This window comes from Hibiscus syriacus, unplaced genomic scaffold (assembly GCF_006381635.1).
Source record: "Hibiscus syriacus cultivar Baekdansim isolate YM2019G1 unplaced genomic scaffold, ASM638163v2 tig00011718_pilon, whole genome shotgun sequence".
In the NCBI taxonomy this organism is placed as follows: Eukaryota; Viridiplantae; Streptophyta; class Magnoliopsida; order Malvales; family Malvaceae; genus Hibiscus; species Hibiscus syriacus.
This window is the reverse complement of record NW_024062254.1, coordinates 861,906-971,032: the sequence shown is the minus strand read 5'-3', so window position 1 is coordinate 971,032 and position 109,127 is coordinate 861,906. Positions and strand designations below refer to the sequence as shown.

The 109,127-nt window shown below is 35.3% G+C and overlaps 10 protein-coding genes and 5 pseudogenes across 14 annotated transcripts in view; 7 read left to right on the top strand and 8 right to left on the bottom strand.

The window, feature by feature from the left end:
- Positions 1–1,770: 1,770 nt before the first annotated feature.
- On the top strand, positions 1,771–10,045 carry LOC120204887 (annotated as a pseudogene).
- Positions 10,046–12,193: 2,148 nt separating this feature from the next.
- LOC120204884 (UDP-glycosyltransferase 92A1-like) lies at positions 12,194–14,013 on the top strand. The gene is made up of 2 exons (XM_039204898.1): positions 12,194–13,811; positions 13,926–14,013. The coding sequence occupies exons 1-2, from the start codon at positions 12,315–12,317 to the stop codon at positions 13,935–13,937; spliced, it is 1,509 nt and encodes a 502-aa protein (XP_039060829.1). The 5' UTR covers positions 12,194–12,314; the 3' UTR covers positions 13,938–14,013.
- Positions 14,014–17,505: 3,492 nt separating this feature from the next.
- LOC120204885 lies at positions 17,506–20,096 on the bottom strand (annotated as a pseudogene).
- Positions 20,097–22,149: 2,053 nt separating this feature from the next.
- LOC120204883 (protein FAR1-RELATED SEQUENCE 5-like) lies at positions 22,150–24,870 on the bottom strand. The gene is made up of 3 exons (XM_039204897.1): positions 24,771–24,870; positions 23,522–24,069; positions 22,150–22,638 (listed from the first exon to the last, which is right to left on the bottom strand). Coding segments are annotated over exons 1-3 (744 nt in total). The 5' UTR covers positions 24,772–24,870; the 3' UTR covers positions 22,150–22,443.
- Positions 24,871–26,110: 1,240 nt separating this feature from the next.
- On the bottom strand, positions 26,111–28,262 carry LOC120204790 (annotated as a pseudogene).
- A 1,700-nt stretch (positions 28,263–29,962) lies between these two features.
- LOC120204789 lies at positions 29,963–34,973 on the bottom strand (annotated as a pseudogene).
- Positions 34,974–42,929: 7,956 nt separating this feature from the next.
- LOC120204882 (nuclear transcription factor Y subunit C-3-like) lies at positions 42,930–44,730 on the top strand. Its single transcript, XM_039204896.1, has 2 exons — positions 42,930–43,043; positions 43,897–44,730. Exon 2 carries the CDS (start codon positions 43,910–43,912, stop codon positions 44,672–44,674), a length of 765 nt encoding a protein of 254 aa, XP_039060827.1. The 5' UTR covers positions 42,930–43,043; positions 43,897–43,909; the 3' UTR covers positions 44,675–44,730.
- Positions 44,731–45,019: 289 nt separating this feature from the next.
- LOC120204788 (ATP-dependent (S)-NAD(P)H-hydrate dehydratase-like) lies at positions 45,020–47,804 on the bottom strand. Its single transcript, XM_039204807.1, has 8 exons — positions 47,697–47,804; positions 46,876–46,938; positions 46,564–46,727; positions 45,950–46,011; positions 45,756–45,822; positions 45,491–45,556; positions 45,276–45,404; positions 45,020–45,202 (listed from the first exon to the last, which is right to left on the bottom strand). The coding sequence occupies exons 1-8, from the start codon at positions 47,802–47,804 to the stop codon at positions 45,175–45,177; spliced, it is 687 nt and encodes a 228-aa protein (XP_039060738.1). The 3' UTR covers positions 45,020–45,174.
- Positions 47,805–49,671: 1,867 nt separating this feature from the next.
- LOC120204881 lies at positions 49,672–51,841 on the bottom strand (annotated as a pseudogene).
- Positions 51,842–58,016: 6,175 nt separating this feature from the next.
- On the bottom strand, positions 58,017–60,545 carry LOC120204880 (peroxisomal adenine nucleotide carrier 1-like). 2 transcript variants are annotated; one of them, XM_039204895.1, is made up of 6 exons: positions 60,470–60,545; positions 59,770–59,949; positions 59,283–59,514; positions 58,807–58,953; positions 58,473–58,633; positions 58,017–58,349 (listed from the first exon to the last, which is right to left on the bottom strand). In XM_039204895.1, the coding sequence occupies exons 2-6, from the start codon at positions 59,910–59,912 to the stop codon at positions 58,067–58,069; spliced, it is 966 nt and encodes a 321-aa protein (XP_039060826.1). In that variant the 5' UTR covers positions 59,913–59,949; positions 60,470–60,545; the 3' UTR covers positions 58,017–58,066. The 2 variants fall into 2 exon arrangements, with proteins under 2 accessions (XP_039060826.1, XP_039060825.1); XM_039204894.1 differs by lacking the exon at positions 60,470–60,545 and having other exon boundaries at positions 59,770–60,039.
- A 4,500-nt stretch (positions 60,546–65,045) lies between these two features.
- On the top strand, positions 65,046–65,660 carry LOC120204787 (probable leucine-rich repeat receptor-like protein kinase At1g35710). The gene has a single exon (XM_039204806.1). It carries the CDS (start codon positions 65,046–65,048, stop codon positions 65,658–65,660), a length of 615 nt encoding a protein of 204 aa, XP_039060737.1.
- Positions 65,661–67,818: 2,158 nt separating this feature from the next.
- On the top strand, positions 67,819–72,673 carry LOC120204876 (vacuole membrane protein KMS1-like). The gene is made up of 8 exons (XM_039204889.1): positions 67,819–68,204; positions 68,723–68,934; positions 69,592–69,670; positions 70,233–70,532; positions 70,989–71,134; positions 71,603–71,719; positions 71,969–72,148; positions 72,260–72,673. The coding sequence occupies exons 1-8, from the start codon at positions 68,147–68,149 to the stop codon at positions 72,416–72,418; spliced, it is 1,251 nt and encodes a 416-aa protein (XP_039060820.1). The 5' UTR covers positions 67,819–68,146; the 3' UTR covers positions 72,419–72,673.
- On the bottom strand, positions 68,606–88,884 carry LOC120204878 (PTI1-like tyrosine-protein kinase 3). 3 transcript variants are annotated; one of them, XR_005523985.1, is made up of 10 exons: positions 88,691–88,882; positions 87,931–88,099; positions 87,308–87,561; positions 87,082–87,208; positions 86,718–86,991; positions 86,461–86,593; positions 86,289–86,375; positions 85,935–86,189; positions 73,687–73,689; positions 68,606–68,619 (listed from the first exon to the last, which is right to left on the bottom strand). XR_005523985.1 is itself a non-coding variant. In XM_039204891.1 (8 exons), the coding sequence occupies exons 2-8, from the start codon at positions 88,022–88,024 to the stop codon at positions 86,061–86,063; spliced, it is 1,098 nt and encodes a 365-aa protein (XP_039060822.1). In that variant the 5' UTR covers positions 88,025–88,031; positions 88,691–88,884; the 3' UTR covers positions 85,880–86,060. The 3 variants fall into 3 exon arrangements, 2 of the variants coding, with proteins under 2 accessions (XP_039060822.1, XP_039060821.1); XM_039204891.1 differs by lacking the exons at positions 68,606–68,619; positions 73,687–73,689 and having other exon boundaries at positions 85,880–86,189; positions 87,931–88,031; positions 88,691–88,884; XM_039204890.1 differs by lacking the exons at positions 68,606–68,619; positions 73,687–73,689 and having other exon boundaries at positions 85,880–86,189.
- On the top strand, positions 77,173–77,939 carry LOC120204879 (photosystem I reaction center subunit II, chloroplastic-like). Its single transcript, XM_039204892.1, has one exon. The coding sequence runs from the start codon at positions 77,242–77,244 to the stop codon at positions 77,869–77,871; it is 630 nt and encodes a 209-aa protein (XP_039060823.1). The 5' UTR covers positions 77,173–77,241; the 3' UTR covers positions 77,872–77,939.
- A 17,556-nt stretch (positions 88,885–106,440) lies between the features above and the next one.
- The window catches only part of LOC120204874 (endo-1,3;1,4-beta-D-glucanase-like), a 2,757-nt gene continuing 70 nt past the window's right edge, over positions 106,441–109,127 (top strand). Inside the window, exons 1-7 of one of the 2 annotated variants that reach the window (XM_039204888.1) lie at positions 106,441–106,637; positions 106,804–106,825; positions 108,226–108,352; positions 108,507–108,597; positions 108,694–108,783; positions 108,858–108,958; positions 109,049–109,127. The exon at positions 109,049–109,127 is cut by the window's right edge and continues 70 nt beyond it. In XM_039204888.1, coding sequence (XP_039060819.1) covers positions 106,484–106,637; positions 106,804–106,825; positions 108,226–108,352; positions 108,507–108,597; positions 108,694–108,783; positions 108,858–108,958; positions 109,049–109,127 — 664 coding nt within the window. In that variant the 5' untranslated portion in view covers positions 106,441–106,483. Of the gene's footprint in view, positions 106,638–106,803; positions 106,826–108,225; positions 108,353–108,506; positions 108,598–108,693; positions 108,784–108,857; positions 108,962–109,048 lie in introns of both variants that reach the window. The other variant, XM_039204887.1, reaches the window with a different exon arrangement.

The following is a 109,127-nucleotide window of genomic DNA, read 5'->3' as shown; positions in this document are numbered from 1 at the left end:
ATATAATTGCTTGGGTGTACGTGTTTTATGATAGTATATATATTTATATATAGTGTACATGACATGATATGTATATGTGAAATTGGTTATGGTATATGTTATATGATATGGACATAAGAGATCATAGGAACATGAGATAAGAGATATGAATGATAATGACATATATGTATGCATATATTTGTTACATGTAAAAGTATGAGTGGTATGAAATGATAGTAGTAATTGTTTAGGTATGATTATTAGTTACCATTTACCTTATATGTTTATATGCCTCACTAAGTCTTTGACTTAGCGTGTAAGTGATTTACACGTAGGTTTCGAGAATAGTAAAGAGCAATGTGGAGCAAGACATGTCAGTTCTTCTTACTAAAGGTCAGATCAGAAAAGATGTGAATAATATGTATTTTAGTATATAAAGTTCTAGTTGGCATGTTTTCAAAAGAATCTATTGTTTAAGCTATGAACCGTTTTATAAATGTTTCGAATAGTTATATGTAAATAATAAGTGAAAGATACATGCTCTGATTGGTTTTGTAATAATGAAAATGTCTTTTATGTAAATTAGTCATTTATATGTTATAAAAGTTTTAAATTACTCACTATTTTATACAAGTACATGCTTTTAAAGGTCAATGTGACACCTCGGATTCGTATCCGGGTTGGATACGGGTTAGGGTGTTTCAATAATCATCGCACAAGGAATTTCAATCACAATCTACCACACCAGAATTAACATTCCCATCTACCGGAAGTCCCAAATGCATAGAAACATCATTCAGCGTAATAATACACTCCCCACACGGAAGATGAAATGTGTGTGTCTCTAATCTCTACTGCTCAATCAAAACAAAAATAAGGTTGGTTTCAATGTTACAATGCCCTTCATTTTTCGTTATGTAACCGAATAAAACCTCAGTTAAATACGACCAGACACGACTCAATATATCTAACTTAGCATTACGAATAAATGTATCTAATATACGATAATTCCCCTAATTAAATAAATAATATACAAATTAAAATATAAACTAATACTAAAAAATAACTAAATAAAACATTCACAATAATTAAAATAACACAATTTAAAATTGTTACTATATCGGCAAAATGAGTCGAGATATGATTCCCATCTAAACACATCAACCCTCCTTTCATTTTATAACTGCAAAAAGTAATAAAAATTAGTATAGTAAAATATAATAAAATAATAAACTATTAAATGATTATAATATAATAAAAAATAGCTTCTAAAAATGATAACAAAACCTACTTAAAGCTTGATAGAAGGATCATAAAAGGAAGAATGTGGTTATTTTTAGTATGGTTTGAGTGTTGTACGAGGGAAATTTATAGGGAGGGAGATAGTTGATTGGACAATATTAAATAGGGGTAGGTGGAATTTAATAGAAGACGCACCTCATAATCCGTGCATACCTCCCTGTGTCAGAATTCTCTACGAAAGAACGCCTCCTGATTTGCACTTTTTAACTGTGGCACCAGCTCGAACAGAATCCCACAAAAGAACAATTCCTAATCCGCACATTCCGTTCACGTCTACAAGGCGCGTTACCTGAAACACGCTTTATTATTACTCTATTAGAAATGATACTAAATCGATAATATTTGAAGAAAATATGTATGTCCGGTAATATTTTATTGTATGATGTTTTTTTTAGGTAAAAATGCAAAAAAAAACCCTATTGTTTAAATAGCCTTTTCCATCCTAACTTTGTATTCTCTGCAAACATCTCTTCTTCTTTCTCTCTTTTAATTTTCTCTCATTCTTTAAAGTTTTTAAACCCTAGAATCTTATCATTGAGTCTAGGGTTTAGATATTTTTGTTTAAATAAGTTTAAAAAATATTTCATCAAAAATGGATGTTCCAAGTCTGGTTGTTGTTCTACAGGCTGCTCTCAGTCCCAATCCTGCTGAACGCAAAGCTGCTGAAGAAAGTCTCAATAAGGTTTGTTGTATTCATTGAATTTTTATTTTTTATTAATTGTCTCTGAATATTAGATCAGAAGATTGATTTTTTATTTTATTTCAGTATCAGTATACGCCTCAGCATCTAGTGAGACTGTTGCAGATCGTCATTGATAATAATTGTTCTATAGCGGTTCGTCAAGTTGCTTCTATTCAGTTCAAGAATTTTATTGCTAAGAATTGGGCTCCTCTTGATCCGAGTATAAATTCTCAATCAATCAATTGTATCTTTTATTCAAAAAATAAACATTTGGGTTTATATTTATGAATATGAATATACTTCCTTTTGTTTTTTATTGAATATAGACGAGCCACAGAAAATTCTACAAAGTGACAAAGATGTTGTTCGTGATCATATTCTTGTATTTGTAGCTCAAGTTCCTCCTTTGTTGAGGTATACCTGTTTGTTGTGCCTATTGGTTGTTTGTTTAGAATTGTTACCAAATGTTATTCGGAAGCAATCGATTAAGTTGCTTTGTGCTGTGTGCATCACGTTGGTTTGTTTGCAGGGTGCAATTGGGTGAGTGTCTCAAGACAATTATTCATGCCGATTATCCGGAGCAGTGGCCACGGCTTCTGGACTGGGTGAAGCATAACCTGCAGGATCAGCAGGTTTATGGGGCTTTGTTCGTGTTGCAGATACTTGCTAGAAAATATGAGTAAGTGTATATCCCATTTTCTATTTTTGGTTGCAAAATTTCTCATTCAGTTGGCAGTTTTGATATTCTTTATAATGTAAATTTCTCACCGAAGGCTATGCTTTTTAATGTTTTTATTCAATAACAGTATTCAATGGCCTTAATGCTCGACTAGAATATGTGCTAGGAGGAAGCTTTTTCCATTCGAAGCCGTTATGATGATTTATGTTGTTTTTCTTTGATTTTCCAATACTAATGTCATTATTTTCTTTATCATTCTAGGTTCAAGTCAGAGGAGGAGAAAACTCCAGTTCACCACATTGTTGAGGAGACGTTCCCTCATCTTCTCAATATATTCAACAGACTTGTCCAGATTGAAAAACCAGCAGTGGAAGTGGCATATTTGATAAAGCTTATTTGTAAAATTTTCTGGTCATCTGTCTATGTAAGTTATCAAATTAATTTTATTGTTCTCTTCGTTGCTTGCGGATATCGAAGGACACTTTCTGACATATTTTTCTTTTTGTTTATTCCCTAGTTTTTTCCCTATTCTTAGTTCTCTCTAGCTTTTTTCCAGACTACACTTTTGGCATATTGATCGAAGAAATGTTTATTTAAAGTTGTATGTATTATTGTTGAACAATGTGTTTTTATAGTTTATTTTATATATGTCTATTGCCATGAATTCTGTGTTTCCTTGTCTTGTTTGTTCGTCCACTAAAAGGTTCTCAATCAAGTTACTAGCATGCTAAATAATCCATTTTGTTGCATCTTATTATTATACATATCTTTAGGAGAAATTATGTGCCAAATATTTCAAGCAGAATTGATTGTACTATGGTGTTTTATGTCTTACTGTAATTAGTTTGTGATTTGTTTTAATGATTGACATGACATCTTTGGATTGCTTCTACTTTTCAGTTGGAGATTCCTAAGCAGTTACTTGATCCTAATGCCTTCAACACTTGGATGATGCTTTTCTTAAATGTTTTGGAGAGGCCTGTTCCCGTGGAAGGCCAACCTGTAGATCCCGAGCTCAGGAAATCCTGGGGGTGGTGGAAGGTGAAAAAATGGATTGTTCATATTTTAAATAGGCTATACTAGGTAAGCATGAAAACTGGAACACAGTTTGGAATTTTTGTAGCCCTTAAATTTCCAAGCTAATTTGTGATTTTGGCGGCTATTTTATAGGTTTGGAGATTTAAAGCTTAGGAATCCAGAAACAGGGCTTTTGCCCAAATGTTCCAAAAGAACTATGCGGGGAAAATTTTGGAATGCCACTTAAACTTATTGGGTGTCATCCGTGTTGGTGGCTATCTCCCTGACAGAGTTACCAACCTTATTCTTCATATCTAAGCAACAGGTTTGCAATGTGTTTATGCATGAATCATGTCAAAACTGTTGCTTTCAATTTTCTTTAGTCAGTTTAAGATGTTTAGTGAGAGCTGCAATTACTTTGGGATAACTGGCCCATCCACTTTTTCTAGGCTAAATGTGACCGAAAGATTATGTTTTGAATGTTTTCTTTCCATTGCTGCCTGTTACTTTCTATCTTTTGCTGATTGAGAAATGTGCTTGAGCTTCATGGTGAATTTTTGACTACCGTGATCATGTTAACATAAAAGCCGAACACATGAAAACAATGAATTTTTGCTATTGCAGTTCCAGTTAGAATAATTTCTTTCTGTATAATGTAAACAACCAAGCCTGTCATGCTTATCACTACTTTTCCATATTTTAAGATGGTAGGGTTCCTTGATCACATTTCATAACCGAGAAGAAAGAAAAGTCAAGTCTCACCTTGGGTTTCTTGGGAGCTACACTGAAGGATGTTCATGTCTCGCTATCACAATAATTATAAGCTGAAATTTAATTGCATGGCTATACCCTTTTTTGAAGAGTTCATTATATAGGCCCTTAACAAGCTTTTCTTGACCAGAAACTCAAGAAAATGAAAAAAGAAGAAAACAAACAAACTTGACTTGTAAACAAACTCTAATTGGGTAAGGAAAACATCGCTAAGATTATGAACCCTAATTAATTGTAACAACATACTACATATAGCCCTACACCTATGAAGTATTAAAATTAAGCACCATAAAATTAACAATTGTAACAGAATAAAGTCTCAAGGATCTTATAATGAGCTTCGTAGCATTCCCCATCTCCTATGTTTTCATATTGCAAATTGTATTTAATTTAGAAACTGCTCAAGTAAATTAATACTATAATTAGCTTTTTAGCATTCTGCATTGCCTATGTTTCTGTATTGCAATTTGTTTTTAGTTTAGAAATGTTCCTAATGGATTCTGACAAAATTAACATTTTTTTAAATGCAGCATATCAAAAAATAGCATGTACACTTTATTGCAACCTCAGCTTGATGTTCTTCTTTTTGAGATAGTCTTCCCTCTCATGTGCTTCAATGACAATGATCAGAAGCTTTGGGAGGAAGATCCACATGAGTATGTAAGGAAGGGCTATGGTAAGCTCCTAAGCCTAGTGTGCTTGTTGCAAAACCTTGAATGGGCCACATGGGTCATACATCCTATTTTGCACTTCAGATATTATAGAAGATTTTATAGTCCGAGGACTGCTTCCATGGACTTTGTCAGCGAGTTAGTCAGAAAACGTGGAAAAGAGAATCTTCAAAAGTTTATTCAATTCATTGTGGAAAATTTCAAGAGGTATCATGTTACTCTTGAAGCATATATAGAAGAGATTAATGGTATTATTTGATGTTGACTTTTTTATGTTTTGTTGGTATATTCATGCCTTTCTTTTCTTGTTCCAGATATTATGAAGCACCGCTAGAATATAAGCCCTACCGACAGAAGGATGGTGCTCTACTTGCTGTTGGAGCGCTTTGTGATAAACTCAAACAAACTGAGCCCTATAAATCTGAATTGGAACATATGTTGATTCAACATGTTTTCCCAGAGTTCCGCAGTCATGTTGGTCATCTAAGAGCCAAGGTTTGATTTCAATTTTTTTTATCTTGGGGGTTTTTTAATATTCCCCTTTCAGTGTTTTCAAGATTTCACACACACACATATTTGCATTTGTGAGAATTTTCTTGGTTTTATGCCTTTTTTTATCTTGTTGTTAGGCTGCATGGGTAGCGGGACAATATGCCCATGTAAACTTCTCTGACAAGAATAATTTCCTCCAAGCACTTCATAGTGTTGTTTCTGGGCTGCGTGATCCAGAACTTCCTGTTCGAGTTGATTCTGTTTTTGCATTGAGATCATTTGTTGAAGCTTGCAAAGGTAGGTAGCTGATAATTTTGCTTTGAACTTCATTTTATATTTTATGTGAGTTGATTTTGGATTGAGCAAACTTGGGTTAAGTCTGCATTTGAAGTCAACTGGTTACTGTACACAGATCTGTTTAATTGGAGTGTTGACTGTGTAACTGAAAATAAGTTATTTTATTTGCAGATTTAAATGATATTCGTCCTATTCTTCCTCAGCTACTTGATGGTAAGTGGTATTTAGTACCTGCAACATCTTATTAGCAGCTTTTGATTATCTGATAGTCATATCTTTTCCTTTTTTCCTTAACTTTCGGATTTTGTATATGATTATATTGAGCATTCACACAATACATGATTACTTTCATTATCAACCGAATTGGTGAATAGCTTGCAACATCATTTCTTCCAGAGATTTTTAAACTTATGAATGAGGTTGAGAACGAGGACCTTGTTTTTACCCTGGAGACTATAGTCGACAAGTTTGGGGAGGAGATGGCGCCTTATGCTCTTGGATTATGTCAGAATTTGGTAATGCATGTTTTCTTGATTTCTTTTGAATTATTTATTTATAATTGTCTAGTCCTGAAACTGTAATGGTGTCCTCTGCTTTCAGGCAGCTGCATTTTGGAGGTGTATGAACACTGCAGAAGCTGATGATGAAGCTGATGATGCCGGTGCTCTGGCTGCAGTTGGCTGTTTACGTGCCATAAGCACAATACTTGAATCGGTCAGCAGGCTTCCTCACCTGTTTGTTCAGGTTGAGCCTACTTTGCTTCCAATCATGCAAAGAATGTTGACAACTGATGGACAAGGCAAGTGCAGCGTTTCTCTCATTTCTTCCCCTGTTTCAGTGATTATTTTTAATTTTTTTCTTAGTAGTGTTGCATACTGTTGCAACCAGAAATGAGTATGATGCTGAATGAGACTGGATTGAGAATATAGTTTTAGTTAACTAATTAATCTTAAGTTTGGAAATTATATTTCAAGCTGCTATTGTTTAGATGCTGTTTTTTTCATAGGATTTTTGAGTTATTAGCTTTATGGATTTCGGGTTTGGACAAGTTGAAGAGAAATCAATGTTTTTGTTCTATCGCTATTAGCATGTAATACTTAACTGTTAATAGATATCACCACCACTTTAATTATGTTTAGAACTTTTTAAAATTTTATATCGGATGAAAGAACAATTTGGTGACCCTAGCCAGTGCAACATGGTTTTATAATTGCATCAGAGTATCACTAACCACTACAAATGTAGTTTGATCTTGAATGTATTTGTGTATTATTAGATATGTTCATAAATACATTACCCTTTTGCAAAAATAATAAAAAAATCAACAGTGGAAAGTTTTAACTTTTAACTTTCTGACAGGCATGCTCTAAGTAAATTTAGCTTTGTTGTAAGATACCTTTAAACCTTTATTAGTAATCAGTCTTGTTAAAACTCGTTAAAAAGAACCAAAGACTTATTATGCTGAAGAAATTTAAAAGTGAGTTGATAAAATATATTATCAAATAGTTTATTGGATGGATTGGCTTTTGCATTTCATACATGCCAAAGTTGGCTTCTATGAGATGGTATATGGTCTTATATCATTTTATAGGGTCATTACATTGAACTTCTTTTTATATTCTTTTGCAGAGGTTTTTGAAGAAGTCTTGGAGATTGTTTCATATATGACCTTCTTTTCTCCGACTATATCGTTGAATATGTGGAGCCTTTGGCCGTTGATGATTGAAGCATTAGCTGATTGGGCAATAGACTTCTTTCCAAGTATGATTTGATTCGACTTTCGTTTTGCCATTGTTCCTTCATTATGTTCATATCTTAATGTTTTAGGAAATTTTAACTAGACATTATAGAGTAACACTTCTAACTGTTTTCTTCTTATCTATAGTAGCTAAAATTACTGATCTAAAACTTCTGCTTTATGCATGTTTGCTTAACATCGCATTGTCAAATAAATAATTTCTGTAGATTTGTATTGTTTCTAAGTGTGGCTGTTTTCATGCAGATATTTTGGTTCCTTTGGACAACTATGTATCTAGGGGAACAGCACATTTTCTTTCCTGCAAGGAACTGGACTACCAGCAAAGTCTTTGGAATATGATTTCATCTGTGAGTGCATTTTTAGCTATAAAAAGTTGCCTGTAGATGGAAAACTTTGGAATATGTCGATCTCCTTGGTTATGTAACACCTATATCATTTACTTTTTCTTTTGCAGATTATGGCTGATAAAAATTTAGAGGACAATGATATTGAACCTGCCCCAAAGCTGATTGAAGTAGTGTTTCAAAACTGTAGAGGGCAGGTGGATCACTGGGTTGAGCCATATTTAAGAATCACACTTGACCGATTGCAACGAACGGAGAAATCACGGTTGAAATGTCTTCTTGTACAAGTGGTAAGGTGTTAAATATATAGCTGTATTCTTTCGCAGCAAGTCATATTTCATGTGCTCGTGTCTTGTATATATTACACATTTTGTCTGTTGCTTTTTTTTTCTGTCAGAAATGTTTTGAATTCCTGGAAACGTTTTTGGTCTATGATTCCCTAACAATGCACTGGTCTTCTTTAACCAGATTGCCAATGCAGTCTATTACAATGCAGCTTTAAACTCAGCATATTGAATAAGTTTGCTGTTACAACGGAAGTTCAACCTTTGGTTCCAATTGTTGCAACAAGTCAGAAAGAGTGGTGTACGGGCTAATTTTAAGCGGTAGGTAGTTTTGTATTTGCTTTGATCATTTTCAGTATCAGTCTGTGCTAGCCTTGGGCATTATATCATTTGTTTTACAATGAAGTTTATACTTAGTATTGTCTGGCTATGCTTAACAAGTTATCTGGCTTCTACAGGGAACATGATAAGAAAGTGTGCTGCTTGGGTCTTACGTCACTTCTTGCACTTCCCGGTGAACAGATAGCCGGGGAGGCTCTTGGGCGTGTATTCAGGGCTGCCCTTGATCTCCTGGTAGCGTATAAGGATCAAGTTGCAGGTTTCTATTTGTTGTATTTTTATATTGTTTTGGGGGGAGGTTGTTGCTTCCTTTTTGAGATTTGTATCCTTGTCTTTCTGTGTTTTATTATGCATTATTTGTGCAAGCAGAAGCTGCGAAGGAAGAAGAGGCTGAAGATGATGATGACATGGATGGGTTCCAGACTGATGATGACAACGACGATGGTTCTGACAGGGAAATGGGAGTCGATGCAGAGGATGATGATGAAGCTGATAGCCGCAGGCTTCAAAAGTTAGCTGCCCAGGTATGCCTTGTTTTTATCCTTGAAGCCCTTTATTTCACTCTACCTGACCTTGTTTTCTCTATAGGCTAAAGCTTTCCGTGCTAATGACGACGACGACGACTCTGATGATGACTTTACTGATGATGAAGAGATGCAGTCACCAATCGATGATGTTGACCCTTTTATTTTCTTTGTAGATATTGTCAAGGGTAAATGTTTATAGTCTTGTTTCCATGCATCTTCTGCTTTTGTCGATTTTGCCACGGCGTTGTTTGAAATGAGGACCTTTTTCTTTCCTTCCTTTAGCTCTGCAAGCATCAGATCCTGTGAACTTTCAGAACCTTACGCAGACACTGGATTTCCATTATCAAGCTCTTGCAAATGGCGTTGCTCAACATGCTGAACAGCGGAGAGCTGAGATCGAAAAGGAGAAACTGGAGAAGGCATCTGCTGCTCCATCATGAGTTCGTCTCTGACTTGAATTCCCGGTGTTCGCTAAGAATACATCGATAATCTCTTTGTTTAGAAATGCTTTTATGAGAACCATTATTTGTTTCCAGTTCCAAAGTGATCGAGCCTCGAAAGATTTACGTCTAAATCCATGGAGCTTTGTGTACAAAAACTACTCGTTCATCTGCCGGGCGCAGGGTTACGAAACTACGAGTTTTCCGCTTTTATCAGGTTTGTGTTTTTGCTTCCTTTTTAGTCCTTTACATTCCTCATTTTCTCTGCCATTTTCACATTATTCGTAGAAATTTTGGTTGCCATATTGTATGAATATGACGTCATATTTATTCTTTTTTATATTATGGGATTAATGGAGAAAAACACACCTTGGGATTATTAGTGTAAATAAATCGAGCTTGAACGAATAAGTTTGTATTTGTGCTCTTTTGTTTAATTTTAGGGTGCTAATGTTTGGTTTATGTTCGTTTATTTTTTTAGTATCGTGTTTGTGTCGTTTTTTTTTATTTTTCAAGGTGTTTGTGTTCGTTTTTATTTAACGCTCGTGAACGTGTTTTTGAACATGTTCGTTTAAATGTTCACAAACATGTTTGGTTTTATGTTCGTTTAGCGATTGTGAATATGTTCATTTAGTGTTCGTTTATAGTTCGCGAACATGTTTGTTTAGAGTAAAAGGGAAAAGAGAGTAACGAGAAGTTTTTGTGTGTGTTATATTATAATAGGGAAAACGGTAAAACTACACAATCAGTGCATAAACTTCTTAGGATTTAAGGTTAAAATTCAAATTTTATCACATATTTAATTTAATAAGTATCTTGACTATTTAAAATATAAAAAATAAATGAGTTTATGTACGAGTTTGTTTGTGAATTTAAATGAATCGAACACGTCTGTGTTCGTGTTCATTCAATTATTAAATGAGCATAAAAATTTTGTTTGTATTCTTCTATTTAACTTAATAAACAAATATTATATGAACGGTTTCTAAATAGTTTATTAAACGTTTTGTTCATTTACATCTTTAATTGTTGGATACAATCTTTCTTGCATAGTTTGTGTCTTTCTATATACTTTCGTATGAAATTTTTATGTTGGGTTAGTCGGATATTTTTCATCTTAAATATGTTTTTATTTTGTTTTCTAAATTTTTTAATTTAAACCCGGTTAAAAAAAGCTTAACTAAAATATTCGAATTTGAATTTTATGTTAATTTTCACCTACTATCAGGGGTGGATAGGGGTGGATATATGCGGGCGTAGGGATCAAGTGCATACTTATTATTTTGAGAAAATTATTAAAATTAGTTTAATTTTTTATGCCCTCAAGTTATAAGGTTTTGCGCTGATTAATCTAGATCGATCCAAGTCGAACATTGATTTTGGTGGGTGAGTCTCTCAGCTAGGATTTTCTGTATACACAAGAATTCGAACATGAGATATTGCTTAAGCGATATCAAATTGCTTACTACTTGAACTAACATTGTTAGTAAATTTAGTTTAATTTAAAAATGCGAAAGAATAAAAAAGGAAATTTATGTACTCATTTTTTTTCCTAAAATAAGGTCTGTTTGTTTACTTGTAATTTATTTTTCGAAAAATATTTTCTTCATTTTTTAGTGTTTGGTTTATAGAAAACAGATGGTCAATTCATTTTCCTGATCAACTGAATTTTCTTTACATATTTTCGAAAATGACTTACCATATGATTTTTCGTATGTCATTTTATGAATTTTTCACTTCAAAGCATAAACTCTCAGAACATTATTATTTTATACATTTAATATTAATATATTATTTTAATATCATTTTAATAAAAAATGTAATTATTAAATTATATTTATTGATAATTTAATAATATAATATAATATTTTTATTGTTATAGTTATATTATTATTATAATGTATAATGTTTTACTTTTGTTTAAATAATATATAATAAACAATTAATAAAATTAATATTATTTATTAATTTCATAAAATAATATTATTGAATATTAATATATACTCTTTAAAATACAATATAAAATTCTTATTTAATATTATAATTTTTAATAGTTTAATAATATTATTATTTTAATAAGTAAATAATATAATTAATAATATATTATTTTTATTTTAATAAATAATTAGTATAATTTATAATAATTTTGTTTTAGTAAAATATAATAATCCTAATATTTTTGTTTATAAATTTGTAGATATATAAATTATTCTAATATTCTAAAAATAATATTATTATTTAGTTAGTAAATAATATTATTTATTGTATTTGATGTTTATAATAAAAAACTTTTATAAAATTTATTAATCAGTAAAAAATAAATTACATAACATTATCCAAACACTGTAAAATGATTTTTAAAAAATATAATTCTAGTTTATTTTTTGAAATCTATTTTTTGTAAAATAAATAAAAAATTTAGACCTTATTTTTTAAAAATTTCTAACTGCGTACCATGATTGATTGATAATTAAGATTCCTATAAAAGAAAAATGAAAAAAACCAGCACTTTATCTGTCGGTTAGCTTGATTTGGTATATAGATGTGTAATGACGAGAGCCACGTAAATGCCTTTATGGAATCACATTCCCCAACTACGTTTACGTCTCTGCCAAACATCAAAGGGACCGCCATTATTGCTCTTGATAACCAAATTCAAAGCTTTGGGGTCTGTACCCACAATTTACCAGCAAAAAAGAAAAAAAAAATCTCATCTTGAGCAAGCTCGATCATGGGTTCTGCCGGCGAATTCATACACATTGTAATGCTTCCTTTCATGGGTCACGGCCATCTCATTCCATTCCTAGCTTTAGCGAAGCAGATCCGTCGCCAAACCGGCTTCAACATCGCCATAGCCAATACTCCTCTCAACATCCAGTACCTCCGTTCCACTCTCCGGCAGGACCCCAATCCCGGAATCCGCTTGTTGGAGCTCCCGTTCGCCAGTTCCGATCACGGGTTGCCGCCCGACACGGAGAACACCGAGGACTTGACGTTGGATCTCATCGGTAAGCTCTTTTCTTCTTCCGTTTGTTTGAGGACCCCGTTTCGTGATGCGTTGTCGGATGTGGTTACACGGCAGGGAAGACCACCTGTTTGTGTTATTTCTGATGTGTTCTTCGGTTGGGCTGTCGATGTCGCCAACGGTGTGGGAACGGTAAACGTTACGTTCTCGACGTGCGGTGGTTATGGGACGATGAGTTACGTTTCGTTGTGGTTGAATCTTCCTCATCGGAAAACGGATTCCGATGAGTTTAACGTGCCTGGATTCCCTGAAAGGTGTAAATTTCACGTCTCTCAACTGCATGGGTTTTTGAGGAATGCTGATGGGAATGAACTATGGTCCAGGTTCATGCAGCCACAGATTTCTGGTTCTTTGAAGTCATTTGGGTGGTTGTGCAACACGGTGGAGGAGATTGAGCCATTTGGTTTGGATTTGCTGAGAAAATTCATCAAGTCCCCTGTTTGGCCAATTGGTCCTCTTTTGCCCAACCCATGGTTAGTTAACCCATCGTCTTCGTCGTCCTCGAATCGTGATAGTTTATATAGACAACATGCAGGGAAAGAGCCTGGGATTTCACCTGAAAAGTGTCTTCAATGGCTTGACATGCATGGTTATGACTCAGTTCTTTACGTTTCTTTTGGTTCTCAAAACACCATTAGTCCATCACACATGATGGAACTGGCAATTGGGTTGGAAGCCAGTGGGAAACCATTCATTTGGGTGATTAGGCCTCCACTCGGATTCAACTTAAAGTCCGAGTTTAAATCCGAATGGTTACCGCAAGGGTTCGAAGATCGAATGAGTAAGAGTAACCAAGGGTTGTTGGTGAAAAACTGGGCGCCGCAATTGGAGATCTTGTCGCATAAGTCGACCGGGGCGTTTTTAAGCCATTGCGGGTGGAATTCAACGTTGGAAAGCTTGAGCCAAGGTGTAAAGATCATAGGGTGGCCGATGGCGGCCGAGCAGGCTTATAACTCGAAGATGCTGGTGGAGGAAATGGGAGTCGCGGTGGAGTTGACGACGGGGATTCAGGGTTCTGTTTCGAGTGAACGGGTTAAGAAAGTGACGGAAATGGTGATGGATAAAGAAGGGAAAGGAGGGGATATGAAGAAAAAAGCTGAAGAAATCGCGGAACATATAAGGGCAGCTGTGAAGGATGAAGGAGGTGACAAAGGGTCTTCTATTAAAGCGTTAGATGATTTTGTTTCTGCCATTAAAACAAGGATATGAAAAACAGTCCTATGAAAATGGATATCATTGTTGTTCTTAGAGATATTCATAGATCGAATTGAATTTATAATAGTATAAAGACTTTATTATACTATTATGGAGATGAATAAATCAGATTAAAACTCGAGCTACCCAGCTTCCGCTCGGTTATCGAATCCATACGAGCCGACATGTCGGGTGTCAAATGATTTTCCCAGTCCTCGACACTTCCTTTACGGAAGAACACATTGTTGTTCATTTCCAAGGCCGTATTCTCTCCAAATTTTCCATTTTTATTCACTTCCAGGTTGCTCAGATGATCGAAACTGCACATTCTGACTATCTTTTCAACCACTTCCGTCTCGTTCTTCTTCGTCGGTGAATCCATAGCCGATGAATCCGGCCAGTTTTGTTGCGTAAAAGGCCGTGTCTTCCTTCAATTATTCGTATTTCAAGAACAAGACTTTATCGGGCTGATCCAAGCTTGCTTTCCAGTACCCTAATACATGATCCCAGTAAGGTCCACGAAACGATTCTCCATCGCAGAAGAACTCGAAAGCTTTACCGAGTGGCACCGGTTCTATATTCCTTGATGTCGTCACTTTGGGAAAGAAATGATACATGGAGACGAAGGTGTCTTTGGGGTCCCTGCAAATGTAAACAATCTTGCAACTCGAAGATGGATCCGATACAGATTTCGGCAAACAAGAGAAGGGCATATGAGTGGGGATTAGTGGGTTTTTGGGATCTCGTTCGAAAGGCGTATCGACGTTGGTGATCTCCAAATTGCGAAGCAAATCATGGGGCGACTTGGAGAGTAAAGGGTTGCAGCCATTGCCGGTAGTTGTTCTCAACACGATGGCGAAAGCGAGGGCTTTCAGCCAGGTTGTGCCGGTTTTTTGGAGCAGTACATAGGAAGATATCAGATGATTGGGCCAGGAAGTGTCGTTGAGCCCTTAGTATTCCCTCCACAATAATGGCCGGGAACCAAAAGCCTTGATATTCAACGAGTTCATCGTTGAATAAGTCAGACCGGCTAGTACCGGAAGGTTTGACAGAATGTCTTCTCCATCATCACCATTGGAACTTTGGTTTCTCTTGGAATCTACGGTGGACTCCATGGAAGGAAAGCAAAGTGAGTCTCCAAGTCAAACCATGAATTTAAACCATCATACTCTCTTCCTCTCTTATAACTGAATGTACAAGTTCTACTTTCTTTGTTTGCCGTACATGGAGCCTGTGGAGTCTTCAATGTCCACATTAACCCCTTGGTTGCCGTATAGATACTACACGAAAGGCGTCGAGAGGCATCGGCAGGGGACAGTTGTTCTTCGCTTGTTTTAGAGTTGTCGTCAGTTGTAATTAGGAGTTCTCCGTTATCGTATTCCTCTACTATATCGGTCTCATCAAAATTTTTGGAATTCTGCTCTGTAACTTCTATTTCGATTTTGTTGTGTAACTTGTAATACTTTGATTTAGTGTGACCCTTCTTACACTAATTTTAAGTTTTTCCTCGATTTAAGGATTTTGACATGTCCCTGTTTTTACCTCCGGAATTACGTTTTACTTTTTCTTTCGCGGTTGTTATTAGTCGATCCATGTACTACGAGACCTTTTGTTTGAGACTTCGATATAAATACGAGATGTTTTATTTTATCATACGAGTGCATGTTATCATACACTTCTTCAATAGATGTTCTATTTTGTCATACGAATGCATGTTATCATACACTTCTTCAAGAGTAAGTGCTTCACGACTGTACATTATAATGAATAACATCACAACTGCATTGATTCATTCAATGAGGAGGAAGACAAGAAGACGAATTCCAGAAAGCTTATTTTGTTCTTGTAATATATGGTTTTGATTATAATACATAGAATTTATGATATTTTTATCGAGTTTGAATAGATCAAATTCAAACTCGAACCTCCCAGCTTCTGCTCGGTTATCGAATCCATGCGAGCAGCCATGGCCGGTGTCAAATGATTTTCCCAGTCCTTGACGCTTCCTTTTCGGAAGAACACATTGTTGTTCATTTCCAAGGCCGTATTCTCTCCGAATTTCCCATTTTTATTCACTTCAAGGTTGCTCATATGATCGAAACTGCACATTCTCACAATCTTTTCAACAACTCCGTCTCCTTCTTCCTCATCGGTGAATCCATAGCTGATGAATCCGGCCAGTTTCGCGACGTAAAAGGCCGTGTCTTTCTTCAATTCTTCATATTTCAAGAACAAGACTTTATCGGGCTGATCCAAGCTTGCTTTCCAGTACCCTAAAACGTGATCCCAGTAGGGTCCGAAAGGCGATTCTCCATCGCAGAAATGCTCGAAAGCTTTACCGAGTGGAATCGGTTCTACGTTCCTCGAAGCCTCGAAGCCGCCACTTTGGCGAAGAAATGATACATGGATACGAAGGTGTCTTTGGGGTCCCTGCAGATGTAAACAATCTTACAGCTCGAAGACGGATCCGATACAGATTTAGGCAAAGAAGAGATGGGTATATGAGTGGGGATTAGAGGGTTTTCGGGATCTCGTTCGAAAGGCGTATCGACTTCGGTGATCTCCAAACTGTGAAGCAATTTATGCGGCATCTCAGAGAGTAAACGACCAGCGTTGTCGCCCGTGGTCATTCTCTATACGATGGCAAAAGTGAGGGCTTTCAGCCAGGCCGTGCCGGTTTTCGGAGCGCTGCAAAGGAAGATATCGGACGATCGAGCCTCGAAGTGTCGCTGTGCCCATAGGATTCCCTTCACAAACATGTCCGGGCACCAGAAGCCTTGATACTCGACGAGTTCATCGTTGAATAAATTCAGACCGGATCGTACCACAAGGTTCGACAGAGTGTTTTCTCCATCATCCTCTATTTGTCAAGGAGCATAATCATCCTCTATTTGTTACCTCCTCAAAGGATCATGTAAGTTCCCTTCATTTTGTTCGAAAGAACTAGGCTGATATTTCTCTGTTCTGCTTTCACTACTGAAAAATGATGCTTTATGTTACATGTTATACAATCCGAGATCGCTACTTTTGTTGGAGAGATGGGAGATTGTTATGTTTCTCCGACTTCGTTTTCCATGAAGTACATGTGTCTAGCACGTATGTTTCAATGCTTATCCGAACAGGGTAAGGCGATGATCCTTCGAGGAACTCCAGATAAATGGAACTTGGAAAAAAGCCGAAATTCACGTATCAGATGCGTACCCGAGTTCGACACTCACATCCAAGTTTCAGAGGAATATGTGCAAAAATGTGTTTGTATATCTGTTTCAATGTTATGACAACTACATAAATCAATTCAACCATTCTTTTTTGGATGCAACAGGATGACAAAGATAAGAAAATCCAGGAATTATCATCCGAGTTGAATCAAGCAAATGAAGAATTAGTGCTCTGTAGGGTGGAATTATGTGCATTTATGGCCGTCATCGAGGAACACGCGGACCGGCTGTCAAAAACGGTCGAGGGTGCCATTCGAAACATCAAAGAGGTCGAATCTAGAGATCACCAGTGTCATAATTTGTAGCATTCATGGTGTTCTACCCTTGATAAATCCATGAAAAGGGTTAGCTCGTTCTCACAATTATGTTATTCTTGTAGTAGATTTCCAGAAAAGCTCATGCTTTGTTCCATCATCCTAGATTTTGTAAATTGCTTGTAGGCTTCTAATCTTAATGAACAATATTTTCTCTATGTATTTGGTCTAATATATATATATAGCTTCCAAATAAGCACATTCAGAACATGATTTACAAATTCAGACATTTCATAATACAGAGTAAAGTTTGTTCTTTGATCTTTCCTGGTAAGTCTACTACAAGGTATGTAATTAATACAGAAACCTTTGATGAATCTTCAAGATCCTGATCTGGGACACACAACAACCATTGAAGTCTGGGGGAGAAAAAAAAAACATGCCGCATGTTGTTGTAATGAAAATATATGGAACTTTCTGCAAATTGTTAAAATGATCGAAAACACGATACATACTAGTATCCGACACTCATGCATTTGCGGTAAATTTATTTTCCCTTTTCGGCAAGACTAAGGCGACATACATACCTTAATAGCAGCTGGCATCTAATTTCCTCCGTCTGCAGGACCACTCGAGTCACCGGACTCCTGTTTCTCCCTCCAGATTGCATGCACCTCATCGGTCCGGAACCGCTGAGTGAATGTCGAATCCTCGAGTGGTGTTGTGGACCCATGAGCGTAGGCAAGGAGACCCGTATACGCAATCATTGCTCCATTGTCAATGCAGTACCTGTCATCGGTAGCAAACAGTCTTCCACCTCGTTCGGAACACATTGTCCGCATCATCTCTTGTAACCGCTCGTTGCAGCCCACACCACCAACTATGAGAACATCTTTCGAGTCGCAATGAGCCATCGCCCGTTCCGTTATCTCCACAAGCATTGCAAATAGAGTTTCCTGCAACATTTCACATTATGTGTTGAAAAAAAATACAATAGGATGTTGACATAAAGATCCTTGTCCCCTAAAGCTTTCCGAATATACTTTCGAGTAAGGAACGCAATAGGGTCCTATACGTAATTCACCTGAAGAGAGTAGCATAAATCCGCAGGGGTGCATTCGTTATTTTTAGCTTCTCCTCAGCAGTGGCTTCAATGTAGCTCAGTATTCCACTAAAGGAAACATCCATCCCTTTGACGACGTATGGAAGATCGAAAAACTTTTCGCCTTTCTTTGCTAGCTGGAAATAGAGAAAATCATATCAAGAAGGTCGAATGAAAATGCTTTCGGAGCATGAATTAGAACATGAAACTGGGGAAGAAAGTATGTCCTAGAAAATAATAACAAACTATTCTAGTAACATGGAAACAATGCAAATAGACATATCGAAAAGAACCCGAAAACCACGACTAAGTAACCTATGTAACTTGAAAAGTACAACATAACATTATCAAGGTACCTGCTCGATGTTATATCCAGGACTTGGATCATTTGAGAGGGTCAAAACTCGAGCAAACCGATCCAAGCAATTCCCAACAGCAATATCAATAGTCTCTCCAAAGATTCTGTACCGCCCTTCACTATAGGCGATAACCTGAGTATTCCCACCACTAACATACAACACAACGGGATCATCTGCCCCGGTAACGATCCTTCCCATCTCAATGTGCAACACAGTGGTTAACCGCAACAATCGGCTTCTTCCACAGCAGTGAAAGAACCCTAACAACTATGGCAGACACTTGTAACGGTGCACCCATACCAGGACCCTTGGTGTAACAAAGGCAGTCGATGTCATCAGGCTTTATCTGTGCCTCTTTTAAAGCCGATTTAACCAGTGGGAGCACATGCTGAAGATGGTGCTGAGCAGTTTCCCGAGGAAGGAAACCTTGACCGGGCGGAGTAATGTAGGTGTGACGCGGGTTCGACAAAATGGTGCCGTCTAATGTCACGAGGCCAACACCAATCTTGTTGGCTGATCCTTCGAAACCGAGGGCCATCATCTTCTTCATTTTCAAAGAAATGTAACGGACCAAGTACCAACCTTTAAAATTAAAAAAAATGACCTTTCTTAGCATATATGCACCACAAAAATTATACAAAGTTCACCCATCTAGATATACATGAAGATATCCACAATTCCACATCAAACGGTAAATTATTCAAAAAGAAACCCCCATATATATCTATCAGTATCTAATTCATTATAAGCGACGTTTCGAACTCATTTTTTCTTCTATTCACAACATCAAGATCTAATGTCTCGTCGCACCAGACCGATAGTAAAAAAAAACCTTTAACCTTAAATTTCTATAATTTTGTTACATATTCCACAAAAAATAAGCAAATATGCAGCAAATAAACTATACAAAATTCACTCATCTACATATATTTGAAGACTTCCACTTCCCAAAAAGCAAGCTGCTCCATAAGGTTTTAAGCTAAACTCTAAAAATAACACTTCATTCCTTATTCTATAATTTTACACAAAAAACCTACCTTAAATTTCTCATCTTTTGCTTCAAATTCCATCTCTCTTGCCCAAAAACCCCCCACCGAAAGCAACTTAGATAGGATTATTTAAATTGTTTTGTTTTTTTTTCTTTTCAGAAACTACCACACCCTGTTTAGATTCGATATATAAAGAGAAGCATGAAAGAGAGCATACATAAGATAAGTGAAGATATATGAGAAACTTACCGGCCGTCAAAAATGGCGTTTGAAATGAATAGCTGTGCGGCGGAGCGGGAAGCAACAACGGCTACTGACAGCGGAAACTGAGAAAGAGAGAGAGAAAGAATAACGAGAATAGGGTTTCTGCTTACTGTTATTTCGTTAAAGGTTTGACTTCTTTATAAAATAAAATATTTTTGGAAATTGGTAGTATATTTAGATGGCTTAATACCAAAATAAGTTCTCAAACTATACCAGTTTTCTCAAATAGGTGCCTAAACTAATTTTCGTCTCATCCAAGTGTCTAAAGTTACAAACGTTACCATTTAGGTGCCTAGGCCGGTAACAGTGTTAATTTTCCTGCTAAATGACATGTCACACAACCTGATAATTTTAAAAAATTATTTAAAATTTAAAAAGTAAATTAATATATATTTTAAAAAATAGAAAACGCAAAATTTGAAATAAACCCAAAACTTTGAAAATATTCATTTCAACCCCTAAACCCACGTTGACCGCCACCTTTTGCCGTCGACGAGCCTTCACCAGACCTCCCCTCCCCCGCCGACCAAAAGCCCCATAAATCGTGACTGATCGACGACATATCAAAGTTTTAAACCGCTTGAACCCTAGGATTAAAATCATGATTCCACGCGATTTCGATGGCTAATCGAAGGAAAATACGACGACATATGAGTTGGAGGATGGTAGGGACTATGTTGATGGCGGTGGTCGTGACCGAAAAGGCGTCAACGACGGATTTAAGGTTTGGATTTGAGATTTTGGGGGTTATTTTATAATATAAGGAAAGTTAATGTGTTTTTTTATAAATATCATAATATTTTTAATATTTAAAAAAATAATTTTCAAAATCACCAGATTGTGACACATGTACTTAACGGAAAAATTTATGCCGTTGACGGCCCGGGCATATAAATGGGTAACGTTTGTAACGTTAGGCACCTGAATGAGACAAAAATTAGTTTAGGCACCTATTTGAGAAAAACGATATAATTTGTGCACTTATTTTGGTATTAAACCTATTTAGATAGAATGTGGGTAGTTTGTTAAAAAAAGGTAAATTATGCATTTAATACCTAAACTATCAGTTTTGATCCGTTTTAATATCTAAACTATTAGTTTTTTTCAAAACCATACCTAAAGTTTAATTTTTACTTAGTTTTTGTTTCATTTTAGTATTCTGTTCAAAATTTAACATTAATTTTGAAAAAAAAAACTAAAAGTTTAGGTACTAAAACAGACTAAAACTAATAGTTTAGATATCAAAAATGTTAAGTTTTTAAAGACAACGTACTAAGATGAAATGAAAACAAAATGATTTTAAAAAAGATTAAAAGTTTAAGTACTAAAATGGACCAAAACTAATAGTTTAGATACTAAAAGAGTAATTTACCCTAAAAAATATTTTTTTCTAAAATATTATTTGCCTTTTCTTTTCTCATAAAATTATGGATAATTTTATCTATTTTTATATTACAATTTTATCTGGTCTTATAATGCATTCTTTTTAAAGCTAAATTTAATATAGTCTCTCCTACATTTATTTGATTATATATCTTTATTTTAGGCTTCCAAATTAAATATTAATAGGCGTTTGCAATTGTCAAAGGTAGACCGTAATTAAATTATGTTAATATTAAGGGTAAACTACATCATCACACTTTGGGCATTTTATCGTTTATACTATTAAACTTTTAATTTTATCAATTATAACACTGAATTTTAATTTTTATTTCAACTATACCACTGAACCATTAAATAATTAACAAAACAATGAGGCTAACGATTGCCGATGTGACTAATAGATGTCAACGTAGACACTTCACCAAAATATCATTTTAATCCTACTGTTAACGATTTAACGAGTCAATGATTATTTGAACCGAGAATCAAAGTTCAAATCTATAATTGACAAAATTAAAAGTTCAATGATATAAACGATACATCGCCTAAAACTCGATGGTATATATAGTTTACTCTAATGTTAATTTGTCAAAATCATTATTTGAAAATAAGAACAAAAAAAATTTATAGAGTAACACTAAAGAATGGCATCAGGATGCCATTCTTTCTTTGTTGTTGTGCAGAGGAAGCTTTTGCCTCAGAATACAGGAAAGAGTTTGCAGATGCTGATATTCGAACTGAGATCTACGAGAACCATTAAAAGGCAACTGCATGAACCGGACTAAACCCGGGGTTCGATGCCGAACATCTTTGCCTCGAAAGGCTGTACATCAACTGGTCCTCTAGTCCTACAAATCATGTGGTTCGAATTTGGAAGCAGAATTGTACAAGGCATTCCAATGGATTGGTATGAACCCCATGGGTTGGCATTCAAACGAACACCGAAAACGGTATACGGATGTGATTTTCCTATGCAAATCGAATCATATGAACGGTGTATGCGCCCGACATAGTATTTCTATACCTGGTTTTGGTCCTATATGTTGACAATGAACGAAATGCTACATGCAAACTATACATGGCTCTGCTGCTCGTTGTTTTCAAATTCCCGGACAATGTCAACTACGTGTTGGATTTTCTTTGACAGACTCTCGTTGTACTCTTCGATTTGCTCAAAGATCAATTCTAGATGCCTTTTATATGTTGCAGCTCTTTTTTTCTCAATGGCTAGCTGCTGTGTTAATTCTCGGATTTTGTGATGTTCATTCTGCAAAAGAAAGAATAAGATTATTAGAAAGAGTTTCAGTACAGAGAATGAATTACAATGTTGAAACCGATGACTTTACGGTAAGAGCATTAAATGGCAACTTGTACCGACGATGTTTAATCCAGAATAACAACTGCATAGATGAGCTACAATGGCAGAATTGCTTATGCGAAAGTAAATTCTGCCGTATTTACCAACGTAAAAAATGGCCATTTGGTCGATTAATGTCTACCGAGGAAATCCCGAATATTAGTTATTATAGTAAAGATGAAAATGAGTTTTTAGAGGCTAAAAACCTGATACTGAAAACAGCCGTGACAGGAAGTTCATAGGCAGATAAAATGACATGAAACAGGACACGGTATTCTCGGTAATGTCAAACAACTCCGATAAGACGACAATGTCTAAAACGTTATACTTTTAAATGACTTAAGAGTTAGCACTACAGCTCTAGTTAGGGCAAACTAGCTCCCATCCATCCAAATATATGAACAACAGCACACAAAAACAAAATATCTGTTGTTTGTTTGAAGGCAAGAGAAGGCAGGCAGTCACGTTAATGACTTCATTTGAGTACACTATTTCTTACCTGACAGGCTATAACTTTGAAAGCCTATTCATATTCTTGCTCCGAATCTTCATTTTTTCAAAAGTATCCGTGTTCGACATGGATATGGAGGGGTATGATTCTTAAAATCTACGGAAAATTTATAAAAATTGAAGCCTTAAATTTTCTACTAGCCCTTCTCCTATTTCCCGAAAATCTCCATCCCCAACTAAAGAAGGTTCAATTTCCACTCAACAAGAATGAACTGATATAGACAGTGAAAGAATATCAACAAAGTAAAGCAGAACTGAATTTAGTACAATAGTGAAAACTGACCGGGTGTTGATCGTATATACACTCCCTTCGACCTTTTCCGGGTGTTAGAGGATGTGTGTGATCCTTCACAAATTTTGTGACAACCCATTTACCTGAACTTAGTTTCCTCACCAAAATCATCGCCCTGCATCCAACCCTCGTCTCTGCCCTTTGCCTCGTGATTTTTTCTCGCTTGTCGGGCGTTCTGAAACCCTCTTTGTTACAAACAAGGGCCCTTCCGATGGGAGATCCATCACGCCTTGAACGGGAAAGTTTGCTTACACGAATGATGAATCCTACCCTCGTGGCATATGCATTATAAAACGCATGTGCAGCTGTCTCAGATTCAAACTCTTGACCCTCATAAGGCTCATCAGCCGGAGCAACCTCTGGGAAGTCGCCACATTCCGGAGAAGTTCGATCCAACTTGTCATTCAGACCATGTTGGAGAACTCCTTCAATAGGATTTTCACCTGTTTCATTTTCATTGTCCATGCTACTACTACCCTCCACTTGCACCGAATTCAAGAGGATGCCACCATTAACATCACCATGAACCCCAAACTCCACTGCAACAACAAGCAATTTTTGTAATTATTTCTATCGAGGTCGAAAATGGCTCAATGCATTCAACTTCATAGAACTAAATTCACCGCATAGTGACATTGGCATTACATTGCATCTCATGAACTTAACAACCGATATTTATCGAAAATCGAACACAAATAAATTTCCTGAAAAAAATTGCTTTCAATGCAACCTACATTGAATCTGATTTCCAATAAAGCTAAGTAAAAAATGCAAGGAAAACACATGATATTTCTAAATGTCAATTCTGAATCAGAAACTTCATAAAAATGAAAGGAGAAAACGAACATAAAAGAAACAGTTTAAAAGATAAGAGCCTTAATTTCACGAGTCCAACTTGAATTCAAGCTTTCTCCTTCGGTCCTTTCTCTTACTTTCGTTTTCCTCGTTTTAACTTTCCTTCATTTTACTAGCAACCAAACAGATTCGAAAAACTAAAATTACCAGAACAAGCAAAATGATACAAGACCTAATAAAGATTCAAAGTTCAAAACCTTATCACCTACACGCACATTTTATCGGAAATCAAACAGCGAATAAATTAATAATCCGAACGAAAAACAAAATATCATTAAATCTATCCATTGGCACTTTACAAGGAGCAATTAATCAAAAAAATTAATTCAAATAAGCGTTAAAAACTAAAATTAAATCTAAATAAATGAAAAAAAAAGAACCTTACTCGAAAATTTAACGTTAATGGAGACGAAATTGTGGATGATCGACTAGGTTATCGGCGAAAGACGAAACTTTCTGGGGCAGTGCGAGACCAGTGTTGGGGATTATAGGGACGCAAAAAGAACGAACGAGGCGAGATTTGATTAGGTTGAATATTACAAAAAGTCAAACACTTTGTGTTAGCTAATGGTATTTCGACACGTGTTCGAACAAGTGGACTGGACCTCGCTTGATCATCGCTTCGCGCTTGGTCGGGCAAAATGGCGGAAGACTCGGGTTTCCTTCCGAAATTCAAAACCCGGCCCTTTTTTTTAAATTTATATAAAAAATTAACTAACCCTTATTCTCATATGTAATGAGATAGGATAGTAGGTTGATTCCAACGTTATATTGAGAGCAGTTTCCGTTGGAGACCTCTAAATTATGAAATACTCTCCATGAGACTCGATCCCACGGCCTCAAGGTTATGAACCTTGTATTCTACCAACTGAGCTGGATAAACATTTATATAGTATTTGATAAATTACTTCTCATTACAGACACATATGAAGACTGTTCAACTATGTATTTATTTTATTTATCCATGCATTGCATTTTATCTATATTTTTAATTTTCTGATTGTCGGAGGTTTTCCACGGAAACTACTCTCAACCTAGCGTTGGGGACAGCCTACCACCCTACCTCCCCTTACCCCATTGCATATAGGAATAGGATTTTATTGTTGTCGATAAATTAAAAATTTATTAATTAAATAAATGAGTATAAATAATATTTGTAAATTTAGTAACTGGATTTTATTCTCTCCTATTTTATTCATTGTACTTTTAAAGTTTTTCAATTTTTTCACTGAACTTAATTCATTTATTTTTTTTCCGGTAATTCATTCATTTCCTCACTAACGACATTATAAATGTGCTTATATATAGATACAAAACGACTTCATTTTAATGTTGTTAACTATTTAACGACGGAGTGACAAAAATATTAAGAAATTCTAAATTTCAGTAAATAAAATAGAAGAGATTAAAGTTTAGAAATGAAATATGTAATTTACCTATAATATTTTTATATTTATTTAATAAACAAATAAAAATATATTTAATTCATTTATATTAACGAACAAACTCATTTATAAATTTGTTTATCGTATTCATATTTATGTTTAGATATCTATTTTTTCAAAAGAGAAAACCTAGATTATAAGCCCACAATCAAGTTTCCTAGGTATTATTCCAGGGGAAGAACATGTAAACAGCCAAAAACTCAGCAGAGCTTCCATGGCTGCCCATAGATACATTACCAAAACACGAACACACATCCACATACATGCATGCATGCATATATATTGATGTTCATCAAAATCAATATTTTGTTCTTCCATCACCGTCTGTGATCACATATTTGAAAGCCCCTCCGCTTGGGATCATAGGCAACACATGTTCTTGATGTGGGACGATCATATCCAACAAGTACGGCCCGGGCGTTTCCAGCAATTTCCGGGTGGCGGCTCGGAGATCTTCCTTCTTCGTCACGCACGCGGCGGGTATTCCACATGCTTCTGCGACTTTCAACATGTTCGGGAATATCTCAGACTCGCTCGACGGGTTGCCTAAATACGTATGAGCTCTGTTCGCCTTGTAAAACCGATCTTCCCATTGGACAACCATGCCTAGATGCTGATTATTTAACAACAATATCTTGATGGGAAGCTTCTCCACGCTGATCGTCGCCAACTCTTGGACGTTCATGATGAAACTTCTATCACAGTCGATGTCTACAACAACAGCCCTGGGATTTGCAACGGCGGCTCCGATGGCAACAGGCAATCCGAATCCCATTGCTCCCAATCCTATTGATCCCCTTCAAGGCCAATTTGACATCTGAACATATAGACACATGAGGCTTCTTATTCTTCCCGATTTCGGCTGAATCGATATCGATATGCACAATCTTGGCCCGGCTGGCAAAAGCCTCGAGTTTTCCGGTCACCCGATCATCAAACCGCACACCAAAAGCAAGCAACAAATCACTCTTATCAACAGCATAATTAGCATACACGGTTCCATGCATCCCAAGCATTTGTAACGACAACGGATCCGAGCTCGGAAACGAGCCGAGACCCATTAAAGTACTGGCAACCGGTATCCCGGTAAGCTCGACAAATCTCTTCAACTCCTCACTGGAGTTCAAACAACCACCACCAACATACAACACGGGCTTCTTCGATTCCGAAATCAATCTCACAATCTGCTCCAAATGAGCCTCACTGGGATCCTTAGGCAATCTAGACATATAACCAGGCAACCGGAGCGGTTCCAATTCGGAACGGCAGGTTGCTGTTGTATATCTTCGGTGTATCAAAACGAGGCCGGGTCGACCCGAGGTAGCTAAGAAGAAAGCTTCACTAACAATCCTAGGGATATCATCAACATCAAGCACAAGATAATTATGCTTCGTAATAGATCTTGATACCTCAACAATCGGAGTCTCTTGGAAAGTATCGGTTCCGATCATTCTCCGAGGGACTTGACCGGTGATCGCCACTATAGGGACGCTATCGAGCATCGCGTCGGCGAGACCGCTCACCAAGTTTGTCGCGGACCGGAAGTTGCAATACAAACGCCGGGAAGGCCGGAGGACCGCGCGTAGCCCTCCGCCGCGAAAACCCCTACTTGCTCGTGTCTTGGGAGGACGTTTCGGATCACTTTGGATTGAGTTAAATCCTGGTGGATCTTCACTGAAGCTCCATCTGGGTAAGCAAACACGTCCTTGACTCCTTGTCATTCGAGGGCTTCCACGAAGAACAAAATCACATTGTGAACAGTAGCAGAAATGGATCCGATATCAGAAGCATACACTCATCCACGATGTATACTGTCAAAAACTTTACAAGATACTAATACATCTAAATATATACACAGAGACAAGGTTTCCTTTCATTTAGAACTTCAAATACAAAAGCATAGTTCGGATCGTAAAACACAACGAGCATTACAAGTGAAATTGTTACCATCGACGGTTGAAATGCTTAATGTAGTTGCATCCGGACTTTGTACATTCCAAAGCAAAATCTAAACAGGGTTTATCGCATCGACTGCAGTTCGGATAGTAATAGACCCTTTTAACAAAAGTGAGAGGGTGCTCATGTTCTTCTCTTTCGAAGATGCTCCCGAGTTTGACAAATGGATACTTTCCGATAACGCATTTGACATGAGCACAAGTATTGCACCCTGTACAATGATAAAACCGAAGACTTGGTTCTCGACTTCCTTCACATATATCACAGAAATGACTTTCCGAATATTTGTTATCATCATGATCAACGAGCGAAAGAAGATGCTCATCGCACTTGTCTCGAACCGTAATAGGCAGTGAGAAGCACATATGATCTAAAGAAATATCGCAATCCTTACAACGGAACATCCCTTCTTCTCCTTTATCACCACAACCACTACTGCCCTCTATAGCCGATGTAGAAACGAAGGGGGTGTTCATGTCCTAGACATGTTCGAGCACCGGGTGTAAGAGCAAGGACACATCCAAAGATGCCTCGGCACATACCTTGTGGAGAAAACCCGCCGTCCTCCGCACAGCCAAAACACGATGCTGTGAGCTTCCAATAGATAGCCGGCTAGCTGAAACGTCGGGCTGAGATCGTCTCCGCACATCTTCTGCACCGAAATGGATTTTTATAACTATACCTGATGAGGTTTTCTTTCAAGAAAACCAAAGGATGTTGGTGGCCATAGTTATTTGAGTCCCCCATTTCTCCTTCCAAGTAGCAGAAGAAAACAAAGCAAGGCACCTCTAATGGGGGCTTTACAGCACAACTAAAGCCAATTTGGGTATTGAGAGAAACTAGAAAGGCTGAGATTCCTCAGTTAAAAGATTCAAGATCAACGTCTACCTTACTGTTCTTGGATCTTGTAATATTTAATAGCAAAAACTCCAGCTATTGCTCTTGCAACTTGTAATATTTAATAGCCAAAACTTTACCTACTGCTCTTGGAACTTGTAATACTTAAAAGTTGAGATGGGCAATTAAACCTCAAGAAATGGAGATGCATAGTCATGATATTTATGACGAGAAAAATATTGCATATCGAGAGGGGTTGCAGAATTTCAATACTACAATGGCTATTGAGATAATTGGACAGTTCTTGCAAAATAAATTGACTTCTAGGATTCTTTACCTGTCACGGAAAAACATGTATGTATCTTGTTAATTACGTAATGTTTTTTGTTCTTTTCCCGAGCATTTTGGTTTTCCAAGCATTGGAATGGCAAGTTCTCTTATCCTAGTTAATCACAAAGGAAAAAACTGGATACCATTTGCATATTGTTTTATCTGTAAGATCATACATTCAATGAATAGTGTTTATGCATTCTTCTGCATGTGTATCACATAAAGTTCTTTCCCTTTTTTTGTTGGGTAAATTTAGGTTAGTTCTCCCCTCAGGTTTGTTTCTGTTTAGAGTGTTCTACTTGAACAACACATAACCATTTTTTGGGTATGGTAATTGCTTAACAATCTTACTTCACTCGCCAGGCCTTCCCACAGGGCAAGTTTCATTCGAAGTTTGCGGTTTCTTGGGGCAAATTCAGCAGCACTGAAAAGTTCGAAGGCTTTAACTTCTGAGGATCTTCTAGAGTTGACATTAGATTGTCGTATTGTATTTTCTAGAAAATGCGAAACAAGTTCGGGGCAAAAGTTCCATGTTATGGCATTTGGATCTCTGGCTTCTTCAGCTGGTTTATGCCTTGGAGCTAGTCCTTCTGATCTTTGGCTCCCTCTTGATCTCGTATTAGAAGATGCTATGGATGGCTATCTTGTTAACACGACAAGTGCAATTGAAAGTATAACTGGTAAAGTTACATATCTTCTTTGGTTGAATGATATTTTCAGTTGAAATCGTTAGGTGGCCTGTTGTAGCAAAACTGATATGAAAGAATGTGAATGAATATCACACTGTGCAGGTCTGATTAAACTCTTCAAGCAATAAATGGGACCAGCTGGCATGACACCTTTTTAGGCCTTTGGATCAATCAAGTTTTTTTTTTTTCCCAAACCAATGAGTGCAATTTTTTTTGAATAATCTAGGGTGATTATAAATACCTACAGATATAACTACTCAAACTCGAAATCTTTAAGTAAAGCAACCCTAAAAAAGTCGTATAGAGGAACTTATAGCAACCATTTTGTCCTTATACATTCATCATGGTGATTTTATATGCAGGACAGGACAAACAAACCTGGCTTCACTATCTACAACCATGGGTTTCCAACAAAAGTAAAGAAAGCAGAACATTGATAGTTCCAAGAGATGAGTAGCTTTATATACCAATTTACTCAGCTATTCAGATGCTAATGGATTTTTGAATTGCTAGGCATGCTAGAAGAAGCCTAGAAGAACTCGCGGTCAGGGAGAATCAAAGGTGCCAAGAGGGTCCAAATATAGAGTCCAGCAGTGACCCATTCGGTGCAGATTCGAACCCAGACTGATGTCCAGCCAACATCTATGAGATCTGTGCTCTCGGATGAGCTGGTCCATCCGGAAAGAAGCATAGCAGAGTACATGCTTGCCAAGGCAAAGATCAGGTGGAAGAATGAATACGAATAACTAACCGGTCGAGCTTCCTTCTTCTCCTCCTTCCCTTCTTCCACATCATCCCCTTCTAAAAGTGGTTTCGCTGTACCTGAACCACAAGGTTTTAATCGCTTGGTTAGCCAAAAGAAAATATCAGATCTCCAAATTAAAGTGATTTCTACCTTTCCAAGTGAATGAAAGGTATTTTCCCAGCCAGAAAATACACTAATTCAGACATTTTGAGGGGGGTTTTGAAATGCAGAAGCTTATCAAATGGCTGTCAAAATTATATATAGCCTAATCAGAGTGTATCATCAATAGGAGGCAGGGACATTGTTTCATTCATTTCCAAAAAGGGAGAAATCCAGCCTCATTCATCATTTCTGCAATGGGTAATGAAAATATCCCTATCCGGACTAAATGGCAGTTCAATCTTATTCTCACATCTACTGTCGAGTATCATAAATTTCATCCAATGGAGTAGAAAAAATATAATAGTTAATAAAAGTGAATCCTGTAGCAAAAATATAATCCTCTACTATAAACAAGTTCAATTTATGTGGTTTCGGAGAACTTAATAAAATGATAAAAAAATGCATTATTTGACTACCTGCTCTTGGGGAAGATGGTGGTGATAAAAATGTTGTCGAGGATCCTGCACGGAGAGCAGAATAGATAACCGAGAAAACTGTTGTGAGCATCCCAAGAATAAGAGTACTTGTAGAAACAGCTGAGGATTTATAATGGAGACCGTTGCATGCATAATCTCTAGGTTCACTAGAGAGACCCGTGTAGCACAAATAAGCACAGTAAACTGATATCACAGAAGCAGGCAAAAGACTGCCATTCACCTGTGTAAGATTTATAATTTCAATTAAGTTGGCAGTAGCAAAAATCTAATATATTTTCATTAAACCAATACCACTAAATACTACAAGCCTGCCAAAGCGCAAAGTGAGACTTAGCACATTGTTTCATGTCTTGCATGCAGATGCAAAGGTACATGCCGCATGCTTCCCTATTTGTGGTGTACATTGCCCTTGGAGTATTGGAATGCGAACAATAAACAGGCATTGAGAGTTAATAAGCTAGCAGATGGCCTAAGGAGCCAACCAGATATATTGTCCAATTTTTGTGCCATTCAACAATAACTTACTCTTTAAACAACTTGACATATATATATATATATATATATATTTGGATTATGCAACTCAGTCTTTGCAGCAGGCAAGTTGATGATAAAAAATAAACAAGTGTATCCTTACCGCAGGATGCAGTGCTATAATTCCAAATGAAAATGCCAGAATCATTGTCATGACAATAAAGAAGATGTTCAGGCCGCAGTCATGACCAGAAGGGTTGAACCATATAAACAAAATGCCAGAGAATACAAATGCCGCAAGATAGCAACCAACTGATACAACAAGTAAAGCAATATACCTGAAGGAACAAAATTTAACGGTCAAATCAATAGAAGAAACAATGGAGAACATTAATGAACTGCCGAAATTGAACCAACCATTTCTGTTCATCTTTTTCAACCCAGGCATCATTCCACGTGTGTGTAAAGTCAAGTAATATAATCACTTGAACCAATAAAAACAGACCAGCACCAAATTTTGATTAAGTTCCTGAAAGTACAGCAAATTTGCAATATTAGTTGCTTATTTTTAAACATGGCCCCTTTCTTTCTGAAGCTGGGAATTTACTGCAAATAAATCTTATTGATTTAATTTTTTGGTGATTAATTATGCCTTTAAGAACACATATATTCTGGATAATTACTTCACATATCACCTTCAACACACAATTCATGTAACATCGAAAAGAAGAATTGCATTTCTCTTGTCTTGCTATCTTAATCAGATTTGATCTTATAACAAATAATCCTATGCAAACCTGGGAAATAGTTAGCATGAAAACCTAGATGTTCTTTCAATTAGTTCCATAGAGCAAAAGTTTAAAACAAGATTGTTGCACGTATTAGACAGGTCCAATGCAATCCAGGGCATGAGGCTCCCAAATTGTTGGGTCTTGGAAGGGTCAGCTATACTTGCTTGGCAGACATGCTGTTTAATGTATGGAAATGGGGAAAAACAAAGTCCATTTTTGAAAAGTGTCTCCATACCCATGCAAACTTACGGTCCTCCAGATTAGAGAAGATACTAATAATTAAGCTTCGAGCAAAACTAACCATAGATTGTGATGACAACATTGGGAAGGAAGAACATAAGGATCACAAGCAAAATCCAGATCACCATCTTAAAGGTCCATCCACCATGATGCCATGAATCACGTCTGTCATTTTGGTCCTTCACACCAATCATTATTAGAGCTAGTATAACAAAAAACAGGAAATTTCCCAAGCTGACACGAAGCACTGCCTGTTCTTGATACCATGCTTTTGGGTGAGTAGAATTGTTTATCCCTGCCAAGAAACATCAGAATACTTGTGATTAGACCTTCCAAAACCAGCCTCTAGCTTTAAGGAGAATTAATGAAAGTATTGATTGTACAGCACAAGACACCATTAGTTATGTACCAAAAAAATGTGTGCATGAGAAATGCTCATGCATCGATTTGTTGTGATCTTTTGGAGCAATAGAGTAATTATTGAATGTAACAAAAACATTGTGTTTAAGAGAATGCTTAGCCAACGTGCAAAACACAAATAATAAAGCACTCATTTTATTCTGCCATCATATAAATCACATATCCTTAACACTTCGGGGAACAGTCATGTTTACATTAGCATACTGTTGATGGTAACATTTGGGTATTGATGGCTGTAGGCGGTTCCCCTCTTAATTTGGACGTAGAGGGCAATGATTTTGGGGGAGAGTGATGAGCTAAGGAAGATGAGTAGAATCGGGTGAGGGGGAGAGGGAGAGTCCCCTTCCTCAGTCTCTTACGACGGTTTATTGGTGTCCGGACATAGGGTCATAATGGGTTTGTCAGAGGTCATGTCAAGATAAGATAACTGGTCCGAAGGTGTAAATTTTGAAGATCCTCCTATAGTTTTTTCTTTACTTTTTTATTTTAGAGACTTTGATAAACGGAAGAGTAACAATAGAGGTGTGATTTGTGAAAGAGATTGGAGGTGATACAACACAAACTCTTTAAACATGGGTAAAAGTAAGATTCCAAACACGACGAAAAAATATCATTTTTACACCAGAATTCTCAAGAACTTAGAAGTTAAGGTTCCAATATCAGCTTTCACAACCCTATATATTGAACCCATGTTTATTTTCAACACTTACGGCCATAAAAAGTCCTAAATCCCAGCTGGAAGTTAAAGAGATTCAAAAATAAGCATGGGGTAGACCTAGAGGGAAGAAGAAAGGGAAAATTACATGGCAATTTCTCCAAAAGAGGTGCACCGACTTCTCGAAGAATCCATGAAACGACGAGGGAAAGCCCGAAGAGACCACAATAAGCAAGCCTAGCTGATTTCTTGAGATCCCGGAGGCCACCGTTGAGCAAAGGCCGCACGGATGCAGCACAGCAAGAAGCCAAACAACATCTCTATAACCTCAAGATAAGAATCCAAAAACTCGAGAAGTTCGAGTAATTTATCAGGAAATTATAAACTATATATATAAAAGATAAAAACGGGAAGAAATTATTGACTGGTAGCTGGAGATGAGGGAGGAGGAGAGACGAGCAGTTAAGACTAGGGATGGCAACTGAATCCGACGGGTCCGATCGGGTCGGATTTTTTTTAAAAAATTGTGGGTTCGGGTTGGGTCGGGTTTTTTTTAAATGTACTGTTCGGGTCGAGTCGGGTCGGGTTTAGGGTGAAAAAAATCTGACCCGACCCGAAAAATATATATAATTTTATCCTATATATTTAGGGATAATTACAATAATGTCCCTCTATATATAATTTTTTTCAATTATTATTTTTATTCGGGTCAGGTCGGGATGGCAATTGAATAAAATTTTTTTTATTATTATTTCGGGTCAGGTCGGGTCGGGTCGGGTTTCTAAGTCATATATTCGGGTCGGGTCGGGTCGGGTGAAACCTTAATTTCGTCGGATCGGGTCGGGTCACGGGTGAAAAACCCTTTCTTCTCGGGTCGGGTGGCCTAAAAACTCGACCCGACCCGACCCGACCCATTGCCATCCCTAGTTAAGACTTAAGATTTATCTTCTTTTTTTTATTTCTTCAAGAAAATAAATTAATTGAATTTAGTATAAATTGTTTGATAAGTACCTTTATTATTAAGATAAATTACATATTTAGTCATCCAACTATTTCTGAGATTTTTTTCACTTAACTAATTTTTTTAAATCATACCTTAAGTTTCGTTTTATTTTTTTGTTTTGAACACCCGTCGTTAATTTTTGTAAAGACAGTGATGATGTGATATTTTCTAATTATTTTTAAAATTTTCGCATCAATTTTCTATCTCATCATCAGCAATCTAATGTAATTATATAATTAATTTTGTGTGATCAATTAGTGGTGACACACCTTATCACATATGGAATAAAATAGCATAAAATTTGAACTTTTGTTGCTCAAAGGGAACAAATCCGGCCCTCTCGCACAAGACTCTTAATATGTAGCACATGTACGACAATTTAGTGTTGTACCAAGTACCTGATACATCCTCACAGGTATAACTAGGGATGGGCATTAAACCCGTCCCGTCGGGTTCCGACCCCCGATGGGTCAGATTTTTCTTTAAAAAATTTGGATTCAGGTCGGGTCAGGTTTTGTATGTGTGTTCGGGTCGGTCGGAGTCGGTTTAGGGTGAAAAAAATTCGACCCGACCCGAAAAATATATAATTTTATCATATATATTTAGGGATAATTACAATAATACTCCTCTGTATATAATTTATTTCAATTAAGTCATTATTTTTATTGAATAAACAATTTTTTTTATTATAGGTCGGGTTTCTATATCATATATCGGGTCGAATCGGGTGAAACCTTGTTTTGGTCGGGTCGGGTCGGGTCGGGTGGACCAAAAAACCCGACCCAACCCGACTCATGTCCATCCTAGGTATAACATGGGTACAACTTAGGTACAAGGACGTTCATGTTTAAGGGGCACGATTGAAATTAATTAAGTATATCCGAAATTTTTTATCGAGAATGATATTTGATATTAACACGTGTACTCAAGATTATTTTTAAGATTTAAATAGTAAAAAAGTATATAGATGAATTAGGATATGATTTTATTTTTAGATAGTTAATTTCTCTTACAAAGTGATATTCTTCGAATCCAAAAAAAATTGTAGACCAACTAGTTTGATGCCAAACATCCATTGTTGTAATCTTTGTCTTCAAGTGCTTGTCAATCTACTTCACCGTCTTGTTGTGAAAGAAATTAGAGTACTTATCCCTTCGTCTATTCACTTAAGAGGAATAAGTTGAATCCAAGTCGTGTTGAAGATTTAGTTTACATCTGCTACAATCTATATCTTTATTAAAGAATTATAATCACTATGAACTTTAATGAATATTTATCATTATATCTTTAAAAATTTTAAAATTTATATTCTATCTATCGTACCTTTATCATATATGTACCTTATAATTTTAAAAATCGTTTCTTGTTCTCATCTCTGTATCTATCCTCGTATAAGTGCAATATAGGTTCCTATCCAAACATTCTTCTCCTATTCCAGAATTTGGTACAATATGTTATTTCAAATGTCTCTATAAAATTCTATTTCTATGAAGCAATGCAACTCTAAGGATCTTGTCCTTTCAAATGGTTCAATTACTGGGTTGATGACCCAAGCTATTCTAAAGCAATCTATAAGGCTTTTTTTTAGGTTTTTTTAGCCCACTAGGCCATGCTGGTAAAAACAATCCAAATAATAAAATATAATTTTTTATTAGATTTTGTGACGTTAGAGTGACAAATTTTAATAAAAGTATATTTTATTAACAAATTTTTTATTAGATTGTCAGTTTCGTCTACTTTGTTCTAAGTCATATTTTTAATATTGTCTATGAAACTCTTAACATATTATTGTCCAAAGTAGTGTCAATTGGGCTATTCAATGGAACTGAGATGATACGAATCAAGTGAATTCAGTGATTAAAGGAATGTTGTTATATTTTTTAAGTCTCGAGTTAAAGTATAACATCTGCAAGAATATATATACGTTTATTGTCAAATGGTTGAAAGTCTTTCGAACAAATACTTCTCAGACTAATAAAAAATTGAAATTGAGATTGTAAAACTTTTAAGAGATCATCCTTGTCCATTTCTCCAAGTCCATTGGGTTTTCAAATTTAACTGTGCCGAGTTATTGGCTATCAAAGAAGTTTACCTAATTTTTTTTTATTAATCCTGGGTAAATACAAGACAGTACTATTCAAAAATAACTCTCAATCATTTGACATTGAACGTTTATACCCCTGACATTCTTGGTGCTTGAACCCAGAATCTCAATGAATAATAATAACTTTTTTACTACTGATGTTTGGTTCGTGCTCTTACCCAATCCTTAGGGCCTCTAAATGAATTTATTTTCAAAAGTTGATCATAGACATCATACCCTACAAACACGTCTCGAATCTAGTACCTCAAGGGAGAATAACACTTTCTTTAACCACTGAGACTACTCAACGAATTCTTCAAATTGAATAATTATGTGCGTTAAAAGTTTGTAAAAAAAAACTAAAGTGAAATCAATATAAAATAAGATATATCTAAAAGACGACATTTAACGCAATTTGATATTGATAATATACCGACATCCTTTGCTATGTTTTTATGGCAACGAGACATGATTAACTAATGAAAAGTGACCCTAAAACTGTTACTTTTTCTTCATGTGAAAAATAGGAGAAGTTACAAGAGCATTCACAATCCACCTTAAGCTTGACATTAGGATATATAGCAACAAATATATGGGGAAAATGGTATGTGATATATTAAAGACGGCACGGATCAAGCGACTTTGGTGGTAATGAATTGTTGTTGTTTTTTGAAGTCTCTGGTTTGAGTACCAGAATGTCAGGGACAGTGGCAGATCTAGAAATTAAAAAATAGGGATTCAAAAATTTTAGTACTCTTTTTTTCTAACAAAATGGCTATACAAAATTTTCTATTTTCTTCTAATTCCCTTAATATATTGAGCTATTTAATAATTTATTCAAAATAATGGTACGCACTTGGTCCCCTAGGGAGCCAAGTGCATCTACCCCTGCTCAAGGTGTAAGTGTTCAATGTCAAATTTTAGAGTTATTTTTGAACATTATTGCCTTGTACTTACCCCATATGATCAATATATATATAAGACGGCCTACTTATCCATATTTTTGTGACATAACATTTTTATTATTATTTTATTGTATAATTAAAAATAAAAAATAATTTGAAAGTTAGAGTGAGTAAATTAGGACTAATTTGAAAGTTAGTAATTAATTAAAAAAATAAAACTTTAGTGACCAAAATAGGATTGATAATATAGTGAGTGATGAATGATGCGATTTACCCAAAAGGTACTGCGTGAATCCCTCATTAAGTTTTTTAACAGCGAGATACTAAACAAAACAAAGACAAAACGTTAGACATGATTTTGAAAAAAAATTGAAATTTAGGTATTAAAATGGACCAAATCTGATAGTTTATATACTAAAAGTGTAATTTACCCAAAAATATTAATATCCATAATTCATACAATTCCAAAAACAATAAAAGTAGTGTATAATCCCAATTAGTGCCTCCTCATAAGTCGTCTAATTTCTCTGCAAAGAATAGTTGACAACTAGGGATGTGTATGGGACTCGAATCTATTAGGTTCTGACCCATCAGGTTGAGTTTTTTTAAAAATCGGGTGAGTTTAAATAATGCAAAGTATCTATGAGCAAATACTATCTTATATTTACCTCAGATTAATAGGAAAAAAACAAAAAGGTGAGTCTAAATAAGTTCAGTGAATGCTTAAAGTTACCAAAAAAACAATTACAATAATACAAGTTAAGTAGAAGCATTTCAAGTGCAACTTAAACATTGTTTTTTTTTTCTACATGCTACGTACTCAAATGTCTCAATCACTACAGTAAAACAAAGTTTTAGCGACGTTTTTTAGTCCTATAGCGCGTTTTTAAACGCCGCTAAAACACTTACGCGATAGAAAAAACGCCGCTAGAAGCGTCGGCCATTCTTGCGCCGCTAAAGTTAGCAAATGTTCATTTGTTGAGAACTCATAAATATATCAAAGATGGACTTATGACATGAGATCATTTTCAGGAGGGGATTTTATCCCTTAGAAATGGTTTTTTAGACTAGGACTAGATTGGCTTGGTGTTTTAAGGCCGAGTCCGCTCTGGCTTCTCCGTCATATGAAGATTTGGTTTGGGACCCTTCGTATGCTTGAAGGGTATCCAACATTAAGGTTAAGAGACCGATTACTTTGAAATGGTCGGCTCTCGCATCGATTTTTGAAAATTTAATGTCAATGGGTTACGAGAACAGATGGTAGTACAGCTGAAATCGGAGGTGTCCGATTTTTCTCGATTCGTAGGCTCTCGCAATCGATTTTTGAAAATTTAATGTCATGGGTTACGAGAACAGATGGTAGTACAGCTGAAATCGGAGGTGTCCGATTTTTCTCGATTCGTAATCTCTAAAAATCTGTCAACCACGTATACAACGCAATACTACAAAAAAAAAGACCCTCCATCCCAGTAAAGGAAGGATTTGCCATTGATTGGCCTTGTCACAGTCCTTATCGAGTCTCAAACCACTCCGTCTACAACCCTTAAAGACCCTCCATAGAAAACCCTAATAACCTCAAAACTCATAACTCTTTTAATATATGAACCCCAAATCTATAACCCGCATGTTATATGAAGCCTAATATCGAAGTTTAACAAGGATATTGATGAGTGTTCTAAATCGTAATATTGTGTTAATTCTTCGATCTTATGGATTTATTACTGCTGATTTGGTTGATTATGCTTATTTCATATATGATCTACTTTCCAGAATTAGCAGAAAAAATTGCGCATTTTGTATTTTTTATTATTTGTCACAGCTGGAAATATGGGCACGACTCTAGTCATGACACGGTCTGACGTGGCATTTTCTAGAAGGTCCAGTCAGTAGCAGTTTTCTAGAAGATAGTCAGCACCTTCTAGAAGGTGGACGGACAGAGATGTCTTAAGAGATTTATTTTAATTTTAAAGTTTGAATTTGGAAAACATTTCGAATTATCTTTAGAATTATTTTTTCTTTTCTATGTTTATCTCTAGGATTTTAGAGGCTATAAATACCCTCTCAGGGTAGCCTAAAGACACAATTCAAATTTCATTTTTCTTCTTGTTTTTAGTTTTATAAGTTCTTCTTTTCTTTTTTTTAAGCTTTCATTTTTATTTTATTTTAAGTTTATTTTTAAACATAATATGATGTCATCTCAGTTTTCTGAAAATCTCAGATATGTAATCGACATATCCTTTAAAAAAATCAAAACACTTTCTTTTCAAAAAGTCGACGTTGGTCAGGATGTGTTTTGATTTAAAGTTGGGAAAGATCGACGAATAGCAAATCCGACTTCCTGTGGCACACTTAGCGGCGGTCCACTAAGAGAAACTGGGATCGGGTTCGATTCTAGAGAGACAACATAATCCGAGTCGGTTTTTTCCTAAACTAAAACTGTTTTTTTTTTGCACTAAAGGCTATGTCGTGGTTGGTTCAATTAAAAGTTGGATTTCCAAAGATTGGCTTTGGGGAAATCGGTTACCAAAGTGAAAGCAAGTTAAATGGATAATGCCTTGTAGACTATAACCGGCGTGAATCCCAAAGTGAAAATCTAATTTCGATGATCATAACGAATTGAGTCAAAGCGAGGCATGAGGTACTTTTTACTATAATTATTTTCAAATCTTTGTTTACTTTCTTAATTTCCGCTTTAAATTACTTTTCCTTATTCAATCGTTTTCATCAAAACCCTTATTTTTTTACTACTTATTGCTGGTTTAAACAATTCAAACGAAATTTATTGTATGGTTTAAACAATTCAAACAGAAATTTAGGAATTTTCTAAGTCCCTAAGTATCGACCCTTACTTCTCTTTGCTATGTTTCTTATTCTATTGGGAAGAAGGGATTTATTTGACATCAAAACGATAGTTGTCAAAAAATCCATAAACTCAAGAAACACTAATCACTCTAATCTATAATATTCACCATCTGATCAATGTTGAATAAGATATACAACTCGTTTCCTCCATCTTCATCTTCCCACCATTGGGTACGGAAGAAGATGTTTCATCATCGAGAAATCAAAAGAAATTCAAAACTAGGGTTTTTTCAAAACAACGAAAAAAATTTAGGATCATTTCATATTCTTAAAAGAAAAAATTCCAATCATGACATCATTAAGTATTTAAGGATAGAGTGACATCATTAATTATTTTGAACTTATTAAATCTATTAGAATCTATATTTTACTCTTATCTTCTATTACTTCAAATATTTGGCTAAGTTGGCATCTTGTATTAACTGAAATTAATTTAGTCATTAAAGAGAAGTTGATTTTATTAGGAAGAGTGATTATGGGTTTGATGCATTAATAGTGTTCAATTGACATTGTAGTGGTGCCAGAAGGAGGCGGGCAACCATATAGTTTGGAGCCATGATCGTAAATGAATAGACGATAAATTGTTTGTGATTCGTTTGTTTATTAAGTTAACGAGTATGAGTAAAATGTTTATATTCGTCAATAAACGAACAAATACGAATAAAAGTGTGTCTGATTTGTTTAAGTTCACGAACAAGCTCGGTTATCATTTTCTTTTTATTTTTTACATTTTAAATATTAATGAAGATAAAGACTAAATTGAACATTGAGTGGATTTTGAAGTTCAAACTGTGAAGCCTAAGGAGCTAAAGGACTAGTGGCACAATTTCACCATTTTGAAAATATAAACAACATGTTCATGAACCCTAAACAAATATATTCGTAAACATATAAGCGAACATCACAAATAAAATAAAGAAACATGAATAACTTTAAAAATAAACAAACAAACACAACCTTGTAAGCTTCAACGACAAGCGTCAGTAGGAGTGTTCAAACAGTTAATCAGCCACCGACCGAACTGACTTTCTATTAATTGATTAACCAAACTTTTTTCTTTAACTGTTAACCAAACAAAACTTTTTTTATAAATTTAAAATTAGATTAATTTGAGTATAATAGAGGTATTTTTTATTTGAGTTAAAATTTAGTTAGGTATTGATAATTTAATGAGTATAATTAAAAAATAATTGAATATTAATTCTTAATGGATTTAAGCTTAAAATATGTATTTAATATATATAATATATTTAATATTTTATAATTTTGATTAATTTAGTTGATTAACCGATTTTGAACCGTTAACCCCGACAGAACTAATTTAGTGGTCGATTGAATTAACCGAACTAATTCGATTCGATCAATTAATTCAGATAAAACCGAAAAATTAACACCCCTAAACGTCACCTCATTTGCTGATTTTGCAAGCCTGTGTTCCTGCTTCAAGCTCCCAGTTATCAAGTGCACTCGAGCATGCTTTGTCAAATGTTATGAACTAGAGATTGCTAATGGTTGAAAGTATTATTCTAACTGAGACCGCCGAATAAACGTCGCTAACGAATAAAATCCGATCACAGAAACATTAGCACGAGAGTTCTCCGATGGGCGTTGTAGGCCGCAACGTAAAAGTTGCGGACGGAAGAGGGATAGACTGAAACTCCATAATGTTACTCGTAGGAAATTTTATATTATTTGTCACATGTCCTGAACTATTTTATGATTACTTTAGGTGTCCAGACCGTTACGACGTTAATTTTTTTCGTTAAGTGACACATGTTACAATTTGATAATTTTAAAAAAATTATTTAAAATTAAAAAATTCAATTATATTAAAAATAAAGAAATTTCTAAATAACCCCTAAACTTTAGAGATCTTTGTTTCAACTCCTAAATCCACGTTAACCGTCGCCCTTTACAGTCGACGAAGCTCCACCCGACCTCACCTCCCCTGGCGACTAAAATCCCTATGAAATCGTGACCGATCAACGACAAATCAATGTTTTTGATACCTCGCGAACCTTAGGATGAAAATTACAATCCCACGCGATTCTAACGACCAATCGGCGATAACTATAGTGACATATGACTAGGAGGATGATAGATACTATGTTGACGACAGTGATCGTGATCGAAAAGGGCAGTGAAGACATGTTAGGATTAGGATTTTGGGGGTTTTTTAATTTAAGAGAAACTAGGTTTTTTTTATAAATATAATAATATTTTAACATTTTAAAAAATGAATTTTAAAATTAGCATATTGTGACATGTGTCATTTAACGGGAGAAATTAATGTCGTTGACGGCTCAAGCACCTAAAATGATGACATTTGTAACTTTAGGTATCATAATCATTCAAAATATAATTTAGATACTTATTCGTGAAAAGTACTATAGTTTAGGTACTCATTTTATATTTAAACCTAAAAAAAAGAAAAATTGGGAAAGGAAGGCAGAAAAGTAATAAAAGCCAACTTAGGTTGTAAGTGAAGTGATGGTGGAAGTTGTGCTCACTTCTTTTTAATAATAATCACAGCTTCAAATTTATTTCCTAATTTTCTCTTCATCTAGGGTTCCAATTCATGAACAAAACCTACTGATCCAAACCCAAACAACGAACACCACTACAAGGTACAATTTTTCCTTCCTTTTTATTTAATTTTTTTTATACTTCAGTTTATCTCTTCGATCATCGTTCAATTTTCCGTTCAATTTGTTATTTTTTTATGATTTCTTTTAGTTGTTTCCTTAAATATAGAATTTGAGGAGGATGTTTCGTTTGATTTTGTTTCTTAAGCTCTTGTATTAGGTGCGTGTGTCTTGTGTATTCTAATAATTCTATATTTCTCTGTGCCTGTATATATGTACTTGAATGATTTCTGTGATTGTTTTGGTTTTGGAGTTATGATTCTTGAACTATTCGAGTTAAATTTCATGTTATTTTAGAATATTTGGATTGGTTCCGTGCTTTGGATTTTCAATCATGAATTTATGATTGGTTCTGATCATGGCTTGGCTTCAATTTTAGCAGAATTTACAATCAAACAACGGTAATATGGCAGCCTGCCATGTATATAACCAGAAAATGCTTAATCTAACATGGACAATTTATTTTAGTATTAACTTGTTATTTTACAAAGAATTAGCTAGATCATTCATTAGCTGGGTTTCTTACAACTGGGTTTTCTCTGGTTAAATACGGGAAATGTCTTGATTGTTATGAACTAGTTGAATATGGAAGAAAATACATTTGCTAGTTTGATTTCTGTTGAGATGAAAGGTGATCATATTCGAGTTTTTGGGTTTTGGAAATTCATTTTACTTGATTAATTTCCTTTTAGAATGTTTATGGTTTTGTAGTCGTTAAAGGAATCCTCTGCCATTAGTGTTTTTCCCATTACTTTAGGTTTGCTCTGAGTGCCGGAAATCAGTATATTGATTTTATTTTATAATTGCCTAATGGTTCATTTATTGCTCGGCCTAGTCGTTAAACCAGCATGGACCAGCAAGGTCATGGGCAGACCCCTGCAGCGGGCATTGTTGGTAGTGCAGCTGCGGTTCCGTATGGTATAGCCGGTTATCAACCTAATCAAATGTTGGGAGCCTCGGCTCCTGGGTCGGCTGGCTCAATTCAATCCCCTACTCAGGCTGCAGGCACCTCTGCCCCGTCATCTCAGCTGGCACAACACCAACTTGCTTATCAGCACATCCACCAACAACAGCAGCAGCAATTGCAACAACAACTCCAGCGCTTTTGGTCAAACCAGTATCAAGAAATCGAGCAGACTACAGATTTCAAAAACCATAGCCTACCATTGGCCAGGATCAAGAAGATTATGAAGGCAGACGAGGATGTTAGGATGATATCAGCTGAAGCTCCAGTAGTATTTGCTAGGGCCTGTGAAATGTTCATTCTAGAGTTGACGCTGAGGTCGTGGAACCACACTGAGGAAAACAAGAGGAGGACCCTTCAGAAGAATGACATCGGAGCAGCTATTACGAGGACCGATATATTCGATTTTCTGGTTGATAAGAGAGAGGATACAAAAGATGAGGTTCTTGCATCTGTTCCAAGAATTGAAGGTCCAGCCGAGGGCATACCTTACTATTACATGCCACCTCAGCTCAATCCCCAGGCCAGTGCTCCGGGTATGACTTCCGGTAAGCCTGTTGTGGACCACACCTTTTACGGCCAAAACCCTCACCCTTATGCTGGTCAGCCGGTATGGCCACCACCACAGCAGCCGCCTTCGGATTTGTAAATGTTACCTTAATAGCTACTTAAGAGCTTAAAGGACTGTGCAAGTGAATTGATCATCATATCTGTAGTATATTAGTATGAGATTGATTCTACATGTTAGTGCAGTGCTATATTGCATTACAATTTAGCTACTCCCTACATACAGTGTAAAATTTCAAAGATGCTTGCTTTTAATATAAGTTCGAAGTTTATCTATAACATAACTATTTATTTTGAGTTATATCGAATACAACTACGTATTCAATACGACTATGTATTCGGTACAAGTACGATCCGAAATTTCCGAAACTTAGAGATAAAATAGTGGAAACCAATGTTCAAGAAGATTGAAAATGGTCATTTTTTATTCCGTCGAATCCTCAATTTTTACATTGTGATCGATGTTCCATTGCTAAAGCTGTTATTCATAACATGAAACTAAAGTCCTAGCACAAAGGGATTTTGTTGTTGAAGCAGCTTGGAAGTTCGGGCAGGGAAGGACATCCGTGTCGGTGTCCGTAATCAAGATGCCGGACAAATCGACTCCAAACTGCACGGTCGGATGTAAATGGTAAAATTAAATTTTTATTTCGCTTTAAGTTTACTCATGACAGGAGAGGTACCTTTGGCCCAAGTGTTCAATGATATCAGTGGTAAGCGTCGATCTTTTTTTATGTTCGAAAGCAAGAGCTGCAGCCTTCCTCAATAAAGCAGAGCCGGCAATGCAACCCAACACGACCGGATTTGTTTGACTGAAATGACACCGTTTTTAAGAAAACCATCGACGAACAACAGTGAGGCGGAGCAAGGAATTTGAGATAAATCAGGCCAAAGCTACCTGATAGTCGTTTCCCTTTCTATCGCAGAAATGTGCTGTTGAGCCCAAGATAAAAATACAGCAACACTGGCAGAAAAGCGAATATGAAAAAGATCAAAATTATTCGATGCTCTTCGAAAACCGACTTCTAGGAAACAACTCCGATGAAACATACAATGCATGAGAAAATAACGAAAAGGATGTCCTTGAAACTTGACAATCCAAACAATCGTTGGAGCAGTTTCAAGAAACAAATATACAGATGAGATTCTAATGAATCAATTACCTTCCAGAAAGTATATCACCTTGGCCACCACAACGCCGCGGAGATCCGTAAATGCTTACGGATTGGACTACATAACACAAAAGGTGCAGCGTTAAAAACAGTTCCAGGCATTCCAAATGTATATATATACACATGTATATACTCAAAGTTGTAATAAAATGCAAAATACATCTGCGAGTTGGGAGGTTCCATACCTATTTCACCGTCACTAATGAGATCGGACTTTCCTTTCCTTAAGATAGTTACACCACCGATTCTGACCAACAGAGGCATTTCAAATTAGAATTTTTCGGAATGTTGCGTTAGAAAGGGAAAAAGATAATTCATCTGAGCATCTATTATTTACAAAATCGAGTATAAGAGAGAGTTCGTAGTATATCAAATACACACACGACAGATGAAAATCCAAAGCACGTGGTCTTCAATGTTCTCTTTCCATCATTCAGAAGTTAAACGACATCTAAAGGGATAATACTTATTAGCTGATGTGGTCTACGATGCCTCTCGTATAAAGAGGCCTCTTACTGGCTATGTAAGTGCAACCATGTTCACTCACTACCCGGAAGTCGGAAGGTGCGGTACACTTCTACGTAGGATAAAAACTAATGCAGATTGAATCTCAATGATCTGATAGCTATAAGATAAATCCATAGTATGTTGGTTGCATGACGTGAACCATGTCCGTATATTGACAGACAATATAATAATATATTGACGACCACAAAAAAAAAAAAACGGCATATAGGTATTGCAGCTATAAGTGCATGCAATGGCAAAGTGAAAAAAGAGAACATGCAAAAAAACATACCGTTTGGAGAGAGAAAGCAGTTCCTCATGAGTGTTTTGATCGTTTACATCGCCACCTAGAACTTTCTGAACCAGGCGCTTGTATTCGTACACATTTGGAGTCAAGACAGCTAAGCGATAGCCACTAACAAGCTCGATATTGTTTTTCACAAGGAAGAGTCCGTCCTAGGAAGTTAAGGTAACAAAAGGAAAATCAGAAGCAAATTGCATAAACATTACCCCACCCCCAAAAAGAAAAAAGAATAGAAAATGGTATGTCGAGCATGAAACTTCACCCAACAGAGCAGCATACTTGTAATTACGGATTACATACCGCGTCTACAACCATTGGAACATTTGATTCCCTTGCACGAGTCATGAATTTGCTTACACATTCCTGAACATGATATGTAATAGTTAAAATAGTAGCAGATTTTCTACGGCAGGAAGTTTTTCCAAAGGAGAAAAGATGAAAGGGCTATTCCTAGGAATCCAGGCAGGCCCTAAGAATATTTGCGTCGGAAAATATTAAGCTTGTCTACCATTTCAGAACTCAAGATGAAACTGAACTTTCAACTCAAAGTTCGCTAAACTTGTAAACCAAAATACCAAAAGGAAGCGTCATTCAGATTTAGCTCTTTCAAGATTAAAATGTTAGTTCATTTCGAGAGAATGAGCTACAGAAGAAACCGTTTTCCCCAGAGAATAAAATAAGTATTTTGCATTCCACAAGGGCTCTGCTTGCTCTAAGCAGAAACGATGACAAATCTTGGTCAGTGAACCGAGCATCGCAGTACCAAGAACTCCACACAAACACACATGTTCTCAATCAATGGATGTATCTAACTCCTAACAAACAAGAATGCTAACGGCATTCGGACCATTAAGTACTGTTATATTGCATGTTTCAAACCATGAAAGCACAAAGCTATATTCTCGTGAAAACAATCTGGAAAAATGACCTTAAATATTCCCAAGTAGAATTAAGAAAACATCGAAAAGCTGCAATCTAACATAGACATTCCTCGTACACAATTACAATTATATTGAAAAGGGATTCAGGTATCTGGAATTTGGAAATCAGAAATGCATATGCATGTATCTTAAGTCATATTAACAATCAATATGAATTTTGAAGAAGTGAGAAAAGCTCACCATAAGAAATGGGTCCCTTCCGAGGCCTGGACCAATAACCAAACAATCAAATCTTTCTATCCATTTTTTGAAGATCATGGATAGTTGCAATTCTTTTTTGCTTGACATTGTTCCTAGTTCCTTACTCTTGATTGGAGTAAATCATGGAATCGAATGATAACTTGACCTACCGATGTTGAATCCGATGATAAACTTGTTAGAAGCTTACTAGTCTTAGCAGCTTGTGAAAGTTCATGATTAGGGCTTATCTTAGCCCCTCAAATATGATCGAGGTAATAGGTTCAAGTCTTTACATTCAAAGGTTGGTTTGAAGATCAAGCTAATGAATCCAGATTCAGAAAAAGTCGTAATGCGGTTTCGGTACCTTCGGTCGATGAGAAAACGAGGGTAATTTGATTAGAACAACCATGAGGCTAGTTATCAACTTCTAAATAGCTTTCATGTTTTGTTTGGAGCTGGAATGTGTTAAGTTCACGAGCTATGGATCGTGTCATCGGGCGGTTCACCGGAAAACATGCGTCAATCAATGAAATCTTATCTCATGAAGAGCCTATATATGGAACAAGTTGAAAGGAGCACCTAAGAGAGAACCTTAAAACTTTATAACTGGAGTGAAATTCTAAGTAGCATTTTGAATCTGCTTGAGATTTTTCGGCCTGCATCGTCGGCAACGTCGCCAATAACCCTGACCTATCGAAGTTACGATCACATGAACTAACAAATTTGAACTACTTGGGGTTTCATAAAGGCCCTGCTTGATGGAACTAGAGGAGATATCCCACATCACACTTGTTATTTTGACATGATTTGTGTGTATGGTAGATTCTTCCGAGGGTGGTTGTGCTATTACTGTTCTCTAGGTTACCGTCTCTTGATTCGGGTACACGTATGTCGTTTAGCCATATTACTACAATCCGGGTTTGATATAGTTCAGTCTGGCACTTTCCTCTCTGAACTAGAGGCTTTTGTGTCGCTCTCCGACTACAGAAAGCGGTTACCGGTTCCCGTATTCTGAAATGTCGTTTCATGAGAGAAATGTTGGTGAATTTGAATGACTTGCGTTGAATAAGTATTTTTCTCTGATACTGTTAGATGGTTGATGAGGTTCGACTAGTTAAGCAAGAACGTGGGATAATCTAGCCTCGTTACGGAATAATTGATCGATTTTCGAGTAAGTTCATGAGTTGCATTGTCTTTCTTACATTTAGTTCAAAAATTTGATTGCATTTGCATATTCATTGGCACCCGGAATGGAACTTGTTTATTTGTTCTTTCACCAAGAATTTGTTTTCGGAATTAAGATATTTTGTTAGCATCTCCGATACGTATCTAATTACTGGATTTCATCTCGACAATCAACAGATGAGGAGGAGAATCCTCTTAAAAGCATCAACAGCTACCCAGTGCCTTGCTGATGAACTAGCTGATGAACTAGCTGATGAATTCAAGAACCAACCTTGCACAAACTCCACAGGTGCCAACGCGGTTCCAGGCACTGAACAACAGTTCACTAACTACTCAAACCTTCTAGCCAAATGCCATTTGAACGTCTCCGTCACGAGGGACGTTGCAGTAATGCCTGCCTGTGTTCCCAATCTGGTTCCGAGCCTTGTGCTCACTAATTTTACGCAGTCTTAGTACTCCGATAATCTCAATGAAACCAAGTATACAGGCATTGGGACCGGCTCCGACGGAGACTGGATCGTTGTTGTTCTGACTACCAGCACAGCTGAAGGAAACTATGCTACAGCTACTACGACTAGTGTGGCTAGTTCAGTTTCCGAGATGAGCGTAATTCATCACCTGCTATTCCTCGTCGTGATCGCTTCCTACTTGATATGAGCAGCAGCAATCTTTTGTTTCTTTGGTGTTTGCTATGTGATGGCATTCATATTACTATTGAACAATAAATTTGCTACATGATATTATACTTTAGCAAATGCATATATCTTTAACCATTGTATTGTATAGAACAGACTTACAATTATTGCACAATATGAATCTGCCCAGATTTCTTCCTCAAGGCAGATGCATCTAGAAGATTCTTTATTAAGCACTCGTTTATCGAGAACATTACGAATCGAGGAAGGGAGTGATTTTACCAGGACTTGAATCTCAGAACTTGAAGTGAAACTACAGGGCTTCAATCACTAGCTTCTTTGGGTTGTCATTAAGCACTCTTTAATCTAGGTTGGACCGTAAAAAGATACCTTCGAAGAGCAAGCAATAGGACCCATGTCGTCTTCGAGATCTTCTCCTTTATCATTAGAAGCAATGCCGAGCTTAGAACGGTCTTCAAGATCTGTGCTTCTATTCCCTTGTAAAATCCCAGCAGCCCTTCTCTTTTCCATATCGAATAGAGCGCCCCTGTAACCGTCTTTTTCTTTTTTGATCCAGCTTCCTTGGTTTCATCGTTATCGTCCAAATCTGCAGCCTGAATTGTGACCTTACACCTGTTGAACGATTTTAACAAAAGAAAGTAGAACTTACCACTTCAATCGATGAAATATCGGATAACAAGTATAAGGAACTGTGACTGCCTGCTGGAGGATGCCGAATAGAATTGACAAAGTTACCTTATCGCAGGGTAAGTCACAAATGTTGCGATACACTTCGCAACTGCACCGAGAACAAATGCGGAGAAGGCTGAAAGAGACTGGGGAGATGAACCAGTACCAGTTTTCTCCTTTAGCTGCCTATTAAGTAGCCTTTGTTTCAATTGATCAAATGCAGTATACTGCAGAAAATATAACAGTGTAATGTCATACTCACATTCAACTCGCAATGTTAGGAATCCAAGGAGGCAAGATGTTCCCGTCAACTCGAAACAAAATTACAAACTAAAACAATCCGGTTTCCAGGATCTCGAAATCGATCAACAATTCGACTCCATATACTTGCTATCAGTACCTGAATAGATGGATTCGTAGTAAGGAGAAGAGATATGTCGAGTGCATCAAATGCTTCACTCCAAGAGCTCTCGGAAAGCGTCTTCCACAGTCCTTTAGACTTGCCGAATTCACTTGTCTGCATTCTTGAGGCCGCTGTATCCAGGGGCTGTGATAACAGGCAACAGTAACACGAAAACAGAATGTTCATTTCGAAAGGCGGGAAAAACCGTAACAAAATACAGGAAGGATACAGAGCTGCATGGAATTAAGAACTTTCCCACACATTCCAGCAAAAGAATCTACTCCATTTTCCACCTAAACAAACGAAATTCGAGTTCCGATTTCCTAAACAACATTTAACCCCATCTAACAAGATTCATAACCAGTTCTATTAATGAATCTAACAACACAAAGATCTTAAATGGCTCACCAAAAGAAACTTCAACACCAACAATCATACATATATGTGTATATAATCAAAATTTCAGTACCTGTGTAATTATCACAGTACATGCCCCAGCAGCAACACCAACAATCAAGTTTGCTTTAGTACCAATAGTCTGTTTCCAGTCTTCTCCAAGTACAGCTTCTTAAAGAAGCTGTAGCCATAAAATAGACGAACTGTGAAATAAAAGACTGCAGATTTTTGGTCCAAGACCTTGATACAATGAAAGAACTTGACCATTAGCTATTGCTTCCCACAGAACAGCTGAAGTGTTCCTGCATGAACCAATGCATATATCAACACTGATAAAAAAAAATCTTTGCTTCTCAAATACATGTGAATCGTTTCAACAAGTTCATAAATTTATCAAAAAAAAGAAGCTACAAAATCAATAATTCTCCAAGAAATTCACAATCATAAAGCAGACAACTTCAAATGGGAAAAGTTGTAAAAGGGGCAGTAAACAAAAATATCTAAGAACTTCAAGTGGGACCCAAAACAAGGTCCAAAAATCTGGGCATTTTTGGACCTGTATTTTTGTTGGTGGTGAGCTCTAACTTCAGCTTGGTACTTGGTTTTACAAGTATCGAGAGGGTACAAAATGGAGGTGCTGACAAGAGCTCCGATGGCTCCCGATGTTGCCTCTGCTAAAGACCCAAGATCAAACGCCATCTTTAGCTTATCTTCTTAGCACCGAAATTCTACAGTTCTGTAGAAAAATGCTTATCCAACCCAAGGTTTTGGGCAGATGGGTATGGATTAATGAAGAGGCTGAGTTGTAGAAACGTGAAAGAAAAACAAAAGTTTTGAGAAATTGAAAGCAAGTTTTGGGAGTCTGTGATAAATCTTTTGGTTAAATTACGTATTTAGTATATAAACTATCAGTATTAGTGTATTTTGGTATCTAAACTTTCAATTTTTTAAAATCATACCTAATGTTTACTTTTCATTTCATTTTAGTATCAAATCATTAAAAACTTAAAGTATTTAGTGCCTAAACGCGTGGGGTAAGTTTTAATACCTGAATTTTTAATCTTTTCAAAACTTGACGCTAAATTTTAAACTAGATAATAAAATGAAACAAAAACTAAAGTTTTTAACGGTGGGTACTAAAATGAAATCAAAACTAAAATTTATGTTTATTTTGAAACAAATAAAAGTTTAAGTATTAAAATAGATCAAAATTGATAGTTTAAATACTGAATGCATAGTTTACCCTAATTATTTTTATAAGTTTTTGTCGTCCGATTGGGATTGAATCTGGGCTTACGCCATCTTCTTTGATCCCTTTTGCGGTATGGGATGGAACCGGATAGATTAACCACATGGTGTCGGTCGAATGGCCTGTTTTGGTTGTTTCTTCCGGGTAAACTACGTACTTAGCCATAAAATTATTTACGAAATTCTATTTTGATCATTTAATTTTTTAAAACTATATCTAACATTGCATTTTAATTAACCACCGTTTTCGTTAATACAAATGTTTTACTTGGAGCGTCATTGGCGCCAATGGAAACTTGGGGAACTTCTCCATATAGTAAAGGAGGTGTTATCAACTTACTCGAATGCATCAAACGGAACAAAACTGGACATATTAAACGTTACTCCAATGACAGCTCCGAGGAAAGACGGTCACGCGTCGCTGTATTATTTAGGTCCCAAGGAAAGCCCGGCTCCGATTCATCGGCAGGACTGCAGTCATTGGTGCCTACCCGGAGTGACCGACGCTGGAACGAGCTATTCTATGCCGTGTTCCTTAAGCATTCGAGTAATCAAGCATTCAACTCATCCGCATACGAAGCAAAGGTGTGATCCATTGTTGAAGACACTAATTTATACACCAACTATACAAAAGAATTCTTGTCATTGGATCAGATGATGGTCTAATCATTTTGATAATGTTAGATTATGAAGGAAAAATGGAGAACTCTTTTTAGATAGTTTTTTTTTTAAATTAATTACTGTTATCCGATCTATTGATCGGATAATTCAGATTGGGTACTGCAGAGGCGAGGGCAACCCTCCCAACCCAGTTTGTTCTATTCGCAAATACTAGGATTCGAACTCCCGACCTTGTTTAAAGGACCTAGTGTCTCATCCCACTAAACCAACTGGTTGTTGGTCTCTTTTTAGATAGTTGATATGGATTGAAGAACTCTAATTTTGAAGGATAAATATGTAATTATCATTTTTTTTCTTATTAACAGTTTTATATTAAATAAATAAAGATTAATCGTTTTTCTTTTTTAACTATTAGTATTCAATTTATTAATTGAATAGATTGGTGCTTATTTTGAAGTTCGAATTTTCTTTAGTTAGTTTTTTATTTTACTGATGGTGTTTACTCTGAAATTTTGTGTACCCTCATTCAAAAATTGTGTTACTGTCCTATGTGTGTCCACCCTCAAAAACATATTTTTGGATCCGTCACTATATCCACAACTCATGATAGGTAAAATTATTTACGCGGTACTTTTTTAAATTCACTCCACATCTATTACCCTACTAGATACCCACTATCCATCTTGTATTAGTCCATATCCACCTCAATTTTAAAGATTGAGAATTTAAGATAAGAGAAACAGTGGTACTCAATTAAAATGTTTATACCCTAATATTTGGTTGAAATACAAGAAATGTCCTATAAACTCTTAAGATTTATAGAATGATATCTGAAATTATATCTATGTTCATAATGATCCAAAATTTACATGGTGAATAGTTAGTGGGCGGACGAATATGTTGCAAGCAGATGAGGGATTGTAAGGTTTCAAACCCATCACCTATATACTACTCACGGTCGATATAACTTTTTACATATGCACCCACCAACTAATTACTAAAATTATCTATTTTCATCCTAATTAGAGTGAGTGCGATTGAAATCCGTAAAATTATATTTTCGTCTATCATCTCTAAATAAGAGTTGTTAAAGTATTGCGTGAAAAATAAAGAATCTTTTGATTATGGAATCTTTTAATTTTCGAATTAAAATTGAGATGGTAAAAGAAAATTCGTCCCATATTCATCCCATAACATCAATTCTTTGGATTTTGAGATCTCCGGCAACAACCGGGACCCCGCCGACGATCATTGAAGGGGAGTAGAAGAAGGTTTTAACTTTTCTTTTTGACAGGTTCGGTAAGTTTCCTATTTTGTTTTGCTTTTTGGGCTAATCCTATGCAGCACGCCTTAAATTTTAGGGTAAATTATATTTAGTATTTAAATTATCAATTTTGATTCATGTTAGTACCTAACTTTTTTATTTTTTAAAACTATGTCTAACGTTTAGTTTTCATTTCATTTTAGTATCCGTCATTAAAACTGAACGTCTTTACTATATAAATTATCAGTTTTGGTCTGTTTTATATCCAAACTTTAAGTATGATTTTGAGAAAATTAAAAGTTTAGATACTAAAACAGATTAAAACTAATAGCTTATGTACTAAATATATAATTTACCTTATATTTTAAAAATATTATCAAAAAAGTGAAATTGAAGTACTACCACGTGCAATTTTTAAGATAAAATAAACAAAGGTGTATTACACTTACATCATTTAACTTCGATTTTATTCTTATTTAAAATCCTTTTAATAGTTTAAAATAATTATAAAATATTATTTATTCATAATCTCTTTAAATTATTGATAATATTTATATATTCTATGAATATATTAAAACTCGTGAATTCATAATCTTTAAAGAGATTAATAATATTTTTTATTATCGAGATTAAACTCGTAATTTTTATGTTGTGTTTGGTTCACGAAATGTAAAATTATCAATGTGAATAAAAGATTATCGGGGAATAAGATTACTGAGAATGTTGTATTTTGTGTTTGGTTGGTTTAGCAGGAATGTAAGATTACAATGTTTGTTTAAAGAAGTTAATGATTACTGGAATGTATATTTTACTAAATTATACTTATTATATATTTATTTTTTTAACAAGTTGAATTCTAATATAATATTACTATAATTAATTTATATATTTTCTTTAAAAAATTTAAATTCATAAAATTTATATAATTTTTTTACAAAATTAAAAAGATAAATAGGTTTAATAAAAGGGCAAAATTTTATTTTAACCCTGAACTTTATATAAAATTTTAATTATAGATTTTTTTTGTAAATCTAAAATAGTTTAAGAATAAATTTGTTGGATAACTTTAATAGAATTTTTATTATTCAACGACAGAATAATGATATTTTTGAAAAATAAAATTAAATGTATTTTATTTCAAAACGCCGGTAATCCAACAATACCTAAAGAAATGAGTAATCATATTCCCGATAATATATTAAAAAATTTATTGTTAGTAATAAAAGATTATCGATAATATAATTAATGGCGAAACAAACCTAAGGAGATGAAGATTTCATTCCCCCCGTAATCCTTTATGCGTCCCTAGAGAAACTAACAATACTTTTTATTACTAAGATCGAATTGAACCAAAATAAAGCTGAATGACACGTCTTCAGTAAAGCTCTTTACTTTTTGACAGAACTACTCCCCGTCTCTGCATCTCATCAGCATCAAGCAATGGCATGCTCGAATATCTCTCCCCTATTTCCATTATTCCTTTCCATTCTCTTCATCAGCTCCCCCGTCTTTTGTGACACTGGTAAACCTTTTCGAGCTTCTGGATCTGGGTTTTTGCTTTGTTGTTTGACCATTGACCTTGTTGATTACTCTGAATTCTCTGTTATTCGTCCTTGTTAACTGTTTTTTCAATTTGGGTATTATTATTCTTTCATTTCTTCTTATATGGTTATTGAATGTGCTGTTTTGCTTTTATATTCTTAGTTATGAACCCATTTCAAACTCTATGTATGTATGTATGTATGTATGTATGTATGTATGTATGTATGCATGTCTAATTGTTAACCTAAGATGTATTTCAAATGATGTTCTGTTATAGCATTTTGGTTTTTGTTGTTTGAAGATCATGGATAGTTGCAATTCTTTTTTGCTTGACATTGTTCCTAGTTCCTTACTCTTGATTGGAGTAAATCATGGAATCGAATGATAACTTGACCTACCGATGTTGAATCCGATGATAAACTTGTTAGAAGCTTACTAGTCTTAGCAGCTTGTGAAAGTTCATGATTAGGGCTTATCTTAGCCCCTCAAATATGATCGAGGTAATAGGTTCAAGTCTTTACATTCAAAGGTTGGTTTGAAGATCAAGCTAATGAATCCAGATTCAGAAAAAGTCGTAATGCGGTTTCGGTACCTTCGGTCGATGAGAAAACGAGGGTAATTTGATTAGAACAACCATGAGGCTAGTTATCAACTTCTAAATAGCTTTCATGTTTTGTTTGGAGCTGGAATGTGTTAAGTTCACGAGCTATGGATCGTGTCATCGGGCGGTTCACCGGAAAACATGCGTCAATCAATGAAATCTTATCTCGTGAAGAGCCTATATATGGAACAAGTTGAAAGGAGCACCTAAGAGAGAACCTTAAACCTTTATAACTGGAGTGAAATTCTAAGTAGCATTTTGAATCTGCTTGAGATTTTTCGGCCTGCATCGTCGGCAACTTCGCCAATAACCCTGACCTATCAAAGTTACGATCACACGAACTAACAAATTTGAACTACTTGGGGTTTCATAAGGGCCCTGCTTGATGGAACTAGAGGAGATATCCCACATCACACTTGTTATTTTGACATGATTTGTGTGTATGGTAGATTCTTCCGAGGGTGGTTGTGCTATTACTGTTCTCTAGGTTACCGTCTCTTGATTCAGGTACACGTATGTCGTTTAGCCATATTACTACAATCCGGGTTTGATATAGTTCAGTCTGGCACTTTCCTCTCTGAACTAGAGGCTTTTGTGTCGCTCTCCGACTACAGAAAGCGGTTACCGGTTCCCGTATTCTGAAATGTCGTTCATGAGAGAAATGTTGGTGAATTTGAATGACTTGCGTTGAATAAGTATTTTTCTCTGATACTGTTAGATGGTTGATGAGGTTCGACTAGTTAAGCAAGAATGTGGGATAATCTAGCCTCGTTACGGAATAATTGATCGATTTTCGAGTAAGTTCATGAGTTGCATTGTCTTTCTTACATTTAGTTCAAAATTTTGATTGCATTTGCATATTCATTGGCACCCGGAATGGAACTTGTTTATTTGTGTTCTTTCACCAAGAATTTGTTTTCGGAATGAAGATATTTTGTTAGCATCTCCGATACGTATCTAATTACTGGATTTCATCTCGACAATCAACAGATGAGGAGGAGAATCCTCTTAAAAGCATCAACAGCTACCCAGTGCCTTGCTGATGAACTAGCTGATGAATTCAAGAACCAACCTTGCACAAACTCCACAGGTGCCAACGCGGTTCAGGCACTGAACCACAGTTCACTAACTACTCAAACCTTCTAGCCAAATGCCATTTGAACGTCTCCGTCACGAGGGACGTTGCAGTAATGCCTGCCTGTGTTCCCAATCTGGTTCCGAGCCTTGTGCTCACTAATTTTACGCAGTCTTAGTACTCCGATAATCTCAATGAAACCAAGTATACAGGCATTGGGACCGGCTCCGACGGAGACTGGATCGTTGTTGTTCTGACTACCAGCACAGCTGAAGGAAACTATGCTACAGCTACTACTACTAGTGTGGCTAGTTCAGTTTCCGAGATGAGCGTAATTCATCACCTGCTATTCCTCGTCGTGATCGCTTCCTACTTGATATGAGCAGCAGCAATCTTTTGTTTCTTTGGTGTTTGCTATGTGATGGCATTCATATTACTATTGAACAATAAATTTGCTACATGATATTATACTTTAGCAAATGCATATACCTTTAACCATTGTATTGTATAGAACAGACTTACAGTTATTGCACAACATGAATCTGCCCAGATTTCTTCCTCAAGGCAGATGCATCTAGAAGATTCTTTATTAAGCACTCATTTATCGAGAACATTACGAATCGAGGAAGGGGTGATTTTACCAGGACTTGAATCTCAGACCCTTGAAGTGAAACTACAGGGCTTCAATCACTAGCTTCTTTGGGTTGTCATTAAGCACTCTTTAATCTAGGTTGGACCGTAAAAAGATACCTTCGAAGAGCAAGCAATAGGACCCATGTCGTCTTCGAGATCTTCTCCTTTATCATTAGAAGCAATGCCGAGCTTAGAACGGTCTTCAAGATCTGTGCTTCTATTCCCTTGTAAAATCCCAACAGCCCTTCCCTTTTCCATATCGAATAGAGCGCCCCTGTAACCGTCTTTTTCTTTTTTGATCCAGCTTCCTTGGTTTCATCGTTATCGTCCGAATCTGCAGCCTGAATTGTGACCTTACACCTGTTGAACGATTTTAACAAAAGAAAGTAGAACTTACCACTTCAATCGATGAAATATCGGATAACAAGTATAAGGAACTGTGACTGTCCGCTGGAGGATGCCGAATAGAATTGACAAAGTTACCTTATCGCAGGGTAAGTCACAAATGTTGCGATACACTTCGCAACTGCACCGAGAACAAATGCGGAGAAGGCTGAAAGAGACTGGGGAGATGAACCAGTACCAGTTTTCTCCTTTAGCTGCCTATTAAGTAGCCTTTGTTTCAATTGATCAAATGCAGTATACTGCAGAAAATATAACAGTGTAATGTCATACTCACATTCAACTCGCAATGTTAGGATTCCGAGGAGGCAAGATGTTCCCATCAACTCGAAACAAAATTACAAACTAAAACAATCCGGTTTCCAGGATCTCGAAATCGATCAACAATTCGACTCCATATACTTGGTATCAGTACCTGAATAGATGGATTCGTAGTAAGGAGAAGAGATATGTCGAGTGCATCAAATGCTTCACTCCAAGAGCTCTCGGAAAGCGTCTTCCACAGTCCTTTAGACTTGCCGAATTCACTTGTCTGCATTCTTGAGGCCGCTGTATCCAGGGGCTGTGATAACAGGCAACAGTAACACGAAAACAGAATGTTCATTTCGAAAGGCGCGGTAAGAAAACCGTAACAAAATACAGGAAGGATACAGAGCTGCATGGAATTAAGAACTTTCCCACACATTCCAGCAAAAGAATCTACTCCATTTTCCACCTAAACAAACGAAATTCGAGTTCCGATTTCCAAAACAACATTTAACCCCATCTAACAAGATTCATAACCAGTTCTATTAATGAATCTAACAACACAAAGATCTTAAATGGCTCACCAAAAGAAACTTCAACACCAACAATCATACATATATATGTATATAATCAAAATTTCAGTACCTGTGTAATTATCACAGTACATGCCCCAGCAGCAACACCAACAATCAAGTTTGCTTTAGTACCAATAGTCTTGTTTCCAGTCTTCTCCAAGTACAGCTTCTTAAAGAAGCTGTAGCCATAAAAATAGACGAACTGTGAAATAAAAGACTGCAGATTTTTGGTCCCAAGACCTTGATACAATGAAAGAACTTGACCATTAGCTATTGCTTCCCACAGAACAGCTGAAGTGTTCCTGCATGAACCAATGCATATATCAACACTGATAAAAAAAAAATCTTTGCTTCTCAAATACATGTGAATCGTTTCAACAAGTTCATAAATTTATCAAAAAAAAGAAGCTACTAAATCAATAATTCTCCAAGAAATTCACAATCATAAAGCAGACAACTTCAAATGGGAATAGTTGTAAAAGGGGCAGTAAACAAAAATATCTAAGAACTTCAAGTGGGACCCAAAACAAGGTCCAAAAATCTGGGCATTTTTGGACCTGTATTTTTGTTGGTGGTGAGCTCTAACTTCAGCTTGGTACTTGGTTTTACAAGTATCGAGAGGGTACAAAATGGAGGTGCTGACAAGAGCTCCGATGGCTCCTGATGTTGCCTCTGCTAAAGACCCAAGATCAAACGCCATCTTTAGCTTATCTTCTTAGCACCGAAATTCTACAGTTCTGTAGAAAAATGCTTATCCAACCCAAGGTTTTGGGCAGATGGGTATGGATTAATGAAGAGGCTGAGTTGTAGAAACGTGAAAGAAAAACAAAAGTTTTGAGAAATTGAAGCAAGTTTTGGGAGTCTGTGATAAATCTTTGGTTAAATTACGTATTTAGTATATAAACTATCAGTATTAGTGTATTTTGGTATCTAAACTTTCAATTTTTTAAAATCATACCTAATGTTTACTTTTTATTTCATTTTAGTACCAAATCATTAAAAACTTAAAGTATTTAGTGCCTAAACGCGTGGGGTAAGTTTTAATACCTGAATTTTTAATCTTTTCAAAACTTGACGCTAAATTTTAAACTAGATAATAAAATGAAACAAAAACTAAAGTTTTTAACGGTGGGTACTAAAATGAAATCAAAATTAAAATTTATGTTTATTTTGAAACAAATAAAAATTTAAGTATTAAAATAGATCAAAATTGATAGTTTAAATAATGAATGCATAGTTTACCCTAATTATTTTTATAAGTTTTTGTCGTCCGATTGGGATTGAATCTGGGCTTACGCCATCTTCTTTGATCCCTTTTGCAGTATGGGATGGAACTGGATAGATTAACCACATGGTGTCGGTCGAATGGCCTGTTTTGGTTTTTTCTTCCGGATAAACTACGTACTTAGCCATATAATTATTTACGAAATTCTATTTTGATCATTTAATTTTTTAAAATTATATCTAACATTGCATTTTAATTAACCACCGTTTTCGTTAATACAAATGTTTTAAAACTAGCTTACAACTACAAAATACAATTAATTGTATCATACGTCCTTTAATTAAGACATCCATTCTAAATTGAACCCTAAATTTTTAAACATTTTAATTTTATCCCTAAACTATGACTGTCATTCTAAATTAATTCTCAAAATTTTGAACATTCCATTTCCATCCCCAACTAAGTTCTTCATTCTAAATTGGTCCCCAACTTTTTGAACATTTCAATTTCATCCCAAATTATACGTATATACTAATCACATCCCTTGTTGATAAAATCAACCAAGTTATATTATTATATGTTTTAAAAGATAAAATTTAGATTAAACTTTTGTGCAAACAAATTACATATTTGAATAAATTTAAGGAAAAATTGAAAGATTCAAAAGTTTGGGGACTAATCTAGAACGAGATCCATAGTTTGGGGATAAATTAGAATGTTTAAAAGCTTGAGGATTAATTTAGAATGAAATATAGTTTGGGGATGAAATTAGAATGTTTAAAAGTTTAAGGATCAATTTAAAATAAGTGTCATATTTTAGGGATATATGATGCTTAACTCTATAAAGTACTATAGAAACAATATTTATTTGATTATGTAATAAATTATTATGTTAAGGGGTAATTGGACCAAATATCCTCGATCTTTAACATTTATTTTGAATTGATCTTAAACTTTAAAACTTTCTGAATGAGTTATAAAGTATCAATTTTGAATTAATAAAAATCGTTATATAATTAGTATTAAGTGTTAGCTCAGATACAATATGCAGCATGTATAGAAACTTAATTGTCTAGAAGTTGAAAATCCTGTATTCGACAAGAATACGACATCGGAAAATCGTGAAGCTTCATGGATTTTGCCTGCACCGACTCTCCATGTTCTTGATATACGAATACATGGAGAAAGGGAGTTTGTTCTACAATCTAAGAGATGAAGTGGAAGCTGTGGAAATGGATTGGATGAAAAGAATTGAGATCATCAAAGGCATGGCTCATGCTTCGTGTTACTTGCATCATGATTGCACCCATCCAATAAGTTCATCGAGACATATCAAGCAACAATGTTCTATTGAACTCAAGGTTTGAGGCCTTCGTAGCCGACTTTGGAATTGCTAGAATGTTGGATCTTGGTTAATCTAATCACATCATTCTTGTTGGAACCCGTGGCTATATAGCTCCAGGTGATGTTTCCCTTCTCTTCAACTTCATTTATCAACACTTTTTTCTACAAAAAGTATATATATTTAATTGAATTTATTTTTATTTGATTTGTGCATACAAAATGTCGATAGTAATTTTCATTCGAGTGACGTTTCTATAATATAATATTATTATTATATAAATTATTATATTATTATTATTATTATTTATAAAGACCCGAAGGCCCAAATTACAAGCAAATCCAGGCCCGTTACAACCAAACCCGAGCTAGGACCAGACTCGAGTCCAGATTGATTCAAGCCCAACAACCCGAGCCAGGCCCATATCCAGCAGGCCCGCGAGAAGGCCCACACATGCTACTAGGGTTTCCACACAACTCTAGCGCCGCCAGCTCATCTCCACCGCACGATTAGGAAGCATATCAAGTGTCCAGATGCATCCAGCAGGAGCCCTAGGGTTTCATTATACCCTAGGGCCTATTCCGGTCGCCCCCAGCTATTCCAACCAAGGGAAGCCATGTCTCCACCGCCTCTCCAGAACCCAGTAGAGCTCTCCCAAAGGTTCCAGAAGAAGTATCTCGACCGTACAACACATCGGTCTATGGTGAGTCACCACCGTAGGTCTAGTGACTCACCGAATTTCATCATCATTACAGCCAAACTTTGAGGCCTGTATAAGGCCGAACCTACAATGAAAAAAGGAGAGACACAGCGAGAGAGACAACGAGAAAAAGAGCGGCACACACAAACATAGAGAACGACGAGAGTCATATACGAACCAAACAGAAACGAAAACAATAAAACAACAGAAAATCACATAAGAAAATGAGAAGGAGCATACCTTGCCATCGTCGAAGCCCGGAAGAGTCGTCGGAAAGTTGTATGTTCGAAGGTAAACGGCTAGATCTACGAAGATTTGTTAGGTTTTAGCCAAAGGGGAGGCCAAATTTAGGTTTAGGGTAAACAAGGCTTCGATTTGGTGGGTTTTGAAATTTTTCGACCACAGTGGGTGGTGGTCGGCGGTGACGACGATCGACGGTGCATGGTGGCCGGCCGATGGAGGGAATCCTAGAGAGAAGTAGGAACTTCTCTCTCTAAGAGAAAGAAGCAAAAGAGAGGAAATGGGGAGAATTGGCCTAAATGGCCAGTTTGGGGTATATTTATACCCTCCTTAAACGACATCGTTTTGGGGAGGGGGCTTCTGTGTAATTTTTGTATGGGTAAACTATAATCGTGGTCCCTCCAGCTTTGTAAACCTTTTATTTTGGTCCCAAAATCAGGTTTTCGTACCTTTTAATTTTGTTTTTGTATTTTAGTTATTTTAATTTTAGTCACTGCTATGTTTATATATATATATATATATTTAGGCTAAATATCTATTTTAGTCCCTTAAATATTAATAGTTTTTATTTTAGTCCCGAATTATGATTTAGGTTAAATTACATTATTAGTACACATTTTTAATAATATTTCGAATTAGGTTAATTAATTTTAATATTTTATATTTTAATCATTAATTATTATTATAAGATTAATTATAATATTAGTATTTATATTTTATGTTAGGATAATTTTATCTATATAGTTTTAATATTCAATATTACAATAGGATATTTAATATTTTATTAAATATTATTAAGTAGTTATTTTTTTAAGTTATTTGTATAATTATAATTAAATAAAATTTGTTATTTTATGGCAAAGACAAATTAATTAATAAACATCGATACCAATTTTGGGCGTTGTGGGGTGCTAATCCTTCCCCATACGTAACTGACTCCCGAACTTATTTTTCTGGTAAGCAGAACCTTTGTTGTATTATTTTAATATTATTCTCAGGATTTTTATTAGAATAATATAATATTTTAGTGACCAATCTCACCACATTAAAAGATTGGTGGCTACTATACAACTTAGTGTTTCATATGATTCAAGGAAGATAAACACCTACTTTTTCGAGAGTAGTTACACTTGGGAGTACTATTTGCACTCTCTGTCGCTGGGTAGAGAAACGTCTTGACACAGAACATGCCTATACAAAAAAGTATATATACAATGGTTGTTACCGAAAAATATGATTTGTATAGTTTTGGAGTGGTGGCTCTTGAAACATTAATGGGAAAGCATCCAGAAGAAGTGTTGTCGCAACCATTGTCACCGACTTCGTTGGTGAATATGAAGTTAATTGATGTGTTCGACAGTCGTTTACCACTTCCAACAAGTCAACTCGTTGCAAAAAATCTTGTTCAAGTTGCTACGTTGGTGTTTGATTGCTTAAATCAACAACCGAAGTTACGGCCAATGCTCTCTGAGCCAAAATTGAATCCACAGCACAGAAGCAGAATCATTTCTAGTGGAACCTAACTACCTAAGTCAAACTTCATATCCTTAGACATGGAACGAGCTACAGCAACAACCTTGCTCGTGGCCTAGTGAATGATACTGGCACGAACCAATGCTTTCGATATGTAAATGTCGAGACAAAACAGTTAATGATAAGGACCAGTGAGTTGATTAAAAGTGAGTTAATTGGATTTTATTTGATTTTTGTATGCAGAACTTAACTATACAATGACTGTCACCGAAAAATGTGATATTTACCCCACCATCATCTATGATATTTACCCCACTTATATCAAGATTCTTTAATTGCATCCTCAGATAGTCTAAGATATGCGATTTTATGGTTAGACTTGAACAACCATTCAGATCAAGTGCAAGATGAGACGGCGCCATAAGAGTGTAACCTGATGATGTTTAAGTTTTTAGACTCAACTGGATAAGACTTGGAAGGCTTGCAATCGATGATGATGGCACTTCTTCTGTCGTAATGTCTGCTAAATATAAATTCTCTGTGTTCTCTGGAACATAGGGAAAGTTGGTGATATTTTAACAATACGATAAATTGATATCTTCGAGGGCATGCAACTTAACAATATTGGCACTGCTGGGAAGATTACCAATCCTTGTGCCTCTAAAATCCAGAAATGTGAGCCTTTTCAGGCATTCGATTGACGAAGGTACTTCTTCAATGGCGGTGCGGCTGAAGATTAATCTCTTTATATGTTTTGTGGACCTCGGGAAATTTCATGATGCTATCACGAAAACTAAAATCAAGCTCACTCTGAAGAAATTTCTGGCAGATAATTAAGCATAGCTAATTAAACATGGCCTCATCATTCGCCCATCACATTATTCTAGGAGAAGTGTGGGTTAACATCCTTGTTTCCTTTGCTGATACAATAGCAGAGCAGTCATCATTGGAGTCTGAAGCCAAAGTTGTGTTAGAGAGTGGATGGTGGAATGACCATAGCAACGACACTTCACAACGTTGCAAGTGGCCTGGTATCTCATGCAACCCTGCAGGAAGCATCACCAAAATTGATCTTAGTGGTAGTCAAGATGGTGGAAATATACCACCTGGAATAGGTGATCCATATGCATTGGAGTGCATTGGCTTGTCCTCTTGTGATTTATCTGGTGAGTTACATCCTCCTCTTGGAAACCTTACCCTTTTAAAGTTTCTCGACCTTTCCAATAATTATATTAATGATCATATCCCTTCTGATTTGGGTCACTTAACCAATTTGCAGACTTTGTATCTTGTTGATAACCAAACTAAGGGATCCATCCCATCAGAAATTGGACTTCTATCAAATTTGGTTATTTTGGATTTAGATAACAACGTGCTTGTTGGCTCCATTCCTTCTGCTTTGGGTCAATTAACCAATATGGAAACTCTGTCCCTTGATGATAACCAACTTGAAGGTTCCATCCCTTAGGAAATTGAAAAACTTGAATGGTTTCATCCCCTCTCAGATTTCCAAGCTTTCCATGTTATCATATTTAGACCTCAGCTTCAACCAACTCTCCGGTTATGTCCCAAACTTGTCTTCTACTTGGCTTCGTATTCTCGATAATAAAAATGGTTGTTATAAGATTTCTCCCGATCCTTTTCGAGGAAACAAGGGGTTATCACGTTGTATCAGTTCTGTTGAACCATGTTTTATAATATTGTGATATAACAAATTAAGGCAAAATGTTTTAGGACTTGAATTGAATTTGTTCAAAGTTTTCAAAAATAATTCAAAGCCCATTAAAATAGAATTTGAGCACAAAACTGATTTTCTGGATACATAGTACCGATATTGTTATTACAATATCGATACTGCATGAACAATATCGATTATGTTCACATGGTACCGATACCAAAGGTAAGAGAAGTATTGATACTCTCTAGGTAGTATTGATACTACCAGTGTTTTCCAAATTGTTCAAATTCCAGAATGCAAAATAGGTATAAATACTCAAAGGGGTACCGATACTACTTTACACAGTAGTATCAATACCATGAGCATAATATCGATACTGGTCAGGCCCAACGGCTAGTTTATTTAAATATTATAAATGAAGTACCAATACTCATTAAAAGAGTACTGATACTCCCTGTCCTCGGCAGTTTTATTTTGCAGAAAAATTATCCCAACGGCTCCAAATCATCCCCAACAGCTAGAAACAACCACAAACACATTCCAACCTATAAAAACAAGAGGACACTTGAAGAATGGTTAGAACACCTATCCAAGCAATCAAACACAAGAGAAGAGTTTTTCATTCTTATTTTCCTTTCTCTTGTAAATATTAGTTTTAGTGAGCTTAATTTATAAACACCTACATTGTGAGGTTTTATTGTTTACATTTCTTAACCTTTGTAAAAGAGGAGTGATTATATCTTCGCCATTGAAAATATATAGATTTGTAAATATTATCTCTTTGTCCTTGAAAAAGAAAGAACAAATTAGTGAATTTGTTAGAAAATCATTGGTGATGAGCTAATGTAGTAGATATAGACTTTGGTTGAGAAAGTCGAACAACTATAAATATTTGTGCATCAATTTTCTCATCCATAAATCTTCTTAATCCCTAAATTTTCCTCAAATCCACTTCAACCCCTCTTTACAAAATATTCGATTGATCATTGAGCTTCACCGTAAATCCCTACGGGTTCCTTAAAAAGGAAAATTCAATATATCATAAAATGCCTCCCTATTGCAATATTTTCTACTATTCATATGTCTTAATTGTGTCTTTTTTTTATAAAAAAAAATTGACGATAGTTTAAACTGAATGTTATTATTTTGATTGAGATATGATAAAATCATATTTTAAGTATCTCTATTGGCATTATCGTTACTTTTAAACACTGGATCGATGATATAATGTTTCAAATACTGACATAATGTAATCGAAGAGTGATAAACTAAATACAACTCAAATAATTTTGAGATCAGATTTTATCATATCTCAGTTAACAAGTTACGCCAAACTAAGACGATCACCAATTTTTAATGAAAAATACGTGTTTAAAACATATGAATAGTTGGATGATCATTTTGTAATTTTTAATAGTCAATAGACTCAACAAAACAATATCTATAGTCAAAGAACTATTTCATGAACATAAACAAACCTACTATACATTTACCTGTATTCGTTTGCTTATTAAATGAACATAAAAAAATTTATTCATATTCATTTATTTAACTAAATAAATGAATATAAACAAACGTTATACAAATAAATTACAAATAAATCACTAAATGTTATAATAATTTACACTTCAATAATCTTATTCACCGACAAGAGCCTCCCATTAGATTACACGTCACATAGACTTGGATCCTTACTATAAACACGAATGTATGCAATTAAAAAAATCTTAGTTCCGATAATATTCCCTCGAAATCAAATGTAGACCATCGTCAAAAAACCTTGTGTGATTTAAAGATTGAAAATTCACTGAAATTAAACTTAGGGGACTGATAAAGGCTTTTTGGTAAAGTATATGGGTTAATTTTAGAATTTAACCTAAAACTTTCGGCATGTGAAAATGGATCAAACTATAATATTCCAAGTGCCTCCTGATAAAATCGCAGGAGAGCTAAGAAAAAGGCAGCAGCTCAAGGTAAGAAGAGAAGAGATACTCACGCTAAAACAGCTTAATCTTCAGATTTTGATTCCTTCTTCTTCTTCTTATCTAGATCTGCTCTATTGTTTCACGAAAGAAATCTCTTTGAATTTATTATTGGTGACCGAAAAGAAGGGGTTGACTCCATTCCAAGTTATACGATTAAAGCCGCCAGATTCTTGCCCAGACTCATAGCTTTTCTCATCACCAGAAAGTGTTAGATATTGACGAAAATCTCAAGTTTCTTGAATAAATTGAAGAAAAAATATATATATTGAAGCGTAGTGTGTGAGCTAGGAGATGGGTTCAGGCAAAGGTGGTACTTCTTCTGCTCAACAAATGGAATCATCCATACATGGAAAGTTCTCTCTTTTTCACTTTTACGTGTTTTTCCCTCCTGAAAATTTTGAAATTTTGTTTCCATTTATGTTCGTTTTTTGTGTCATTGAGGGGTTTTCCCTCATTTAATTCTACTTCACGAACTTGATTGAAGTTGGGTTTTTCTAGATCCTTTATCGTTTAAGATATTTGTCTAGTTCATTTATTAGATTAGTTTTTTTACTATTGTAATATTGTAAAAATCAGCTATTAAATTAACCGATTTCCTCCGAAAAAATATGCTGGTTTATAATTAGGTTGATTAAAATGAGTTGAATGTATGACAGAGATAAAAAAAATGAAGTAGATTTTGGGTTTGAAGGCACAAAAAGGTAATTATCAATTGAATACTTTCTGCATCTTAGATTAGTGAATTAAAGGAGGATATCATATGACTGTTTCTTGTTTTAGCTTATTCTGATTTGCCGTATAAGGAGAAAATGTTTAGTCAATGGAGTTTTCTGGACCCATAGCTGATAGATTTGTTAAATTTTGCAGATATTCGTGAGAGATATCGTCTTGAATTAGAAAATTTAACCTTGACTACACAGCCCTTCAAAACACTGAAGGTTTTCACTCTAGCTATCCTTCAGTATTTCACTCGATCAGTATCGTATCTTTTGGAAAAAGGTGGTTGGCTTATGCTTTCGAGCACTCTAATAGCTGTTCTTGGAATTTTGCTCATGACCGTTGAGGGTCCTCATGAGAAGGTAATCAAATTTGTAGGTTATCCTGCTAAATCCATCATTCTTTGTCATGGTTTTCTTTTGATATAATGCAGTGTACTTCTTTATGCCGTCGGAATGGTTTTTATTTGTTAAGAGTGAGTGCTTTGTATTATCTGCTAAATTTAGCTATGCAATTGAGGGATGCAAATGTTGCACAGGAGATTTTATCATTATTATTTGTCTTATTTTTAAATTATTAGATATAAAGAATCAAAGATGAATGGCTAGGATGATTAGTTACATATTCAGTTTAAATATATGGTCAGGATTAAAACTCTATTTGTAAACCTCGTATTGATAGCTGTAAAATAGCTTTACAGCCACTGAGCCACATTATTATTATTGTTTTCTCTCAAGTAATAGAAAAAATCTAGTGTGTGTGTGTGTGTGTTTTTTAAAATAACTTTTGCTTTCTTTTCCTTCTGTGTGGGGTTAGGGGAGGGGGTGGGGTGGGGTCTTGCCGGTTCTTATTGTGTCTTAATGATAGTATATATTTTTGAAACCTTTTGTTTACATGTAAGTTTCGGCTCGATATTGTTGAAGTCTTTGTTTCTCATTCTTATTTTTCATCATTTATTTTAATCAGATTAATGGAAACAATAATTAACAGTTGATGCCTTGATTATATTTTTTCATCAGCATGTTGAGGAAGTTTCTAAGTATGTTCGATTTGGATTATGGTGGATTGCACTTGGTGTTGCATCTTCAATTGGTCTTGGTAAGAACATTGATTTCAGAATATCTTTTATGTTGTCTGGAGGAGTGTGCACAATGAATAATTCATTGCTGTTATACCAGCCTGCTTTGTTTATTTTAACTCTTTCTTTCAACACTGGCTGACTTAAGCAGATGTAAAATGGTGGAATTACACAATTTCTTCTGCATTGAAGCATAGTTCTAATCTTGTAGATGGATTTCTTTGTAATTATTGCTGTTTTTAAATTTTATAGTCGCTAAGGTTTGTTTAATCTGTTTCTACCAAATGTAGTTGAAAAATAGAAAACTGGGATAATGTGATTATTAGAAATAACATTTCAACGATTGTTTCAAAGATTGTTGTGTATGATGTACCACTGCATTTTAAACACTTTTCCTGGATGAAAGGGAGGAAATCCATTTATCTGGTTTCTGCTATTCACACTTAATATATGCCAAGGAAATTTTTATGAAATCTGATCTGCTTAATGTTTATACTGCCTTGATACAGAAGGAAATTTTGTGTACACCAGAAGAAATAGATCGGAATCATGTGCTTTTCTAATTTACCTTTCTTATTCTAGGATCCGGTCTGCACACTTTTGTCCTTTATTTGGGTCCTCATATTGCCTTGTTTACAATAAAAGCAATGCAATGTGGACGAATAGACCTGAAGAGTGCTCCATATGATACAATACAGTTAAAGAGAGGTCCTTCATGGCTGGATAAACCCTGCAGAGAGTTTGGGCCCCCATTATTTTCATCGTCACATGGGTCAAGGGTTCCCATTAGCAGCATATTGCCTCAGGTGCAGGTGGAGTCTATCTTATGGGGTCTTGGGACTGCACTTGGAGAGCTTCCTCCTTACTTTATCTCAAGGGCAGGTGGGAATCACATCTTTACACTATGTACCTTATTACAATAACAAGGTTTGCTAGAAGAATCTGTTTATGGAAGGCTGATGAGGGCATTTCCGGAAGATGCCCCAATCTTATTTGCATTGGGTTTGATAAGTGATATAATGCTAACTTTGCAACTTAAGACTTTATGGTACTGACAGTGCAAAGGAGTTCCTTGATCCCACTTATCTTGAAGTTTTACTTTGATTACCAACTTAAAGGTTTTAAATGTTGTCTCTTAATCAAATTTGCTTGAGTTGCATTGTAGTTACCCCCTTTTTAAAAATATATATAATATTTTATTTTTTCTCCATGAATTTCAGACCCTTGATTGTTTTTTTGTCTGATTGTTGGTGGTCAAAGACTTGTATTTAGATTTCCGTCTAGCACTCCATACTGTTAGAATAATAACCGGCTCATGTTGACCTTCTGCTTTATCAGGCAGCAGAATTGATGCCTTAGAAGAAATGGATCATTCATCAAGTGAGGATAATGGAGTCATAGCTACTCGGCTGAGACAAATCGAGCGCTGGCTGTTATCCCACTCTCAACACATGAATTTCTTCACCATTTTAGTGCTCGCCTCGGTCAGTTATAATTTCATTGTTCTTTTCATTTGTTGCACATCAATTTGAATAATGCAAAATATTGATGCAGAATAAAATGTTTTATTTTTAGTGCATGTTTAGTGGTCCGACAGTTATATCTCTGTTTTATTTTCTGGATGCATGTTAATAAATGCACACCTAGGGCCTTCGGCCATACTGGCATAAAATAACAATGTTCTGATGCATTTTCTTCGGAGAAAATCCTTGTTTAGGACGTTAACTATATCATCCAGTAAAATTTTCAAGCTAGAAACATTGTTGCTAAGATAAATATAATGTGCGAATTTCCCCGTCAGTTGTGAAGTGTGGTATTATGTTGCTTGAGCAAGATAGAGAATCTTGAATTGTGTTCCATATGAGTTGAATGCGGATTATAAATACTATCTGTGCCATTTTTTGATTTATTTATCATGCAAACCTGCTGTTGATGAACTGAATCATGTTCAGGTCCCAAATCCTTTATTTGACCTTGCTGGCATCATGTGTGGACAATTTGGGATTCCATTCTGGAAGTTCTTTCTCGCTACATTGATTGGGAAGGCAATCATTAAAACTCACATGCAGGTCTGTGAATTGCGATGTTCTCATTGCGTGTTACATACAAGCTGAACCTCAACTATGATGCTTTCTTTGTGTTCATTGTTTGCCTTTCGGTATTGACATTGTCCAAAATGCTCCAACCCTTTTTGGTGCAATTGACTTCTACCAGACAAATGAGCTCCATATATTTTTATTATTCTTAATGAAGCTTGATTTTCTTGATTTGAAATCTGCAAGCATCGTAGAAGTATGTATCGTTTCCTTTTCTTGCAGACGGTGTTTATTATCTCTGTCTGTAATAATCAACTCCTAGACTGGATAGAGAATGAATTGATCTGGGTGCTAAGCCTCACACCCGGATTCGGTTCTTCCTTGCCCGCACTCACAGCAAAACTCCATTCAGTCAAAGAGAAGTACTTGGCTGCCCCTCATCCAGTGCCTTCAAATAGCAAGGTACTTTCCTTAAGCCGGTACAAAAAATCTATTTTAATCCCGAGTTTTACTCGACTAGCCTACTTAGTCAAATCCGATATTTTTTTTAACAAATCCGTTCTACCGCCTCAGGGAAAGTGGGATTTTTCATTTACTTCGATATGGAATACCATCGTGTGGCTTATGCTTATGAACTTCTTTGTCAAGATCGTCAATGCGACTGCTCAGAGGTACCTGAAAAAGCAGCACGATAAGCAACTTGCGGAGACTTTATCCGCTTCAACGCATTAAGATTAGGAATTCGACGAAAGCACTCGTCGTCCTTCGTCGTCATTCTCATTTACAAGTAGCTGAACTACAATTTGGTTGTCCCTCATGAATTACCATTGAAGTTCTCCCCCATTTAGAAGGTTGTATATATGTTATATAGTAGGGGAACCTATACAAACAGAAACTAGAGATTTTATTTATCCTTCATGTTTAATCATTGTTTTGGGGCTTTTGACTACAAAATTTGGGTGAATGCCCCTTTAATATCACAATTATATTTTAATGGAAATTGGAGTAATCTTTTGATTGAACAGGATTTACCTGTTGATTTTAGGATAATGTAATATTTAGTCCTTGAATTTAGTAATTTGTTTTTTCAATTTGATTTATGAATTTCTATTTGGTTCACTCTAGTCTTTGAACTTAGATTTTTATCTATTTTTAGTCCTAGTGATATGGTTTAATCTCATAGTGTCACATTATCATTAAAAAGGTTGTAAACTTCATGGGTTAATTCTTACATAAATAAATATTAACTTTACGAAGAAAGCAACTTCGGTGGTTAAAGGAATGGTGATTATTCTTATATGTCTCAGGTTCAAGTAGTAGTATTGGCGGATGCACTTATGATTGAGCTTGGGCACATGTACACCCTGAAATGCTATTGTATCCACCTTGAAATCTGAATTTTCTTCGATTAGTGACATATTTTATTGATGGTTTCCACCTTGAAATTCTATTTATGCTTACCTCATTCAAAAATTTTATACATTTAACATATACATGCTCACCCTAAAAAATATTTCTAGATCCGCCACTTAATAGTAGTAATTACAAGGTGTTTGAATGTTTATTGTCAAATGATTGAGAATTTTTATTTAATATTTTTTTAGTTGGAAAGTGAGTAGGATTTAAACTCTGTATACAAGGAGGTTAATGTTACTAACCACTAAGGGTGTTTCTATCGAAATATCACCCTTAGATCCAATAATTATCTATCAGGTACTCTCTTCCCTAATATTACTTATCTAGTACTTTTTTTGACACGATGAAAATAAAGAGCAAATTGCCAACTGTACATTTGCGGGGTTTTCTTCAAGCTAGCGCCACGTAAGAAAAGTGCGTATGGTGAACGTCTGACACATACGGAAGGCGTGAATCATGATCCGCGCCTTCCATTATGCACGTTGAATTATTGAGTACTCCATATTTTTTAAACTTAAAATAATCATAAAATTTTGAATCTTTTAATTATTAAATTAATAAATCATATCACAATTTTTTTTTACAAACTCAAATATTTAGATAATAATTAATTAAAATATAATAACATTCGGTGCACAATAGCTTCCAATATATTAAAAGAAGCAATGGTAGATCTTGGAAAATGCTAAAACCCTCACTATGGAGACATTATCCATTTTATCCAAAGTAGATGGTCCAACTTTCCCTTCCTACTAACTTTACCTACATAGATTTAATATTCGATGCTCATAATTGTATATATTATTAATGATTAAATAATAAATTTAATTTTTTTTAATAAATACACGGACCGAATGACCTCGATGATAAAAGAATTATTATTATTCCTTAAAATTCCGAATTCAAACATCAGAAATATTAGAGATACGGACATTCAACAGTAGGGTCGGTATTGGGAGGGAAACAAAGCATATAAAAACATCAAAAAGCAACTGCCATAATAAAAGATGAAGCAACATCACATCCACCTTCATCAGCATAGTGGGTGCCATTTACTTCTTTTCTTTTACCTTCCCAACAAACAAGAGAAGAAAAGGAAGGCCATTTACTAGAATGTCAAGGTCTTTTTTGTCATTTAAGTTTATGTCGATTCAGGTTCGAGTCATTTTGAGCTTAATTTTTTTTAATTTAGTCATTTTAAGTCCGTGTTTTTTGGATTAGATCACTAGAGATTCAGATCATTTTATGTTTTAGTAACTTCTTGTCCTAATAATTTGAGTTTGGTTCGTTTTAATCATTTTTAAGTTCGTGATATTTCGAATCCAGACACAAATATTGACTACAAATGAATCCATTGAGTGATCTCAGTAGTTAAAGAGAGTATTATTATCATTTGAGATATTGAGTTCAAGTAGTATAGTCTGTAAGGTGTGTATGTGTTGTCAATCAGGATTTTAAATCACAGTCCGAAAACGTGATAACTCCAGCGAAATAGCGATTTTGCCGCCATCCGAGTTACCCGCTACACCCTCAATAGTGCCCGCGACGGCCACAATCACAGTTAACCCGAAATGACTGAAAACGCGACCGTGACCACGATTTGAAACCCTGTTGTCAATATTGACTTCAAATACTTCTTACAAAAACTAACATAGCTTAGAACAAGGGCAAAGAATAATTTGGACTGAAAATGATAATATCCCATTGGTGGGGATCACAGACTAATAATCACAGCCGTTGATGAAAGCGAAAAAAGCTTAACACGTGGAGTCCTTTTCCACGTATCTATAAACATTTCACCTTAAACAGTAAATGTTTTGTTCAACAAAGCTATGTTTTGAAAACCGGACCGGACCGGATCGGCCGGTTCAATCGGTTCAATCGGAAACCGTTGTTTAGTTCAGTTCAATCTAAACCGGTTGAACCGTTATTAGTGAACCGACCATAACCGCTGAACCGTTCGAATCGGAAGTGCTGAAAACCGGAAAAAACTGGGATTTTTGTTTTTTTAAAAAAAAAATTAAATCAAACAACGTCGTTTGTTAAACGAGCCAAGTCGAACTCGAGTATTGCTGAGCTCGACTCGAACTTAAAAACTTTAAAAGTAAGCTCAACTTAACTCAAACTCACAAGCTAAAAATTATCAAGTTCAACTCAAACTCGAAATATAATATTGAAACTTGAACTCAAAAAGGTTTGAACTCAAAAAAAAATTAGAAGCTCGGTTGAAGCCTAAAATTCGAGCTTAATTGAAGTGAAAGAATAGTTCACTCAATGCTCATCAAAAGACTCCATGATTTTGAATGTCAAATTACCTCTATTATTTATAAAAGTTAATTGTGATGCGCTTCTATGTTTCTTAGCAATGTGAGATTGTTTTGTTCTCATATTTTTACTCTTTAAACTTTTGGGATGCTCTTCTATGTTTCTTAGCCATGTGAGATTGTTTTTTTAAAAAAATTAAACCAAACAATATCATTTTGTTATGATTTTTTTAACCCCAAATTTATTTTTTAATTATAGTTATATAATTATATTTATTATTTAATATGTTTTACCTTAAATATTATGTTGTAGTTAATTTGAATCATTTTGTTTCACTTAATTTTATGGTTTTTAACTTATATATGTTATGACTTGCTTTGAATATGACTTGTGATATAAAAAATTATTTTTTATTAAATATTTTTAGTATTTTTATTTAATTTTTAAATAATTATGACATCGTTCGGTTCTTCCGACCGGTCAGACCGATTCAACCGATTGAACCAGTAAACCGATAACATGATCGGTTCGCTAACCGGTCCGATTCTGAAAACCACGCAACAAAGAGAGTTTTATAAAGCACAATGAACATGGCTCCCAAGCCCCAAATGACCAAACGCCGAGACTCATTCAAACGCAGGATGCCGAGCTTGGGCATCTTACCCTTCGGCGGTTGTTTCGACGGGTGACGAAACCACACTCAGACGTCGGGTCTGGCAGAGGACGGAATCGAAGGCTCGGTCTGGCAGTTGGCCAAAGCTTATGCTGCCGTGAACGATTCCAGCTACCATCAGCTCATTTCTCATTGGTATAACATTGCAATGCCAAAGCTCAATAAACGTACTAAAATGTATGGAAGTTGTATATGGCTTCACAATGCTTATTTGCCATGTTTGCAGGTTGAACACACATGCTGTGATTGAGCCATTCATAATTGCAAGTAATAGGCAGCTGAGTGTGGTTCACCCCATATATAAGCTCTTACATCCCCATTTCCGGGACACGATGAACATAAACGCTTTGGCCCGGCAGATCCTCATCAATGCCGGCGGGGTATTCGAATTGACTGTCTTTCCGGGAAAACATGCCCTGGAAATGTCTTCTTCTGTTTACAAGAACTGGGTTTTCACAGACCAGGCTCTCCCTGTTGATCTAATTAAGAGGCAAGTCATATATACATGAGTGCATACACACATACGTACGTACACATACGTACGTACGTACGTAAGTACATACATATGACGTACATACATACATACATATATACATACGTACATATGTACGCATGTTCATATATCCATATATTTAAGTAACTACATTTGAACCCTTCATTTCTTTGCAGAGTTCGGAACTGTGGTAAACTAGATATTTAATATCTAAATTATTATTTTTGTTCCATTTTGATATTTAAAATTTACTTTAATTTTTTGAAATTATACCTAATGTTTAATTCAGATTTCTTTTTGGTATTCATTATTAAAAACTTAATGGTAATATTAATGTGTCACCATAAGAAAATACCACTTCATCATTGGAAAAAAAATAAAATGTCACATTAGCAGTTCTGTTTTAAAGACTTGAATTGTTTGACAATAAACGCTCAAATACTCTTGATGCTCGAACTCATAATCTCTAAAGATAACAACTATCCATTTAATCACTGATATAGATTGATCGGTGCTAAAATTTAAATAAATTAAAAGGGTGAGGTGTGGGTAAGCCTAAGTATCAAAATCACATAATCTAATTGGTCTAACACATCCTACCTTATCCAGGACCAAACTTTTCCACCACTTATTCTCTTTTCTAATCTGATCATCTCTAACAAAATCAAACTTGGCCAACAAAAAATACCATTTCACTCCCTATTCTCAATGGCAATGGCAACGGCAACCCAAGCCTCCCTTCTCACTCCCACAACCCTCCACACCGGCAACCGAGTCGCCGTGCCATGGAAGCAACCGTCATCCGTAAAACTCCCTACCTTCAAGTTCACAAAACGTACCACCATCAAGGCCGAAGCAACCGAAGAGAAAGCTGAGTCGACGACCGCCACAAAGGAAGCCCCGGTCGGGTTCACCACACCCGAGCTCGACCCGAACACCCCGTCACCGATATTCGGCGGTAGTACGGGTGGACTTTTACGTAAGGCACAAGTGGAAGAGTTTTATGTGATCACATGGGAGTCACCCAAGGAACAAATATTCGAGATGCCGACGGGTGGTGCAGCTATCATGAGACAAGGTCCGAACCTGCTCAAGTTGGCTAGGAAAGAGCAGTGCCTGGCTCTGGGGACTAGGCTTAGGTCCAAGTACAAGATCAAGTACCAATTCTACAGGGTGTTCCCCAATGGTGAGGTCCAATATTTGCACCCCAAAGATGGTGTGTACCCCGAGAAGGTGAACCCTGGCCGACAAGGTGTAGGGCTGAACTTTAGGAGCATTGGGAAGAATGTTAGCCCTATTGAGGTCAAGTTCACTGGCAAGCAGGTCTATGATCTGTGATTCAATATGATACCATGATATGTGATTGTGTTTGTAATTTAATCACTGTGTTGGTTTTCTTATGTTCATCGATGTGTCAGATTTTATGTTCGATTCGATAAACTTGATTGTTCTAAGGATATATTTGTTTTGTTCGATAAGTCACATTCGGATTAGATCCGATTCGAAATAAGATATATTCAATCCAACCCAATTTGCATACTAATCTGTAATGGCAGAAAATCAGGATTCTTTCTTTAAAACCTAAGAGAGTTTGGCCAAACAAATTCATTGTTTCTGATGTTTAGTGTTCTTAAGCTGATTCACAGCTTGCGTCCCAGGCTTCATATGGTGCAATTAGGCCACCGGACATTAGTGTGGGTAGCTTTCACTTTAAGCACCAGATTGTTCTCGAAAAAGTTGGCCGGCCGGAGCTCGAATCCGGTGCTTATTGTCGGCATCAAAGGGAAATCTTCTTGGTATGGTACACGATGATACCTAATGTGTCATCTCCCCTGCTTTGATCAACATACGTTCCCCCTGCCCTCTTCTCCGACTTGTTATACGGCGTAACCCACACATTGTACTAGGTAAAGGCTCCCCGAATTTGCGGATAATCATCGTCGGTCAAAAGCGGACCTGCGATCGATCCCGGGATCAAACAGTAGCGACGAGGTTACCCATTTTAGTCCTCTTGTTAGGGTTCACAACCAAGGGATCAGCCGAGTCCGACCCGAGTTCAACTTTGGCATCCGACTCGGTCTTAGTCGTTTCACTAACGACCTTCCAATAACTCTTTCTAGGTGAGCTCTGGTCATTCACTCTCACAGTTTGCAATTTGGACTTGACGAACGAGATGGACTCACCATCCACATCAAGGTCAAGGTAATAGGTGAGGAAATGGTCATGGTGTACACCTAATGTGCTTTCAGCCAATAGTGTGCCATAAACTTCCTCATTCTTAGGTTCGAGCACTAGTTACTGTAGGGTATTTTAGCGTTTATTGTCAAATGGTTGAGAATCTTTAGAACAAATACTACCACTTGTAAGAACGCTAGATTAATAAAAATACGTAATCAAATTTTATTTTTCGGGGTAAACTACATAAATGGTATAGGATGCTTGTATTTTGGTCACCCAACTTTTAAAATCTACAATATAGTCATCGAACTTTCAGTTTGTTTTCAATAAGCTCTCTAACATTACCTCTCGTTAGTTTTATATGATGTGGTACGTTACTGTTATTTTTAAACTTAATAAAAATTAGAAAAAAAATATTCTCAAACGATATTTGTATAATTACTCTTATTTTAACGATAGCTATATCGGTTCAATTTCTAGGTTTTCAAGTTTCTACCAAGGCAAGGTAGTTGTATACCCCAACTGATCTTAGGCTTTGCAAATTGGACCCATCTTCTTAATTTGTGACCTAATGGACTCGGTTTTAACCGAACAAATCGATACTGGTCTAAGAACTTCTAGGGATTTAAATAGCGATTCGTTTTCAGAATAGCATTCGTTATATAACGGCATCATTCGAAAGCGTTATTACATGACCGCAATAACCCTCGTTATGTCTACAATCACGATAAATACAATGCAATAAAAATACACGACCCTACCCTTCTCATTCAGCTCTCAAACTTTCCATTGATAGATAATTCAACATTGTTATACTGTCAAAACATATGAAACGAGAAGAAAAAGTATGGTATAATATATTTAAAAAGATTTTGTATGATTAAGGGCGAGTAAAACTCGATTAAATTAATAATTTTATAAAAGTTGAACGTTCCTATTTCAACCCGAAATGCATATGGAAATCGAAGAGCACGCGATCAGCTAACATCAAGGTCTTGAAAGATCCGTTGGAGGAGAACATCTTGGAGAAATATGAGTTAGGGAATGATTTGGGGAGAGGCGAGTTCGGGATCACGTATCAATGTATCGAGCTAGAAACCGGAGATGCCTAAGCGTGCAAGAAAATATCCAAGGCGAAGCTGAAAACGGATATCGATATCGAAGACGTAATGAGGGAAGTCGAGATCATGAAGCATTTGTCCAAGCATCCGAATTTGGTTAGATTTAAGGAAGCTTTTGAGGATAATGAAGTTGTTTATCTTGTAATGGAGCTTTGCCGGGACGGTGAACTTGTCGATAGAATCGTCGCTAAAGGACATTATACGAAACGTGCGGCTGCTAAGGTTATCAAAACTATTTTGGAGATTGTCAAGGTAACTTCTTCGACTCTAAAATCTTTATTTTTTTTATTCTCCATCGCTAAAACATTTCTTCTTTTATTATTCGCCGCTATATCTTTGTTTTCGTCGCTAAAACTATTTTCTTTTATTTTTAGCCGATATATCTTTCTTACGTCACTAAAACTGTTATCTTTATTTTCGCCACTATATCTTTTTCTTCGTCGCTAAAACATATTTTCTTTTATTTTTTTCGCTGCTATATCTTTTCCTTCGTCGCTAAAGGTCATTTTTACATATGCTTGTAATCGTGCGTTGATATTTTACATATTTTTTTTCCAATTATGAAGGTATGAGGAAATTGTTACATGTGTGCCATGAACATGGAGTTGTACATGGATACAAAACCTACAGCAAGCTCCAAACTTCAATCTAGGTGAGAATGTGGTAACCAGGATTAAGCGGTTCTCACTGATGACATTTTATAATTTTTAATAGTAGAGTGACTTAACAATATTCTATAACCGGAAGATCATTTTGTAACTTTTAATGGGCGGATGATTTAATAAAGAAGTACCCTATAATTGAGGGACCATTTGTATACTTTACCCTAAAAAATTAATTTCATAAGCCTAATAAATTTGAGAAGATTAAAAGAGTACAATTCGTAATATGAATTAATAAACATAGAACTATCATTTATTATTGGAATCGTATTTTACATGATATTATCTGCGGTAATACAATTCTAAATAAAGTTGACACTTATAAAAAATTTATCGATGTGAAAAGAACCACAAATATCAACATTTGACACATATATTACGACGAGACAATAAAATAATAACTAAATAATTTGATCTTTCTCGATATTTAATTCTAATTCCGTACTTACAAGTTACCATATCTTCGGCCATGAAAGCAGGCCTAACAATATTATACATTCACGTAAGATTGAGAAAATTTAAATTTAATTGACATTATCATTATTATAATATATAATAGAATATTGATTCGTGCATGTAAAAATTTTTAATTTATGTTTTTTAGACTAATTTCTAATAATTTTGACTCTTAAATAAAAATAATAATTATGTTTAAAATACAGATATAAAGGACGGAAATAAATTAATTCTTCGAAGTAAATCATACATATGAAGAAAAAGAAAGAGAGAAAATGGTGATAAATACCTTAATATATCCGGAATCGATTATAAAATTTAAAAATTATATGAAAAAGGGCGAAGAAAAGTCCCACAGGGGCGACCTGAGAACACACGAAGTGACCGAAAACTCGTGGATAACATTTAACCACTTCAAATCCGAGAGTTAACGTCGTGTGTTCTGAGGTCGACCCAATTGGACTCCTCCGCCTTTTACCAACATTTGATCGCATTTATTCGAAAATTCACTCATAACTTAGAGAGCACACACAAAAATGACGGAGGGGGTTCTTACAGGGTCGACCTGAGAACATACGAAGTGGTCAAAAACTTATAGATAAGATTTAACTACTTCGAATCGGAAACGTGATGTGTCTGATCTCGGGTCGACCCGGTCGGACTCCTCCGCCAATTGCCAACATTTGCTCATGCCATGGAAATGCAGAATCAAGCAGCTTATAAATCTATTTTTCAGTGATTTAGTTCATGCCTTCAAATGTACTACACAATGGTGATACAGTACAAGTCTTTCTTGCCAATAAGTCAATGTCAAGTACAACCATGTACTCCATGGTTCCAAAACCTTGTAATTTGTACTAACCCATTATAAAATAAAACGAAAATTTTAAATTAAAACGAAATAAAAATTAAATGTTCGGTACGATTTTAAAAAAATTTAAAAGTTTAAATACTAAAACAGACTAAAAATGATTGTTTATGTAGTAAATGCGTAGTTTACCCTATGATGTAAGTAACATAATAGGCTTATATATACAAAAGGTTCCCAACGTATGCTCGTTTTTCCAATTTAGTGTCTAAAGTTTTTTTTCTAATTTGGTGCCTAATGTTTTTTTGTTCCAGTTTGGTATCTAACGTTTCATTCCGTTACTCAAAATGGGTCACACCTTGATCGTTAGTTTTCTCCATTAAGTGACACATGTCACAATATGATAATTTTAAAAAAATATTTAAAAATTAAAAATATATATATTTTTTAAAAAAGAAAACACAATTTTTTAAATAACCCCAAAACTTTCATTTCAACCTCTAACCCCTAAACCGTTCGGCCGCCCCTCTTCTAAGCTCGTCCGCTCGGCGATGGTGGCTTACCAAACCAGTTGAGTTTTGGTCGGGCAGGACCGGTGAGCTCAGCTTCGGTGGCGGTGAGGTGGAAAGGCGATGATTTCGACTGGAAATCGCAAAAATCGAACAGTGATTAGGGCTTTTCATCGAACTTTCAACTCCACCACGAACGGCGACAACTGGAGGTGAGTGGATGACTAGGCTATGATTGATCCGGGATGGCGTTTCCACTGGGCTAGGTGGTGATGACTCCCGACGAGCAGTGGCCGAGGTTGGAGGTGGGCGACTGAATGGTTTCATTGCGATTAAGCTCGACGGTGACTGATTTCGGGTGATCTGAGGGTCGGGATGAGGTCGTTGATTGCTACTGAGTTCGGTGGGAGCAGCGGTGTACACCACCACCGGTCGAAGAAGGGTGGTTCGTGACGGGGTTAAAGGTTAATAATGGGTTGAAATGAAGGTTTTCAAAGTTTTGGGGTTATTTCAAAAGTTTTGTGTTTTCTATTTTAAAATATATACTTTTATTTTTTTAATTTTAAATAAAATTTTTAAAATTACTAGATTGTGACACGTGTTATTTAACAGCTAAAATTAATGGTCTGTCACGGCGTGACTCATTTTGAGTTACAGAATGAAACGTTAGACACCAAACTAAACACAAAAAAAATGTTAGACATTAAATTAAAAAAACGAACATCCATCGGGTACCTTTTGTATGCCCTATCCCAAGCATCAATGGTGTCAAGTACAACTCTGTACCCCATAATTCCAAACCCTTGTAATCTGTACTATCCCATTGTAAAATAAAATGAAATTTCTAAACTAAGCTTAGCTAACACTTTGACTACTATTTTTATGTACTAAGGGGGGAAAAACTCAAGTTTTAACCTAATTGATTCTCATAAACATTTTTAGAAGATAATATTTTCGAATTCGATTGCGAAGAGAACGACGAATATCGACATTGGACACATGGTGCAAGTAACATTATCCCCAGTATCATCACCAACAAAGGTTTAAGAACGCGTGTTATGATGAGACAATAAAATAATAATCGAATGATTTGATCTTCTCCGATATTTGATCATAGTTCCGTCCCTACGAGCTCTCGAGTTCCAAAGAGTTGGCAAATACATTACAAATATGCAGAAGTAACAGCAAAAGTTGAATTTCATTAAATAAGTTGCAAAGAATTCACCATATGACACCCTGCATATTACCAACACAAATTCTCCTACAACTAGAATCCTATTTACAACCATCCTATACAAGAAACTAAACACTGCCTAGGAATCTGCAACGAAATTTTTCGAGTCGAGATCGGAGCAAACGGTGTCTATTTCCGGATCACATCGGCAACGTACATTCTCCTGGAATAAGAGAATCCTATTACAAGTATCCTATAGGGGTAGGAACTGAACACTGATACAATGTGCCTAAAAGTATCAGCAACAACAGCAAACAAGGCGTTGACGGATCGGATTCCGCCCGGTTCGTCAATGTACAAAGACGTTGACCCCAATCCTTGTTCATCTTCCAGCAACCAAACCTGCAACAACAACAGAAATTGCCAATCTTTGCACTGTTCTTTTGTTTCTTGCAGCTAGCCAAATTTTCATACTCTTTGATCACTTCAATGGCAAGGGCACCATAGATATGCGTCCAAAAACTATACTGTTCATCGAGATTAGCAAACCTCATATCCTGCAACTCTTTCCTCGAGTACATTATCTTTGTTGAATCCATGGATAAAACCTTTCTTGCAATCCACCCCTTCTTGATCTTTTAACTTTCTACTCATCAACTTCAACCTTCCCCTTCTTCTTCCTCTTCTCGTATTTTACACTGCAATTTCCAGTTGTGGAGAGTGGGAATGGTCCGATCAAAGCTGTATCATCAACGACTTCAATCTTTGGAGGCAACCCGACAGGAAAATCAGGATCTTTGGCGGTGAAAATTCTCCCAGCTTCAGGATCAACCAAAGGCTGTTTCTTTTCGGATTCCATTGCAGTTTGGGAATCCAAGGTTTATTTTTCCTTTGATGATCCTTTTGTTGACAAGCTTCAATGGCATCGACTCCAAAGGAACAATCATTCTTTTCTCTCTGCAAAAACCCAGAAAGAGGGAGAGTTTTCTCATCGAAAGAAGGAAGACCCAGTTCTTGATTTACTTGAGAAAGAAGAGGAAAACATTGGGTTTTCTTTTTGGGACTGTTATCATCATCCATGGTTGGTTAACTGCGGCTGATGGTGGCGCCAATGAGAGATGACCGAGTGTTCTGGGATTTTAGGATTTGGCTTGGGAAGTATTTAGTACTTAAATTAATAGTTTTTATATGCTTTAATGCTTAAATGTTTAATAATTTTTAAAATCATACTTAATATTTCATTTTTATTTCATTTTACCCGTCATTTAAAACTTAATAGGTTTAATATTTAAACTAAATAAATTTAGGGACTAATAATAAAAAATTCTCTTATCTTAGAGTTTGTAATAAAAAAATTTAAATATTATTAAGAGTTGAGAAACATTAATTTCTTTACATTTTTAACCTCCAAAATTGAACTAGATAAATTGAGAGATAAAAGTAAATTCTCTTTCATCTTCTTTAAATCCTATGATAACCATTAATAAATGCTTTAAACATTAGAGAGAGAAGCATAGATCACAAATTTTTTTTAAGTAGTCAGAAATAATTATAATAATCTTTTGGATAAAATACACGAAAAGTTCTCCTATAGGGTACTATTATATTAAGTCTCTCGGTTATTAAAAAGTTAAAAAATGATCCTCTGATTATAGGGCGTTGCTTTGTTGAGTCTCTCAACTATCAAAAGTTATAAAATGGCCACCCGACTATTCATTATGTTCCAAACTCGTCATTTTTTGTTAAAAAAATTAGCGGTTGTCTAAACTTGACGTTAACATGATGATTAGGATGTGATAGTCGTTTGAGATTATAAGATCATATTTTATCATATCATAGTTAATAAGTTAGCATTCAACTTAGAATACCATAAATTTTTTGACGAAAAGGGACGAGTTTGGAACATAATAGATAGTCGATGACCATTTTATAACTTTTGATAGTCAAGAGACTATAGTCAGAAGACTATTTTGTAACTTTTAACAATTGAATGACTTAATAAAATAGTATCCTATAATCAAAGGACCATTCTTATATTTTACCTAATCTTTTTTAATAATGGATAACGTGAACACATCTCACCTAGAACTTCAAAGATAAAACACAATAATCCCTTTAACAATAATCACTAAACCGTACTGGGATGATTTTACCCATTACATGTATTCTTGTTCAGTATTGCATTATGAGTTATGGGTTATTTAGTTTGCCGGTCCTTTGGCTTCTTGATGGCTTCTTGTTCAGTCTTTGTTTCTTTTTCCTTCATGGAAATAGATATAGACATCAACAAATCAAAGACTGCCCATCACATTTCCATTAGTTCAAATCTCTCTCAACGAAAACATTCATACAAATTTATGAAGCGTAACAATGACCAAAGTATAAACCAAACCATAGTCGTCAATTTACGACAATATCCGAAACCGGAAACCGACAGAAATTAAACGGATCAACCCAATCCTAAGCTTACCATTGTCATATATGAAAAAAAACATAAGAGTGTATATATAATTAATATTTAGTGATCAGATTAAAATCTGCATTTCATTATGAAACCAAACTATTCATAGGTTGTGGAAGTTCCAATAACTGGAGGAGAAACTCGGGTTGATTTGCTTTTCAAGTCTTGGGTGCCGCTGCCGCCGCTGCTGGAGGCTTCAACAATGGTTGGAGAGCCTTGACAACGATGCTCATGTTTGGACGGAACTCTGCTTCATACTGCACACATAACGCTGCCACAGCTGCCAACTGCATCAAGCAGGGGCATACCACATGCGATATGTTAGTACAGTGTGCTTTTTACGAAATTGAACTCGTTCAAGTTATGCTGATACAGGATAAGAATACCTTAGCAACGGCTTTAGGAGGATACTCTCCCTTCAGTTTTGGATCTACGCATTGTTTAACTTTGTCTTCGCTCAGTCGTGGGGTAGCCTGAAATCGAGAAAACCGAATGTTCAAGTGTTGACCGAGTTTTAGGTGAAAAGATTAGGAGAAATAAGAGAAAGAATAAACGCACCCAGGTAACAAGACTCTGCTGTCCACGAGGCATTGTGTGGTCAACAGGTTTCCTTCCCGTAAGAAGCTCTAGAAGGACAACCCCAAAGCTGTAGACATCGCTCTTTTGCGTCAACTGACCGGTCATTGCATACCTAGAAAACATCCGAGCCATAAAATAAGATCCAAATCCTATATAATCTTTGCAGCTCTGCAAAAGGCAATAACTGGTTCAGTTTGAAAGAAAAAATAAACAATATAAAGGGATTTGAAAGATACTCTGGAGCATGATAGCCGAAGGTTCCCAAAACTCGAGTAGAATGAAGACGAGCAGCCATGTCAGGAGCCTGGTTTGAGAGGTTAAAATCTGCAATTTTGGCTTTGAAGTCTTCAAAAAGAAGCACATTGCTAGATCTGATATCTCTGTGGATAATCGAGGGTTGAACCTTCTCGTGCAAGTACTCCAAGCCCCTTGCTGCATCAACTGCAATTCTTACCCTCTGCATCCAGTCAAGAACTGGCCCCGGTTGTGCCCCTTGAACTCCCTTCCTTCCTATGGTTCCCAAAAGCAAGAAAAGTGTCAAACTAAACGAGTCCATTCTGATCAGACATATCTATATCGGAATGTGATGGCATCACGAACCATGCAATATGTCATGAAGCGAACCCATCGTTGCAAACTCGTAGGCAAGCACACGGTGATTTCCTTCAACACAGTAACCTTGCAACTCGACAAAGTTGTCATGCTTCAGTCTTGAAACCATGGAAACCTAACCATAGAAAATTCATGCAAGGGAAGCGTCAATAAAGAAGGGGAAACATGACACGAAAACAACCCGAATTTTAGAACTACAATTTGTTATACACACCTGGGACAAAAACTCTACATTTGGCTCGGACTCGGCGGAAACATCAAGCTTTTTAACAGCCACAGCTTTTCCATTGTTCAAGTCGGCATAATAAACTCTTCCATAAGAACCCTCACCAATCAAAGCCTTTGATCCAAAACTGTCGGTTTTTTCTTTCAATTCTTCCAATGGTAATGCAGGAACTTCGATAGGTGGTGGTGATTTTTGAACTTCCGGTTTGATAGGAGCCAGCACCTTTGAGTTTCTATTATGCCCTGAAAGGCATGAACAATGAGAGTGCAAGTAAAAGTCAAATATAAAATAAATAAGTCAATCTAGGTCGATTCCTAATTCTTGCCTAAATCATAACAAGCTTAAGACGCCAAAAAAGGGGTTTTCCAGTGGCTCAGTCACGTATACATAATACAAATAGCACTTCATACTTTCTGGTGAAGAACCAACAAATAGAAAATATGCCTCCCATCCCCATTAACCCGAGTGTCGTAAATACTAAATTCGAATAAGATCTGTAAAACTTAGTAATATCTGTATTTGAAAGAAAATGACTACAGCATTCACAATGCCAAAGGATTTCTAACAGTAAATCGGAATTATCGAATCATGTAAGCCACAAAGTAGCATACCATCCGTATGATCCTTGGGTGCTTTCAAGTGCTCGTTTTCGTGTTGTTGATAACTCTCGTCTGCCTGACAGGAACAGCAAAGCCAACGACGCATCCTTGATCTTTTCTTCAAATACAAATTGCAAGTATTTTCTAATTGAACAAAGGAGCCTCAAGGAGGTGCATGTGCCTGCGTAATTTCACAAAACATCCATTCATAATCCAACGTAAACATTGTCAAAACAGATCATTTGAACATAAAACATAAAAATTAAATAAAGCAACAGAACATACAGAAGAAAGCTCAAATTTACATCATCATTGCATTTCAATTACTTCATGGTAGATAAAATTATAGATAAAATTAATCATAATCAATTAATCAAACGTCAAGAGATGATTCTCAATAAAATTCACATCTGGAGCATTCAAATAAAGATAAAATTGTACGAGAAATGATACTCATTAAAAGCCTTGCTGTCAAGCCAGGCCGATTATACTCGTTTACCATTAAACTAAGGGAAAAAAGAGAAATTAAAGATCAAAAAGCAAACAATCCGAAAATCAAACCACAACACTGAAAAATTAAGCCCCGATTATAAAATGGGTTTGCTTAAAATTCAAGAAAGAAGTCCAAGGAATCTAAATATAAATGAAACCCTCAAAATTCCTCTTCGAAATGAGAAAAAAATAAAAAGGGAAAAGAAAGGATACAGATAAGAAAACTGAAACATTAGATTTCAAGAACTAAAGGATTAAAATTGGAAACGAAGAAGGATACCTGGATTTCCCCTCTATTTTCTCTCTTCCTTTTCCGATTTGTTGGAAGAAATTTCTCTCTTTTTCTCTTCCTCTTTCTGGGGTTTGTTACCAGCTTTATTGGTTCCGGATGAAGGGATTTGTTAAGGAGAGAGAGCGAGAGAAAATAGAGAAGGAAAACAAAACTAAGAGAGAGACGGAGATAGAGAAATTGAAAGAATTGTAATCTTTAAAAGGTAGTTTTTTTTTCTCCCTCCTATGCTTTTGCTTGTTTGTGTCGAAGGAAAACGAGAGAAATTTTTTGAAAAGGCCTAACCATTAATTTACTTCCAATATTTACATTTTTATCAATTTAGTCATTTATCATTATTAAATTTCATCCCTAAAAATCAAATCATTTTAAAAAAAAGTCAATTAAAACATAATTTTGATATGGTATTTATATGGTAGATTAAGTATATTTCATATTGATATGATATATTATTTTAATAAATAATTTCAAAAATACATTAAAATATTTTAAAAGTAAACATAAAATACACATATATTATTATTGTAAGTTCTCGTGTCAACTCCGTTAACATTTTAATTTTAATTTTAATTTTAATTTTATAAAAATTGCCCATTTTAAAATATTGAAGGTAAATTTTGATATGTTTATAATATTACAGTTAAATTTAGATAAAAAAGTATAAGAGTTAAATTAAAAAGGTGTAACTATTGAGGACTAATTTTATCATTATCCAAAAGTTTATAAAATATGACTGAGAGGCAACGGAGGGAAAAGTGATAAACTGAAATAATGATTAATGAATGGAATATTTCCACATATTGTATAAATAATTTAATCTAACAAAATATATAATGAGTTGAGTAGTTTGTGAAAAATTTGAATTTGAATCGGTTAAATTTTAATAAAAGTTTGATTCAGGTCGATTTGATTGAGTTTGATTTGAGATCTTAACGAGTTGAGTTAAATAAAATCTAATTCGACTCGATAAATTCGCGAGCAGCTTGTTAAATTTTTATAAATTTTTAATAGTTATCTTAATGAGCACTAGTTGAGAAAATTTTAACAAGCTTAGCGAGCAACGAATCGAGTTGACCAACACAATTTTTTGACGAGCACGAATCGAGTACTGCTCAACTCGCAATCGACTTGCTCGATAAACACTCCTGAATTATTAAGAATTAAGAAAGGATAAGAAAAATATTTATAAACCCTAAAGGTAGTCGGTCGTTTTATTATTTTATTTGACAGATGATGAATTAGCCTTAGTACAACAACAACAACAACAACAACAACAAAACCATACTCCCATATGCAATGGGGTAAGAGGAGGTAGGGTAGTAGGCTGCCCCCAACGTCAGATTAAGAGCAGCTTCCGTGGAAGACCTCCGACAGTTAAAAAACTAAAAAATTAAAAATAAAATGCAATGCATGTATAAATAAATATACAAATACATAGTTGAACAGTTTTCTTATGTAGTCTTCATTTGCGCGTCTGTAATGGTAAGTAATCCCTGCAAATAAATTCCTGCGTAAAAATCTCTGCATATAAACAGAAACATAAGACCCGACTAAATTTAAAAAGTGGAAACATGAAGAGAATGATACACAGAAGTCAACGATAGCAAGCTACGAGAAGGAAAAAAGTCAAAAGGGTTAAAACCTAAACTAAGGCAACACTACTCCGTTACCCTAGTTCTCAGCCTTCATAAATTCCAGTGAAAGAAAAGTATAAAAAGTAGAAGTCATGGAAATTACTACAAAGACATTAAAAAGAAGACATAGATGTTAAACCCTATGATTGTGACCCGCACTACTCGACTACCCTGGTCTTAAGTCTCCATACTTTCCTATCAGAGGTCATGTATTCGATAAGGGCTAAATCCTTCAAATCAGATCTCAAGTAGTCTTCTCACTTTCGTCTTGGTCTTTGTTGAGTTAATCGAATGACGAAATTGGCCAAGAGGGGGGTGAATTGGCAATAAAAATTTTGTGGAAGCTTTTGCAGAAAATTGAAAGTAATTGCACAGCGATTTACAGTGGTTCGACTTTCTCAAACAAAGTCTACGTCTACTACCTTAGCTATCCACACTAAGGATTTTCCAACAAATTCACTAATTTGTTCTTTCTTTTGAGGCCAAAGAGATAACCTTACAATTCCCTCAAGAGTATACCCCAACTCTTGAGAACACTCTTTTTTCAAAGAGAAGATTACAAATTTGCAAACTTACAAGAAAACCTCACAAGGTAAGATGTTTGCACAATTCTAGAACAAAGAAAAGAACACTCAAAGATGAATACAATTGAGCACAAAAAGTGTTCTTGAAAGCAAAATGAATATTGAATGAAAATAGGCTTGAAATGCTCAAACTTGAGGTTTGATGCTTTCTCTTTGATTCTCTCTTGATTCTAGTTGCTTGATGTTTCTTGTTATTGATCAATGGCTTCTAAGCTTGCTTAAATACACCTTGGATCACTTCTGAACGTTGGGGATGATTAGAGAAGATATTATAGCCGTTTTAGTGTGAAAACATTTAATAAAACAGCTTGGTGTGTGGGGGGAATCGGTTCCCCCTTGAAGGGAATCAGTTCCTAAGTGTAAAATTCAAATATTTCGACCGTTGTACAAGGGGGGAATCGGTACCCCCTTGGGGGGGATCGGTTCCCTCCGAGCATACTGGAATTCTCGGAACAAAACTGTTTAGGGGGGAATCGGTTCCTCCTATGGGGGAATCGGTTCCCTCCGAGCATTCTGGAAATCTCGGAGCCAAACCATTCAGGGGGAATCGGTTCCTCCTATGGGGGGGGAATCGGTTCCCTCTGAGCAATCTGGAATTTTTGGCTTTGAATTGGTTCGAAATACTTTGTAAAATTATTTTGAAATTGTTTTATGATTAAAACTTAATTTTACACTTAAGTAAGGATTAAAAATGATTTTTGAAATATTTGGAGTAATGTTTTGATATTCGAATAGTTATATCGAATATACTTAGAAAATCATTTGGAAAATCTTAAAATCCATTTAACTTAATTTGTTATATCGAAATATCAAAATGTTTCAACAATCTCCCCCTTTTTGATATAACAAAACATTTTAGTAATTTTAAGATTTTTGAAATCAAGTTTTGAAATTACTCCCCCCTTATTTTAACACTTCTCCCATTTTATCATGTAAAAACATTTAACACCTATTTTTCTCCCCCTTTTTGTTAAATCAAAAAGACATTGGAAAACAAGGTTTTGAAATCATTTAGCCAATTGATTTATTAATTATAAGCTTAAGCTGCTAAGATCACAATCAAAAGAGAGGTTAGCCATTAGTTTCATAAATCAATATTCATAAATAATGTGATATGGCAAAATTGGTCATATTGCTAATGATGATGCAAAAAATGAATAAAACATATAAGTTCACACTATTCATAAATCCAAAATCCAACAATCCACAAAATCAAACAATCCAAAATATCCAAAAAGTTGAAACAATATTCATTTTGTTCAAAGTTGTAAAGCTAAACACAAAATCAAGCATCCGGATCGGTAGGTGGAAAACGGGCTCGCATAGCAGCCATTTCATGAGTTAGTTCATTAATACGAGCATTGGTTGCTTCATTGTTTGCACGCATCTCCTGAAGAATCTCTAATTGTTGAGCTCCCATTGTGGATAAATGAGACTCTATAGAGGAAAAGCGCGAATCCATTGTAGCATAACGGAAATCAAATGTCTCCATAAAGGATTGAAAATATGGAGGCATTTGAGTCGATTGTTGTGCGTGCTCCTCGGGTTGTTCAGGTTCTTCTTCAGCTTCATCAATATCCCTCATTAATTGTTCAAACTCGGGATCTTCGTCAGCTTCGGGTGGAGCTTGTGAAGAACTAGCTCCCGGAGTAGAAGATCGAACCCATGCACCGGTTTCCTTATTTTTGACCCATCCCGCTCTTGTTAAAGAAAGAAGATTGATTTGTTTCTTAAGAGGAAATGAGGCATCTAGACCAACTCGGAGTTCGGCTTTAGAAAAGAGATTACTAAGGATACAACCGTAAACTAGTGAAGAACAGAGTTTCTTATTTGGTACTAAGTTAACGGTTTCAACGATTTCAGCAAAGATAATCTCGGAAAGGTTTATTTTTATATTGTTTTCAAAACAATGCAACCACCAAAGGTCTAAAGCTCTAAGAGTAGAATAACGACCCCCGGATGGTCGAAACCACCAAGTGATCATAAGATGAAGAAAACGCTCATGGAGATCTAAAACACTTGCACTATCATTCCGTTTATATCGTGAGCCTAAAACTTGTTTTTCGTTTGATAAACCTTCATTGTCCAAGCCTAAGGCATTGGCTATGTAATCGGGATCAAGATGGAAATATTGACCTAGGAGGTAGGAACGCACTCCTATGGTTTTGGTTTTGTCACGATTTTTGATACAAACGGCATTACAGTAGAAGATACGAACAAGTTGATGATAGACAATGAGTTCAAGTTCGAAAAGTTTATCAAATTTCCATTCGTGCAAGATAGGGAGATATTTAAAGTTAATGTCAACCATAGTTTGAAGAGATGGGATACGTTCTTCCTTAATCTTATACGAGTCAAAATATTGGTAAAACCAATAACGATAATCTTTAGGACCCGGTTGATTGAAACAAGAATTTTGGATAGTCAAGTTAGGATCAAGATTTGGAATAGGATTTTGAGGGATAGGAGGAGGATTTGAAGGTGGATTTTGACGACTAGAACGACTAGATGAAGACCTAGGACGTTTAGGATTGGACATGGTTTAGGAAATCGGAATAGAATTGATAACCTGCAATTTTAAAAACAAATGTATGCAATTCAATTAATCCCAAAACTCAAATGAGTCCTCAATATTTCAAGATTCTCTAAATCAATCCTAATGGACAAAGTTTTTGAAAAACTTTTGGAAAATATGGTTTTGAGAAACAAATATATGTATAGTTTTTCATAACAACAACATAATTTAATCAAAACACAATAATTTGAAAAATAATTTTTTTTTTATATTTCAAAAATTTAAAAAAAAATTGAAAAATTCTTGTGTTTTTGATGAAATTAGTTGTAACATCTAGTTTCTAATCACTAAATAATCAATGCCCGGTCACTATTTCAACCTAGAACTAATTGAAACTAATCCTATGTTCAAAAATAATGAAATAAAGAGTTTAGAAAAATTTACCTTGAAAGATGAAGATTGAGGGGATTTAGATGTTGTTTGCACGATTTTAATGATTCCAACAGGTTTAGAAGATGATATTTGATTCGAATTCCGATTAATATCGATGATTTGAGGCAAGAAAAGAGATTTGAGTGTTTGAGGAGGGTGAGAAACGGTTTGAAGAAAATATAAGGGTTTTGGGAATTTTGGGGTGTTCTACCCGATTTTAACAGAACCCCAGGGGGGTATTGATTCCCCTGTGGGGGGAATCGGTTCCCCTTCAAAGGGGGAATCGGTTCCCTCAGGGGGGATCGATTCCCTCTGCACCAAAATGCTAAAATCCGATTTTTAAGCACAAAATGCTAAATTAATCTTTTCTAGTGGTATTGGCAACTCATATATCAAAAATTAATTATGTTCAAACAATTAAATTAATCTTTAATCGATTTTTGAAGATAAAATTAATTTTCACTAAGAATCACAAACTCCCCCTAACTAATAGCAAGAATGCAATCAAAAATTATTATTATAAGCATTTTTCAAGATTTATTAAAAGTGCTAAAATTATTTTAAACACTAAGTGAAGATAGGTTGGTCAAACCTAATTCTCTCCTAAGTGTCCAAAATATTTCCTTGTCTAAGGGTTTTGTAAAGATATCCGCTAATTGGTGCAAAGTATCAACAAATTCTAGAACTACATCTTCCTTAGTGACATGGTCTCTAATGAAGTGATGTCTTATTTCAATGTGCTTAGTTCTAGAGTGTTGGATGGGATTTTTAGTGAGACAAATAGCACTAGTATTGTCACACTTGATAGGAATGGTACCTACTTCAATTCCATAATCAAAAAGTTGTTGTTTCATCCATAAAACTTGTGCACAACAACTACCAGCTGAAATGTATTCGGCTTCAGTGGTAGATAATGCAACACAATTTTGTTTCTTTGAAAACCAAGAAATCAGCATATTTCCAAGGAATTGGCAAGTACCGGAGGTGCTTTTCCTATCTAATTTGCATCCTCCATAATCCGCATCAGAAAAAGCATGCAAGCTAAAGCTAGAGTCTCTAGGATACCAAAGTCCTAAACTAGGAGTGTCCTTAAGGTATCTAAAGATTCTCTTAACAGCTAGTAAATGTGATTCCTTAGGACATGATTGAAATCTAGCACATAAGCAAACACTAAACATAATGTCCGGTCTACTTGCAGTTAGATAAAGCAAAGAGCCAATCATTGACCTATATAATTTAACATCTACACATTTACCTCCTTCATCTAAGTCAAGCTTTGTTGAAGAGCTCATTGGAGTGTTATGAGGTTTCCCATTTTCCAGTCCAAATTTCTTGAGCATATCTTTGACGTACTTAGCTTGATTGATGAAGATGCCATCTTTTCTTTGCTTGATTTGGAGCCCCAAGAAATATGAGAGTTCCCCCATCATGCTCATCGAACTCACTTTGCATTAGCTTAGAAAATTCTTGGCAAAGAACATCATTAGTAGAACCAAATATTATATCATCAACATAAATTTGTACTACTAATAAATCTTTACCTTTATGCTTTAAAAATAATGTAGTGTCAACCTTTCCTTTTGAAAACCTTTTTCAATTAAAAAGTTTGACAATCTTTCATACCAAGCTCTAGGAGCTTGTTTTAAACCATAAAGAGCTTTTGTCAATATAAAAACATAATTCGGAAAAATTGAATCTTCAAAACCTGGAGGTTGTTCCACATACACTTCTTCTTTTATAAAACCATTTAAAAATGCACTTTTAACATCCATTTGATATAATTTAAATTCATGAAAACATGCAAATGCTAATAACATTCTAATTGCTTCCATCCTAGCTACGGGAGCGTATGTTTCATCGTAGTCTATGCCCTCTTCTTGAGTATACCCTTGAGCAACAAGTCTAGCCTTGTTTCTCACTATATTACCACTTTCATCAAGTTTATTTCTAAAAACCCATCTAGTACCTACAGTAGATTTATTACTAGGCCTTTCAACTAATGTCCATACTTTACTTCTCTCAAATTGATTTAATTCTTCTTGCATAGCCATAATCCAATATTCATCTTTTAATGCTTCTTTGATGTTCTTAGGCTCTATGCATGAAATAAATGCAACATAATTACAGATATTTCTAAGAGAAGATCGAGTAGTTACCCCTTTTGATGGATCACCTATAATTTCACCATCTTTGACATAGTTGTACTCTCTTGGAAAAGATACTTCCCTTTCTTCAATGGTTGGATTCTCGAGGGGATCATGAGTTTCCTCATCTTTTGTTTCTTCCTTTGATGATGATTCTCCAACGTCATGTCTAACGTCATTTGCTTGTACAATACCTACATTATCATTAACAGAAGAATCCTTCCTCGGAAGGGGATTATCATCGAAAACAACATGTATAGACTCTTCTACAACTAAAGTTCTTTTATTAAATACACGATAAGCTTTAGAATTTAAGGAATAACCCATAAAAATTCCTTCATCACTTTTAGCATCAAATTTACCAAGATTTTCTTTACCGTTGTTTAAAACAAAACATTTACATCCAAAAGGATGAAAATAGCTAATGTTAGGCTTTTTATTTTTGAGAATTTCATATGGAGTTTTCTTTAAAATTGGCCTAATCATTACTCGATTTACAACATAACAAGCGGTATTTTTGGCTTCCGCCCAAAAATATTTTGGCAAATTATTTTCACAAAACATGGTTCTAGCCATTTCTTCTAAAGTTCGATTTTTCCTCTCAACAACTCCATTTTGTTGAGGGGTTCTAGGTGCTGAAAAATTATGGCTAATACCATTAGAATTACAAAACTCAATAAATCCAAGATTTTCAAATTCAGTTCCATGATCACTTCTAACACTAGTGATAGAGTAACCTTTTTCATTTTGGATTATTTTTGAAAATGTGATGAAATTTTCTAATGCTTCATCTTTAGTACTTAAGAATAGAACCCAAGTGTATCTAGAATAGTCATCTACCAAGACAAATGCATATTGTTTTCCTCCCAAGCTAGTAGTTCTAGTTGACCCAAAAAGATCTAAATGGATCAATTGTAATACTCTACTAGTTGATACATCATTAATAGATTTAAAAGAAACTCGTTTTTGTTTTCCTTTAGCACAAGCATCACAAATTTTATCATTATCAAATTTAAGCTTAGGCAACCCTCTTACTAAGTCTCCTTGAATTAACCATTGCAAAACACTCATACTATCATGACCTAGTCTCATATGCCATAACCAACTATCATGCTCATCCTTAGCAACTAGGCATAAATTAGTCATATCAATAGAATCTAAATGCACCATGTAAATGTTTCCTATTCTATGACCAACAAGCATAATCCGATTAGATGCAATGTCAATGACTTTACAACCATTAATTTCAAATAAGACATTGAATCCTTTATCGCATAATTGGCTAATACTCAATAGATTATGCTTTAATCCATTCACATATAAAACATTCTTAATTTGTATGGAAGAGGTATTACCTATTGTACCAATACCTTCAATGTAACCTTTTGAATTGTCTCCAAAAGTCACTTCTCCTCCATTTTTGGCGTTAAGCTCAATGAACCGGCTTTTGTCTCCGGTCATATGTCTTGAGCATCCACTATCAAGGTACCATGAATTTGAATTTGTTTCCCGTGCCTTGTAGCAATGCTCCTTTCCCTACAAACATAGATTGATTTTTGGTACCCAAATTCTTTTGGGTCCATATTCATTAGTTTCCAAAATCCTAGTTCCCTTAGGTATCCATTTGTGTAGGATATCTTTATCTTTAGTAGTAATGAGTCCTTTAGGAACCCATATACTTCTAAAGATTTTACCATTTAAGGTTCGTTGAGGATTTCTATGATTGTAGTTTCTAAAATCTTTTCTAACAAAGTTGGATTTTGAATTTTCTCCTTTTTCAAAAACGCTTGTTCCAACTTTATCAAAAGAAGTTTTAAGATCATCAATTTTCTTTTGATGATCATCATTGACCTTTGAAAGTAAATTTTGCAAATCTAAATTTTTCTTTTCAAACTCTTCTAGTTTGATTTGCAAATCTTTGATTTTACTTTCAAGATCATTGTTGGTTTTGGATATGAGTTTATTTTCATTTTTCAACTTTGAAACATCATTTTTATATTTTAAGAATAATTTCTCATAATCCGAAACCAACCCATTATATTCCTCTAATAGCTCATCATAAGATAAATCATCAAAATCAGATGAGTTAGAGGTTACCTTAGAATCTTCCCCAAATGCCATTAAGCACAAGTTTGCTACTTCTTGTTCTTCTTCATCGGAACCTTCTTCATCGCTCCATGTAGCCACATGAGCCTTGTGCTTATTCTTTGATTGACCCTTCTTCTTCAATTGTGGGCAATCATATTGACATGCCCTGGCTTTTTGCATTCATAGCAAATGATCGGGTCATTCTCTTTTGGTTCATCTTTGAGGCCTTCATTTCGTTTGAATTTTCTTCCTCGGTAAGGTCTCATCATTTTTCTGAACCGTTTGGCAAACAATGTCATTTCCTCGTCATCATCATCATCATTAGAATCACTCTCATCTTTGTGGATTTAAGAGCAACTCCAATGTTTTCTTCTTCTCCTTCTCCTTTGGTGTCTCTTCAACTTTATCAAGATCCACCTCATCTTCAAGCATCATCTCATGAGTGAGGAGTGAACCGATAAGTTCTTCAAGAGTTAAGGACGATAGGTCCTTAGACTCGATGATTGCCGTCTTCTTTGATTGCCATGATTTTGGGAGGGAGTAGACTAACTTCCTCACAAGCTTTTCATTTGAGATGATCTCTCCATATGATTTGAGACCATTGACAATCGTTGAAAATCTATCCGTCATAGCTTTGATGTCTTCATTTGGTTTCATCCTGAAATTTTCATAGCTATGCGTTAGAATACTAATTTTTGATTTCTTTACCTCATCGGTACCTTCATGTGTGACTTGAAGCTTGTCCCATATTTCTTTGGCGGTTGTACACGATGAAACTCTTCCGTATTCATCTGGTCCAAGAGCACAAAAGATAATATGGATGGCTTTGGAGTTGAGCTGGAACATTTTTGTATCTCCTTCACTCCACAACCTTGGATGAGTGATAGGCTTAATGTATCATTCTTCTACGGCATTCCATGCTCCCATGTCACTTGCTTGAATGAAGTACATCATTCTATTCTTCCAATAGGCGTAGTTAGCTCCATTGAAGAAAGGAGGCTTGTTAACGGGCATCGAATCGAGACCGGAGTCGTAATTTGAAGTGGAGGCCATTGATGACTTGGTAATCGATGTAACTCTTCCCGGATCGACTCAAGAGGCGATTAAACCTTCAAATGAGTTAGGCTCTGATACCAATTGTTGAGTTAATCGAATGACGAAATTGGCCAAGAGGGGGGTGAATTGGCAATAAAAATTTTGTGGAAGCTTTTGCAGAAAATTGAAAGTAATTGCACAGCGATTTACAGTGGTTCGACTTTCTCAAACAAAGTCTACGTCCACTACCTTAGCTATCCACACTAAGGATTTTCCAACAAATTCACTAATTTGTTCTTTCTTTTAAGGCCAAAGAGATAACCTTACAATTCCCTCAAGAGTATACCCCAACTCTTGAGAACACTCTTTTCTCAAAGAGAAGATTACAAATTTGCAAACTTACAAGAAAACCTCACAAGGTAAGATGTTTGCACAATTCTAGAACAAAGAAAAGAACACTCAAAGATGAATACAATTGAGCACAAAAAGTGTTCTTGAAAGCAAAATGAATATTGAATGAAAATAGGCTTGAAATGCTCAAACTTGAGGTTTGATGCTTTCTCTTTGATTCTCTCTTGATTCTAGTTGCTTGATGTTCTTGTTATTGATCAATGGCTTCTAAGCTTGCTTAAATACACCTTGGATCACTTCTGAACGTTGGGGATGATTAGAGAAGATATTATAGCCGTTTTAGTGTGAAAACATTTAATAAAACAGCTTGGTGTGTGGGGGGAATCGGTTCCCCCTTGAAGGGAATCGGTTCCTAAGTGTAAAATTCAAATATTTCGACCGTTGTACAAGGGGGGAATCGGTACCCCCTTGGGGGGGATCGGTTCCCTCCGAGCATACTGGAATTCTCGGAACAAAACTGTTTAGGGGGAATCGATTCCTCCTATGGGGGAATCGGTTCCCTCCGAGCATTCTGGAAATCTCGGAGCCAAACCATTCAGGGGGGAATCGGTTCCTCCTATGGGGGGGAATCGGTTCCCTCTGAGCAATCTGGAATTTTTGGCTTTGAATTGGTTCGAAATACTTTGTAAAATTATTTTGAAATTGTTTTATGATTAAAACTTAATTTTACACTTAAGTAAGGATTAAAAATGATTTTTGAAATATTTGGAGTAATGTTTTGATATTCGAATAGTTATATCGAATATACTTAGAAAATCATTTGGAAAATCTTAAAATCCATTTAACTTAATTTATTATATCGAAATATCAAAATGTTTCAACAGTCTTTTTATGATATGTTTTTATTTTGTCATTATGACATATTTTCTTTTATTTTTATTGTACAATTTTCTCCATTTGATCTTTTTATTTATTTATTTAATGGTTAAATTCTAAATTGGTCAAGATGACATTTATTTGTTATCTTCCTTGCTTTAGATCTTTAGATTAGACTTAAAACATAATTTGTGTTTGTAGATAGTGTTTTTCACTATACTCGATTATGATTTACGATTATCGGTGGTATTTCAATAGTTTTAATACTCTTTTGTGGTTTGTTTATTGATGTAATTAGATTTATTATTAGTCCTTTATTCAATTTTTTTTGGATGTGCTTTAACTTTTTCATTGTATGATCATTGTATAGTCTCGAGTGACTTGTTTATTGTGTCAATAGTTATAGGAAAATAATACGATTATATGTTTAGTTTATTAATTTCATTATAATTTTAAATATTTTCTTTTTTGGGTAAATAACGAAAATGGTCCCATTATTATAGAATATTATTTTATTAAATCTCTCGATTATTAAAAATTATAAAATGATTCTCTGACTATGGAATGTTGTTTTTTCGAATCCTTCAACTATTAAAAGTTATAAAAATATCACTCAATTATTTACAATATTTAAAATATTCGACTCGTAATTTAAAAATGTAAGTATTGATGAAATAATGTATATAGGGGACCTTGATTGAGACTAGGGGTGTTCAAAAAATCCGGAACGGTTAACAGTAACTGTTAATCGGTATAACAGTTACATTTAATATGTTAATTAACCGAACCATTAATATTAAAAATGTTTCGATTAACCGAACCACTAAAAATGATGATTAACGGTTAAGGTTACGGTTATAAGTTTTGATAAACGGTTAACCAACGATTAACCGATAAGAAATTAAATTTATAATTATATATTTCTAATTTATTAGATTTTTACACAAATAACTTAATATAGTTTTCTATTATTTGTAATATATATATATATATAATAAAAATTTGTAGACAAATAATTTAATATATATATTTATCATTTTTAATTTTTATTTCTTTGAAAATATAGAAATATTCTTACACTAATATAATTATGTGTTTATTGTTAGGTACTAAGATATTTGGAGATATACATAATTACACCGATATAAGTATGCGTTAAGTGCTACATTTTTTATTAACTTACATCGGCGTAAGTATGTATTAAGTTATATATTTTTTGTAGTACAAATAATTGTAATAGGAGGTTAACCTGTAACTGAACCGTTAATAATGATTAACAATTAGCGGTTAACTATTTCTGAATGATTATGTACAGTTAAAAAAATCTCATAAACATTATAATAATTAACCGACCGTTTAGGCTAAATCGTCCATTAACTGCCCTAATTGAGACATTAGCGGGAAAGAGTTCGTTGGATTAAAATAATTATTATTCAATATATTAAAGCTTTTATAAACATCTTAATTTATTATTATGTGTCTATATATAATGATAGATTAAAATTATTTGTGAAAAAATTACAATCATGTATTAAATAATTGTTCTTAATAAGAACATATTTTTAAAATTTATAATTATATTAATAATTATTTTATGGACTTTAATATTTTTCCAATAATATATTTTTTTGACATAAAAAACATTAATTAAATGAATTAATGGGAACACTCCACCAATATTTTGATATATATCATCAATTTTGGGTTTGCTTTGGATTTTCATATTTTATTTTATTTTATTTAAATTTTGATATATTAAATATTTATAAATTTAATAATATCTGATTTTTTTTGAATTTTGAATAAAATTAATTAGGTCTTTGATTTTTTTATCTAATTAAATTCTTAAACTAAGAAATTAAATAAAATATATTTTTATTCAAAAATTAAATCAATTATATTATTTAATCAATTTTAAACCGTTAAATCTTATATACCAAAAAATCTAAAATATAGGAAAAGTTAAAAATTTGAAGGGATACAAATGTCGTCACCCACTCATCGGTCATCCTACTAACTAGGAATGGGCATGGCATCGGAACCCATGGTTCTGACCTGACCTGATCAGGTCATATTTTAAAAATAAAAGTTTCAATTTGGATTGGATTCAAGTTTAGGGTGAAAAATATATGAATCGATCCAAAAAATTATAATTTTACCTTATTTATTTAGGGATAGTTACAATAATACCCCTTTATATATATTTTTCAATTAAATCTCTATTTTTATTATTTAATAAAAATAATATTTTTAAATAAATATATTATTTCAAGTCGGGTTTTGACTTTATCTCAAAAAGGTGGGTCGAATTCGGCTTTGGTGAAAGGTGTATATTTTTGAATCATGTTCCGATCGAGTGGACTGAAAATCTGATCCGACACATTCCCATCCCTACTACTAACACATGTTTTATTTATATTGGTTATCCAAAATTAAGTGGCATGCTATGTATATTTTTCAAATGGAGAAAGAATCCTTGAGAGTGAATCAATGAGGGGCTTTGCTTTGTTGATAAGTATACCAAGACTACTTTGACAAGTTTAAGACAACGAAGGCTGGCAGTGGTTGAATGAGATGAATTATGAAACTTTCTTTGGAAACCCTCTTTTCTCTCTCTAAATTTCATTCTCGTTTATTTTTTTTAATTTCAAATCTGTTTAACAATTTATTATTATTATTATCATTATCTTAAATAATATTAAATATCCATTTTATGACATAGATATACACCTCGTCATCATTATTATTAATATTTCGCATTTTAATATAAAATAATGCGTCTATCCGTGCTTATATTTAAGTGGATCAAAGTGCAGATTCATTGTGCCAAAAGCATGCTTAAATATCATGAATGTGTTTCAAAACACTTTAATCATCATAAATTCGGATCATGTATGTTTTTATGATTTCATTTTTATATAGTTTTAACATTCACGTCAGACCCGCCCTAAAAGATGTGAAGGTCTTGTACTATTTTTAAAAATAATCCTCTTAAAATATTTTATAATAAGATAAAATTGTAAAATATCAAAATTCATCGTATTATTCTTATGTCTTATAAAATTAAAAATAAATCAAACATATGAAATTAAAATAATGTCACAAAAACTTTATAATTGTAACATTTTATTTAAAAGTATCATCCTCGAACGCTCTTAAAAATAAAATTATTATATTTTTTTGAAATATGTGCCTCTAGATTTTGGGGCCTATGACGTATTGCATGCCACACTTGCCCACGGATAATCCTGATTCTCATGTCATTTAACATGTCATCAGGTTCATTCTTCATATTATGTATTTATCTTGATATCAATCATATCATTCATGCTATCATGTTCATACTTATAATCACTTACTCACATCCCCATCATCATATCACATACTCATATCAATCATATATTGTTTGTCTCAATCATATATTATACTTCTAGCTTTGTCAGGCAGCTTCATCTTCATCAACCCTGCATTGTGTGACGAAGCAACTCAAGCGTCGATCGATAAAATATGTAGGCAGATGGAGGAATATGCGTTTTGTAACAACACCTTCAATCGAAACTTGCAAAGTCCGACCACGGATATCACGGCTCTAACGTAGATAACCGTCGAGCAGACGCTTAAGGTCGCGACCAACACGCATGTTCTCATCGTGGGACTCCTCAAGAGAGCGACCGATCCGGTGGAGAAGAAAGCGCTCACGACGTGATGAATGGTTTCCAGCAAGCGACGTTGGCATTCTTCGAGAACGATTACGACGGCATGTTGCAGGCCAAACGAGGAGCACCTAGAGCACAGGCTAGTTGCTCCATCCAATCCTCCTAATCCCGTTGCGGAACAAAATAGGCATGCAAGGATCTTGATTGCGATGGCCATTGTTGCTGGAACTGAACTTACCTCTCGAAAGCTTTAATCGAGTTCGATTCGAGCCTCGAACACATTAGTCACATATGGATGTAATAATATCGTAACACCATAAAAATATGAATGTATTGATCTTAGACTTACTCGTAATCTTTAATAAATCTTTATTAGTACACGTAACAACATCCGGAAATTCATTTATGGATCATGTGAAAGTCAATGCATATTGTCTCGTATGTTTCCGGTTCATCTTTCAATAGTGGTGACAAGGACGACGATCAAAGCCGAGCTGAGGTTTCCGTAAGAAGCAAGCATTTCGACGAGGAAGCTGGTTTCAGCAACCTCAATCGAGCGAGTATGGCTGGAAGCTCCAAAACGGGGAACGATCTAAAGACTAGCTTCGGCGGAAGGGAAATCATCGACAACAAGGGCATCGGAAAAGACGTCCAGGGCGAGAAATCATGATGTAGTTGCACCATAAAAAGGATTGAATTCCAGTGCTTTAATATAGGCCTTTTCTGTGATATATGTGAAGGAAGTCGAGAACCGAATCTTCGGTTTTATCATCGTACAAGGTGCAATACTTCTGCTCATGCCAAATGCGTTCTCGGAGAATATCCATTTGTCAAACTCGGGATTATCTTTGAAAGAGAAGAATATGAGCACCCTCTCACCATGTATAAGGTACGAATTTGTGAACATTGGATCGTGTTTTGATTATTCAAACTATAATTTTCTTGTTTCTGGGTGTATATTTAGATCATTAGGTGATCCTAAATCCGGCCTAGACGTTACGGTGAAATCTAGAAGGTTACATTGATTACTAAAATGATCCAAAAATTTATTCAAAAATTTTAACATATATAAAATCATATTTTCAAATAATTTATACAATTATTATCAATTTATCAAAAAATAATAATTAAAAAAGTAATTTAAATCTAAAACTCTGGTCCTTGAGTTATCGATATGATCTTAACATCCCGATATATTTGAAAGGGAGAAATAAAGGGGTGGACTATACAGCTCAGTGTGGTCAAAATATGCGAATAAACAAAGTATTTAGAAAATCAAACAAGTATAATCACAATTAGAATCAATAATATTTCAAGGTACGAATGATATGCAAATGTCAATGCACCCGATCACCTTACACCGTCTGAAGAGTAGGTTCTCAGAACCACTCTCTACTACACACCATCAGAATTAGAGTCCGCCTCGAGGGGGAGCCACTGATAATCCAAAGTAAAATTCATCCCGAAGGGTGAATTCGCTGATATTTCAAAGTGAAATTCTTCCCAAAAGGTGAATCCACTGATAATCCAAAGTGAAATTCATCCCGAAGGGTGAATCTACTGATATTTCGAAGTGAAATTTATCTCGAATGGTGAATCCACGAATATTCCGAAGTGAAATTTATCCCGAAGGGTAAACTCAGTCCACCTCAGCTTCTGCTACTACTGTTTCTAATTTCACCAAGGAACAAATTGCAAATCTTCAGAGGATGTTTAGTCAATTAGCAAGGCCTCGAGTGAGTAATCTAGCCATGGTTGAACCAGAAGGTAAAACTGTTTCTACAACCCTTCTTTCTCAACAGTCAACCCCCACTTGGGTCCTTGACTCTGGGGTTTCAGATCACATGACGGGCAACAGAACATTGTTTAAAAAAAATTTGGCAACATTTGGGAGGACTATTAAACTGCAGATGGTTCCTTTTTCCAGATTCATGGACATGGTCTCTCTCAATAAGAATATGCTTCTTGATAATGTCCTTTTTGTACCTAATCTTACTTGCAATCTCATATTTATCAGTAAACTTTCGAAGGATTTAAATTGTTGATGAGAATAAAAGAGTTTTGTCAAAATTTGATCGATTTATCATTTTTAATTTGAATGAAGAGTTGTGACCAGTTTGTTTTGCTCGAGCTATAAATACCTTAATCATAAAAGGACTAAGGCTAGACTATGACGGTGAAACACTGAAACTATGATAAGATATATGAAGATGTATCCGGAGATACAACACGTATAATCGACACCTTTAACAACTATTCTCACCGCCGTTTGAGGCATTTTCCGTCACCAGAAAATTTAAAATATAGTAGTCACAAGCGTGCGAATGCGACGCACGTACAATTCCTATGACGAACGCCATGACGTCCCTTCCTTTGTCTCCTTCTTCCAATAAAATGTCCACCCACTCCTCCCCTTCTTCAACATTACATCTTTCAAATCTTCAAAAGAAAAAAAATTAAGAAGAAAATATGTTAAGCTCTCAGTGCTTTGAGAACCCACCGAGCAAAAGCACCGCGGCAGCAAACGGAGGAGGATCGGTTCAGGAAATCGGTGGCCTCACTGCTTATATCAACGGCCCTCCCGATTCGAAACTCGCCATCCTCTTCATCAACGATGCTTTCGGTAATCATATGATCGATTTACTCTGTTTATTGATTTATACGTAGTTATATTTCCAGCTAATAGTTTGGTTTCCAGTGAACATTCTTCTTCTTTGCTTGCTTTTTTGGAAAATCATAGCTAGGGTTTTGAATTGATTTGTTGGTGGTTGTATTGATGTCTCTTGCAGGATTTGAATCCCCAAATTTGAGGTATGTTTTGATAGCTAGATCGATTATTACCGGTACTGTTTCTTGTTAGGTTTAATTCACAAGTTGATCGCTTAACTCTATCTATTTATTCATTTTCGTATTCAAGCTTTTTGTCCCATTATAGTCCCTAAATTTGTAACTTAGACCATGCTTCTAATATGATCATCGATCTGATTATTTTATTCTCATTTTAACTACACCTGTGACCCCTTAATTATGGAAGGATTCTAATCTAATAATGAGGGTTTCAAATCGCGGTCGTATTTTCGGTCATTTCGAGTTTACCATGATTGTGGCCGTCGCGGGCGTTATTTGGTGTTATTGCGGGTGTAGCGGGTAATTCGGATGTCGACGAAATCACTATTTCATGGACGCTATCACGTTTTCGGACCGTGATTTGAAACCCTGTTAATAACTATTTTTTTTTTCATTTTGTCAACTAGATCATTAACTATTTAGATGACGTCAACTAAACCACCGATCGATAGTTTATAAAATTAGTATAATTATATATTGTCTTTTTTACTTGCATACTCAACTAATTTGACTCTTCTGTCAAATGTTAACGACATGTGACTTGATTGAAATGGTCTAATTTATAAAATCGAAATATTGATGATTAGACTATGATCCCTCATAATTAAATGGTCATGAGTATTAATTTTCCCAACTATTATTTACGTTCTGTTCCCCCACAAAATTTACTAGCATCAGATAAAAAAAGGCACGAAAGTGACACATTACTATTTAATTTTTATAAAAAAAATTATAGGGTAAAGTATATAAATGGTTCCTCGACTATAAGATATGGTTTTATTGAGTTCCTCAACTATTAAAAGTTACAAAATGATTTCTCGATTATAAGATATTGTTTTGTTGAGTCTTTTAACTATTAAAAGTTACAAAATGGTCACCCGACTATTAATTATTTTTCAAATTCGTCATTTTCTGTTAAAAATTTAACAATATATGAGATGGATGTTAGTCTGTTGTCTTAGATATGATATTCATTTGAGATTATAAGATTAAATTTTATCATATGTCAAATAACAGATTAACATTAAACTCATACTATTGTCAATTTTTTAGCGGAAAAGGATGAATTTGGAACATAATGAATAGTAGAGTGATCATTTTGTAACTTTTAATAATCAGTGGACTCAACAAAATAACTTCCTATAGTCGGAGGATCATTTTGTAACTTTTGATACTCGAGGGACTAAAAAAAACCCTGTAGTCGAGGCATTTGTACACTTTACCCAAATTTATAAGAATTTAAGAACAGAAATACCTTCACTATATTACTATCCAATTTATAATTTATTTGTTTCATTATATTTTCTTTTACTGAATTAATATTATTTGATTTTTTATAATTTATATTGTATTTTCACTTGCAGGAAACTGGTAGACAAGGTTGCAGCAGCAGGGTACTTTGTGGTGGTTCCTGATTTCTTCTATGGCGATCCTTATGACCCCAATAATCCCGACTTTAACATACAAGCATGGCTCAACAAGCATGAGACGGTCAGTTAATTTCTTCTGCTGGTAAAATTTTTGTTGTTTGAATCTGGTATATCGATAGGGGGATCGAATAATCTAAGTCGAATATAGTATAGGGACGAGAATCATAATTCGACCTTAAATTCGATGTTTCGATCGGAATCCCTACCTCTTGTAGGTGAAAGGACTTGAAAATGCAAAGGCAGTGATTGCTGCCCTTAAAAGCAAAGGCGTATCTGCAGTAGGTGCTACAGGTTATTGCTGGGGAGGTAGATTAATTCTGTAACTATATGTTCTTAAGTAGACCAAAAGGCAAAAAACCGAACCCGAACCCGAAAATTTATGTACTTGCATTCACATATCAGGGATGGTAGCCGTAAAATTAGCCGGTACCGATGAGATCAAGGCCGCGGTGGCGTCGCATCCCGGCCCTATAACGGAAGATGAAATCAACAGTAAGTTTCCAAATTTCGAGTTCTATTAATATATGTCTTGGTGGAATAATAGCATGTGTGGCTCATTACTTCAGAGATTAAAGTTCCAACTGCTATATTGGGAGCTGAGTTTGACAGTATATTTCCAGCTGAGAAATTGAAACAGTTCGAACAGATGCTGTCGACAAAGTCCGAGGTACGAGGTTCCGTAAATGAACTGATTTCGAATGAATTACGAGCCTCTGTTCGTATCCGTTTGTTTATTAACATGGCATGTGTTTGGCAGTTGGATAGTATGGTGAAAATTTTCCCTGGTGTTGGACATGGATGGACAATGAGGTACAATGATGAGGATGAATCAGCTG

Excerpts from the sequence above, each read along its gene's own strand:
- LOC120204884 (XM_039204898.1), top strand. The coding sequence starts at position 12,315 with ATGGGTTCTGCCGGCGAATTCATACACATTGTAATGCTTCCTTTCATG.
- LOC120204879 (XM_039204892.1), top strand. The coding sequence starts at position 77,242 with ATGGCAATGGCAACGGCAACCCAAGCCTCCCTTCTCACTCCCACAACC.
- LOC120204882 (XM_039204896.1), top strand. The coding sequence starts at position 43,910 with ATGGACCAGCAAGGTCATGGGCAGACCCCTGCAGCGGGCATTGTTGGT.
- LOC120204880 (XM_039204895.1), bottom strand. The coding sequence starts at position 59,912 with ATGGCGTTTGATCTTGGGTCTTTAGCAGAGGCAACATCAGGAGCCATC. Across the intron at positions 58,954-59,282 it reads GTACTGTGATAATTACACAG|CCCCTGGATACAGCGGCCTC; the intron begins GTACTGAAATTT and ends CTGTTATCACAG. Across the intron at positions 58,350-58,472 it reads GTGACTTACCCTGCGATAAG|GTGTAAGGTCACAATTCAGG; the intron begins GTAACTTTGTCA and ends ATCGTTCAACAG.
- LOC120204787 (XM_039204806.1), top strand. The coding sequence starts at position 65,046 with ATGGCCTCATCATTCGCCCATCACATTATTCTAGGAGAAGTGTGGGTT.
- LOC120204883 (XM_039204897.1), bottom strand. Across the intron at positions 22,639-23,521 it reads GTATATACGATCAACACCCG|AATGAACATCACAAAATCCG; the intron begins GTCAGTTTTCAC and ends TTTCTTTTGCAG.
- LOC120204788 (XM_039204807.1), bottom strand. The coding sequence starts at position 47,804 with ATGTCAAGCAAAAAAGAATTGCAACTATCCATGATCTTCAAAAAATGG. Across the intron at positions 45,823-45,949 it reads CATTAGTGACGGTGAAATAG|TCCAATCCGTAAGCATTTAC; the intron begins GTATGGAACCTC and ends TGTGTTATGTAG. Across the intron at positions 45,557-45,755 it reads GGTGATATACTTTCTGGAAG|TGTTGCTGTATTTTTATCTT; the intron begins GTAATTGATTCA and ends CTTTTCTGCCAG.
- LOC120204876 (XM_039204889.1), top strand. The coding sequence starts at position 68,147 with ATGGGTTCAGGCAAAGGTGGTACTTCTTCTGCTCAACAAATGGAATCA. Across the intron at positions 71,135-71,602 it reads CCATTTTAGTGCTCGCCTCG|GTCCCAAATCCTTTATTTGA; the intron begins GTCAGTTATAAT and ends AATCATGTTCAG. Across the intron at positions 71,720-71,968 it reads TCATTAAAACTCACATGCAG|ACGGTGTTTATTATCTCTGT; the intron begins GTCTGTGAATTG and ends CTTTTCTTGCAG.
- LOC120204878 (XM_039204891.1), bottom strand. The coding sequence starts at position 88,024 with ATGCGTCGTTGGCTTTGCTGTTCCTGTCAGGCAGACGAGAGTTATCAA. Across the intron at positions 87,562-87,930 it reads ACCCAAGGATCATACGGATG|GGCATAATAGAAACTCAAAG; the intron begins GTATGCTACTTT and ends CATGCCTTTCAG. Across the intron at positions 86,376-86,460 it reads AGCAGAGTCTTGTTACCTGG|GCTACCCCACGACTGAGCGA; the intron begins GTGCGTTTATTC and ends TCTCGATTTCAG.